At 37.8% G+C, this 118,450-nt stretch overlaps 3 protein-coding genes across 20 annotated transcripts; all 3 read left to right on the top strand.

The window, feature by feature from the left end:
• The first annotated feature begins 4,573 nt into the window (after positions 1 to 4,573).
• LOC127153182 (NACHT, LRR and PYD domains-containing protein 3) lies at positions 4,574 to 12,290 on the top strand. 4 transcript variants are annotated; one of them, XM_051094138.1, is made up of 9 exons: positions 4,574 to 4,771; positions 6,569 to 6,642; positions 7,031 to 7,212; positions 7,299 to 7,335; positions 7,437 to 9,216; positions 9,302 to 9,643; positions 10,948 to 11,097; positions 11,251 to 11,297; positions 11,655 to 12,290. In XM_051094138.1, exons 2-9 carry the CDS (start codon positions 6,615 to 6,617, stop codon positions 12,200 to 12,202), a joined length of 3,114 nt encoding a protein of 1,037 aa, XP_050950095.1. In that variant the 5' UTR covers positions 4,574 to 4,771; positions 6,569 to 6,614; the 3' UTR covers positions 12,203 to 12,290. The 4 variants fall into 4 exon arrangements, with proteins under 4 accessions (XP_050950095.1, XP_050950097.1, XP_050950096.1 ...); XM_051094140.1 differs by having other exon boundaries at positions 6,569 to 6,791; XM_051094139.1 differs by lacking the exon at positions 4,574 to 4,771 and adding an exon at positions 5,985 to 6,167.
• A 5,922-nt stretch (positions 12,291 to 18,212) lies between these two features.
• On the top strand, positions 18,213 to 114,000 carry LOC127153924 (CD48 antigen). 12 transcript variants are annotated; one of them, XM_051095229.1, is made up of 8 exons: positions 18,213 to 18,401; positions 19,087 to 19,365; positions 19,492 to 19,809; positions 20,056 to 20,162; positions 110,325 to 110,427; positions 111,464 to 111,583; positions 111,697 to 111,764; positions 113,107 to 114,000. In XM_051095229.1, the coding sequence occupies exons 1-8, from the start codon at positions 18,290 to 18,292 to the stop codon at positions 113,152 to 113,154; spliced, it is 1,155 nt and encodes a 384-aa protein (XP_050951186.1). In that variant the 5' UTR covers positions 18,213 to 18,289; the 3' UTR covers positions 113,155 to 114,000. The 12 variants fall into 12 exon arrangements, 11 of the variants coding, with proteins under 11 accessions (XP_050951186.1, XP_050951185.1, XP_050951187.1 ...); XM_051095228.1 differs by having other exon boundaries at positions 111,694 to 111,764; XR_007825377.1 differs by lacking the exon at positions 113,107 to 114,000 and adding an exon at positions 110,863 to 111,215 and having other exon boundaries at positions 111,464 to 111,833.
• Positions 37,970 to 45,612, top strand: LOC127153928 (SLAM family member 5). 4 transcript variants are annotated; one of them, XM_051095246.1, is made up of 7 exons: positions 38,434 to 39,249; positions 39,626 to 39,838; positions 42,946 to 43,002; positions 43,109 to 43,420; positions 43,506 to 43,793; positions 44,089 to 44,205; positions 44,423 to 45,610. In XM_051095246.1, exons 4-7 carry the CDS (start codon positions 43,138 to 43,140, stop codon positions 44,428 to 44,430), a joined length of 696 nt encoding a protein of 231 aa, XP_050951203.1. In that variant the 5' UTR covers positions 38,434 to 39,249; positions 39,626 to 39,838; positions 42,946 to 43,002; positions 43,109 to 43,137; the 3' UTR covers positions 44,431 to 45,610. The 4 variants fall into 4 exon arrangements, with proteins under 4 accessions (XP_050951200.1, XP_050951201.1, XP_050951203.1 ...); XM_051095243.1 differs by lacking the exons at positions 38,434 to 39,249; positions 39,626 to 39,838 and adding an exon at positions 37,970 to 38,122 and having other exon boundaries at positions 44,423 to 45,608; XM_051095245.1 differs by lacking the exon at positions 38,434 to 39,249 and having other exon boundaries at positions 39,416 to 39,838.
• Positions 114,001 to 118,450: the final 4,450 nt, after the last annotated feature.

Genomic DNA, 118,450 nt, shown 5'->3' with positions numbered 1-118,450 from the left:
GGACCGACCCCAATATAGACCTGCCACCCCAGAATTATTACAGAATAAAATATAAATGTAAGCAGTGTTTCATGTGCTACTTTTCAGCCACAGCGATGACAGCGTAACGGAAAATAATGGCAAAAAACACGTCTTTCAATAAAATGTGCAGGATGGTTGCACGCGCACGCAGCGCGCCCAGTGTATTTGACTTCATTAACAAATGACTCTTATGAACCGGTTCGTTTTGAGTCAAAATCACAAAGCGCGGCCCAGTTCACTAACGAATTGTTTTACATTTGTTCGTGAATAAGATAATTTCTGCTTCTCGGCTAACTCAGAAGTCCTCTGAGACATCTAAACCCGTCCGGATATGTCTGAGATTCATCGCGTAATTGTTTGATGATCCGATTCTCTGACCGCACGCAGCACGTTCATCATGGATATAGGCCTTTTTGCCGTATCCGACGAAACAATAATAGCAAAATCAAGATGCCGATCACAGAAACTAATAGCAGAGTTAGATAAGCATCTGGTCGTATTGCAGTTTCCTCGATTGTTAACACAATGTAACTGATGTAAATTGGCTTATATACCCAAACCATTCATTCAGTGCTAAAAACAAAGACACATTTCTCAAAAAGTTTAACAATAAGTAAGTTAAACATTAGGTAGCAAAACTGATGACACACCAATCAAAATCTCTGCATCCAACAACGGAGAGAGGAGAGAAATGAACGAATCATTTACGTACATGGGTATAATACTTACACATACAGTATAATTATAGTACAGTACCAGTATATTAGATGATGGAAATTTCACTATTCTATATGTACAGTAAACTGTAGTACATATTGTACACCTTCAGAAGTGCGACTGTTTTATTTGTAACAATTTTTTATGTGTAGCGTCCTGCATTTTTGCAGAACTGAGAAATGACTACCTAGAGATATAGTCTTGTGTCAGGAAACCAAATAGTATACTCTAATGAAATGTAGCCAAACGTGCAGAGGATGCTGAATTTATTTATTTATTTTTTTTTTAAACTGTACTGTATTGTGGTGCATACCGAGTTCATATACAGTTTTTTGTTATATGAACTTTTCTAGTGCTTTTCATCTGATGCAAGATTACTTTACAGTTGTAAAATGAAAATATTTTTTTCCCCAAAAGTTAATTGCTGAATTAGCAATCTGTAATTTAATTTATTTAATTTATGTATGTATACTGTAATAGATATTGAGTTGCAAATTAATTCCCATAAAAACATATAGTTTGGTCAGTTCCATGTTCTAGATGTTTGGTGAAGTGTTGCTAGTTGGTTGCTAGGATATTCTGGGTGGTTGCTAGGCTCTTGCTATGCAGTTGCTGGGGTGTTGCTAGATTTTATGGTTGATAGTGTGTTCTGGGTGATTACAGACATTCCCACCTCTGTTAATAACAGAAAATTAAACATTGTTTCCAAAACTGATCCAGTTTCAGTGCTTTGATATTATAATATTTCTTTTTAATGTTAGGAAATTAACATTAAATCATCAACATTAACATCTTAAACTTGCACTAAAACGTGATTTATACCATCTAAGTAGTAATTTAATAGAATCACATGTCTTCTTTAGTGATACAAGCTCAGAAACATTTACTGTATAACCTGTTGAAGTTTTTTTATATTGTTTAATGACTTGGTGCCATGATGGACATTGAAATGTTGTTATTTATTTTTCATTTTAAACAGTATAGATGATTACTTAATGGTAATGCAATATTTGTGAACACAACTGTGTATGTCAGACTATAAATCCCCAAAAAACTATGTATGGGGGCTTTCTTTGGTGTTGCCACCCCTCATAGACCCCATGCCACCCCTTTGCCACCCTAAAAAATATTTTCTAGATCCCCCCCTGCTGCTAATGCATGCCATTTGGTTACTATGAGAGCGGTGTTAAGCTAATAACCTTCTAAGGAAGTACTCCCTAAAACGGGTGTTTCTTTTTTTATCAGACTCTTGACTGAAGTGCAGTAATCTAGTGGAATATTTTATTGTCTGCTTACTTCAGTTTTTTTTTTTTTTTTTTTTTTTTTTTTTACGGCACAGACCAGAGAGAGGCAGATTGATGAGACTGTATTGCAGGTTCAAAGATGAGAGCTGTGCAGCAGCTCTTGCTTGCACTGACATCCGTTCTTTGCATTCTTTGCCATTCTTTGTGCTTTTCATCACACAGTTTACAGAGTTATACAAAGATGTTTTATTTGGTTATCAAAACTTTGATTAAGATGTTAAGCACCAATATATACATAGGAGGATTAATAATGTGGGCAACTGGACCAGGGGCACCACGCAAATACTGTAAATTTTCTATGGTAATACCAGCAATACATTCTCAAACGTTTACCTTGACATGGCCTAGCTACCTTTTCGTCAAAACGTATCAGTTCGATGGATGCTTTGTTGAATCAAATGATGTGCGATTAATCCCCTTATTAATCATACATACTGCGTGAACCAGTTTGGTTTCGTTTTGACGCCGCCCATATATTACTCAAACAGATTCTAGTAGCATGCTGTGCGGTTTTGCGCCAACACTTTCTGTTTAGCTGAAATGAAACTGTTTTTCACCCATCGATATTTAAAGTTTTGTTTGGCCTCATTTGACCTTGATACCTTGATAACAGCTTGTATTCTTGCTGTCATAGTTTATTATTATTATTATTATTATTATTATTATTATTATTATTACTTTTCCACACTTGTTCCCAAAGACTTGCTTTTGGTTAAACTTTTGTGCAATCTATATTTGAATCAATTCAGTTCCAACAATAATTATATTTTAGCATTAGAACACTATTGTGACTAAAGAACTTACACATACTGGTGGATTAACCATTACGGAAACATAAAAACATGATTTTGGTAATTACCAGAGCTTAGTTTAGGGTAGCTGTGGCACAAACCTTACACTGGGTAAATAAATTTGTTAAGCACTGTAGGCTTATATGTGACCCTGTATCACAAAACCTTTAGTAACCTTTAGTCTTTAGTAGCACGGGTGTATTTGTAGCAATAGCCAAAATACATTGTATGGGTAAATATTATAAATGTTTTATGCCAAAAAGCATTAGGATATTAAGTAAATATCATGTTTCACTAAGATATTTTGTGAATTTAAATATATCAAAACTTAATGTTTGATTAGTAATATGCATTGCTAAGAATTTTTGCAGAAACAATTTTGTTTCACCCTCAGATTCAGAATTTTTAAATAGTGTGTATATGTGTATCAAATCATACATCAATAGTAAGCTTATTTATTCAGCTTTTAGACTATGTATATCTCAATTTCGAAAAAATGTACCCTTAAGACTGGTTTTGTGGTCCAGGGTCACATATGTAATTGCAAACAAGATCATGCACTCGTTGTCGCATTTCTGAAAACATAATTTTCTTTGAAGGGAGTAAAATATTTGAAAATTATTTTATAAATTAAATTTGAGTGAATGAAAAATGAGCTGAGGACAACAGTGACTCTAAATAGACTATCCACGCTTTCTTTGTTGGCGATGGAGTCTGAATCAAATTGGATTAGCTATTATACCTAACAATTGGCTTCACGGTTATAAAATGTTTCAATTTGCTGTATACTTGTTCAAATTTGTAGCTCATATTTGTAAATAATGTATCAGAATACAGTTTAAAATAGGGTAACCTGTTGGCAGCGCGCAGACATACAACGCCGTTGCGCTCGGGGCGTCCCGATTCGAGTCCCGGCTCCCGGACCTTTCCGTTACCGTCCCTCTCTTTCTCCCAACTCGCTTCCTAAAATTACTCTACTGTCCTATCGAAATAAATGCAAACACGCCAAAAAATAAATCTTAAAAAGTGGTAGGCCTAACCTGATTTTGTAAGTATTTTTTTTTTTTTACTTCAGATAGGTTTCTTAATATAAATGTTTGTAATAAAATAAAATAAAATAAAATAAAATAAAATAAAATAAAATTGAACTACAATTGGCGCCGACAGCAAAAATATTTTTTATAAACTTATTTCAGGGTCCTAATCCTTCCTTTTAGTTTTATGTATGTATTTACTTGTATATTTACCTGTACAATCTTTTTACATCGAGCAACTCTAAAGCCAAGTCTCACGGTGTCATAACACTTTCCTAAATTTTACTTACCCCTGCCATTGGTTTTGTATGCTCTTAGCTATAACATACATACATACATACATACATACATACATAACCAACTTTATTATGTCACCATACATTTAGGCAAAGAGATCAAACAGCACTCTTTTAAAGACTCTTAAGGTAAAAATAAATAAATAATGTCAAAATGTCATTTACTTATCTGATACATTCGGTGAATCAATAGCAGTAGATTCAATAAATCAAACACAACACAATTTAATAGGTTACATTAATGTCCACAGGTTACAATATAGGTTTCGTTCGACGATAATTTAAACGTGTCCAAGTTTAAGTGACACGGGAGCATACACTATTTTTAATATCAGTCCATTAGATAGGCAGATCGGACATGATGCAACAGGCTGTTATACCACGGAAGAAGTCTTTGAAGGCGGGGACCATTTGAAAAGCCTTTCATCTTCCCTCTCAACGCATCATACAAAATATCCACGTAACGCACACTTTCGTTTTTATAGTTACAGAAATATAAACACAAATAAATGTTCAATGATGCAGCGCAACACAATCGACATGAAAAATTGCTGAGAAGAAGAGACTTTTATAATAGAAGAAACCGATCAAGCGCCAGAATCAAACAGGTAGGATATTTCCGTTTCAGACTGTTAAGAAATGCGTATTTAAAACGTATGAGATAAAATATTATGCAGTTATGGCATCCGGTTATAGTGATGGGAGAATCGTGTCCATTTGTAAAATCGTCGAAAAGCCCAGTATGTTGTGTTTGATCAACGAGCATGTTACCAAACATTTGATTATGCTGATTTCAAACGGCTGAAAACATTTTTGCTGCTTAATATTTTTGCGATGTACCATTCAAATATTTGGGGTAAGTGAGAATGAATACTTGTATTCAGCTAGAATGCATTTAATTAATAACATTTGAAAGTAAGTGCATTAAATAATCCAGAAAAAGTATGAGAGATTCCATAAAATATTTTAGTCAAACCAATAATTAAAAAAAAAAGAAAAGAAAAAAAAAGAAAAAGAAAAAGAAAAAAAAAAAAAAAAAAAAAAAAATGGGACCAAAGATTATTCAGCCATTTTGACCTGATCATGCTTTTCTTAAACGTTTATTTAATTGCTAATGCGACCCTTTTGCACCACAGACTGAACAAAATTAAACATTGCTTGGTAATTGGTAGACCTAAATGATCTTAAATTTAACAGCTGACAACTATTCAACCTAATTCGCTACATACCTTTCTATCAAAGCTATCTGACATTGTCAAAATTTGTTCTGACACAGTTTAACTCTTGAGTTCTTGACATATGTTATTACCAATTTCTAAACTATAGCAAATAAATTGTGAGAATGTGAGAAATGTTGAAGGTGTCAGAATAAATTTTGACAGTATATCTGTATTTTTGAGAGGGCCGGAGTGGGACTCATTTTCAGCCCTGGAGTTTCATGCCGTAGTAGACTGTCCCGCATTAGTTAACGACTACATTAAAATTATGTTATTAAAACCTCAGTATATAAGTCTGCAATAGTGCACTGTTATCTACAGCCTTGCAATTAATTTGATTTTTTCCAGAGCTTTTTTTAATTATTATTATTATGGCATTTTCAGCGCCGCCTTTGCACTTTCTGTTATTCATTTTTTTATTATCTTTTTTTGCTTGCGTATCTCCAACATAATTTATTTTATTTTATTTTATTTTATTTTATTTATTTTTGTTTATTTTGTATTATTTGTATTTATTATTTATTTATTTATTTTGAGCAAACGTGCCGCTGTCGGGGGAGTCAAAAAATAATTAGGTCATCTTTAACCTGCAGGCTCCGAGGGCTGCGAGAAAATAAGAAATAAAAAGAGTGAGGCTGCTCTCAGTGCAGGCAGCCTAGGGACAGCATCCATATTTCAACCCAGTGGCATGACAACACCGGCCCTCGCGGGCAGAAAAAAAAACAGACCGGCCTACCGATTTTCCAGTCCGGCCTGTTTTATATAAAATAGGCTAAATGCAGCGTTGGTGAGCATAAAAGACTTATTTTTCCTTGTGTAACCCTTCTGGTTGTATTTCCACAGTGATCTCACGGATTTATGAATGAACCGCTCGTTTTAAAATCTGGTCTACTAACATTTGTTAAGACATTTGCTTTAAACATTAGCTAACAATGCACACGATAACTTTCCTTAACTCTACAATACATAAATCCACTTAGACAGCAACGCCGTATAAACGCATAGAGCTACCACACAAAGTGAATTTCGAAGACAATATTCCAATATTCTATGAATATTCTATGAAAAAAATATTCTATGGTGGTGACAAGCTTGTTTTTCTGAAGAATAAGGTCATTATATTTGCTTTCAAATGTTAACATTAATTATAAAACATGAAAATGAATCATAAACTGTTTATCCTAACAGAGCTGAACAACTGGGAGGTTGGAAGACCCTCTGAAAGAGAACGAATATGGAATTAAGAAGCAGACGGATCAAAAGTATGAAAATATTTTTCATTTATTTTGGTATTAGAAAATGCTCAATCTTTAATCCACCATTTTCTTCAACACGGAGGTGGTGAGACTTCTGGTCTGGTCCCATTTCACAATGGGGAAATAACAAGAAGAATAACAACATGCAGTAAACGGTAAAACTGTTTGCACTACAGACCAGTGTGCTCATATTTAAGATAATACAGTAAAATAATATGGTAGCAGCAAAATTAGCTGTTTTGTACAGCTAAAAGTCACTGGACACAGATGAGACTGGACACCAGACCCATTAATTTTACAAATTGGCTGCACCCACTCTTATGAAAAGAAAAAGGTGGATAGGCTTCACTGCAATATTTGCACTGTTTTGGTTATGTATTTATTTTTGAAACAGATGGTAACAGCATTGAAACACAGTTTGAAAAAATGACACTTCAACAGCATAATGACATTCCACAACATATTAATAAATATCATGAGGACTTAAGAATCGACCAGAAGAATGGTGGCACAATAGTTGCTCCAAACATACTAGGAGCCAAAATAGCTGGTGATGTTACAGTGAACGTGCATGTGGTGAGTTTCTAATCATTAAAATACTGTAATATTGTTTAGAAAAGAATTATATATACTGTTTATATTAATACGTGTGTTTTTTTCAGCCACAGGTATCTCACTCTACCTCAATAAACAACAATGGTAAGACCCAGAAGAGACATGTCAAAACTCTTGCTTAATAAATCTGTTCATTCATTAGTGCAATACTTCTATTAATCACATGACTTTGTCCTGATTTTTAGAAATTCTTCAGAGCGTAAAGAATAAGATGAAAGCAAGGATGATGAAGGAGTCTGAGAGGATTTTGGAGGGAAGTGCACAACAGTCAGTCTCTCTAAATAAGATCTACACACAATTGTTCATCATTGATGATTCGAACCCCGGTGATAAAGAACATGAGATCTGGCAGATTGAGACAACAAATGATTTAAACACATCAGGGCAGACAGTCATAACCTACAATGAAATTCTTAATCCACCCCTGGATGAAATTAGAACCATGAAGGTTGTTTTAACAAAAGGAATTGCCGGAATCGGGAAAACGGTCACCGTGCAGAAGTTTGTCCACGACTGGGCAAGCGGAAAAGCCAATCAGGATCTAGAGCTTGTTTTTCTCCTCCCATTCCGAGAGCTGAACTTGCTTGAGGAAGACAACCAGAGTCTTTTTGACCTGCTTTGTGCCTTTTACCCAGAGTTCAATGAGGCGAGGCCGATCTCTGAAAGGATCTGTGATAGAAAAGTTCTGTTCATCTTAGATGGTCTGGATGAATACAAAAATAAATTAAGCTTTCAAACCAGCATTTTGTCAGATGTTACTAAAAAGGCCACACTGAATATCCTCCTAGCAAACCTTTTAAGAGGAAAACTGCTTCCATCCGCACACGTGTGGATCACCAGCCGGCCCGTGGCAGCTGAACAGCTTCCATCTGAGATCTTCAGACAGGGATATGTCACACAGATCAGAGGATTCATAGATGAACAAAAGGAGGAGTACTTCACAAGGCAGTTTGAGGATCCAGATCTAACCCAAAAAGTCACCTGTCACCTGAAGTCTCACAAGAGCCTGTGGATATTGTGCCACATACCTCTGTTTTGTTGGATTTCATCGGTTGTTCTGAAAACCATCATTAAAAGTCAAAATAGAGACAGTGACATGCCCTCAGATCAGACAGAAATGTATATCCACTATCTGCTAATTCAGACTGGGTTAAGCCACAACAAATATCAAAAGAGAAATGTGTCACCAGAAGATGCTCTCATACAGCACAAAGAACTGATTAAGAAACTGGCAGCGTTGGCATACTGGAAGCTGAAGGAGCAGAATGCCATCTTCAGTAACGAAGACTTGAGGAAATATTATATAACTCCTGATGAAGCTCTTCGATATCCTGGCATCATTATCTGTGTCTCTGAGTGCAAGTTTGGATATAACAGAACTAAACTTTTCAGCTTTGTCCATCTCAGTGTCCAGGAATTCTTTGCAGCCTTGTTTGCATTTCATGAATTTCTATCAGGAAATCAAGACTCCCTGGGACTGACTAAAGCAAAAAGGGAGCAAAATTCGAATTTGTCGGATTTTCTCAAAAACGTGATTGATGTGGCAGTGGAAAGCACAAATGAACACTTGGATCTTTTTATCAGTTTTCTCTTCGGAATTTCTTGTGATTCCAGCAGACGTATACTCGAAGGACTCCTGCCTAGATTGCAAGACAGTAGTTCAGAAGATCACAAAAAAGTGACTAAGCATATTAAGTTGCTGAGGAGGAAAGATCTGTCCCCTGAGAGATGCTTTAGTCTTGTTCGTTGCATCGTGGAGCTCAAGGACAGATCTCTTTTGCAGATGCCAGATCTTGAACACTCACAGACCAAAAAGCCCCTCACACTGTTCCAGTGCACGCTTCTGGCTTTCCGGTTTGTGATGTCGGATACAGACCATGATGAGTTTGTCCTCAGGAAATTCAACATCACTTTGGAAGGATTTCAGAGATTCTCTCCAGCCATCACATGCTTCAGAAAGGCCATGTAAGTATTACAAAAACATTTGTAAACATCTTCATAGTGTATCTTCTAACAGAGTTCACATGCAAAATTGTAACAATATTGACAGGCTCAAAGGAAGCGGCTTTACAAAGAAACACTGTGATATCCTGGTGCCTTTCTTGACCTCACCAAACTCTCGCCTGATTCATCTTGATCTGAGCCACAACAGTCTTGGACTGTCTGCACTAAAGAAACTTTCTAGAGCATTCTGTGATCGCAAATGCCAGATTCAGATGCTGAACCTCAGCCACAACGACCTCCACAGTCAGGACATGGATCTCATCAAAGATGTGCTTTCAAATGTGAATCTGAAAATCCTGGATCTCAGTGACAATAATCTAGAAGATGAAGGAGTGAAAATCCTCTCAGCTGGGCTGCGGAGTGCTAAGTGTCATCTTGAAGTTCTGAAGTAAGTAAAAGTAACTACAAACATCAAGCTGCATAAAAAGTTCACTTCCAGAACAAAAATTTACAGATAATTTACTTACCCCCCTGTCATTCAAGATGCTCATGTCTTTCTTTCTTCAGTCGTAAAGAAATTATGTTTCTTGAGGAAATAATTTCAGGTTTTCTCTCCATATAGTGGAAGTCAATGGTAAAACCATTGAGTAAATGATCTGTAAACTACTTTAAATAAACAGTTAAATAGATGTTGTAAGGGTAATTGACGCTTGGTCAGGAGACTCTGGTGTCACTTTTTATTTGGCAATAATATTGATAATATTGCATATATGTTGGAGTGTGTTTTTTCAGTGTAAACAGTCACAACGATTTCATTTACGATTACTGCTTACTATTATACATTACTCATTTAAAAGCAGCTCCTGCCACACACAAATGCATATTGCTTTAAAATTGTTTTAAATTTTAATAAAATACAAGATTACATTATTCAACTCAGAAGAGTATGTATTGAATATCTCTGTTGTTCTCTGGTTTGTTAAAGAGTCAGAATGACAGTTCTTGCATGAACGTTATAGGCCTATTATGTATCCTAGTCAGTGCATTATCCTTTCCTTTTTGTATCAGTGTTTAAAATAATAATTTTAAAATGAATTAATTAATTATTCAAACAAACTTACTGGGTGACCAGGGTAGGCTATGACAGCTGTCATATCATACCCTGTCACACCCAGCTGATTCAAAGCATAGAATGTCTACACAGAAGAAAGCCCTGTCTAGGCTCTGCCCCGGTCAACTGCGTCAAGCCATCCATTAGTCTGGTTGTTTGATGATAAAATTATTAAATGTACTTGCAATAAATGTGTTAAGAATCAATACAGCTGCAGCAGAGGACTATTATGAGGAAGAACTGATGACGGCACAGTTTGATCCTCGGCTGTGTATTCTTTTTTAACAAATGAACGAAAAACAAAATAATAATCAGAATTTTTTTTTTTCATAAAAGGAACTGTTTTCTAATTTTTCTCCTAATATGAAATCAAAAAACGACTGAAACGAATGATACACAGATTTAAAATCATTTGCTAAATATCACAGCCTCGTGTTCATTTCTTTTGGAAACTACAGTGATATGTATATATTGATAGGTATTCGTGTCTCGCAAAAACGTTCCTACAGGTACGTTTTGGTCATGAGGTCAGGTATAGCAAAAGACAGTAATCTGGGAGGAGTTCCTATCTAGTGGCCGTCTTGGGTACACCAACTGATGCTGTGACACTAAATACGTAATTATCTGATTTTGCTTTATAGACTTTCAGGCTGTCAAATTAAAGAAGGAGTTTTGAAGTTGCTGTCATCTTTGAAAGGCAGTCTGAGAGAGCTGGACCTGCAGTATAATGACCTTGGAAGCATCACGGAAAAGAAAGTTCATCAACTGACGGTTAAGCTGCCCTCACTGAGGTACTGTAGCTGTTATCTGATATTTGTTCATGTGGAAGGTGAATGAACATCCACTGGATCCCATGAAAATGTGCTTCAATAAATGTGCAGTGGTGTGATACTAGTCTTAACATAAGCCATACTAACCCTAACTCTAAATCTAACTCTATCTAGAATTTACACCGGAGGAGTCTGCAGTCACCAACCAGGACTGTACAAATGTGAGTTTAAATGGGTCAACATTAAGATTTTTGTAGGTTAAAATGTAGATGAATGTGTATTTGGCGATGCTATAACTGCTTCACCATTTTAACACCTTTTTCCATTTTATTTTCAAAGCTCTTGCGGTGTGACATAAATTTATTAAAGTGCAAAAACTGTGTTTTTTTTAAATTATAAGAGTTCATAAAAACCTCCCCTATTAAAATAATAAAAGAATGACCAAAATGCTGTTTATAATGGAATATGGCATGTGACTTCCCTATATTATTTTACGTCATATACACACAATATGCTGCTAATACAAATTGTAGATATCTAAGATGGCATTTTCTAAAAAAATCTTACTTTGTTTTCAGATGCTGTCACGCTCACATTTGACCCTCGGACGGCAAACGAATACCTCCATCTGAACGAGAACAACACAGTAGCTGTTTGTAAGATGGAAAAACAACATCGTCCTGCTAATGGCGAAAGATTTGACAAGTGCAACCAGGTCCTGTGCTGCGAGCCGCTGACAGGACGTTGCTTCTTTATGGCGGATGTGATCGGGACAGGTGTGCACATAGGTGTGGCCTGTAAGGGAATCAAGAGGAAGGGTGCGAATGACTCCGTACGTCTGGGACGCAATAAGATGTCATGGTGTTTATGCTGCTCTAAAAATTTAAGTGTGGCTCATGACACAAAAACTGAATCACTAACTAAACCACTTCAAACAGAGTCCACCAGAAAAATTGGTGTGTTCCTGGACCGTGAAGCTGGTTCTGTTTTCTTCTATAGGATGAGCCCAGAGCCTGAACTCTTGTACATGTTTGATGCAGAATTCCCTCAGGACCAGGAACTTTATGCTGCGTTCAGTATTCAGGAACCAGACAGCTCAGTCCGTTTAAGGAAAGCATCATTATAACTATACATAGTTACCGTTACAGTTACTGATTGTGCTCCAGACATGAATGATGCCTCAAATTAGGAGAGGTTTGCTATTACTATTGAAAGCAACCAGCTAGTAAAACCACCTTGAAGCACCAGCAAGTTGTGAAGCATGACCAACATTCATGACCAAAATTCAAGTTGTGAAGCATGACCTTCATCATCAACATTGTGTACTTGATAAACACTAAACCTCAGATTCGTCCGAACTCTAACTAGCAGAGCTATGTCATTCTTAAGTTTTGTATATCTCAGTGTAACTGGATTCATTTAACCAAAAATAAAGCTGTATTCATTTGATCTGATGCCATTTTAATGTACTGGACTGATTATTTAAATCTGCCATCCCAAACGTATAAGACTTAATTTCTTCTGTGTAACAATAAAATAAGATACTTTGAGAAATGTTTTTCCCCCATACAGTTAATAAGGAAGGTAATCAGGTTCAATGTTTTTAGCTCCCAACGTATCTTTTATGTTGCCTAGAATAAATAAAAAAAATATATATATACAGGTTTTCAATGACCTTGGGAGTACAATAGTCAACATTTGAAGTAAATTAAGACATTTTATCAAAGTTGTCCTAACCAAAACTATACCCATTCTTGCCTTAGGACAACTTTGATGACATTTTTTGATCCACTTCAAATGCTGACTACTGTAGATTATAAAAAATATTGAGTGAACTATCCCTTTAAGACTGCAATATGTTGCATATGTGTTGCATAGAAAGCCAGTATGAGTACCAAATTCAGTTCATTCATGTCTTCTTAGGCTTAAACAGTTTAAAATCACTTGAAAGTCTAAACTGGCTAAATTAAAATATAAATATTCAAATGTGCTATTATATAATTGAATGTAATTAAAATATTACAGAAATGTGATATTTAAAATGACAAAATATCCCTCACAAAATGTGATGGCATGACCTTAAATTCAACCCTCACAGAAAACTGCATTTTTATGTTTTTCAAAAAACATAATTCTCTTCTCTACTCTGCTGATATCTAAAATGTTGTAAATGAAGTTAAAATGCTGCTCCCTAAAGCACACAGAGTGTAACTGTACCTTAATAACAGCAATGTGTGTATGAAATTCAGATCATTTCTAAAAGGTGTCCATTGCAAAATCAGTCAAGTTTTAAAGGGGAAAAATACCATTTAAAAATAGATGTACAATTTACATTTGTTGCTGTGAAATGAAAGTTTGCAAATACTGAGGTGATTAATGAGCCTGCTAGCATCAAGTATAACTTCAAACCTTTAAAACCAGTACACTACATGCTCAGGTTCATTCATTCCCACATTCTTATTTTGAATCCTGACATTTGCTGGTCATATAGATGCTCTCATTTAGTGTTTCCACCTGACATTTCAACAGTCCTTCCCATCTAACAAAAATATGCTTTACATCAGAATTACCAGTACTTACATAGAAACCTATACAAAGTAGCAAGAAAGAAATGTTAATTTTAAAGAAAAACATGTTAATTTGAGTCTTTAAAATGTTCATTTTAAAGACCCACAATGATCTCATAATTAGAAGCATAAGCCGGCAGATAAATCTACATACGATTTCGTATTAAGGCTTTAAAATGATTACTCTTGCACTCACAAACATTTCACTTGCACTATGCCATCTAGCTCTCAGTAAAATTCTCAATGCATCATTATAAGCTACTTGGAGCTTCTGTAAACTACATATTATATAGTTACAATCTAGATACAATCTGTATGACTCTCTCTCTCTCTCTCTCTCTCTCTCTCTCTCTCTCTCTCTCTCTCTCTATAATAAATCTTGCGTGATTTTAGTTCTTTAAGTGTAGGTAAAGCGTACAATTATCATGTTTCAAGATCATACCTTTTTGCAAAATCCCTAACAAATCCTTTATCCAAAAACCTAAACATAAGCGATGCTGCCCTCTACGGTGCAGTTTCTGTGCAAGGTGAGTACAAAGTGGTTTTGTTTTTACAACTGACAATGATCGTCTAGGCTCTTTACCTTAAACTCGTAGTCTGATTTCGTTCAGCACGTCTTAATATGTTGCAGCTCTGTAAAAAAAATGCTCTCCATTGATGTCAGAACATTGTCTTTTGAACAATTGTAGGTTACAGTATTATTATTTTGCTCCTGGTGGAAGTGCCACAAATCTTAACCAGAACATGTAAGTAGAGTGACTCTCCAATAAAGTAAAAGACTTCCACAAAGATTATTTTCAAGCATCGTAACAGTTTAGACTGTAATTGTGTTCTGCAGGTCTGAGATTTACTGAGAAAGTTTCAGTAATGGAGGGAAATTCTGTGAATTTTTACCCTGATTCTTCTGAACTACAGGTGGATGATATGATACAGTGGAGATTTGGAAATGTGAATCTATGTATAGCTAAAATCAGCAATGAAAGAACAATTACATGTGATGATAAGAGATTCAGAGAAAGATTTAAGCTTGATCGTCGGACTGGAACTCTCACCATCAGGAACACCAGCACAAAAGACACTGGACATTACGAATTTACCAACAATTGTTGTGTTCAGTGGTGAGTCGTGTGACTCTCTCCTGGTACAAAGGAAACAGCATCAGTGTGTCTGATCTCAGCATCAGTCTCTCTCTACCTCTGGAGGTGGAATATCAGGATAAAAACACCTACAGCTGTGTGATCAAAACCCCTTCAGCAACCAGACCAAACATCTGGACATCAGTCAATTCTGTCAGCCATGTGTAGGTACATTTACTGATGATCTGTTTAAGTTTTTGTGAATCACTTACATTGTAATGATTAACATTAAGACTCATAAGACAGCATGAAAATCACAGATAAAATATTTTCAGATGCAACTTACATTTGCAGATATCAGATATCAGCAGATTTTCATAGCTTAAATGGTTCTGTTTACAGTAATTAGTTACACTTGGTGATTGAGGCTACTTTTTCCACATGAATTTGGATAAATTTGAAAGCACATCTTTTTTTCTCCAAAGTGGATACATTTAAAACCACCATCATGCTGTAGTGTGGACTGTGAAAATTGATGAATTATTTGAAAATTATGATGCATGTTAAGTCCTGTTTTGAATATTGTTCCCAGCTATCAAAGCTTGCACTGCTGTTATTGTGCCTGCTTTTCACTTTTACAGTGTTAGTAAAGATAAACATTACTTTTTAAAATCTTCATATTTTATTCCTGAAAATGTGGCAGAAATGCATGACAATTGCATATAAGACCATATGTGGAATGGCAATTTTGAGTGTGCACTAGTAAGTGGTGATAAAATTTGAATTTAAAAATAAATATCTAAGTAATATTAGAAGTTGAACATTTTACTCTTATTTTCTTTTTTTACATTATTATCCAATTATTTCTTCCACCTCCTTTAGTTTTCACTGTGTGTAGCTCTCATCAATACTGTTCCCTTGTGTTTTTCTTTTTCTTTTTTTTTAATTGTTACTCTATTTTCTTACAGCAATCTAATGGAGCAGAAAACACTAAAATGATGACCTGACAATGCTGAATAATTATAACTGAATAATTTAAACACATTTCTACTGAGTGCATAACAGACAGACATCAGGACACAGAGCCACATTTTGTCAGAGACTTTCATAACATATTCCTTTTCTTCTAGTTAATTCTCCTGCCCAGACTTGAGACAGAGCTGCCAGCAAAACAAAGCACCATCTTGTCTAGACTTGTGATTGTATTGGGAAAGAACTATTAATTTGGAAATGAGAGTTAAGTCACATAGTGTACAGTTGAAATCTATTTTGAACATTTGAAAATTATAATATACAGTATCAGTGTTTCTGTATCTTCAGTGTTTAATTATGTTGTCCTGTTTCTGGAGAACCTCCTGCTGAAATTTTGAACCAGTTCATCAATTATGGCTCTGGTGATTTGGCTCAAAAACCTGTATAAATAACTCTTTGGATAGAACATTTATTATTAATTAATTATAACCATGTATTATTAACTTAACAATGCTGTTTTTATTGCCTGTTTGTCTTGGGTCAATTGTCTTTTTAAGATTTTTGTTGTTGTTGTTGTTGTTGTTATTATTATTTTGTTTATTTCTAATTTCATATGTTGTGGTATCTTGTTTCAAATAAAGGAAGTATGATACATTTGTATTAGGCCTAAATGCTCAATACTTTTTTCAGAATGTCTTAAAATCCATTCACTTTTTACATGTAAAAATTGTAAATGTAAAATTGTTACAATTAATAATAAATAAACATTAAGAAACATGGATATTAAAAAAACACTTGGATATTAAAGTAATCTGATCATCTGGGGTGAGTAGGGTACTATAGTACATCCTCATAAAAGAATACAATGCAAATACATCAGATGCATTTCTCACGCAAGATCATCAAATATTGTTTAGGTATAAAACACATGAAACAAAAATAACTAAAAAAAAAAAAAAAAGCATACTGAGTCAAGCTGCTTATCTTTATTCAAGCTACTCTTTTTTTCTGGTTGTGTAAAGCTTGTAGGGTTTGTGAGATGAAGGTAGCATAGATTGTAAAAGCTATGTGGAGTTTTATAGTAACTGTTCTGACTTAAAGGGTTAGTTCACCCAAAATGAAAATTAGCCCATTATTTAGTCACCCTTTAGCCTTACAAACCTTTAAAGCTGCATTCAATGACATTTCCAGTCATGCTCCAGTTTAGCCCCACTGCAGTTTCTTTGAATTCTTGTCATTTGGTGGTCAATATAGATGTTCTCATTTAGTGTTTCCAGCTGACATTTCAAAAGTCCTTCCCTAACAAAAATATGCTCTAAGAATCTTGGTTATGCAATATTTCGATCACATTCCTCTCTATCATTTTGCAAAAATTAGGGGGGCATTATTCTCTGAATATTCTAAAATAAGTACTTACATTTAAAAAAAAAAAAAAAAAAAAAAAGTTACATGAACATTCAAGTAAAACATTTCACAAAATAAATTCCATAAACGTATAATCATTATTAAAGACCACATAACTTTGAACAAACATTCTGTTACAGTTTCTGTAAGAATGTTTGTTCTTAACATTGAGAGAAGCTTGATATTTTTTCTTTTAAATTCCCGCCAGATGTATTGCTGTCACGGATTAAAAAAATAACAAATGTGAAAACAAAATTTAAAAACGCAAGTAAAATATATTGCACAAAATTCTGAAATGAAAGCAATGTTGATGATGGTGATGATGCTTAAACCCGCCCTAATTTACATGAAACTCTAACCGCGACATTTGGGAAAAGAAGCGCAAAATGTGTAAACAAGAACGAAGAAAAAACTGCATAAGCATACAAAAAATATGAGCAGAAAATGTCTAAAAGAAGAAAAAACTGAGAAATATAACCAAGGAAAACATGATTTTGTGTGCAAGTCGGAAAATGTTGCATTCATATTTCAGTTTTGTGCAATATAATTTTAAATGTGTTTAAAGTTTTGATTCATGCGTATTATTTTTCAAAATGCGTTATTGAAATTTTGATTCTCGCTTATTACTTTTCAATCCATGACCATTGTTTGCTATTCTGAAAACTTTGCTTTCATTTTTAAATTTAGTGCAATATTTTTGTGTATATTTTTACTTGCGTTTTTAAAATTTGTTTTCACACTTGTTATTTTTTTTATCCATGACTGTAATACATTGGGCGGGAATTTGATCCCATAGCTTGAACATTTGCCAAAGTACTGAGAATGCTTCCTGTTAGCTGGATTGTAGTTTCTGTAAACAGGTGAAACTCAACTGAATGGCTTTGACTGCTGTCTTTTGCGTATCCAAATAGTCATGTGACAAACAAAGACGTGTTTGCATGAACATCGATAGTAGTAAGTTGAAAGTAAAAAAGGAGAACTTGATTTCACGAAGTACATAATTTTTTGTTGATCCCGGATCAACATTAATGCCCAAACAGACCTGACACATCTGTCCACGTCACAACTCACGTGTTACGCAGGTGCACTTTTCGTTTTCATTTGGGATTGTCTTGTAGTAGATGACATAAGTTAGGACACTTCCATGAAATAAATGAAGTTTTCTCCAGTTTGTTTGCTGGTATCATCTTTACAATGAGAAACAGTAGAACATCCGATCGAAGCGCGTTAACTCTTCATCTATTTAAACTATTGAAGGATTTGAATTTTTTTCTTGCTTTTTTCTGTTTTGATCTGTGTGTGGATGGTGAGTCATGTTTGTTTTTTTAACTCTATATCTTCTAGTAATCCAGAGATTCTGAAAGTAGGGTCCGGGGGTTCGCGAAATAAATTTAGGGCATCATGAAATTCAGCAATGCGCTAAACGCAGACGGAATCGAGGAATCTTTTCAAAATGGAATTCACTGTATAACGCGGAATGTAAAGAAATTAAAAAGGTTTTGGATATAAATCAAAAGTACGTCGGTACACTTAATCAAATTGCGATATGGACTCGTGTCTGTGAATATTAAACCGCAAAAGACTATTTAAATACGTTTCTGTGTGAATCAATGACACAGACGCTCGGTTTCATCTACTCAAACTCAAACACGCGTGTGTTTTCAGTGTCTTGTCATCTCACTATATGCGGACACTGAACACATTAACTAAATCTCAAGAGCTGCTTTTAGTCACTTCAGGAGCATTTTACCGTTTCATTTGACAAAAACTATCGTCATATCATATAGTACACAGAGCGTTTGAAAACGTTTGCAAAACTCTTGGTGACCAAAAGAGTTATTACTAAACTGAGAATTGTCTTTTTGATTAATAGATTATCACAAAAACAAAAACAAAACAAAAAACTTGCAACTTTGCAAGATTAATTTTCAGATGCATTAACATTTTTCATCACATATTATAGCTATTGCTTTAATTCAACTTTTTACCAGATGTGAATGATTTTTCGGGAGATGAAATGATGGCACGAGTGACTGAGAGAGATTTCATCATTCTTCACAATGATATTACTGAAACGCAGCGAGGCGATCATGTTGTATGGCTGTTTGGATCTTCAAATATTCACACCCCTGAGGTCTATGAAAGAATCATCTCTACCTCTGACAGTTATGAGGGGTTTAAGGACAAGGTGAGCAGATCACACTTTATCTGGAGCTTCAGCGACATGTACGCGGCCACTCAAACTCGACAACAATTCTTTTCCAGATCATGTGAGTAGAATTTATAATGCAATATATGCAAACCCTTTGAAATTCTCACTTAGTAATGATAACAGGATGAGAAGAATTCACATTGCAGTGATTATCAAGTTCAAACTGGATAATTGTGTTTTACAGGTGTAACAGTTGAAAAGAATGTTTTAGTGATGAAGGGAGAACCCGTGATATTTTACCCCAATGCTACTGAAATACAACGTGATGATCTGATACAGTGGAAGTCTGTTGATGGAGATCTTCTATGTAAGGCTTACAACAAAGAAGAGAAAATGACTGAATGTGATGATGAGAGATTCAGAGACAGATTTCAGATTGATTGTCAGACAGGATCTCTCACCATCAGGAACATAAGCAAAAAAGACACTGGACGTTATGAATTTACCATCATCAGAAAAGGAAACATAGAAACATGCAAGCGTTTTAGTGTTAAAGTTTATGGTATGTGGTTTTCTGCTTAAACACTTTCATGCTGGTTATACATTAATTTGTCTTAAATGGAGAGTTAATTAATAAATTAACATTTTGTCATAATTTAACCTCACATTGCTTTTGCACCTCTGATTTTTGATGTTGTGAGAGTTGACTGATGTTATGAGATTGTTTTAAAAAATTTTCACAGTTTAGAAATCAGACGACATTCATAAATCTGTACTGTTTGTCATAATTTATTAATTTGTTTTCCAGCTCCTCTACCCATTCCTGTCATCACCAGAGACTCTTCAAACCTTTCTTCTTCATCATCTGAATGTTCATCAGTGTCTAATTGTTCAGTGTTGTGTTCAGTGGTGAATGTGAGTGATGTGACTCTCTTGTGGTACAAAGGAAACAGTTTACTGTCCAGCATCAGCGCCTTTGATCTCAGCATCAGTCTCTCTCTACCTCTGGAGGTGGAATATCAGGATAACAACACCTACAGCTGTGTGATCAAGAATCCCATCAGCAACCAGATCAGACATCTCAACATCAGTGAACTCTGTCAGCCATGTCCAGGTATCATATCTTTTCCTCTAATTGTGTTAAATTAATCAAAATTGTGTTTTATAATATTTAGTCCATAGACTTTAAGGTCATCTATTTGTGTTCTTTCATTTGTAATGTTATCTTACATACTGACAGTTCATTGTTCACAGAAATGATCATATACAAATGTTTGTTTAACCAATCAAGATGTGACGTTTTTCTTAATTAAATTAAAGCCTATTTATGTTTTAAAAGATGACATGCCTTTAGTCCCACCCTACATCCAATACTTCAAGAAAGTTTGATGTTCATCAAATAATTTCTTTAATGATTGTAAATACTGCAGAATATTAGACATGAGCTGTAAAGTAAAGACCCAACTGAAACATCTAAATATTCAAGTACTTTACTTGGATACCTGTTTAGGTGAAATGTAATATGATCAATGACATATTCTATCACAATAATTATTTTCTTTAAAGTTTAAACTGTATTGTATTCAGATTACACTAATTACTGTTTTTCTGTGCATTACACCACTGGATGAGCATTCACATCTCATGAATTTTTATTCTAGCGCCACTGCTGGGGTTGTTCGTAGCTGTAGCTGTAGCTGTAGCTGTAGCTGTATTTTTGATGTACCTCCTCAGAAAGTGTAAACAACCAGTATATAAAGGCAAGTATTGGCATGCAAAAATTAAATGACAAACAAACAAGCAAACAAACAAATCATTCAAGTATATTAAATGCAGTTAGGTTTATTAAATGTCTAATTATTATTAAAACAGTTCAGACGCAGGATGAAGAGAAATGCTGATACAACATTCTGTGCACGTTGGTTTCAGAGTCTGGTGAGATATATTGTATTACTGTGAGGTGTGCCTTATTTCCATGTGTAAACAAACTCAGCTTCTATACATTCCTTTAGTCTGTAGTGTGTGTCTGAGCATGTGCTTGTGCTTCCAAAATAGAGCTGTTGTTTTATATTATTGTCCTTTTCTTTTATAATTCAGTTTACAACTTTGTGTGATTAAACCTTGATTTTATTTTTGATTGTGATTTTGTTTTCTTGCAGGATGATGGTGCCACAGATCAAACAGAGTTTTTAATTGTTAGGACATGAATGTAGGATCCAACAGATTTTTATTTTTTGTTACACTGTAGGTCAATGCCATGACTTTCTTGCAGTTCACCTGACCTGACGTCACTTTGACACCTTGGGTATTTTCACCTTATATGTGTTTCATTACATTTTATTGAGGAGCAACTAAAGTTAAAGATTATTGTCAGATTAGTAGTTTTTTGTAAATAAATACGTATCTTTTCATTACACTCCACCTTTCATAGTATTTTTTTTTTATGTTTTCATATAAATTGGTACTCTGTCAAGTCACGGTGTGAAACTCTGTTTTTCTTGGAAGTGCGATGGAGGAGACTGGTATATATTTTGATGTTCAGTGCTGTAGTCACAGCCAGGTTTGGCATCATTTGAATACTGAATTAACACTTCTGGCATTTTCATCACCATATTTGTTGTTATCTTTGGGGGTCATGATAATCTGAAATCTGATTTGAGCAACCAGAGCATTTAGACTGAGAAGCAATGTGAAAACGTCTGATTGGAATCTCATTTTCAACCTACATAGGAGATTTGGGGAAAAAAAAAATGATTTTATGTGTTTTTTATTTATTTTATTTATTATTTTTATTTATTTATTTATTTATTTTGCTGGTTTATGCTTTCAAAAGACCATCTGGATAATATCTGGATATGCTAATTATTAATCTCTTCACCATCCATCTTTTAACTTGGACTTTGGCCTTTAGGACTCTTGATGTGCACTCTTCCAGGTTTATGTGCACACCCTTTCTCTGTGAACAGTAAATGAGCAGCACCTAGTGGATCCATAAAATCTTACAGATTTTTACATCACCTTACAGAGCCTTCATCCTCTCTTTTGCTTAGAGTTAATACAAGCTTTGAGCCTCCACAATCTACTGAGACCATTATGACATTTAATAAACAGCTGAAGGTACAGTCTTCCCATGAACACTTAAACCACACTGTAAAAAATTCTGTAGTTTTCACAAAAAAAACAATTTGGCAGCTGTGGTTGCCAGAATAATTTTGTAAAAAAAAATAAAATAAAATAAAACTGTAAAAACATTTACGACCAAAAACTGTGCTTTTTACACTACAAAACTGTAATTTACAAACAAGAATATTTGAATGTAAACCAGTAAATTCAACAATGCACACTGCTATTAAAATCTGTTTTGTACCTTTAACATACTGACATCCACCATAATAATGCAGGTGGTTAAAGAGAAATCCAAATGAAGAATCAAAGCTCATCACAACTACCTTGGCCACAAGCAGAAGTATATATAGTATATAAAAGGTGCACAGAGTCATTCACATTCATTGATTTGTTCTGTTTTACTTCTAAACTGTACAATTAACAGCATTTTACTGTAAAATTACATGAAATGTCTGGTTAGATCTTTTACAGTACTCTGCTCAAGCTTACTTGTGAAACCTGTAATTTCAGTACTGTTGGATTTGTTGCTCTTGTATGATAAATTGCTTGTCATGTTTTTCATTTGTAAGGCACTTTTGCATAAAGTGTGAAGATTAATGCAGGAACTATATAACACTGAGAAGATCTATAATGGGTGGCAAATGTCAGGCCTGGAGAGCCGCAGCCCTGCATAGTTTTGCTTCAACCCTAATCAAACGCACCTGAACAAGCTAATCAAAGTCTGAAGGGTTAGTAGAAAGCAACAGGCAGGTGCATTTTAATTAGGGTTGGAACTGAACTCTGCAGGGCTGCGGCTCTCCAGGACCGGCGTTCACAACCCCTGATCTATAACAATGATGAAAGCACATAATGACAACAATTGTGACCTTAAATGCCATTTAGACATTCTGCTCGTGTTTCATGAATGAGGCCCAGTGTGTGTATGGATTTCAGATAATTTCTTAAAAGTGTCAACTGCAAAATCAGTCAAGTTTCAGAGGGAACAAACACAATTTAAAAAAAAAAGAAAAAGAAAAATACACTTTACATTTGTTGCCTTGAAATGAATGTTAGTAACTATTGAGGTGATTGACAAGCCTGATAGCATCAAGAATAACCTAAAACATTTAAAGCTGCATTCAGGGACATTTCCATTCCACAACATGCTCCAGTTCAGACCCACTATACAGTTTCTTAATTTGAATTCTGACATTTGGTGTTGAGGGTGAGTTATGCATTTTCTTAAACTCTACTCTAAATCTTCTACTATAATCCATGGGTTCTTAAAGTGGGGTCTGTGAATCCTGTCAAAATATATTTGGTGTATAATGCGGAATGTCACGAAATTAGGCAGGTTTTGGATAAATCAAACGTTGGTCAGTGCAGTTAATCAAATCGCGAAATGGAATTGTGTCTGTGAGATGATTCCGTGTCCAGATGTGAATGATTTTGTGAGAGATGAAATGATGATAGGATTTACTGAGGGACTTCATCATTTTTCATAATATGACTGAAATGCTGCGAGACGATCGCCTGAACTTTTTGAGTTTAGTCTTTAAGATAACTTTATTGTATTTTTTTTTTTTTATCAGAGATCTTGTAATCTTGTTCTATCTCTACAAACTTGTTTAGAGTTTTGTGAGTTCACACATTTGTCTAACAATATGAACAAGCAAATTGTTAAGAGAAGTGTTTTGTTTGAGTTCTGTGCAATAAACTTAACTACAATCTCTAAATTGGCTGAATTTGTCAGATTTTCTTTTCTGGTAACCTTAATGCACAAGTTACCAAAACACTGTAGTAAGCCTAAGTTCTATCAACTTAAACATGATTAACTCATTTGTTTAAGAAATTTGAGGCAATCAGTGTCCACAGTTTTTTTTTAGTAAACTCAATTTATTACCTTTTACAGAGTACTCGACCACTCAAACTCAACTCCAAAGAGGATACATTTGAAAGCACCATTTTCATGTTATAGTGTGAATTCTGAAAAATAATGAAAATGTTGAAAATGATGTATTTTTAGTTCTATTATATATGTTAATTGTATGGCCATTGTTGTGCCTGCTTTTCACTTTCACAGTGTTATAAATGTTACTTTGTACAATATTCATATTAGATTAAAATATTTTTTACAAGCAATTTAATCAATTAAAAATGACAAGTGATACAGGCATGAAGAAAACAATTTCATGAGAAAACCAGTCATAAGTGTAGATGAAGATTTAGATGAATAAATAAGCTTTCTATTGATGTATGGTCTTAAGATTTGGCCGAGATACAACTATTTGAAAATCTGGACTCTAAGGGTGTAAAAAATCTAAATATTGAGAAAATCGCCTTGAAGTTAATTAAGTTCTTAGCAATGCATATTACTAATCAAAAATTAAGTTTTTATATATTTACGGTATGACATTTACAAATACATTCATGGAACATGATTTTTACCTAATATCTTCATGATTTTTGGCATAAAAGAAAAATCGATAATTTTGACCCTACAATGTATTTTTGGCTATTGCTACAATGCTACAAATATTCCCGTGCTACTTGTGACTGGTTTTGTGATCCATGGTCACACACACACACACACACATATATATATATATATATATATATATATATATATATATATATACACACACACATACATACATATACATATAGCCTGGAGACAGAGCTCCGCTTGTTCACAATGCAAGGGTAAATAAATAATTGATGTTTGAATAGGTACCGCGTTTTCTTTACTCAAACACTATGTCCGTAAAGGCTGGTTATTTTTTTGTGCGTGTGTGTTTGAAGAGCGGAGAGGAATCTTAGCATTTGACATCTAGTTGTAGCCAATATACTTTTGTATGTTTAATCGTTTATATCAGGAGATTTTGACCAACTGTATTAAACAACAAGAAAAAGTAAGCGCCCATTGTGGTGTATTGAGATACATGCATGAACAGTGGGTGTCGCTAAAATGCCAGTTTTAGACACAACGCGTAAATTACACGAAGAAGTGAAGGAAAATTGAGTCTGCAGTAGCTGAAGCTAAAGCTACTGAACGCACTGAAACTTCAGTTAAAGAGGTGCATGGATCTGGATCATGTGAGGGTGCAAAACAGTTGTGGTGACAGAAATCTGCTCCACGTAAGTCCACAGTTTAGAATCAGGTGCCATCAAATGAATCACAATCACAGAAAAAACTTGATGCAAAAACATGCTTCTGCTGTGGCACTACATCACATTTAGCAATCTATTCTAAATGGCCAGCTAAACAATCACAATCCAGACAGTGTGGTAAAGTGGGACATTTTGCGAGAGTCGTACTTCTGCATCCACCTGCAATGTCCAAGAGGTGGCTGTGCTTAGTTAACGGTCTTAAGTGTTGAAATGCCTCTGCCTTTGAAACAGAAACAAAATCTGACGTGTACTGTTTCTTTGGAAAATCAGTCAACACTGAACTGCTTTTGGATACTAGCTCAGCGGTTTCCATCCTCCCATAGCATCTGTACCACCAGCACTTCTCAGATGATTCCCTTACTGTGCCTAATGTTCATTTGGTGACGTATATGAAAAAGACTATTCCAGTTTTGGGGTGTCTTGCCATTGCTGTCAGCTATCAGTGTCACTGTGCGCAGGCTTCATTCTACATTGTACCAGGCGGACCATTGTTTGGTATGGATCTCTTCACTGCTTTGCATCTTGATATATCTGTTGCATCTTCTGCAGAGAAAGGCCACGTTGCTGTAAACTTAACTGAGCCTTTGGGTTTGGCTGCTGGCTTTGCACATAAAGTAAATGTGCGTTCGGATGTGCCACCTGTCCAACAGAAATTGCGTAGAAATTGTCTCGCAAGAGCTAAAGAGGCTGCGATCTGAAGGCATCATAGCAAAAGGGGACTCATCTCCTTGGGTGTCACCACTGGTGGTCATTCAAAAAAAAATCTGTAGGAATTCGACTTTGTGTTGACTTAAGAGAGCCAAACAAAGCTGTAATCATTGACAGCCACCCTCTGCCACACATTGAGGAAGTTTTTACAGAATTATGTTGAGCCTCTATGTTTTCTACGATAGACCTCCAGAATGCATACCACCAAGTGAACTTGCATCAAGATAGTAGGGATCTGATGGCTTTTGTTACCCATTATGGGCTGGCCTCAGCACCTAGCACATTTCAAAGCATGATGTCTCAAAGTTTGGCCGGTCAGGATGGTGTGCAATGTTATCTAGATTACATCATTGTCTATGGTGACAACCCAGAGCTACATGAGAAACGACTTCAATCCGTACTACAGCGGTTGTGCAGCATCAGGAAAACTGAGCTACCATTCCTTGGCCATGTCATTTCCACTTCAGGCTTGCATCCAAATCCAGATCATGTTCTAGCTATACAGCAAGCACCTCCTCCTCATGATGCACAGTCCTTGCGTTCTTTTCTCGGACTTGCCGGCTGGTATTCCAAATTTATTCCCATTTATGCAACATTTTTGGAACCTCCGAAAGTCTATTGGCTTTTGTTGGACAGATGAAACCCAGAAATTATTCAACCACCTGAAACATACATCACTACTAGCCCAGACCTTGCGTTGTTTGATCCTTCTTTACGGACAACAGTCAGGACTGATGCTTCAAATTATGACATCAGTGCAGTGCTTACCCAGAGTCATGGCACTACTGAAAGAACAGTTGCTTTTGCATCTAGAACGTTGTCATATTGCGAAAGGAAGTACTCTACAACAGAAAAGGAGGCCTTGACGTGTGTTTGGCCGACAGAAAAGTGGCATACCTACCTCTGGGGCTGCCACTTTACTGTTTGCACTGACCACAGTCTCTTGTCCACGCTGCTTTCCACAAAGGGTCTTGGACACGCAGGCATGAGACTTGCCCAATGGTCTGCGCACCTTCTGTGTTTTAATTACAGCATGTAATACAAGCCTGGACAAGACAATGTGACAGCTGACTGTTTGTCCAGATTTCCCCTTTCTGTCACTGATTACAGCCGAGAGCAAGAGCCTGAGATGGTGGCAGTACTGTCTCCTGAGTTTGCAGTTGTTACTGTAGTGGACCTTAAGTCTACATGTGATGCCTGTCCTATTCTTCAACAGGTGAAGGCTTGCATTGAAAGGGGGTGACCTCATAGCACGAAAACCTCATCTATTGCTCCCTATCACCGTCTTCGGAATGAGCTGTCTGTACATGATGGGTCAGTTAATCAGGGGACACATCAATTGATCATTCCAGAAGCATTGCAGTCAAAGTTCATCCAGTTGGTGCACGCCACCCATCAAGGGATGGTGCACACAAAGCAGAGGCTGAGAGACTTGTATTAGTGGCCTGGCATGGACTGTCAGGTGGAAAATGCCATCAAAGCCTGTTCCACCTGCCTCCAGCATGATAAAATGGTAATACCCATGTAGATCCACTCTGTCCTGTGCCAATTCCAACAACTGCTTGTGAAAAGTTGGCTATTGATGTAGTTGGGCTCTTGAATAATGCTCCTCCAGGAAGTCGCTTTGCTATGACACATTGATTACTACAGCAAATGGCCAGAGATTGCGTTCGCACCTGATGTACTTCTGCAACTGTCGTGAAGGTCCTGTCTGCTGCATTCAGTCGAGAGGGAAATCCGCTTGCACTCGTAACCGACAATGGCTCACAATTCGTTTAAAGCATGCCTTGCAGACAGAGATTTTACCATAGCTCTGTCTATTACCCCCAAGCGAATGGTGAGATTAAACACTTCAATACAGTGTTCAATAGTCTGTTTACAGACCACTAGCATCGAAGGTAAAGAGTGGAAAACTTTTGTGACTGAGTTTTTACATACATACAGAGCAATTCCACATGCTGTGACAAAACTGTCACCTGCTGAGCTTTTGCATGGCCAGCAAATTAAGACAAAACTGCACGTGAGTGGTTTTCCATGCATGGCCCCACCAAAGAATCAACATAATCTGAAACAAATCATCCAACAGTCACAAAACAAAATGAAAGAGTACATGGAACAGCGACATAGTGCACAACCTCCAAAGATTAAAGTTGGGACATTTGTGTGTATTACTGTGTATAAGCCTGGAATCACCAAGAAAGGACATTCCAAGTTTACTCAGCCTTTTAAGGTTGTGGCTCAGAAAGGCTCGGCAACATATCTCCTTACAGATGGAAAAATTTGGAATGCGGTTTCACCTGGCTCCAGCTGCATCCTACGTCACCTGAATGCGAACTGTTGTAATAAACAGAGCTGTAAGCCTGCTACTTTAGTCCTGAAGTGTGTTACTGTGAGATATACAACACCCATATAGCTACAATAAAAGTTATAACCTGTAAGTTGATGAAAGCCAGGGCCATGCAATGGGGGGGTGGCTCAGTGGCTAGAGCCACTATCCCCAACTGAAGTGCCCCTCTCACCAATCCCCCCATTACCCCAGCTACAATCTTTCTGTTACCACTTCCACTAAATAATCCGTGTTTTCCCGCCCGCTCCGCAGCCTCACTCATTTGTGTGCCACTCTCTGAACACAGTTTCTGAAGCTCATTGCATTAACAGGTAGATGCATTACAATTCACATTACAGTCTGTGGATGATTCGCTTAACCCTTTGATGCATACAATCACACCAGTGTGATCATTCTTGGCTGGTCCCTGAAGCTTACGATCACACCTGTGTGATTAAAACGTTGAGCACATCACGTGATCAGCTGCTGAATTCAAATCTGCATTGGGCTTTGGCTGGCACTGAGCCAGATCAGATGCACTGATCTCTTGTCATATTATTATAACTACTCAGTGTTTTCAACCATATAATGCTTATTTTAGGTTCCAGACATTTAAATACACATAAGTACTAGCAAAATCATGCATTTATAGTTTATAAAAATACACGCTGATGTCTATGGAAGCGGCAATAATGATCCTACAAATATAATCTGACGGCATGTTTTATTAATATCATATACACAATGTGTAGGTAACTATAAAGTTTAATCTGCTCTTCTCCCAGGTCACCGGAGACTTACTTTAATGTCTTTCGGAAGGAGAGGATGAATTCGCGGGCTGAAAATCCCACAGCTCGGATTCAGCGTGAACTAACATGGCGGCGCCCATCACCCGGTATAGATCAACTAACGCAGTCACTATAAAAGTGTTTAAACTTCCAAATACATTTACTTGCGCATATTTCAGAATCGGTATATCAGATATTTCAAAATCTAGAGAGCACGTTCGTGGATATTAAAAATAAAAAAGAAAAAAAAAAGAAAAACGAAAGCTCTATTGTGGCTGCGTTGTGTCACGTGACAACGCGTCGCCATGGAAACAATATAAGGCAATAGGTTCTACAATAGGCCCTTTTCACAATGACGTCAGAAAACTTCCGCTTTTCCGCAAAGCAGGGTATACGTACTTCCGTTTTAACTTGCGCGCGCTGGTTAACGTTACTTCAGGAGAATACAAAAGGTAATAACTAACAACACGAAAGGTAAAGTTTAAAATAATAATGTTTACGTATTTAGCGTATTTTGATAACGTTAATGATAATTTCCAGTAACTTATAGCATTCTTTAACGTGTAACTGTCGTGGAGGGAAGATAAATCGCGGTCAGCCTGTGTTGCCACAAGTTTACTAACAAGTGTTCAATTTTTATCAAAGCTAAATGTCAAACCATTTCCATATGCTGATGTGATTTATCATTTATTTCTTCCTGTTTTCATTTTTCAACAGTTTCCCATACAATAAGCATGGCACAGTCATCTTGTAGATGCTATTGTAGTGTTCCTTGTTGTTCAAACAACAAACATAAATTTCCCTATTTAAGTTTCCACGATTTTCCAGTGGACGCTGAAATACGTGCCTGTTGGGTTAGGGCGATCAAAAGAGACGAGGGACCAAGTTTTAAAATACTCTGTGGGAGCACCTACGTGTGGAGTCAGCACTTTACCCCAGAGGATATAAGTACATCAGCCAGTGGACGAACCAGGATTAAGAAAGGAGCAACGCCGTCTAGATTCCCCTGGAATGACTGGGGTAAAGGTAGGACACTATTAAGCCTGGTAGTACTTTAAAATAACAATAAATCATAATTTATTACATTATTTACAGTTTACATACAAATATGCTTGTATGAAATAAACTAAGGAAAAAAAAGTGTGTACTTTTTTTTTTTTTTTTTTTTTTTTTTTTTTATACAGCTTATTAGTCCATATAAAAACTATAATAAATCATCCTGTTGGCATTAAAATTGCCATTTGTTATAATTGCATTTGTGGTGGTATTATACATACTTTTTGGGTTCTGAGAAATGATTACTAAATATCCATATTGACATTTATGTGTATCTATTTCACATCTCTAGGAAGAGCCTCACAAGCTCGACAGCCGGTTTACCAGAGAGCAAGGAAGCATTTTAGGGCTGCAGTCCTAGATGAGTCTCAGGAGATGCCTGTAGGAGACTTCACAGAGGAGGCACTGCCTGTGGGTGGAGTAGCAAAAGATCATGACTATGCCTACCATCCTTCTCCTGGTTAGTAATTCAAAAACAGATTAACAGGTTTTTCTATGTGGCAATAAATTACTTTGTAACTATAGGGTTCGTCGGCAGAGCAGCTGTGCTTACTGTAAAATGCCTTTACAGGAAACTCAGTTACTCTGAAGAATACCACACAATATGATAATGATTTGGATGATTGAGAACCATTACAGAAATTACATTGTAATCTTAGTTATTGTAGTCTCCTCATTTCATAAAAGCCAAGAATTACTGTCAAGCTCACTAACAAATAACATCCAATAATGAAGACGAAGTGAAAACTAGTATATGACTCAATGATAAACATTAAGGTGTATGTTTTTTCTTGCTTGAAAGGTAAACTGGATGCTGCCACAAGGAGAATTCAAGAGTTGGAGCTTCAGGTTTTGTCACTAGAACGTGAAATCCAGCAGCTGACAGTTAAGCAGCAGCAGCCTCTGATTTTCAAGTTCTGTGTCACAGATGAGGACTTTCGTTATTACACTAGGTTCAGCTCAAAGGAGGTCTTCACTGTGTTTTGGGAGTCAGTTTACCCTTCTGCTTCAAGGCTTTTGTACTGGTCCAAGGCACAGCGAACAGCACAAGAGACACCGAGCCCTCAGCGAAAACTTCCGCTCATTGATGAACTGTTCATGTTTCTCTGTCGTGTTGCAGCTGGGCTTCTGGAGAAAACCCTGTCATCCATCTTCGAGGTCAGCTTGTCTACGGTTAGTCGCATCATCTTAACATGGACAAGCTACCTTTACCAGGTTCTTGGCTCGCTACCATTGTGGATGACGAGAGAGCAAGTGCAGGCCACAATGCCTGACAAGTTCAAGCTCTACTGCCCTCAGGTGAGAGCGATAATAGACTGCACCGAGATCCGTTGTGAAACAGCATCTTCTCTCTTACTACAGTCGGAAACATTTTCCAACTATAAAAACCACACCACCTTTAAAGGTCTAATTGGCATTGCCCCATGTGGGGTTATCACATTTGTATCTAAATTGTACACAGGCTCCATCTCCGATATAGAAATAACTCGCCAATCACAGATCTTGCAGTTACTTCAACCAGAAGACGGAGTAATGGCTGACAAGGGGTTCCAAATTGAGAAGATGCTGTCACAGGTGGGGGCAACCCTCATCATCCCTCCACTGAAAACATCAAATCAGCTCAGCACAGAGGACACCCAGAAAACACAGGCTATTGCCCGTCTGAGAATTTTAGTTGAGAGGGTGATACGCAGGGTGAAGGAGTACCACATTTGGGATGGGCTTGTTCCTCTTTCTATGGCAGGTTCAGTCAATCAGCTGTGGGCCATCTGTTGCGTACTCTCAAACTATCAGGGACCTCTTGATATCAAAGGGGACAAACCCGTCTGAAGTGTTTCCTTTCTTGGGTGAGACTAATTCTTCAGTACTTTTAGCTGTTTGACACTGTGTAGATATACTGCAAATATAAGTGCTATGTAATATATTTTTAAATTTGACACTGTGTAGATATACTGTAAATACAAGTGCTTTGTTAAATATTTGTAAATTTGTTACATTTACTATCTTTTCTATGAACATAGGGATTTGTATATGTTATTAATAAACAATGTTGTGAAGCATTCTGTAAAAAGTTTATCCAGAGTAAAATGCATTTACACCTTAACCATTAAAAGAACAACAATATTTTTAAAACTTGTCAATTTTTTATTTACATATTTGGTAATAGCATATAAGTGAGGTGAATTAAACTAATAAAAAGCTTCCATAGCAGCTCAAAGCTACAAACAAGATTGGAAGCAGTTCCTTGCAACCATGGAACATAAGCAAAAAGTGGCAAAGACAGACTATAAAGCCCATAAATATTTACATACAATGCAACATTGACTTAAGTTGTAAATTGAAAAAGTATTTACAACAGGAATTACATGCATCACAGATGTACATAGAACTATTTACATTTGAAAATTCTGCCTCAACGTAATAATGCATCCATGTAGATGTTGTGATAAAAATAATCCAGCTTCTGTCGCATTGAGTTGATGATCTCCTCATCCCTAAATACTCTTTCAACTGTGAAGTCAGTGTGGGTGTCTGTTATAAAATCACACCACTGAAGTCCGCTTAATGCCAGCTGGCCTTGAACCTGATGATAATATTTGTGGTTTTTCTTGAGGCAGGCCTGGCCTCGAACTGTGATCAGGTGTTTAACTTGAGCAACATCTTCAACATCACAACTCTTTACCTCTGCCAACCCAAATGGCGGTGTTTCTCTGGGGTTGAACACTTTGGCATCAGGGCTGGCTGCAAGGTGAGGTGCATCAGGGTGGATGATGACCCCACACTGCATCACAGAGACATCACAAAACTCTGAATATTGCCTCAGTATGTCAGGTTCCAGGTCCAGCCCTCTTTTCATAGCAGCTGTCTGAGGAGTTCCTCTCAGAATGCGAGCAGCCAAGGATTTTGCAGTAGACTCTCCACGGACATGGCATATTTCACCAAATCTGCTGGCTGTAAGTCGGGGTTTGCGTACCTGGGTCCACAGCTGGCATTCTGACTGCAGTCGTGTTTCTTCCTCAATTGCAGCAGACATCTCCCTTGACACCTTAAGGCTCTCTAAGTGGCATTGTTGCTTGTAGTTGGGCTCAAATTGGAAATTAAATTTAAAATTGTAACCTTCTAAAGGCAACTGAGGAAATCCAGGGGCACCAGGGTGTTTAATAATGTCTCTACTTATCTCAGGAGGGCACTGGTAAGAGAGCAAAGACCCAAATGGCACAGGGCCACATTTAGAGTCCACAAAATTAAGGGCCTCGAGCCCGTGCAGCAATTTGCAAATGCCTGGCTGTGGGCGTTTGTCTTGAAGTTTCTCAGCACTGGCAATGATGTGAGGATCTGGAAGAGGCCCTGACAAAAAAGTGAGATATGTCAAGTTAAATGTACATATCATTGTCACCTGACCTTTCATATTTTAGCAGACACCAACACATATCACCTCTCTATAAATACACATGAAAATGTTTTGAGCTGCCCCAAACCCTTACATATTAAGAAATGTTCATAATTTGCAGAAGATATCAACTGAAGGCTTAAAGGGAAAAGATACTAATCAATGTTCTATTATACATTAAAATATTTGGACATGTGTTCATTCAGACTTACCACCATATGCTCTGTACAGTGTACATTTCACTCCAGTTCGGGCATGATCCTTAGTCTTTGGTACTGGTTTACGCACTACCATGTCATTTGTTGCCTCAGGAGCAATTCCCTGTAATATATTGATGAGAAATTTTTAATTGACAAATGTCATTACAAAATTCTAGTCCAACATCATTAAATGTAATGAATGTTAAAATATTACATGTGTCCTAGGCCGGTGCCAGGTCTGCAGAGAGCTGGTGCATGACAGTGGCAATGGCACGGTCTTGAATCCCATGGTACAGTAGTGAGCACTTTGAAACAATAATGCCACAATGTGGTTGCACAGTGCTTTCCCAGCAGAGCAGGTACATGACATGCATTTCACTACCACAGGAACCTCTTTCGCATGAAATGTAACCTGAAAATAGAAACATGAAAATAAGTCTTTGCTCACAACAATTTTACATTTATTTGGAGTAATTGAACAAACTTAAGGATTGAAGCAAGTCTATGCACTTTGAACACCAACTTTTTATAACTTATAACACAGAATATTTATCAGCCTTTAATGTCCCCTAACAACCCTCTTCTGTTTTTAAATGTAAGATTGTCCTCTAGAGTTTGGCGCCACACACTCATTGACACCAGGCTGAGAAACACACTGAACCACAATGGAACTTTGTGGGATACTGCAAAGTCTGCAACCGCAGCAGAACATGAAAATCAGAAAAACCTGAAGATGACGAGCCTCCTCATTTTTCCTCATGGACCTGTGACAGCGCCCTCTCACTGTCACCTCATCGACAACTACATTCGAAACTATTCCAATGCAATGTTTTGGTGAAAGGGCACAACATTAACCATGAATGCGTTACTGACTTTTATCTAACAATACACAATCTATAGCAAAGTAATAATATCAGTAATAAACATGATTGCAACAAGAGTTTGCAGGTCTGTATTACAGTAAATTAATCAAGAATATGGACTTTCACTGCAGAAGAGAAAGCTAACAACTAGCAGCTAACGTTACCGTTATCCTAACTCCTCCGCTAACGTAAGTTGGGTGGGACAATACAAAATGCTTACCTTCATATGCAAACAGGTACTGCTCAATGAAGAATTTGTATCCTTTATCAAGTTTGGAACGTGTGGTGAGTGAAAATTTGTCTGCAAGACGATGTACATCATCCAGATGTATTTCTGGCAGGTGTTGAAGGGACTGAGTAAACTCCATAGCGTAGCGTTATGCTGGCGGCGGAAGTAAACATACACTGCTTTGAGTCAGAACGGAAGTTGCGTGACGTCGTGTGAAAAGGGCCTATAATGGTCGCCTACAACAACTCACCCTGGGGGCTCAGCTAGAATATTTTAAACTCACGTGTGAAAGGGTAATTAGAAACTTGGTGGCTTGTAGTTTGTTTTTGTACTTCTGTCGGTAATGATTTGCTCTCTGCAAAGTGCTAACAACAAAATATCCATATTCTTAGAATTAGAATGTCCAAGGGCATAAATTTCATCTAACAATATGGGGATAAACATAAAATGTCTCAAGAGCAATTTTTGAAGGAGACAAATAATAAAACCAAAATTTTACTTGTAAGTGTGACAGAGTGCAAAATAATGATGGTGTTGGGCGGGGCATATGCCTTTATTTCCCCCTATAAATAACGCAAACGGTAGATTGTGTAAATTTCTGATGTTGTGATTCCCATTGTCTATTTCCGGTGTCGTGACGGTGGAACGCTGTGATAAGGTATGAGTGTGGTCTTTGTTCTGATGCTGTAATAAAGCTTAGGTAAAGATGTCTTGTCTTATATTGTTTATTTTGTTAATCGCAGGAAGGTTATCCTCTGTATGAGAGTGTGAGTACGTGAGCCATTAATGCAGTTATTTTCGGAGTTGTGGACTCTGTGTATAGCCTAGAGCAACGAGCTGTTACGCAGCGGTTCGATTCCCCTCTATCAAAGTTACGTTCCACTTTTGGATTACGGCAGAGATCTTTTCTTGTAGAGCTCTATCATATGGACTTCAGATATTTAGGCCCTGCTGTTTTGTCTATGATTTGCTTCGATTTAAACGTATTGTGATGTGTTGAGTTTGTATTTCTGTACTTTTGGTTTGGTTTTGTTACTAATTTAGTGTATTTGATGCCAACCGCTGGGATTTGCTGATATAAGTTTTAACCCATTTTGTTGTGTTATAGGAACCAGCCTGCATAGGAGTGCTTTCCTCTGGGCTCATCTGGGTCTACTCCCTTTCACTGCATGATGGTGTGAAATTTCCTGCACTGCATGAGTAGAGTGTAGCATTGAGCGTAGAGTTATTTGCATTATTTACTACACCTTTTTCATTGTCGATGATCTGTATATTTGGGCACGTGTGGTGTGTGTTTCTAGGTTTGGGGTCTGTGGCCCTGAGGCTCTTCTCTATTTTTCCCTTCCTGCAGGCCTGGTAACCCTGATCGCTATGAAATGATGGGCCATGATTTTAATAGCTGGATTTTATTTAATTTTATTAAGTTGTGACTTTCTTTTAAAGAAAACTATAAATGTATAATAAAGTTGGTCTTATTCAAGTGGAGATATTTTATTGTCAATAAAATTGTTGAACTTGAAGGTCACGTCTCTGTTCCCTTTTTATCAACAAGGAACTTGTGTTGCTGTGTTTAAGCTAGTTCCATGGGTGGTAAACCTCAGTGGTGTAGTCTGGGTATTGCTTGGTTACAAAATGATAGATATGTGTACATAACATGGAGACCGTGTTTAAATGGTTCGGGTCATAGGTTCACCACACGGTCATATTATAATTATTGACCTCGTCTGTTTTATAAGCCCAGGTTAACATGTAGGCCTAATTTTTACAACACAAAAAATTGTCAGTCATCGTATTTATTTACAAAATATAAAAAGTAATGTAATATGGGTAGTTCACAAAAAATAAAAAATAACCCAATAAACAAGACACATGCATAAAAATATACCAATAAAACAAAATGCTTTTCAAATAAAGTACAACATTTTGTAGAAAATTGTGCAATGACTGGCACATTTGAATAGGAGTACAAAGTCAAAGAAATTTCAATGCTTATTTTAACAGGAGAAAAAAAAAAAGAAAAAAAAAATTCATTTGTAAAATATATTCAATTTCAGCTAGTTACAAATTATTTTCTTGCAGTTATAATAATAATCACACTGCAGTCTTATTGCTCGTTTGCACTACAACTAATGAGATTTATTAGCACAAATTATGGGTATATGGCATCCAATTTAGAACTTGTTCAAATAATATATAATACATACAGTTTATAATGGCTATTGTTGTTTAATCAATAATATTTTATAGTACTGGAATACCTGAGATTTTGAAAAATGTATGTATGTAGAGATTATTCAGTGCTTTCACATTGTTGGTTTCATTTTTGTAGTAGACGAACGTGATATTATTAAATGAGCAAATACAACTGAAAGTAAGAATTCACATATTACTTTTGTCCTTTTAAGTCCTAGTACTTTTAAGAATGTAGTTTTTGCAAAGTTGTATTTGGCTACTTTCATGACGTTTTTAAAACGTTTTATTCCAACGTCTATATTACGTTATTTTAACATCTGAATAAAACGTTCCCCGAAAGTTGTAGTTTGGTCTGGTTTCATTTTCGTTGTAGACGAACGTGATATTTACGTTTTTTGACTACTTAAAGAAAACGTTCCAAGTTGGTATCTTTACAACGTTTCTAAAACGTTTTATTTTGGTTACATTTTTTTAATTAAAAAGAAAAAACGTTTTTACAACGTTTTTAAAACGTTGTACTACAACATTACCTAATTGCAACCAAAATACAACGTTGTGAAAAGTTGTAAAAACGTTTTGTGTTTTGCTGGGGTATTAAATAAATCGAAAAAAAAAACGTTATTACAACCTTTTCACAACGTGAAAAAAACGTGTTGTGTTTTTTGGACGGAAGCAATGAGGCATGTCACGTGTTTTCGATGGGCGTGCAGATCACTTCACATTTTTCACTGGGGACTATTTTGTGATTAAACGACTTTTGAATGATGCAGAATATGAATTTATATGAATAATGAATAATATGAATTTGAATTTTTTGTTCAGTTTGAATCTACTGCGTGTGCAAGGTGAGTACTACGTGGTTTTGTTTTTACAACTGACAATAATCCTAGTCCCGGACATTCTAAAACGCTTAAGGTGAAAAACGCTTAAAGTGGCTTAATGTACCTAAACAACGACCAGGAAAAGCCCAAATTTCTCTCTAACCTTACTTGTAGTAAACACTAACTATTGTCAAAAGAACGAGCCCTTATTCCACAGATAAAGTGAATAATATCACGTTACGCGTTTTCTCCCCCATAGAAGTCCGTTATAAGGAAACAGCTTAACGTGGTTTAACGTACCTCAACAACGACCGGAAAAAAAAAAACAAACTTGTGTCAAATTTTACTTATAATAAACACTTGCTGCTGTCAAAAAGAACGAGCGCTTATTCAGCATATAAAGTGAATAATATAACGTTAAGCGTTCTCCCCCCGGAGAAGTCCGTTATAGCTTAAGGTACCTTAACACCGACCGGGGAAAACCACATTTCTGTCATTTTAGTTGTAATATATCTGCGGTAAATTCACTCCAAAGCCATCGTGCTTAAAAAGTGTTAAAAGTGTTAAAAAGTGTCAGACTTTATATGTGACTACACGCAGCCCTGCCTGAAAATAAAAGTATGTTAAGAAATGAAACTGAAAGAAGTTGCTAACTCCTGGCTTCAGTGTTGCTACACTGAACTGAATAGCCTATGAAGCAAGCTACTAATCAAAACAGCACAACTTCTAACAGCTCTGAATCTTAACGTTAATGCTAAGTAGGGACCATAGGCGGATTAACCATATGGGCAATTGGGCAGGTGCCCAGGGTGGCACCACGCAAATTATTTTTCTCGTGTAAGACAAGCAATGTATTCTCAAATACAAGCGATGTATTCTCAAATGTCTATCTAGCCATGGCCTATACCCTTTTTTTTGTTTTGTTTTGTTTCCTCCTGTAAATGCGTGGTCTATCGCCGGATGCACACAACCCGCGCGCTTTCATTTCGACGCCCATAGATTATGCAAACAGATTCTAGGAGTATGGTGTGCAACTGTAATGAAACTACCTCACTCATAGATGTGTGAATCTGAATCTGCTAGCATCAGCCTTGCGCTTTCACGTTGTAGTTTGTAGCCGTTGGCAATCAAGAAAGGGTGTTAACCAGTTTGTAAGTTTCATTTTCAGTTCAAATCCTCACAAAACTATGTACCTATACACAGTTCTTAACAAGTTTATTATACCACCAGTTACCACCTGTTATTATACCAACTTTTTTTTTTTTTTTTTTGATAATGATATTGTCATTTATTAGGCAAACGACGTAGCTGGGAACGTGCCTGCCTCTCCCACTTTGCAGTAGGGTTGTGACAGTGAGGCAGTTTTCTCTCTTTTCTCTTAGTGAGGCAGTTTTCTCACTCTCGCAACGCGCCCAGTGTATTCGACTTCATTAACAAATTACTCTTATAAACCGTCTCTTTTTGAGTCAAAAATACAGGCGTGGCCCAGTTCACTAACGAATTGTTTTACATTTGTTCGTGAATCAGATAATTACTACTTCTCAGCTAACTCAAAAGTCCTCTGAAAAATATGATCCCTTCTGGATGTGTGTGAGATTCATCGAGTAATTTGATCCGATTCTCTGACCGCTCGTTCCACTTTCATCATGGATTTAGGCCTTCATGCCGTATACGACGATGCAATAATAGCATGAATTCAAATAAGAAGATGCCGTTCACGGAAACTAATAGCAGAGTTAGGTAAGCATCTGGTCGTATTCCAGTTTTTTTTTAGTTGGCTCATATTTCTAAACCATTCATTCAGTGCTAAAAACAAGGACACATTTCTCAAAAAGTTTAATACTGAGTAAGTTAAACATTAAGTAGCAAACCTGATGACACACCAATCAGAATCTCTACATTCAGCAATGGAGAGAGGAGAGAAATGAACAAATCATTTACATGGGTATTGTACTTACACTTACAGTGTAAGTACTTACTAATTATAGTACAGTACCAGTACATTAGATGGTGGAAATTTCACTATTCTATATGTACAGTAAATTGTAGTACATGTTGTACACCTTCAAAAGTGTGACTATCAAACTTTATTTGTAAGCATTTGTGTGTGTGTGTGTGTGTAGACTACAGCATTTTTGCAGAACTGAAAAATGACTAGATATAACTAGTCTTGTGTCAGGAGACCAAGAAACTGAAACTGCTATAGTATTGGAATTTTGAATAGCTTTTCCTCTGCTGCAAGATTACTTTACAGTAGTAAAATGATTGCTGAAAAAGTTAATTGCTGAATTAGCAATATGTAATTTAATTTATGTTGTATACTGTAATAGACAAATAGAGCTGCAAAATAATTTCTAATGAGAGTTTTTTGCTAGTGTTATTGATTTCACAAGTGTTCACTGGGCAGGAGAGTCATTGTTGTATTTGAACTGTGTGTAATAATTTAAGAATACCTGTAATAACTAGATTGAAACATTTGAAAAATAAATTTATGCTGGTTTGTCTTAAAGTCATGTTTAACATAAACATATTTAACATAAATAGTTTGGTGAATTTGATGTCCTAGATGTTTGCTTAAGTGTTGCTAGTTGGTTGCTAGAATATTCTGGGTGGTTGCTAGGCTGTTGCTATGCAGTTGCTGGGGTGTTGCTAGAGTATATGGATGATAGTGTGTTATGAGTGATTACAGACATTCCCACCTCTGTTAGTAATTTAATAGAATTTAATTTAATAGAATTGCATGTCTTCTTTAGTGATAGAAGCTCAGAAACCTTTATAACCTGTTGAAGTTTATTATTTACAGCCTGTTTATATTGTTTATTGACTTGGTGCCATGATGGACATTGAAATGTTATTTATTTTTCATGAAAAACAGTATAGATGATTACTTAATGATAATGCAGTATTTGTGAACACAACTGAGTATGTCATAAATCCCCAAAAACTATGCATGGGGGCTTGCTTTGGTGTTGCCACCCATCATAGACCACAGGCCACCCTTTTGCCACCCCTAAAATTATTTTCTAGATCTGCCCCTGGGATGAACCAAGACTAAACTCAAATTTCAGTAAGTAAGCAAGTGACAGATAAAACGTGTGAGAAATATACATATTGTTTTTTTAAGGTTTAACAGATCTGCAAGTTTACATAAACTTTTGTCACAAAAATAAATAAATAAATAAATTACCTTTTGTTTATACTTAAATTCCATATTAACTGAATTGGCGAGAACACATAATGCATTTATGAAAATCAGTCCAAGCAATAACTAACTGAACAGCTGATTTTGTGTACTTAAGGTGGAACCAACACCTGCAAATAACACAGAAGTTATATGACAAAACAATATAGTGATTTAACTTTTGTTAGAGACTTTTTGTTGTGGAAAGGCCATATGTGAGGGAGTGTCAATGGCCGTAAATATTGATGTGCTTCACACCTGGGCATATAAAGATCCAACCCCCTAATGGGCCTATCAAGGTGGAGATGAGAAAGAATATTAGGAGATTAAAAAAACCAAAAAAAAAACAGATGTTTTATTTGCAATTTATTTACAAAGTAAATAGTACACACTATAATCCTGTCCATGTGTCCTGTCTTTCACCATGCACTGCTTTAAAGCACACTGAACCGGTAATGCAGCCACATTCCTAAAAAAAAAAAAAAAGTAAATGATTGTTAGCATATATTGTGCAGAGTACAATACCAGTAGCACACGTGCATAACTCATAGGCATAAAATACTAACATATACTTAAACACTCACCACAACCACCATACAGTGGTATTTGTAGTAAAATTGTGCTCAATCTGACCCAAACCCATGGTCACTGCACGTTTAGTATAGCAAAACCAAATTGTTCTAAGGGAAAGAAAGAAACAATATACTCGCTTGTCAGAAGCGATGTGCTCCGCTGGACGCTCATTTTCAGGATCGCAATCTTTATTTCAAAGTGAAAGTTTGTATAGGAAAATGTGGTGTTTGTTCACCAAGAGCAAGAGTTTTGGTTGGTTTAGATTACAAGAATACTTTGTTAGTTTTAGGGAATTTTCAAGTTCAGCTGCTAGTAAACTCTAATTGGCTGTTAATGTTGAAAGTCTGTTATTGGTTACAAAAGAAATGGGGTGTGGCCTGTAATTGCTTGCAGGGGTTAGAGAGCTGATGCAACAGCAGTCTTTTACCTGCCAGCTTTGATGTCGATATGGGGGTCGTAGTTCTGAAATAAAAACCTTTTATTTGGTTGCTCTCGTTGTTCCAGTGCCGTGTTTCGGTAAAACCTCTAAATAAACCCTGACTGTCTCTAGACAGCACAGAAAATATTTTTGTCTGTATTGGACTGTCGACCGCACGTGTGCAGCGTGTTATGATCCAAACACTCAGAATCAATAAACTTGACGATGAACGCTCTGTTGTCCCATTGTTTGGGGGCCTTGACCCTGTTTGCTTGGATCACGTAGATCATTACAAAATTAAACTGAACAAAATTACAATGTTCTCAGTTCGTCGATGCATCCACGTTAAGCTGTTTCCTTATAACGGACTTCTACGGGGAAGAACGCTTAACGTGATATTATTCACTTTATACGCTGCATAAGAGCTCGTTCTTTTGACAGTGAGTGTTTATTATGAGTAACGTTTGACAAAAATTTGAGTTTCCCTGGTCGTTGTTTATGTACGTTAAGTGTTTTTCAAGTTAAGTGTTTTAGAATGTCCCCTAGTCTCTTTATCTTCAACTCGTAGTCTGATTTCCTTCAGCACGTCTTCATTCATGGGTTGCAAAACTGTAAAAAAAAAAAAAAATGCTTTCCAATGATGTCAGATTAAACACTGTCTTTTGAACATTGTAGGTTACAGTATTATTATTTTGCTTCTGGTGGAAGTGCCACAAATCTTAACCAGAACATGTAAGTAGAGTGACTTACAGAGTGACTCTCCAATAAAGTAAAGGACTTCCACAAAGACTATTTACAAGCATTGTAACAGTTTCGACTGTAATTGTGTGTTCTGCAGGTCCGAGATTTACCAAGAAATCTTCAGTAATGGAGGGAGATTCTGTGACTTTTTACACTAATTCTTCTGAACTACAGGTGGATGATATGATACAGTGGAGATTTGGAAATGTAAAATGTGTAGCTACAGTCCGCAATGAGAATACAATTACATGTGATAATGAGAGATTCGGAGAAAGATTTAAGCTTGATCGTCGGACTGGAACTCTCACCATCAGGAACACCAGCACAAAAGACACTGGACATTACGAATTTACCAACACCAGAAGCGGAAAAATAGAAGCATTCAAATGTTTTGGTGCTATTGTCTACGGTAAGCAAGTTGTAAATCGGACTAATTAATTATTGTTGTAGTTTATATAAATGTGTGTGTGTGTGTGTGTGTGTGTGTTTTCCAGGTTCTTTGCCTGTTCCTGTCATCACCAGTAATTCTTTACAAGGTTTTTCATCAAATCAGAATTGTTCATTGCTGTGTTCAGTGGTGAATGTGAGTGATGTGACTCTCTCCTGGTACAAAGGAAACAGTTTATTGTCCAGCATCAGTGTGTCTGATCTCAGTATCAGTCTCTCTCTACCTCTGGAGGTGGAATATCAGGATAAAAACACCTACAGCTGTGTGATCAACAATCCCCTTAGCAACCAGACTCAACATCTGGACATCAGTCAACACTGTCAACCATGTGCAGGTTTTTGTGCAGCCATGTGATTTTTTTAAATTAATTTATTTGTTTTTTTGTTTTGTTTTGTTTTGTTTTGTTTTAATTGATGATGTTTAAGTTTGTGTGAATCACTTACATTGTATAATGATTATAAATAAGACTCATAAGACAGCATGAACATCACAGATAAAATATTTTAAGATGCAGCTTACATTTGCAGATATCAACATATTTAAATACATTTCCACATGACTTGTGTTTGGTTCTGAAATGACCCAGATAGGCCTAATACTAATTTCAAATTTGTCTTTGTCATTTACAGAACTCTACCAACATTCACACACTGTACTGCTGATACCACTTATTTTAGTGTTTTTGGTCGTGATTGTAGGTGTGATGATCTATTGCAAAACAAACTGCAGACAAGCAAGACAAGGAGGTTAGTGTTGATCTTGGTGTAAAATAATGTCATAAGAAGTTCAAAATGATTTTTTCTTCTTGCCACCATTTGAGATTCAATTTGAAATTAATAGAAAAATACAAAAATACTCTTATTATCCAATTATTCTTATTCCTTTAGTTTTCACTGTGTGTAGCTCTCATCAACGCTGTTCCCTTGAGGGTTTTTTTTTTATTGTTTCTCTATTTTCTTACAGCAATCTGATGGAGCAGAAAATGTTATACACAAAAATGATGATCTGAAAATGCAACAGATTGCAGTTGCTGTACGACATATCTCTGATACAGCCATTTCATGTGATGCTGTGTTTCACCACTCTAAGATGACGAACAAAATAATTATATAACTTGGTACAGAATGATCACAAGGAAGAATGCCATTTGGATAAAAGTGGAAAAGCTTGTGACTTCATTGAATTAAGTTTTAGTGAAAATAAATGTAACTTTGTACAATCTTCATATTACATTCCTGCAAATGTGACACAAAATGTACTTGCAATTGCTCTCCTTTTCAATAAATGAAATGAAATAATGAAATATGAATGAAATTAAGACCAAAATAATAGATTCACTGTATATGAGTTGGAGTGAAGAAAGGAGACCTAGTGAGAAGTGAAAAGTAATGTTTGCAGCTGAACATTCTACTCTAGTTTTAAATTATTCTCTAAGTATTCCTTCTACCTCCATTAGATTTCACTGTATTTACTGTAGCCCTTATCAACACTTTTATTTTCTCACAGAAAAAAAAAAAACACTTATTTCCCTCTATTTTCTCACAGTAATCTGTAAGAGCTCAAATGATGATCTGACAACCCAGCAGACTGCAAGACAGATCTCCAATACAGCCATTCTATAAGATGCTGTGTCTCACCACTTTGATTATAAATATTCATTATATTAAAACTTGGAATGTATAGTATGTATAGCATGAGCACAAGGAAGAACAGAGAAACAGTGAAAATGCAGTGACTGCATAAAGTAAAAAGTACAACAGTTATTGTTTTATAAGTGAGAGAAGCAAGATTTTTATATTGTATAAGGGGCATTAAGGCCAAACTCTATTTTACTTGACAAGCGTCCTTAGTATTACTTTTCGTTCAACAAGCACACATTGACTGTTTATGCAGAATGACTTTAAAACAAGGTATACATTTTATCAAAACATGGACCTCAATATTTTACAACAAAGTTCAACAGCAACGTTCATTCATTTATTTCCTTTTCTTTACCAAAACTTTCCTTGCATTTAGGTGGTTTTCATTTTTTGAACTTGAAATGTACGAAACTCACACACTGTAAAAAACAATTTGTTGATTCCACTTAAAATAATTTGTTAGGCATCTAGGTAACAAGCCCAGATTTTATGTTTAAGAATGTATAAACGTATTGAGTGTCTAAACTGTCTATAAAGTAAATGCTCTAAAATCTCTCACCGTTTATGTTCTTCAGTTGTAAATAACAAACGGTCATGTAAATATCCGATGTTCAGTCTCCTCCTCTGCTTGCTTGAGGCAATTCTGGTAAAACCCACCACATCTATTTTCACATCCAAAATGTGAAAGATCAGCAATTTCATGTTAATTTTTTATAAAACATCCATACACATAGACAAATATTGCCATAAAACCCTAAATAATCCTAAAATCATACACCTTACACAGATTGTAACTGCAGAATACTGATAATCTTTTCTTAATAACCAACTTATCAGTTCGCTACAAACACTCATTATACACCCATTTTTTACAAGCATGATTTACTTCACTGCTGTGGGAATATGAGAGCATAAACTAAACTAAAATCACAACAAACTTTGATTGCTGCATTACAGGAAAACAGTTTGGAATATGCGACTTAGATCTGAGTGTGCATATGTCAAATTTCACAATTTTCAACAGGCCATTGTCCACTCCATTCCAAAAAAATAAAAAATCATTACTGTTACATTGTTATGTTAAAAATCTTTTACAGTTTTTTTGTGCAAATACATCATGATTTCCACACAAATAAGCTGCACAGCTATTTTTAACTAGAAATCTTTGTTCTTTGTGTCTTCTTAGCAAACACTTTCCATAGGCAGAAATCACCAGCATGAATGTAATGTGCTTGTGAACCTGTACAGTGGAGTAGCATGATTTCAGTAGGTGTATTGTTGTAAAATGGATTTCAAATTACATATGATATGCTATGAGAAATTAGAAATAAGCAGAAATGATTACACACAAGATTATATTGCACCAATAGAAATAACACGGTGGGAATAAATGTTACATTGTATTCTAAAATCATCAAATCCTTCAACATTGGGATCCAGGTTTCCCTTTTTTGAAATGTGTATGTAATCCACAGACATATTGACTGCACTAATTTAACCCCCGTGCATAATTTTAAAGTCACAAGTTATTAAGGGACAAAAATATCTGTGTCAAAAACTGTCATAAAAATTTGAAGCTTTAGAGCACAGACTTGAGTTTTGTCTCATTTCTTTTTTTGACTTCAAAAAAAGAAAGAAAGAAATGAGACAAAACTCAAGTCTGTGCTCTAAAGCTTCAAATTTTTATGACAGTTTTTGACACAGACATTTTTGTCCTCTAACAACATTCTGGGAAATAAGGCAGATGTCTTTAATGTTGTGGCTGATTTTAGCTTAAGGTTCAGTTTACACTACAAAGCCTCTTTTTCATGCCTCCACATCACACATCAGCTGATATTAGATACGTGATGTAGGACAGGTTATAAATCACTGTTTATAGTATACACTGTTTACTTTAACTGCCTCTGATACTAGCGCTGACAATTCCCTATCATGGATGAATAATGAGCAAAATTAAAGTCCATCTGCAAACTGTTTGAAATTTTATTTCCATTTTTAAATAGTATTTACACATATCGTAATGTACAATCACAATTTTTATTTTATTTTTTAGCTAGACTTAGCTTTGTCGGCTGTTTGTAAAATACTCTATGATCTTTACTTTCGCTTTGCTGACATGTCAACAGACAGTGTAGTTTCTCTGGTTTCTTAAACTCTGGTCATTGACCATAAATTGCTCGTTGAACAGGGCAGGTGTATGGGGAGTGTCTTTTGAAAGTGACGTCTTCCCACACCAAACTGACTGGAGTTTTATTGCGGGCAGTTGGATCGTTTCAGGCATTTAAACGGCAAATCGCATTGTGGAGTACGGGAGTTGCGACTACCATTTGAAGAATATGTTTCAGAACACTCTTTTCTGTGATGTTGATGGGAAATTCAGAGGCAAACTCCTTGTGGACAGCCAAACTGGATCTCTTACCATCACAAACATCAGTATTGTACAGTCTGGACTTTATCTGCTTAAGATCATCATCAGTCACCAAATAACAACAAAGAGATTGAACGTTACTGTCTATGGTGAGTATGCTAATAAATTTTATTTACCGGGAACTGAACACATTTAATGTCTTTTTTTTCACTGGGGGATGTGAGAGATGCCATAATGGAGAAATCTACAAATTTACATGATATTCTAGATTAATAAGATTTGTGAGACATTTTCAGGCACTTGGAAGTACAGTTAGAAACTCAGTCTTATGTTTCACCCCAAAATTAAAATTGTAAAAGCATTTACCCTCAAATTGTTCAAAACCTGTATTTCTTATTCTCAATACAAAAGTACATGTTTTGAAGAACCAAGCAGTTGCTGGTAGCCATCGACTTCCATAGTATTTTTACTTTCATACTGTGGAAGTAATGGGGATCAACAACAGTTTGGTTGCCAACAAACAAATCTTTTTCTGTGTTAAACAGAAAAAAAAAAAAAAAAACTCGTCAGTGCCAATAGCCTCGAGGTTAGTGCATCTACGTACAGTGCAGCTGCGCCCACGGTGACCCGAGTTCGATTCCTGTCTCGAAGTCCTTTGCCGATCCTGCTCCCCTCTCTCCTTCCACTGCTTTCCTTTTCTGCAATAACCCATAAAAATCACTAAAAATATATAATACTACAAACAGAATAAACTCATACAGGTTTTGTAACAACTTGAAGGTGAGTGGATTTTTTTTTTCTTGTGTTATGTACTGCACCCATAGCTAGGGTTGCCATGTTCTGTATTAGCTGGGTCATCCCATATTGGCGTGGCTTATTTCAGTGAAAAAGCAATCATATCCTCAGCATCCATCCCATTTTTTATTTTTCTTGCCTTTTCTTTTTTTTCTTTTTTTTTTTTTTTACAGAACTGCTACCCATTCCCAGTATTACTAGTGATTCCTGTTCTTCATCAACTCCACTGTCATCAAACCGAAGTTGTCCTTTCGCATGCTCAGTGTTGAATGGGAGTCAAGTGAGTCTTTCCTGGTACAAAGGAAACAGTTTATTGTCCACCATCAGTGTGTCTAATCTCAGCATCAGTCTCTCTCTACCTCTGGAAGTGGGATATCAAGATGAAAACACCTACAGCTGTGTGATCAATAATCCCATCAGCAACCAGACCACACATCTGGACATCAGTGGACATCAGTGGACATGTTATACATGTGCAGGTACATCAGTGGTGGTAGAGTCTGTTTAAGTTGAGTATAATCTTTTGAGTATCTATTGAGTATAATATAAGTCAGTATAATCAGTCAGTTATGTCCCTTTGTTTACTGTATTATTATTATTAGTTATATCCTACAATAGCTGAATCTTTTTGCCACTGTATATGGCAGTAAAATACCAATGTTTCTATTTAGTGCAATACTTAGTAAGATAAAATTACACTATGAAAAATAGTCAATAGTAACTACTTCGAAAGCGAAGAATGTCAGTAACCAAACACTGACCCCATTGACTTTCATAATATGGAAAAAAAAAATACTGTGGAAGTCAATGGGGATCAAACTTACCATATTCTTCAAAATAACTTCTTTCATATTCAGCAGAAGAAAAAAATTTATACAGTCCCTTTTTGAGGGGAACTCATATCATAATACCATTTTTACATCTTTACATTATAATAGTTATGTAAATTTATACATATGCTGGCAAATATTTATTTATTGTATTAATAAAATATTAATAAAAATATTAATAAATTGTTTATGAGCAGTATATTCATTTTGGCTGCGTTTGGAATAACACCAGCGGTCTAATTATAATATTTTTTCATCATTTCAATTTTAAAGATGCTGTTAAATGTTAGATGTTTAGCATAGCTTATATCTTACTATGCACTTTTTCACACTTAATGCATCTGAATTCATGTGAACAGTAAAACCTGCCTACTTTTTGATTGGTCATCTCAATAATTTTGACCAGTGCTGTTAGACTGCTGTGTAACTATGTACAGTTTGCAAGACGAAATATGTACAGTAGGTGGCGATAATGCTCCTGTTCACAACGATAAAAACAAAAAGCCTACAGAACACATATGAAACAAAAAAAAAATGCAGGTAAGTCAAGCTGCTTACCTTTATTCAAGTTACAGTTTTTCTGGTTGTGTAAAACTTGTGAAGGCAGTATAGTTTGTAACAGCTGTGCGGAGTAAACTGTTCTGATTTAATGGATCCAGCCTTTACAAAGATGACTGAACATTTGAGAAGAGATGATGTAAACACCGTATTTTGTTATACACTTGATTACAACATATAATCATTGCTGTAAATAGTGTTCACCATCTGTTTGATTACATGTCATTAACTGATTTTACTGTACATTTCTGCCATTTGGACATCAAATAGTCACCACTGATAAGCTACTAATAAATGTATTGTAGAACCTTTAATTTTCTGTAAAGCTGCTTTGCAACGATTTGCATCGCAAAAAGCGCTATACAAATAAACTCTGATTCAACTGATTTCATTCGAATTGAAATTCATTTGATTTTCGAATTGAGTGACGCCACAGACACCGGAATTAAGAGCGCGCATCAACTTTTGGATCATGAAGTGTTAATGGACTGTGATAAAGGTAATGAGTGTTGATGTAGATGTGTTGATGTGTGGGCGAAATAGAATTTAGGCTATTAGGCATCTCTGTCAAGAAAAAGCCCCAAAATCAATCAGATTTCGTTATGTCTTCCAATAAATCTATGAGTCCAATCTAAAAGTATAAACATCTGCACAGAACAAAACTGGACAATAAAAGTTGCTGATAAAATGAGTAACAAATTTAGTTCATATATAAAATATAAAAATAGTATATTATTAAAATATTTTATGATTATAAATGTATATATACACATATATAAAATAAAAATCAATACATCTATAAAAAATTTTATTGAATTCGAAGATAGGCATTTAAGTAGTGGAGTAACATAACTAATATTATACAAAAATCATCAAATAGCAAAATGACTGTGTCACGTTTGGTCAGAATACAGCATTGTACTTGAAAGAGCTGGATCTTTAGATGAATTCGGACATGATTTCAGACATTTTTTACAGATTAAATAAAAACTTACATAAAAGATTTTGATCATTATAGGGTGGTTGTGTACACACACTGCCAACACACATTTATGTTCAAACAACATGTAAAAGTAAACTTTGCATCCGATGACCCCTTTAAGATTTTATAAGATCTTGATTTTATTGCATTTTACAAAATGTTGTTGCGTCTTAAACTTCTTTCTGATTTGGGGTTGTAATTAATTCTGTCAAGATGTTTTGTCTTACTGAGGTCTATAAAAGTTACAAATGTAATGATAAACGTACATTTCAAAGATTTCAGCGTACACTACTTATATAAAACTGTACTGTCAACGCACCATAGTTATGCAAATGAAGTAGATTAACGCGTTTGTTTTAATTCATAGGGATTAAAACCTTAAAAGGGCTTAAAAGATTACTTATCCTGTGGACAATATTTGTCAAGTGGATTACAAAGTTTGTGAAGAATTCATCTCTCCACTCATTGACCATTTTGTCTTCTTTAATTTCAAAATACTCTGATACAATGATCAATCAGATATTAGGTCAAGCAGGTGAAAACCTTTAAATACAAATACAAACACCACTGTAAGAACACAAATAAATACAATCAAAATACAAAGCAGAGCTTATATACAATGTGTTCTTTTTAAATTAGCATGAAGGATATCATATAAATGAACAGCAGATAATTAAACATTTAAATCCATTTATTTATAAAATGCACTGCTGTTAATGAGTAATTTTAATGATCAATGATTTTAAACATTTATATTTATAATTTTTACTCTGAAAATAGTTTCTATATAGAAACCAAACCTAGTTTACAAACCAAACTACAAACCAATACAAAACCCTATAATATTCAAATATAACACAATTCAACAAAACAACCCAAGTACAAAAATATATAAAAACATACATATTAAAGCTCACCGGCTGCTGCTTCATTTTGTTGTAGTGAATTGCTTAACTCTGCACAAAAGGAATCAGTTTGTTCAAGAAGCCATTGCTGCTCTGCATTGAGTCTGCGCTACCCTGCTAATTAATATATTGACTTCACCTGGTGCTCTCTCACTGGTGAATTCTAGTGCACTCTGGCTAGTGCACTCTAGTTAGAAGGGGCGGAGCAAGAGCAACCAACAGTTTGCCACAACAATATTAATATCACAGCCTTCAACTTTCAGTTAAAATGGCTGATTAGCGTCCCAAACATTATAAATTCATGAAACTCCCAACTTTGTTCTCCACGTCATTTAATGTTGAAGATCGAATGTCTAATTAATATCTAATATAAATACATAATATAAATATTTAGGGCTTCCATACCTTTTGTAGCATCCAAGCAAAAGAAGGGCCTTGTCTAATAAACTGCACTTTAATGTGCTGTACTTCACTTTCACACCAATGTAACAGCTAAACATAAGTTATCAAACATGAAATAGACTATTGTGCAGCAATTATTATGCACTGTTGCCACTTTTTGGGGAAAAACACTAAATAAAAGTAATAGCCTATAACAAAGGCCTCCATCAGGCAGACGTCATCGCAACTGGCACAATGGCAGGTGTTGACAAACTCCTCCACGTAGTCCTCCAGGTCCCTGCCATTCTGGAAGATGAAGATGGTAATTCCTCCCAGAATGGTGTTACCCCTCCTTGGAACAACATTGATTGAGGCAATATTCATATGGCAAAAGGGAAAAGAAAAAACTGGTGAAAACGAAAATAAAACGAGGGGAAATCTTGTCTAATTATTGTTTCGGTTGGACCTTTTGTCACGGTTGTGTCGGATTTGTAAGGATCCATCCACTGGCCCAAACGCGGAGTCCAGTTGTCTGGTTGATGGTTTAATGCATGTTCGGTCTTTTCACAGCGCTTCTGCAAAGTTCGCTTAATTTATCAGGATTTGGTTTCACTTTTAATCTAGCTCCATGTTTAATCTGACTCCAATTTCATGTGATCGTTAGAATTTAGGTGTTTAATTCAGGCTGATCGCAAATATCAATTAAGTATTAATTTAAATATCTGATTATTTCGGACTCACTATACTTTCAGTTATTCGTTCATTGGGGACCCGATGCCTCTTCCGAGTCTTGCGCCCGTGGAGTACGCAGATCTCGCGATCACGAAAAAGCCAGTCTGACGCTGAGTCAGAGGTATGTAGGTGACTAATACTCTTTTTGACAGCCGCCTAGTGCTTGCCTTCACAAAAAGTGTAGTTTACTTTAGTCTTTGCCGGTACAACTTGCTAACATCAGTGATAGACAGAAATCAGAAGGTCTCAGATGATGTGCCTACTGCTCCATTCAATCCTGAGCCTGCAGTTTGCTCTATCCTGGTCGTAATTCACGGTAGCACCAGCGTCCTCACAATCTACTAGAAATAAGGATATCAGACGAGTCTAAAATGAATCAGATAATAACATTTTATTTGTCAGGTAAAAATGTATCACGCCAATTCCACAATTAAACAATGAAAATCCAATTCAGAATTAAATTCAGTTCCAATTAAAATAAATACATAACATCAATTACTCAAAGATAAATCTAAGAGTGAGAGATGCATACCTGACCGCATAGAGATACACAGCAGCATGTGAGAGATTTGGAGGCAAAGCTCCAGAGACTCTCACACACAGTGTGGGGTTCTTCTGAATACAGAATTTCCCCGTAGTGTTTTGTCACTTCGCTTATATACCCAGACCAAAACAAACAAATCTTCCAATCAGTTGTAAAAACATAAAGACCTTTTGGTTTGCCAGGAGATCTTATGACCCAGGGTCACACCTGGCTGGAGATTCTCACCCGACCATAAGGGGAAAACACACCCCTCAGCAGCAAAACACAATTCTACAACAGTGTTCAGTCTTCCTCATAATATAAGTGATTGCTGTGAAATTGAGACCATTTTACCAATCGCATATGGGGTTCCATTTGTGCCAAAAAAGAGGCGACTGCTTTGTGCTTTGTACTACACATTTGTCTTTGTCTACAGTTATTGCCTAATTATTCAGGTAAATCAGTATATGTTGACGTGCATGTTGTCTGTTGACGTCGTCTTAATCTGTCGTCCTGTCGTCTTTTTCTCTGTTTTTTTACTGTTGTCCTAACTGTCATTTTGTCCTGTCATCCTGTTCTGTCATCCTAACTGTCGTCTTGTTCTGTCGTCTTAATCTGTCATTCTTACTGTCGTCCTGTTCTGTCATCCTAACTGTCGTCCTGTTCTGTCGTCTTAATCTGTCATGCTTACTGTCATCCTGTTCTGTCATGCTTACTGTCGTCCTGTTCTGTCGTCTTATTCTGTCATGCTTACTGTCGTCCTGTTCTGTCATCCTAACTGTCGTCTTGTTCTGTCGTCCTGTTCTGTCGTCTTAATCTGTCATCCTTACTGTCGTTCTGTTCTGTCGTCTTAATCTGTCATCCTTACTGTCGTTCTGTTCTGTCATCCTAACTGTCGTCTTGTTCTGTCGTCCTGTTCTGTCGTCTTATTCTGTCATGCTTACTGTCGTCCTGTTCTGTCATCCTAACTGTCGTCTTGTTCTGTCGTCTTAATCTGTCATTCTTACTGTCGTCCTGTTCTGTCATCCTAACTGTCGTCCTGTTCTGTCGTCTTAATCTGTCATGCTTACTGTCGTCCTGTTCTGTCGTCTTATTCTGTCATGCTTACTGTCGTCCTGTTCTGTCATCCTAACTGTCGTCTTGTTCTGTCGTCCTGTTCTGTCGTCTTAATCTGTCATCCTTACTGTCGTTCTGTTCTGTCGTCTTAATCTGTCATCCTTACTGTCGTTCTGTTCTGTCGTCTTATTCTGTCATGCTTACTGTCGTCCTGTTCTGTCGTCTTAATCTGTCATCCTTACTGTCGTTCTGTTCTGTCATCCTAACTGTCGTCTTGTTCTGTCGTCCTGTTCTGTCGTCTTATTCTGTCATGCTTACTGTCGTCCTGTTCTGTCGTCTTAATCTGTCATCCTTACTGTCGTTCTGTTCTGTCGTCTTATTCTGTCATGCTTACTGTCGTCCTGTTCTGTCGTCTTAATCTGTCATCCTTACTGTCGTTCTGTTCTGTCGTCTTAATCTGTCATCCTTACTGTCGTTCTGTTCTGTCGTCTTAATCTGTCATCCTTACTGTCGTTCTGTTCTGTCATCATCTAACTGTCGTCTTGTTCTGTCGTCCTGTTCTGTCGTCTTATTCTGTCATGCTTACTGTCGTCCTGTTCTGTCATCCTAACTGTCGTCTTGTTCTGTCGTCTTAATCTGTCATTCTTACTGTCGTCCTGTTCTGTCATCCTAACTGTCGTCCTGTTCTGTCGTCTTAATCTGTCATGCTTACTGTCATCCTGTTCTGTCATGCTTACTGTCGTCCTGTTCTGTCATCCTAACTGTCGTCTTGTTCTGTCGTCCTGTTCTGTCGTCTTAATCTGTCATCCTTACTGTCGTTCTGTTCTGTCGTCTTAATCTGTCATCCTTACTGTCGTTCTGTTCTGTCATCCTAACTGTCGTCTTGTTCTGTCGTCCTGTTCTGTCGTCTTATTCTGTCATGCTTACTGTCGTCCTGTTCTGTCGTCTTAATCTGTCATCCTTACTGTCGTTCTGTTCTGTCGTCTTAATCTGTCATCCTTACTGTCGTTCTGTTCTGTCATCCTAACTGTCGTCTTGTTCTGTCGTCCTGTTCTGTCGTCTTATTCTGTCATGCTTACTGTCGTCCTGTTCTGTCGTCTTAATCTGTCATCCTTACTGTCGTTCTGTTCTGTCGTCTTATTCTGTCATGCTTACTGTCGTCCTGTTCTGTCGTCTTAATCTGTCATCCTTACTGTCGTCTTATTCTGTCATCCTAACTGTCGTCTTGTTCTGTCGTCCTGTTCTGTCGTCTTAATCTGTCATCCTTACTGTCGTCCTGTTCTGTCGTCTTATTCTGTCATGCTTACTGTCGTCCTGTTCTGTCATCCTAACTGTCGTCTTGTTCTGTCGTCCTGTTCTGTCGTCTTATTCTGTCATCCTTACTGTCGTTCTGTTCTGTCGTCTTATTCTGTCATGCTTACTGTCGTCCTGTTCTGTCGTCTTAATCTGTCATCCTTACTGTCGTCTTATTCTGTCATCCTAACTGTCGTCCTGTTCACCGCGGAACACCAGCCGCCATCTGGATTTGCTGCACGTCTATTATAATTACGGTACGGAGAAAAGAAGCGGCTAAAAAGCTGACAAACATCTATATTTCAGCGGTTAAAATTTAAATGTGCTAGAAAACAGGGGAAAAGTATTTACAAAACGTATATATATATATTGTTCATTATAGAAGATACAATTATATTACTTTAGAATACATTACATCATAAACACAGATAGAGACATGGTTGTTGAGAAAAAGAATTTATTGAAATGTTCATGGTAACTTTTAATAAGAAATTTTAATAATGCATGTAGAAAAAAGGAGCAAACATTCAGTGTTAGAATGTATTTTAACAAACTTTATTTTTCAGAAAACTTTACAGTATAATATATTCGAAAGTAATATAACTGTATCTTCTATAATGAACAATACATATATACGTTTTGTAAATACTGTTCCCCTGTTTTCTAGCACATTTAAATTTTAACCACTGAAATATAGATGTTCATCAGCTTTTTGGCCGCTTCTTGTCTCCGTACCGTAATTCCACTAATAGACGTACAGAAAATCCAGATGGCGGCTGGTGTTCTGCGGTGAACAGGACGACAGTTAGGATGACAGAACAGGACGACAGTTAGAATGACAGAACAGGACGACAGTAAGGATGACAGAATAAAACGACAGAACAAGACGACAGTTAGGATGACAGAACAGGACGACAGTAAGCATTACAGATTAAGACGGCAATAACTGTAGACAAAGACAAATGTGTAGTACAAAGCACAAAGCAGTCGCCTCTTTTTTGGCACAAATGGAACCCCATATGAGGGAACATGAGAAACAGCAATTCTTGGATGCAAGAGTACCCCTTTACTCATGTGAACGTAAAGAGGCAAAAGAGCGTGCTCTCCGAGAGAGGGAAGAGTACGTCAAAGACATAAGAATACAAGAAAGGAATAATGACCTTAGTTTGACGGACTGTGAGTCCAGAAGATGGAACCTCACTTTATGGTATGAGGCCATCCTAAAATGTTTTCCTGAGGTAGATCTGAAACAAGGGTCTAGAGGAAAAATTGCATGGGTTTAGGTGCAACGAAACGAGCAATGGCAAATGAGAAGCTGGTGTTCCCTAGCTATAGAAATAGCTCAGGAAAGCGGTTGGATAGAGACACCCACATATGAGAAAGACTATAGGGGAAACCAGCCAAGGTCTAGTGTGACTAAGGAAAAGAGGAAGTCAGTCAGAAAAGAGAGGTTTGTAGAACTCATAGTAGCACCCGCATCAGCCATAAAAGAGCACAAAGAGTGGTGTCCAAGGGGGAAAAAGTATGTATTTGGAATTCCTTATGGTAATGAGCAGACAATTGAGGAACCAAAACAGAAGTATAAGATTTTGATGCATTTTAAGATAAATGTGTTGAAGTGTGCACATCCAGATTATGACTGGATTGCAGGCATAGATGTGCTATTGCATGAATACCAGCCCGAGGTCAAAGTTACAAAGCGGGGCATCCTGAGGAGAAGTAAAAGGCTCGTAGTTGAGCCTAAGAACTAACCTCTGATTACAGGAAAATGAAGAGAACGCCATCCATGGAGAGCCTTACCGGAGAATTGGAAGAGGCCAAAAAGACTATCGGATGGCTGAGGAAGCAGAAACAATGCTGCAAATGGATGAGTATAATTTTATGGTGTTTAATAGGATTGGGAATAATCTTATTAGTTCTAATTTGTTTGTTACCAATTAGAATAGGAAATATTAGCTGGACAAATAATTCTAGCTGAATTAAAGATAGAAAAAGAAAACGTATCAGGAAATGATTTAACCATCTGGGGAACCAAAAAGGAAAGAAAAGCTGAGACTGAAAATAACACAGTAGGGTTTTGGAAGTGGTTAAATACTAGCGGGACAGACAATGTAATATACTATATGGTTAGACAACCCAGAGTTAAAGTAAAGAATACAGTGAAGATAAAACATTGGTATAATAAGGAAGTAAATGTACAGTGGGTACGGAAAGTATTTAGACCCCCTTAAATTTTTCACTCTTTGTTATATTGCAGCCATTTGCTAAAATCATTTAAGTTCATTTTTTCCCCTCATTAATGTACCCACAGCACCCCATATTGACAGAAAAACACAGAATTGTTGACATTTTTGCAGATTTATTAAAAAAGAAAAACTGAAATATCACATGATCCTAAGTATTCAGACCCTTTGCTGTGACACTCATATATTTAACTCAGGTGCTGTCCATTTCTTCTGATCATCCTTGAGATGGTTCTGCACCTTCATTTGAGTCCAGCTGTGTTTGATTATACTGATTGGACTTGATTAGGAAAGCCACACACCTGTCTATATAAGACCTTACAGCTCACAGTGCATGTCAGAGCAAATGAGAATCATGAGGTCAAAGGAACTCCCTGAAGAGCTCAGAGACAGAATTGTGGCAAGGCACAGATCTGGCCAAGGTTACAAAAAAAACAATTCTGCTGCACTTAAGATTCCTAGGAGCACAGTGGCCTCCATAATCCTTAAATGAAAGACGTTTGGGACAACCAGAACCCTTCCTAGAGCTGGCCGTCCGGCCAAACTGAGCTATCGGGGGAGAAGACTGCTGAAAACCCATCTCTTTCGACACTACTTGACTTAAAAAAAAAAAAAAAAAAAAAAAAAATTTTTCTACTCTTTTCCCTTTCTAGCTTGTACTTATTTGAACAATGCCTGTTATATGGTAATTTGAGCACTTTGTAGGTTGTTTTGCCTCTTTAGGACAAATTGCTTGATGTATTCCCCACCTGTAAGTCGCTTTGGATAAAAGCGTCTGCTAAATGAATAAATGTAAATGTAAGAGCCTTGGTGAGAGAGGTAAAGAAGAACCCAAAGATCACTGTGGCTGAGCTCCAGAGATGCAGTCGCGAGATGGGAGAAAGTTGTAGAAAGTCAACCATCACTGCAGCCCTCCACCAGTCAGGGCTTTATGGCAGAGTGGCCCGACGGAAGCCTCTCCTCAGTGCAAGACACATGAAAGCCTGCATGGAGTTTGCTAAAAAACACCTGAAGGACTCCAAGATGGTGAGAAATAAGATTCTCTGGTCTGATGAGACCAAGATAGAACTTTTGGCCTGAATTCTAAGCGGTATGTGTGGAGAAAACCAGGCACTGCTCATCACCTGTCCAATACAGTCCCAACAGTGAAGCATGGTGGTGGCAGCATCATGCTGTGGGGGTGTTTTTCAGCTGCAGGACAGGACGACTGGTTGCAATCGAGGGAAAGATGAATGCGGCCAAGTACAGGGATATCCTGGACGAAAAACCTTCTCCAGAGTGCTCAGGACCTCAGACTGGGCCGAAGGTTTACCTTCCAACAAGACAATGACCCTAAGCACACAGCTAAAATAACGAAGGAGTGGCTTCACAACAACTCCGTGACTGTTCTTGAATGGCCCAGCCAGAGCCATGACTTAAACCCAGTTGAGCATCTCTGGAGAGACCTAAAAATGGCTGTCCACCAACGTTTACCATCCAACCTGACCGAACTGGAGAGCATCTGCAAGGAGGAATGGCAGAGGATCCCCAAATCCAGGTGTGAAAAACTTGTTGCATCTTTCCCAAAAAGACTCATGGCTGTATTAGATCAAAAGGGTGCTTCTACTAAATACTGAGCAAAGGGTCTGAATACATCAAGCGATTTGTCCTAAAGAGGCAAAACAACCTACAAAGTGCTCAAATTACCATATAACAGGCATTGTTCAAATAAGTACAAGCTAGAAAGGGAAAAGAGTAGAAAAAGATTATTATTTTTTTTTTAAGTCAAGTAGTGTCGAAAGAGATGGGTTTTCAGCAGTCTTCTCCCCCGATAGCTCAGTTTTGCCGGACGGCCAGCTCTAGGAAGGGTTCTGGTTGTCCCAAACGTCTTCCATTTAAGGATTATGGAGGCCACTGTGCTCCTAGGAATCTTAAGTGCAGCAGAATTGTTTTTTTTGTAACCTTGGCCAGATCTGTGCCTTGCCATAATTCTGTCTCTGAGCTCTTCAGGCCGTTCCTTTGACCTCATGATTCTCATTTGCTCTGACATGCACTGTGAGCTGTAAGGTCTTATATAGACAGGTGTGTGGCTTTCCTAATCAAGTCCAATCAGTATAATCAAACACAGCTGGACTCAAATGAAGGTGCAGAACCATCTCAAGGATGATCAGAAGAAATGGACAGCACCTGAGTTAAATATATGAGTGTCACAGCAAAGGGTCTGAATACTTAGGACCATGTGATATTTCAGTTTTTCTTTTTTAATAAATCTGCAAAAATGTCAACAATTCTGTGTTTTTCTGTCAATATGGGGTGCTGTGTGTACATTAATGAGGAAAAAAAAATGAACTTAAATGATTTTAGCAAATGGCTGTGTAAGATGTGAAATTATTTCCTCATGAATTTAAAGTCCAGGAACTCTGTCAAAAACAGATCCCATGCAACAAAACAATAAAACTAATCTGGAGAAGAGATCTTCAAACAGGGCAAACAACACCACCCCTACTGCTCATTTACAACCCCCTTCCTCCCTCTCCTCTCCCCTCCCTGCATCTCACTCCTTTCCCCCAAAAGATTAAACTAAATGTCACTAAGAATGTCCAAATACTACATGTGTTACATCTTGTGAATATGTTGAATTTTCCCATTCATGTTTGGTATCGTTCTAAAGGTCTCTGTGCGATTGGTAAAATGGTTTCAATTTCACAGCAGTCACTTATATTATGAGGAAGACTGAACACTGTTGTAGAATTGTGTTTCGCTGCTGAGGGGTGTATTTTCCCCTTAGGGTCGGGTGAGAATCTCCAGCCAGGTGTGACCCTGGGTCATAAGATCTCCTGGCAAACCAAAAGGTCTTTATGTTTTTACAACTGATTGGAAGATTTGTTTGTTTTGGTCTGGGTATATAAGCAAAGTAACAAAACACTACGGGCGGATTCTGTATTCAGAAGAACCCCACACTGTGTGTGAGAGTCTCTGGAGCTTTGCCTCCAAATCTCTCACATGCTGCTGTGTATCTCTATGCGGTCAGGTATGCATCTCCCACTCTTAGATTTATCTTTGAGTAATTGATGTTATGTATTTATTTGAATTGGAACTGAATTTAATTCTGAATTGGATTTTCATTGTTTAATTGTGGAATTGGCGTGATACGTTTTTACCTGACAAATAAAACATTATATTTGATTCATTTTAGACTCTTCTGAAATTATTATTTCTAGTAGATTGTGAGGACGCTGGTGCTACCGCAAATTACAACCAGGATAGAGCAAACTGCAGGCTCAGGATTGAATGGAGCAGTAGGCACATCATCTGAGACCTCCTGATTTCTGTCTATCACTGATGTTAGCAAGTTGTACGGGAAGAGACTAAAGTAAACTACACTTTTTGTGAAGGCAAGCAGTAGGCGGCTGTCAAAAAGGGTATTAGTCACCTACATACCTCTGACTCAGCATCAGACTGGCGTTTTTGTGATCGTGAGATCGGCGTAATCGGTCGCCGCCAGACTCTAAGCGGCATCGGGTCCCCAATGAACGAATAATTGATAGTATAGCGAGTCCGAAATGATCAGATATCTAAATTAATACATAACTGATATTTGTGATCAGCCTAAATAAACACCTAAATTCTAACGATCGTATGAATTTGGAGTCAGATTAAACATGGAGCTAAACTAAAATTGAAACTAAATCCTGATAAATTAAGCGAACTTTGCAGAAGCGCTGTGAAAAGACTGAACATGCATTAAACCATCAACCAGACAACTGGACTCCACGTTTGGGCCAGTGGATGGATCCTTACAGCTGCAATTTAACAAAGAGTGAAAAATTAAAGGGGGTCTGAATACTTTCCGTACCCACTGTATATGAGGAAAATAGTTATATCCAGGAGAACGAAGAAAATAAAACTATGAAAAACTTTATAGAATCTACTTATAGAACAAGTTTTAGCAAAACGTTAGATGGTTGTTGGATATTTAGATCCAGTAAACATTTTAACCCGTGGAAAGTAGGTCAATGTAAATATCAAGTCAAGTCAAGTCAAGCTTTATTGTTATTCCGCTTCCACTAAATGTCGTGTCTCGCAGGACCACGGCGCTACATAAATAAACATAAATATGAACATAAATACACTAGACGTAGAAACAATTTTTTAAACCTATACATGTAACTATACATATACTATAAATAACTGACTATACATACACATAACCTAAGACAGACTATACAAGTAGTTTACATAATAACTGTGCATAATAATGTGCAGAAGAGGTATTTAAAGGTTAAGATGCAAAAAGTGCAAAAAGATTTGTGGTGCATTGACAAATAGACATTTGTGAGTCCTTATTAGGTCCTTGTAATGTTAATAAGTGTTAACAAGAAAGTGTCCGGTGCATAGAGAGAAGAGAGTGTTTCTACAGGTGGTTTGTCTAGCCCACTCACCTGTAGGTAGCACACTCAGAGGTGCACAGTGTTTTCTGTGTACATGTAGTGTTTATAGGAAAGTGTCTGGTGCATATAGAGATGAAAGAATGCGTTACTACAGGTGGTTTGTCCAGCCCACTCACCTGTGTGTAGCGCACTCAGAATTGCAAAAATTGTGTTTTGAGTTTTTCAACAGTTTACATTGTGGATAAGGTTTCAGAGGGGGGTGAGGTGGTTGGAATTAAGGGCTCTCACAGCCTGGGGGAAAAAGCTGTTGAGCAGTCTTGCAGAGCGGGCTCTGATGCTCCTGTAGCGTCTTCCTGATGGCAGGAGCTGGAAGAGATGATGGGAGGGGTGGGTGGGGTCCTTCACGATACTGGTGGCTTTACCTGAGCATCGTGCAAGGAAAATGTCCAGAAGGGAGGGGAGAGGGGCACCGATGATTTTTGCAGCTGTGTTCACTGTCCGCTGCTGACTCTCTCCACAGCAGAGCTGTCGATGGTCAGTGGGGGGTGGTCAACGGAGTTCCTCCGGAAGTCCATCACAACCTCCTTTGTCTTACTCACATTGAGGGACAGGTTGTTTGCACCACACCATTCAACCAGTTGTGCCACTTCCTCTCTGTAGTGTGTTTCATCGTTATTGCTGATGAGACCTACCACCGTTGTGTCATCAGCAAACTTGATGATGTGGTTGGAGCTGAACTTGGCAGTGCAGTCGTGGGTCAGCAGCGTGAAAAGCAGTGGGCTGAGAACACAGCCCTGTGGGGCACCTGTGCTCAGTGTGGTAGTGCTCGAGGTGTTGTGGCCGACACGGACTGACTGAGGTCTTAGGAAGTCCAGGATCCAATTACAGAGGGAGGTGTTAAGGCCCAGAAGGTTTAGTTTGTTGATAAACTGTTGTGGGATTATTGTATTGAATGCTGAGCTGAAGTCAATGAACAGCATTCTAACATAAGAGTCTTTGTTTTCTAAGTGAGTAAGAGCCAGGTGGCGGGTGGAGGAAATGGCATCGTCCGTGGAGCGGTTTGGACGGTATGCAAACTGGAGTGGATCGAGTGTGTTGGGGAGGCTGGTTTTGATATTGCGCATAACTAACCTCTCAAAGCACTTCATCATGATTGGAGTCAATGCTATGGGACGGTAGTCATTCAGACAGGACACAGGGGACTTCTTTGGAACTGGGATTATGGAGGTGAATTTGAGACATGTGGGGATGACTGCCTGGCTCAGCGAGGTGTTGAAGATATCTGTTAGGACATCCGTCAGCTGTGCAGCACAGTCTCTCAGTACACGGCCAGGTATGTTGTCAGGACCCGCAGCCTTGCGTGGGTTAACCCTGGATAGAGTCTTCCTTACATCGGCTGGAGACAGACAGAGTGCCTGGTTGTTGGGAGGTGTGGGTAGTTTTTGTGCAGGTGTGTCATTCTGCATTTCAAACCGTGCATAGAACTTGTTGAGTGCGTCTGGGAGGGTTGTGTCGTCATCACAGGCCTGTGGCAGGGGCTTGTAATCAGTGATGGTCTGAATGGCTTGCCACAGGCTCCGTGTGTCTTTGCTGTCACTAAAGTGATTATTTATTTTTTGTGCATACAAGCGTTTTGCTTGCTTGATGCCACGGGACAGATTGGCTCTTGCTGTTTTTAAGGCTGCTTTGTCTCCTGATCTGAATGCATCATCTCTGGTCTTTAGCAGCCCTCGAACCTCTGCTGTCATCCACGGCTTCTGGTTTGCACGTGTGGTGATGGTTTTGGTGACTGTCACATCATCAATGCACTTTTTGATGTAAGCAGTCACAGTTTCAGTGTACTCGTGCAGGTCTGTGTGGTTGCTGTAGGTGGCCGCCTCTCTGAACATGTTCCAGTCTGTGCACTGAAAGCAGTCCTGTAGTGCTGAGGTGGCATCATCTGGCCATACTGTTATCTGTTTTTGAACCGGTTTGGTAAGTTTGAGAAGTGGTCTGTATGCTGGGATTAGCATAACAGAGATGTGGTCAGAGTATCCGAGGTGGGGGCGGGGTTCAGCTTTGTATGCATTTTTTACTGTTGTGTAAACCAAGTCCAGAGTGTTGTTTCCCCTTGTTGCAAAGTTCACATGTTGGTAGAACTTTGGCAAAACTGACTTTAAGTTTGCGTGATTAAAGTCACCGGCGATGATGAAAAAGCCGTCGGGGTTATTTGTTTGTTGTTCGCTGATGGCGCTGTACAGCTCGCGAAGCGCGTCCTTAGCGTTTGCACACGGCGGGATGTAAACCGCGACAATAACAATGGCCGTGAACTCCCGCGGCAGATAGAACGGCCGACACTTCACAAACATAAGCTCCACCAGCGATGAACAGTGTGTTGTCTCTACCACAGCATTGTTACACCATCCCTTGTTGATATAAACACACAGTCCTCCCCCGCGAGTCTTACCAGACAGTGCTGTATCTCTGTCCGCTCGGTAGCAGGTTAGCCCGTGCATCTGAATGGCGGAGTCGGGAATGTTGTCGTTTAGCCATGTTTCAGTGAAAACAAACACACAACAATCCCTTGTCTCATGCAGCATAGAGCGACTGAGTTGAAATGAGTCCAGTTTATTTTCCAGCGAGCGAACATTAGAGAGCATGAGTGTTGGAAGAGCTGGTCTGGTGGCGTTAGCCCTTAGCCTAGCTCGTATGCCTCCGCGCTTACCGTGCTTCTGTCCCGTCACACACCGCCGGCGCTTTGTGTGGGTAGCGTCAGTAGACGTGGCCGTGGTCTCGGGGTTCGGCTTTAGCAGTAAGCAAAGGCCTTGGAGCTTCTCAGTTGTCGCCGGTGCGAGTTGGTGGTTGTATGTGTTGCCGATTTCCAAAAGGCTTTGGCGATCATAGATGTATTTTGGAGTGATTTCCTTATGGATTAGCGGTAAACTGAGACTATTTTGAGACGAACAGACGACATTAAAAGACATTAAAGCACTGTTTTTCGGACCCGGAGTAGCCGCTGCGTCTGACCGCGCCGCCATCTTGGATCTAAATATGAAGGAAAGGTTAAGAGGGTTAAAAGGCCTTGATAAAGGCCCTAATTAATTTTCTTGCACAATGCTCCGCCACCAGTACACATCAGCTCCTGTATCAGTGGGCTGGACAAAGCCACCTGGGTGTGAGTAACCAACCACCTCACCCCCTCTGAAACCTTATTGTAAACTTTGAAAAACTCAAAACACAATTTTTGCTTCTATATGCTGGACAAACAGACACTTTCCTATAAACACTATAAACATGTACAGAAAACATTGTGCACCTCTGAGTGTGCTACCTAGGTGAGTGGGCTAGACAAACCACCTGTAGAAACACTCTTTTCTCTCTATGCACCAGACACTTTCTTATTAACACTTATTTATGTTACAGGGACCTAATAAGGACTTACAAATGTCTACTTGTCAACGCACCACAAATCTTTTTGCACTATTTGCATCTTAACCTTTAAATACCTCTTCTGCACATTATCATGCACAGTTATTATGTAAACTACTTGTATAGTCTGTCTTGGGTTATGTGTATGTATAGTCAATTATTTATAGTACATGTATAGTTACATGTATAGGTTTTAAAAAATTGTTTCTACGTCTAGTGTATTTATGTTCATATTTATGTTTATTTATGTAGCACCGTGGTCCTGCGAGACACGACATTTCATTCCACTGTATGTCCACACATGTAGTGGAATAACAATAAAGCTTGACTTGACTTGACTTGACTAAAATAAAATATGCTGTAGACATAGTGAAAAATGTAGAAGGGTGGATAAATGAAAGTAGAATTCTAAACCCAGCGGGAGAATTCGTTTTATTAACTACAACCAAAGATAGACATCCAGGATCGCGTAGAATAGGACGTCCTGAACTGGAAAGTATGTACGAGACCAAAATTATCTTAAATAAATAGAGTTAAAACCGTGCCATGGAATATGGAAACAAAGAATGAAGATTCCGAGGGTTAAATATAATTTTAAGGTCAATTATTGGGAAATAGGTAGGCATTATAGAGAAACAGATGTGTATTTAATCAAGATGAAGATTAAAGGAACCCCTAAAGACAGAGACCGAGATTAAAAAATACTATGAAAATAAAGCAAAATGGATAAATGCATCAGAGAAGAAATTAGCAGGAGAAAACATGGTCGGAGGTATGCTTATACTAAAACCGATTCTAATGACTTCGCTTATGCTATTTTTTGTGACAAAAACGGTGATAAAATGGATTGTGATGATTTTCTGAACGGTACTAACCCGTTTACCAGGAATTCAACCGATAAAACTTTAAGTGTAAAAAGGAAACTATATGAAAAGATTAAACATATATAGAAGAAAAGATAAAGAAGGTGTTCCTAAAAATAATGTAGTGTTCTTTGATGACGCTGTCTATGGACTGAATGGAGGACAATGTGGTGAGTATATTAAGATATGTGCCAAAGGTCACGATCCAATTACAATTAATCAAATGAGTGCAGTTTTGTGTTATTGGAACACAGGAATAGTTCCGTTGCCCTGGACCTTTAAGAAAAGAAGCATACCAGGGAGGTATGAGATGAGTTATGGAATGAATAGAGTGGTTAGGATGATAGATAGAAATGGAAACTGGAGAATGTTTCATGGGCCAGCTTTTATAGCGACGAACGGTATGTTAAGATATGAGGTTTATAATGGAAGAAAGAAGGTGCCATTGACCAATTTAGATGCTATAGCAATAGATGATTTAAGTGGCACCATTGGCAGAAAAAGGTGGAAACTAAATTGGTATAAAGGATTAGATCATAATTAGTATTTAGGCTTAGACTGGATGAAAGTTACTATATGTAAAACCAGTATAGAAATAAAAGGAGATAGAATAAAAGGTGGGCCAAGATGGTGGGAAGCACCAGGAGAATTTATTGAACTAGGAGTTTAAGGAGTAAAAACAGCAGCAACGAAGATATATAACTTTGTGTCTAAAGGCATGTGGCAGGGAGTTGTTAATACATTACTTAAGATAGGATGGTATGTATTGTATGCAGGATTAAGTCTATTAGGTTTAAGCTTACTATTTATCTTAATCAAGTGCTGTAAGGCTGCAGGAACGCATATATGCTCTAGGAGGGAGAGAAGCGAAGATGAATTATCTATTCTAGAGAAATTAGTAGATGTACAGAAGAAACATAGGCGAGATAAGAAGAGGCAGTGCAGTATGTCCAAGAGACCGTTACTATAGAATATTGCCCAAATAAGGAGGCAAGCAGATAGAACAAAGAGAAAAAGGAACTAGGAGGAGTTTAGGTAGGTATAGATGTAAAGGATGTTCAATGTAAAGGAACAAGCCAAATGACTATCGTCGCTGGGGAGACAAATTGGGACCGCTTAACAAACAGACTAAATTCAATTGTCCCTAATAAGTCCACCAGAGATCAAAATTGACCGAAAATCAGGATGGCATCTAATATGACGGGCAATGAGACCGTTCCTGGAGGAAATAAAGGAGTTCCAGTTGTAACTCCTGAAAACGTTGTTCAGGTTAGTCAAGTGAAATTTTACCTGATATGGGCAAGTGTCCAAAGAGATGATCGAAATCTCTGTTGGCATTTCTGGCTAGTCGTAGCACAAATTATTAGAATCACATTAACAAAGAAAATGAGCAAATTCATTTTTGTTTCTAACTTAGTTGCTCTCTCCCGAAGATGGAACAAATTGATTGGTATTAGGGGACTAATAGTCCATAATAATCTTTAGTTATTGCAAAGTGGTTATAGATGTCACTATAAAATTATTGCAAGAAATTCAAAATGTGGTGTGACATGACATTAATCACATGGGAGGGGTTATACATGACGAGGTTACTAATGTACAGATACGGAAAAGAATCGTGTCTGTGGATATTCATGGGAAAAATAACTTTGAGTGCTTTTACATTGGGAAACTGTGATAGCGAAATTATCATCTTAGGAATTGTGATGGTGATGAACAGATGGGATAAAATAAGAGAAAAAATCAAAAGATGTAAAATATGTTGTAGAAAGATAGTCACGGTGTAACGCCACGCCAGCAGAGGGAGCCCTCAACCATAGACTGTCTGTTACCGCTCCCTCTGCTGCTTCTACAGTTACTTCCTGTTTGGCAGCCATATAAGGCAGGCCATGCCAAACAAACCCTGCGAAGTATTGTTTTGCCTGTGCGGACTCTTCTAAGCGTTTTCTCTCATTTCCTTGCCTTGTTTTTGTTATTTTCCACGGTTTTGTTTCTTGTCATAGTTTTGCCTTGTTTTGCCATTGTTTTGTTCTGTTTCATTTCCATAGTTTTGCCTAGTTTCATAGCCTTGTTTATTTTGCTTCCTTGGACTGCTCACTTGGACTTTGACCCTCTGCCTGTTTATTTTGGATTTTGCTTTTGTCATTGCCCACGTGTTACTGTTCGTTTGGAGATCGACCCTGCCTGTCTTGACCACGTTGTATTCATTAAAGCTCGCATCTGGATCTATCACGCCTCTCACTAGTCCTCGTTACAGAATACCTCACCTCCCACAGATCCAGCGGCTTTTTGAAACACAGATCACCATGGATCCAGCATCACGCCTCTTTCATCTTAACCAAGGTAACCGTCCTATTGAAGATTATGTTGTGGACTTTTGCGGACTGTGTAATCTGGTGGATTTCAATTATGTGGCACTTAAGGACATTTTTCGCCACAGATTAAATGAACCCATTTGTTCCTGCCTACCTGGAGGAAAAATTCACTGGTCTTTGGAGCAATATATTGACTATGCTTTGTTGCTGGTGGGATCATCATTTACTGTGAGGATCGCGGATGAAGAACCCCGTGATCCTCCAGTAGTCACTAAGCCAAAGCCTGTTCACACCATGCCTGACAAGCCAGAGCCTGTTTACGTTATGCCAGCCACTCAAAAACCTCATTGCACAACATCTGCCGCTCCAGAGCCTGCTCATGCCACGCCTGCCGCTCCAGGGCCTGCTCACACCACTCCTGCCGCTCCAGGGCCTGCTCACGCAAAGTCTGCACCTGTCAGGGCCGCCTTTCTAGAGTCTGCACCGCCTTTCCAGAGTCTGCACCTGTCAGGGCCGCCCTCTCAGAGCCAGTCCACAAGATGGCAGCCATGCCCAAGCCTGTTCACAAGATGGCCGCCATGCCCAAGTCTGTTCACAAGATGGCCACCCCATCTGAGTCCCGGCCAAAATGACTGCCACGCCTGAGCCTCATCAGTCCAAAATCGTCTCTCATTCAAATCTCATCTCGCCATGTCTGCTGCACCGAAAGCAAATCAAGTGATGTTGACAAAAACGTCAATGTCACATGTAAATTGTGTAGTAGTACTAAGACTTTGTCTACTGTGAATGCCAACATGTTTGGTTGGTTCTACCTGCTTGAGCCCTGTTGCAGAATTTACTATGTAGCTGCTTTATTAAATAACAAAAGTTGTTTAAATAAGTGTAGCTTGTCATCAGTTTGAGCTAGTACTCTTCGTAACATATCTGTAACTTTCATGGATTTTTGGGGGGTGTAATTGAAAAATAATGTAACTAGTAGTGTAGCTAATTACTGTTGGCCTGGAGTAATAAGGAGTAACTAGTAATGAGTAATATATAGCATTTTTGAGTAACTACCCCAACACTGCTGAGGATAAAAAAAGAGTTTAATTTTATCTTATCAAACTACATCTTTCCTTTACAGGAAAAACCTTACAGTTGTTACATAATATGTTATAAATCTGGCTAATGATTAATAATGTCTATTATTAACTAGTATTAAGGTTAAATTAGCTTTTCTTATGTGAGTCTATAAACATCTATGCAGTGTGGCACCTCTTGATGGTTATAAAAATAAAATACAAACTGTAAATCATACCAAAAATAAAAATTGCACTTTATTCTTTTAGTTATTTATCTGTAGCAGCTAATGAATCAGATATATGCACACATAAAATAGCTTACTTCTGAACTGTAAAATAAGTTAAATATGCTTTGGTAAAAGAAATGTATTTTAATAGCCCAAAAAAACTACATTACCCAACATCCTCAAAAGAGGATGTGATCGCCATTGTTTGGGCATGACTATGCATTTTTCATACACATTTTCTTAAAACAAAAAAATTAAAAGCTCTGATGCTCTGATATCAATTCTATTTTAATCAAAATGTATTTGAAAATCGAAAAAAAAACTCTAAAATCTATAATCTAACAGACAGGTAGCCCAAAAGACAATCTTACAGACAGATAGCCAGGCCAATCATATGGTGACACGATTAGCGACGGGATCGCCATGTTGGTTTAAAGAAACACATGTTCTTTTGTTTTAGTTCTTGTTTTCTTATAAGCAGTTTCACTAACTAAAGTATAACCATATTTACATTGTTGTAACAGTTTACAAAGCTTATTGGCATGCAGAGTACTAAACAAGTTCGAACACCAACTACTTGTTGACTTTATATACTTCAAAACAAACAAAATCCTAACAGTGTTTACTTGTTCTTATAGTCTTTGAGAAAAGTTAGGCAGATGTGAAGAACTGTCAAAGGAGTGTGAATATAAGCAGTTTAATAGCTAATATCTGTATCTACAACGGCATTGTGATTACATGCCATAAAACATTATACAGAGCTTCACAATTCTCCCTCACTCTATAATATGGTCACAGGCACCTCTCATATCAAATTCAATATATGTTAAGTGTCTGGATCCAAAAACAATTGAATAAGTAACAATGTACTGATTGTTGAAAACATTGCATGTTTTTTAGAATCAAAGCTTTAATGTAGAATCATAAAAACAAAGCAAGGTCAACTTACCATGCACATTGTTAGATCAGGTCCACACGCCAGACAATCAGGATCCAGCCCCGGACACCAGATCCCGTCAGAAATATATCAGTCTTTTGGTAACGGAACAACTAGTCAGCAAGCTGTAGTTACCCCAACCCCACTAACGAGCAGGTTTCTGTCAGTTATGAAGTTGATTGATGAAAGCCAGAAAAGAGCAGAAGCAGGAGACGAAGTGATGATGGTAAAAATGATATAACAGAATTTATTGAACAGTTTTAGTTGCGTATGTCTCAATGTTCAAACTTCGTCTGGGGAGTACAGCTCAAAGAACAATGATATATCAAACGGATTCAACATCTCATAAACCTTGAATTTCCATAAACATCCCCGTTATCTATTTCTTAGACCAAACAATTCATGAAACCCCACAATCATGGAACTGAACAATAATGAAAATACATAAGCAAGGAAAATAATAAGAAATATAAAATATAAAAACATATAAATTAATAATATAAATGAACAATATATATATATATATGAGTAAATGAATAAATGATAAATACTTAAATAATCAAATAAATAATTAAATATGAATTATGTGAATGATTAATGATTATTAAATGATTATGTAAATAAATGATTATAAATGAAATTAAAAACAAACATAAAATTTAAACACAACACAATAATTTGCATGTAAGGATCTAAGGATCCTTCACTCCCCCCTCTTAATCATATATGATTGAATTAAATGATTATTGCAAGCAAACTTTCATTACCTTTATCAAACACATCTTTAAAAGTTTGGATGGCCAGTCCATACTTTTCCCTTCTACATGTTTTTAAAAGAACAGGTAATTTCCGTTATCCGTTATTTCCGTCATTATCAGAAGAGTTTTGTCACATTTGGAAAACTGGAGAGGCACATTTAGCATGGAACTGGTTGAACCGTTCCCTTCTCTGCACCAGGAAGAATTCCCTTCAAATATTATACTAAGAGCAAATTGTTGACTAGACTCGGTACTAGTACCGCTCTATGTTGGCAAATACCATGAATTAAAAATGGGATGAGAACAATTTCTGTAGTGACACACACTGTTTGTAAACAGCCATCCACTTTCCCATGGATATTCTACAACTTTAAAAACACATCTGTAAGGGTTTGACATTATCAGTGGTTTCATGATCGTGCACTTGGCACCAGCTTCACCTTGTGATTTGGTACAATTAGAATCTCCAAAGATCATAGTGAAAACATACTCTTTACCCTTTATTGCATGTGCCTCGGCTTTTTCTAACCTTAATATTTTTGGCCATTTTTCACTTTTAGTGTCTCCTTGCTGTCTCATCAAAAGGGCATAGTAAACTCTAAATAAATTATCTGGTAGGGTTGTAATTTTGATACCAGAATCATCAATTGGAGTGCATCATTCAGAGTGTTCAATGACAGAAGTGTCAACTATCAAATTAGTTAGTATGTTGCTAATTTTACCCATATCACTTTGTTCACTTATGGAGATCAGATCAGACAATGGTAATGGATGTGCATTCAGAGGCCATGACGTAGATGTTTCGGGATAAGATATCCAACATTTGGAAATATTGAGCACCTTAGCATATGTTTGAGCTAAGGTTAAAGCCGAATTAAGTTTACTGTGAGACTCAAACCATGGATGGAATAATGGATCTGAATTATGGATCAGAATGGATTACCAACGTAGCAAAGAGCAATATCATGTTCACATTAGTTTGGTTCATACCCTTCAGTGTAATAATTAAAAATGAACCACTGGTCTGGTTTTAACTTAGATTCTGGAGAAAACTTTGTATGACAGTTATGTGGTTTAAATTTCAATACCCCTGTATATATTTTGAAGGCCAAAATAGATATTGAGTGCATACAGTTAGAGTCCAGCTTGGTCGATTTTCAGGGTGGTGTATCCATGAATCATCCCTACATCTAGTATAGCTCTGTCATGTGACAACACTTGCAACTGTTTCAGTTGTGACTCTTGAAGCTCAGAATGTCTCTGCTCGCAGAATGAAGACACCCAACCGGAATTCACAAACTCTTGCCAGACTGTCCTTCCGGCAGAATCCCAAGACTGGAAATGTAGTGAGGTTCCAGCTACTCTGTCTGCTGGTGGTTGTCATCAAGGAGAGTTCTCAGTATGATAAGGCCTGAATCTTTCAGCAAAGTTCTTGAAGGCCGCTGACATAAATCTGTGAAAATATAAACACAAAAACGGAAAACAAGAGAGCTTCATGGCCATAAAAACAACTTTATTTTAAACAATTTAATTTTGTTTTGACTCCCATAAGATTATCTGGCGACTAGACTGCAGTTGGTGTAAGCTACCCATGAGCCCCCACCCACCATATCTTCATCACGAGGGTGGCCCCCAAGTCACTAAATGACAAGGTTCTTCCTCATGACTCCATCCTACAGCATTTCGCCAGGTTGTTTAACATTTGGGAGTATGAGCTAATTTACTGTCTATTATCTATCCATTTAATTTTGGCTAATAATTCTACATAATTTAGATCTGAAGGGGTTGCTAATGATAAACTAATTTTTACGGAATTCTATGTCCGCCCCCCTCTGGAGGAGGTTTCCACACATCATAAACCTGAATTCAAACCTTTGCCTGATTGCCTCAGTTAAAACCAACTGATCTATCAGAAGAAAATCTGAATTAAGTGCACACCTGCCATAGCAAGATGTCTCATAGCAACATTTGACCTTCAGCCAAACTGAGCCGATAAATTTATATTATGCACAGAAATAATACAAGCATGTCTAACCATGTTAGCTCTGTCGTACCACATTTGCCAGTATGATCTCAGAGTGTGATTAACTCTTTCAAATGACGGATGTCATTGTTGGTAGTATGAAAATCCAATGAAGTCCACAGACTTCGTGACATACCTGACCATTTAAGTGTGTTTCCCCTGGCCAGAATCAATAGTGTCTGACACTCCTATCAGGGAATGATGTCTCAAACCAATATTTAGCCATAAAGACAGCAGTACCTATTGATAGTAAAAATTTTGCCAACTATAACCAAAACATCCCAGTAACCCTGGCATTTTATAAAGAGTCATGAAATCACAAATTCACAAAACAGCCCTGAGGGTGCAGGTTTTCCCAGCTAAATAGAATAGAGTTGTCAAATTGTGTTTTTGACATCACGCATCCGTTAACATCTTCCGCATGTTTCCTAATAATCCCCTCGCCCATATTGTTTAAACATGAACAAATTAAAAACGCCTAAGTGACGGACACACACTGTGTATCTGGTGTGACCAGAAAAGGAAGCAAGGTTCGGAGCCTATTATCCATCTGATAATTTAGAAACTGTGAGCTGTGAGTGAGGTGTTTCAGTGCATAGATGACATGCCTGAGCAGTGAAGATTTCTGCCGTTCATGCGGCGGCAACCGCAGCTGCCTGGTCAGCGAGGGTCATCCGTCTCACCTCTTAGTGAGAAACCACTCTGCTGCCAACCTGCTCAAAAGTCATGCACAACACCCAAAGGCATAACGGAAGTCCATGCAGATTTTAGCCTTTCAGCTGTTTGCCATTTGCCAACTCACATTTTGAACAACCAAATTAACACTGAGACTTTTAGTCTGTAGTTACTGCTCAACCTGCCTTGCATTCCCCATTGTTCACAGAAGATGAACAGTGCAGAAAATCAAATTTGAATTTGGAGTTCCAAATTGTCTAAATGTTTTCTAACCTTAAAAAAATTCTTAAAGAGCTCTGCACCGTCTTGACCATCTGGAATTAGTTCAGGTGAAACGAACTAGATTTCCCAAAAATGATGTTTGGCAATTTTAGCATTGTGGACCATTTGTCACATGTCCTGCTGCTCATTAGTCAATAATGCAACGCAGTGCATTTATAAAGTGTAGATAGCAAATAGTTAACATCAAACATTACAAAGACTCGCTTTGCAAAGCAAAAAGACTGTCTGAACTGTATAAACAAGGCAAATGCCTTGAGTCATGTTATGAGTTGTGGAGACTAATACCCCTCTCATAGTTATTCTGTTTTTCCCATTCTTAGGTTAGCACAGATGTCATGTAACCAATGCAAAATCTCTACCACTGTATCTGATATATCTAGTGTGAATGCTGCTTGTGTCAATTTCAGGAAAAACTATTTCAGCTTTAGGAGTTCAGTCATTGAGCCCTGAACTTAACAAATTGAAGAAAACTGTTTAACACTGCAGTTTGCAGATGAGCTGCAATCCAACTACATCTGTAGTTACATCCTCAAAAGAATCTGAGCATTTGAATAGTTCCAGAAATCAGATGTGTCCTAACATCTCACAGCACCTAGACGTGACTGATACACCAGTAAGGTTTTGAATCAAATCTGCCAAAAGACTGGTGAAATAGTGGTTACACTGTTAAACCCAAAAAAATAGCTAGTAGCATTGATCAAAGCCCATTAGCAACATCAGCTACTAAAAACAATTGTTGTCCATAGAAATATCAAAAATAACCAGTTTCACATGTCATTGAAATTTGTAAAAATAACCTGATGAAATCACTCTTTCTCAGAGTCTGAGACAAAATAATTTCTCATTCAGCTGTTTTTTTTTTTTTTTTTTTCAAGCTGATAAACTAGGGGAGCAAGATTAAAATTATTAGAATTCCCCCAAATTATTAACAGATATAAATATAGCATATATGTATGTATATAATCACTCCAGGTTTCCTTGGAGGGTTTTAGACTGCAAATCAAGATTCACACCGGCTTTGAGGCTAGCCCTCTCTGCTCATGCTACATCTTTGCAGCTATCATAATAATAATTCAACAGTGAGATTAGTGTCTGCATCACATCTAAACCCAGTCAATTTCCGAATTTCAGAGTTATTTACCCTACTGGTAGTGATGTGCTTTCCACACGCAAAAATAAACATCAAGCTTTTGTTCAAATTGTCCCTTTCTGCCCAAATTCTCTTTACATTCACAGCAATTAGTTAGCATCTGTTTAATCTGACAAATATCTTTAAGAACTTTTAAAACATTTTCAACATTTTTTGAAAACCCTGTTTAACCCCTTCAGTTTTTCTGTTGTCCTTAGGTTAAAATGAGAACACCTTTCGGCACTGTGATTGTATGTTTAGCAACTATTAATCATGTGTTACTGCTTCTGTTTACTGATCTTAAAATGCTCTTCTAGTTGTTGTCAAAGTTAATTATCTCATCTAGCTTAACATCTGCCTCCTCCATAACTGAAGAAATAATATAATCTGACCCAGTAGCAAGAAGCTACCAACACAGTACGTACTGAATTTTTCATGAAATGTCAACAGAACACACTCACTCTGCATTGCAGTAGTTAAGTCAGGAGAAGACGCCCGTGAGAGTTGTCCCCGTCCTCACTCGTGGCCCCGGAGTCAGAAGCCCAGTGGTCTGGTACATTCCACCATCTGGTCGTGCGAGAAATAATCTAGACTCCGCTCTCGGAGATAACAGCATCGTGTTATTCCATCCTGCCGACAACGCCAATTGTTAGATCAGGTCCACACGCCAGACAATCAGGATCCAGCCCCGGACACCAGATCCCGTCAGAAATATATCAGTCTTTTGGTAACGGAACAACTAGTCAGCAAGCTGTAGTTACCCCAACCCCACTAACGAGCAGGTTTCTGTCAGTTATGAAGTTGATTGATGAAAGCCAGAAAAGAGCAGAAGCAGGAGACGAAGTGATGATGGTAAAAATGATATAACAGAATTTATTGAACAGTTTTAGTTGCGTATGTCTCAATGTTCAAACTTTGTCTGGGGAGTACAGCTCAAAGAACAATGATATATCAAACGGATTCAACATCTCATAAACCTTGAATTTCCATAAACATCCCCGTTATCTATTTCTTAGACCAAACAATTCATGAAACCCCACAATCATGGAACTGAACAATAATGAAAATACATAAGCAAGGAAAATAATAAGAAATATAAAATATAAAAACATATAAATTAATAATATAAATGAACAATATATATATATGAGTAAATGAATAAATGATAAATACTTAAATAATCAAATAAATAATTAAATATGAATAATGTGAATGATTAATGATTATAAAATGATTATTAAATGATTATGTAAATAAATGATTATAAATGAAATTAAAAACAAACATAAAATTTAAACACAACACAATAATTTGCATGTAAGGATCTAAGGATCCTTCAACATCTAAAAAGCACAGACTAAACAGAAGCAGTATCTTCATTTTCAAAGAAAGAGTTATATCCAACAGGGAAACAAATCCGTTCTTCATGAAGTCACACATCGATCTGCACAGTCTGTTAAAGTTCACAACGTTATGTTAAACAGGGTTACACAACTTGTAAAACAGGTTTTGAAGTGCCCTACTGAAACAAATAAAGCAAGTACTGTTTATGTAGAAGACAAAGATATAATGTTCTAGCAAGTCTGTTTAATCATTTATTATCAAAGAAGCATGTCAAATTTAATCAGGAAAATAAGATTTTCTTTTCAAAGTGATAAAATGGTGTTGCAAAAATGAGGACAATTTTTTTACTTTTAATTTAACTTTGTTTGTTTGTTTGTTTGTTTTTATTTAAGTGAATACTTCAGTGTACTGTTATTGCAAAACCACAGCGTCTGTATCATGGGCCACAAAAATAAATAAATAAATAAAAACAGACATATACAAAGTATTACTATTATTATTATTATTACTATTTATTGATAGTTTCAAGTAAAATACATTGCATGGTCCAATTTGTTCTTAGCACTTTATAATTTGTAAGCAATTCTATGCACAATTAATGTTGTTTGTTTGTATTAACTGATAGATCCTGATTTAGAAAGTAAGACTCAACTTATATTATTCACTGTATTTCATTAATAATAAAAAAAAGCCCTGTACTATCTCATGAGGAGGAGTCTAGCCTACTATGAGGGACTGGTATAAGAACACAGCCTCGCTAGAATGCAGCCGTCCAGGTGAGCAACACCCAATTGCTCACTCTAGCTAATATGCATGCGCGGTCAAACCTGGGTAAAACATATAAACACATTGTATTACTTTTAGTGAAAGACGACCGAGTCTTGTTCTCTTTGACCGTATTACTAGGGGTGGGTGGTTGGTATCGATACCAACGTACTTTGTTAATTTTCTCTCCTGTACATTTAACACATTGCTTAATACATTTAACAAAGAGTAGACATGTCTGTGTGTATATGCCGCTCTTTCCACATCACGTATGCAAACATTGCTGCCCCCTGCTGCTTGCTGCTCATATCCTGGGCTGCTTGCCTGCATAATATTTGCATCATCCTCAGATCATCCTCAGTCTACTGAGTTTGGCCTTTTAATATTACTTTCTTAATTCATGAAACTATACACATTGCTTCCATATTCTGGGCTCCTCTGCTTGCAAATTCCTTTTAGAAAGGCAAATAATATCCACATAGCTTTAAGGTAAATGTAACATTTTAGTCATATCAGCATTAGTTATTGTTAATTTTCAAAGTGTAATTGGTCATTTAAATGTTTTGAAAAGGAAAAAGTATCGGTATCGGTATCAGTATCGGCGATATTGGCCCTGTATTTAATTGGTATCGGATCCATACCAAAATTTGCAGTATCGCCCACCCCTACCATATACAACACTTCTTTATTACCAATTTGGTTTCACATATCAACGTCACTTACCTTTTCACCCACTGCCACCTAGAGTCTATATGGAGGAACTGCATAACATATATAACACTCATTATGAATCTATATTCAAACTGCTTGAATATATTACGCATATTTAACAAACCAACTGCAGATATTTATTACTAAAAATGTAATCCATTAAATGCATTTAACAAATTCAACAATAAATATTAACTTCCTGTGTCATTTTTTTATTATTATTTAATGGAGAGCTTGGATAACAGGCTAGAGACTATTACTCTAATTAACCTATACAAATTTGTAATTAAAATTATTACAAATTAAAAATAAATAAATACAAATTTATCCAAGATTAGGTAAAAACCATATAGGCCTGTGTTCAAAATCAGTCCCATACCCTAATTCATTATTCCTATTATTAGTCCTTTTGAAGGAGTGAATGAAAACTAGTGACTGCGTCAGAATGGCTGCCGCCTAATTAATGCTTTTTGTTATTTTAATAATCATTTGAAACGTAGGCTAACAGCTCCAGTAGTAATGAAACTCTATAAAGTCGTGGAAACTAGCATATATAAACATTAATTAAACTATTTAATAATAAATTAAACACGAATTAGCATGATGTTGCTCTGATCTGTTGGTGTGACGCTTCTATCTTCACTCCTCCGGTAAGCAAAGTGGTTTTGAAACCTTTAAAGCTGAGATGGGATGGATTTATTTATGCAGAATTTGTGTGTTCATAGCATTTATTGTATTTTTGGTTTAATAATGATTTGTTGTTTGTATAACTTTAGAGTAGTTGGGTGCATCCAAACCTTGTTAGCGGGCATGTAAGTGTAGCTTGCCTGAAAGGTAATCCTTCTCTTTATTATACTTAAGCGACGAAACATTGGGGGAGAGGAGAGAGAGAAAGAGAGGGAAAAACAGGAAAACATCATTGTTTGTCGTTTTGCAGAGCCTGCCAGCTGTTGCTTTGCTGTGGTGTAAATTCCAGCTGTTCCAGTTGGGACGCAGTTTCACCGCGTGGCCTTACTGTACTTTTGACTTTCTTTGTACTCTTCGTTCGCTGCCGATTTATCGTTGTGCTGTTTTGTACTGTACTTTGTGTTGTGTTTAAAGTGTGTGTGTGTGTGTGTGTTGTTTGTTTATCAAAGTTGTATTTTGTTATTTTTTTGTATATATTTATACATAAATATATATGTTTCTTTGTTTTGTTTTGTTTTATTGTTAAATTTGTGATAATCTTGGGTTACGTGACATCTTGCTTATATTGGCATTGCTCATTTGGGGAAATCAGAAATTGTATTTATTTATTTTTATTTCATTAAGATGGTTTTGTTTGGGTTATTTTGATGTATGTTGGGTGGGGATAAGGTGAATGTTTTTGTTTGGTTTGGGTGTTTTGTTTGATAGTGATTTAAGGGTTTCTTGTATTCCTTGATTTTGTGCCACATCCAGTGTTGGTACTAGACTATCGTTGCCCAAGAGAAAAAAAAACCTAACAATGAATAATTATTTTTTGTATTTTGTTTAATGTTTTTTTTTTGTTGTTGATTTGTATGTGTATATTGTAATTTCTTTTCTTCTTTTTGTTGTATTGTATTGTTTTTGTTATTAGTATTATTATTGTTCTACATTAGTAATTGTGTATATTTGATGTAAGGGTGGCCGGTCAATGGTCCATTATAGACCCCCTTGATTTATTATTTTGTGTGAAGGTACGGTGTACACCATTTATTTGGTATTTTGAGTCCTCTATAGATCTACCTTGGCCATCTGTGACCTTATTGTTGAGTGTCTAGTTTGGCTAAGTAAACTGGGAATTTTATGGGGAAGGGTTTTATATTGATGTTGAGCTCAATGTTTTAAAATTGGATGTATACTAATAAAATTGTGACTGTGGTGGTAAACTGTCTTTGCTTGTTACTTTCCATTTAGTTGGAAACTTGCCAGTGAAGGGGGAAAGTTGAAACTTGGGGTCCAAATAGTGGTAATTGACAATAACTATATTGGTTCTCCAACATTTGGCGTAGTCGGCAGGGTGAAGTGACAAGCAGAGACAGCCACCTTGTGGTTGGGAAATGTTTTTTAGTTTATCTTGTTGTTGTTTTTTTTTGTGTGTTGTTGTGGTTGCTTGGATTGTTTTTCTTTCTTTCTCTTCCTTTCTCTTTTTTTACAGCGAGGCAGCAGCTGGTGGGAGGTGGACAGTACAAATCTAATAGTGAAGGAGACTTGGGTTTAGTGGTAAGGGTTGTTTTTTTTTGTTTTTTCTTCTCATTTTTTTCTCCCCTTCTTTTCTTTGTACATTTATAGCAATGGAGGGTGAATTGGAGGAGTTGCGACGACAGGTAGAGTCATTGAGAGGAGAGAATGAGCGGTTGCATCAACAACAGGCAAGTCAGGCTATGGGAGCTGTAGCCCCTGCAATTTTGAGTGCCACACCTGCCCCTAGCCCTATAGTTGAACGGGTAGTTTATGTCCCTAGGGAGCGAAGGTGTCATATCTTTAGTGGTAGGGGGGAAGATAGTGTATTTGAGTGGGTCGAAGAGATTCAGGCCTGTTTGAGGGTTCGACATTTGCCTGTAGCTGAACAGACTTTGTTTATTTTTGATCATTTGGAGGGTCCTGCTAAGAACAAAATTAAGTATAGGGCAAAAGAGGATAGGGAAACCCCAGAACAGATCTTTTCTATTTTGAAAGAACTTTATGGGCACCCACAGTCCTATATTGCCCTGCAGCAAAAAAGAAAATGTTTTTTTTCTCGGAAACAACTTGAGGGAGAGTCTTTGCAGGACTATTCCCATGCCCTTTTTGCGCTAATGGAGAAGGTAGTACAACAGGCTCCAGGAGGTATGCCAAATTCAGGGGTTTTGCTTCGAGACCAGTTTATAGAGCATGTGTTTGATAGTGGCTTGCAACGGGAGCTTAAACGCTTTGTTAGAGTAAATCCTGAGTCCACCCTTCTGGATGTTCGTAAGGAAGCCATTAGATGGGTGGATGAGGGGTTTCATTATGAGATGAGGGAAAGGAGTAATTCAGTCCCTGCGCCCTCTGCTCTTCAGTATAGGGTGCAGGGACAGATAGGTTCATCTGAAGATAATGCTTCGGAATTGGGGGAACTGAAAAAAATGATGAGAGCCCAACAAGAACAGCTTAATCAACTTACTCAAAGTTTACAGCAACTTCAATCCCAGCATGTAGGGAATTATGCTAGGCGGTCGGGACCGATCATTTGTAGGCGTTGTAATCAGCCTGGGCATATTGCACGGAATTGTACGTTAGCACAGACCCAGTCTAGAGATCAGCAGGCTCATTCTTCACTACACTGTAATGCATGGCCTCGTAATGAGCAGGCGGAAAACTACAACCCTCTGAACTGAGGAGCCAAAGTTCAGAAGGGTTAGGAACTGGCTCAGCGGTTTCTGCCCCTCTCAGAGAGGGACTTTCTACCCTGTTGGGTAAGTGCCCCTCTGTTGTAGTTAATATGGGTGGGGTGAATGTCCCATGTTTATTGGATACAGGCTCTATGGTAACTACCATCACAGAGAGTTTTTTTCTGGCACATTTTGAATCCTGGGGTAAAGGGAAGGTTGAATGACTGTGGGTGGTTGCAGCTTTGGGCTGCTAATGGTTCAGCTATCCCTTTTGTAGGATATCTTGAGCTGGAGTTTGGGGGTCATTCGTAATAAGGGGGTTTTGATTGTAAAGGATCCCTTCCGGCCTCCTCAAACTTAGGATTGCCAGGTTTACTGGGAATGAATGTGATTGGTGAGTGTTTTCAGGAGCTGTTTAATCAACATGGTTCAGAGTTGTTTGATCTCCCACTAGTCAAGGAAGCTCCAGCGTGGCAGCTGGCACTGCAGTACTGCCAGGCTGAAGGTTCTCGACCGTTAGACCTTACTGGTGGGCCGGTTCGAGTCAGGGGCAGGCGAGTAGTCCGTATTCCTGCTAACTCTTTGCAGTTTGTTTCAGTTACTTGTGCTGCACAGTGCGGGTCTATGTCTATGGCTCTTTTTGAGCCTTTGGATAATGGGAATCCACTTCCATCGGGTGTACTGGTATCGATATCCCTGGTTTCTGTGCAAGGTAGACTCACTAAAATACCAATGGTGAATATAAGTGAGCATGATGTCTTTTTGCAACCACGGTTAGAGGTAGGAACATTGTGCCAGGTCCAGCCAATTAGTTGGCCAGGGGAGATTATTGTCTCCCGCCCAGGCTCTGCTCATAATCAGCAGGCCACAGTTTTTTCCCAAGCGGGAGGGGTTGATGGGGTTGATGAGGTCCATGAGGCAATCCACAATTTGAATCTGGGGCACCTCTCTATAGATGAGCAGAGTCAAGTGAGATGTCTGTTGAGTAGATACAGATCTGTATTTTCAGCTAATGATTGTGATTTGGGGTGTACTAACCTGATTGCACATGAGATCCCACTAATAGATTCTGCTCCTGTACGGCAGAGGTATCGTCGTATCCCTCCCTCTGATTATGCTGCCGTTAAGGAACACGTGCAACAACTGCTTGCAAGTCAGGTGATTTGGGAAAGTAGTAGTCCTTTTGCTTCCCCTATAGTTGTTGTTAAGAAAAAAGATGGTAAGATACGATTGTGTGTTGATTATAGGCAGTTAAATCAGAAGACTAGAAAGGATGCCTTCCCCTTGCCTCGTATAGAGGAGACACTGGATGCCCTTTCTGGGGATCAGTGGTTCTCCACAATAGACTTGGTAAGTGCATACAATCAAGTTCCTGTGGCAGAACAAGACAAGAACAAGACTGCTTTTTGCACACCCTTTGGGCTATTTGAATTTAATCGGATGCCCTTTGGGTTGTGCAATGCCCCAAGCACGTTCCAGCGGTTGATGGAGCGGATGTTTGGGGATCAGCGGTTTCAAACATTGTTGTTGTACTTGGATGATATTATTGTTTTCTCGTCCACAGTAACTCAACACCTTGAAAGATTGGAGTTGGTGTTTAGCCGTTTACAACAGGAGGGGTTAAAGGCAAAATTAGAGAAATGCTGTTTTTTCCATCAGGAGGTACATTATTTGGGGCATGTTGTTTCAAGGGAGGGTGTTTCTACTGATCCGGGTAAAATGTGGCAGAGTGGAGGCGGCCTAGCAATGTTGCAGAGTTGAGATCCTTTTTGGGTTTCGCAAGTTACTATCGGTGGTTTGTAGAGGGGTTTGCAAAGATAACTGCCCCTCTGCACCGCCTGGTTGCAGAGTTGGTTGGTACCAAGAATAGAAGGGGTTCGGGTAGATCTATAGAGAGCTGCTGGACCCCAGAGTGTGAACAAGGGTTCCAGTGCCTTAAGAAGAAGTTGATTTCCGCTCCTGTTTTGGCATATGCCGATTTTGCTAAGCCCTTTGTACTTGATGTTGATGCTAGCCATTCGGGCCTAGGGGCGGTGCTTAGCCAGGAACACAGTGGGAAGCTACGGCCAGTGGCCTATGCTAGTCTAGGCCTTAGGCCTACAGAGAAGAATATGGAGAATTATAGCTCCATGAAGTTGGAGCTGCTCACCCTTAACCCTCTGGGGTCAAAAAACGCGCCGGCGCGGTTTGTGGCCATTTTTCTGATAACGCCAAAAAGAACTTCAATTTCTCCGTCATTTTTGATCGTACAGATAAGAACAATACATCAATGGAATCTGTAAGGAATTCACTTTTATTTATGTACACTCATAATAACAACAACACTCTGTGGTTTTGTGAAATAAAGCAAACCAGCAGGGTATGCAGTCTGCTGCGTTGTTTTCTGTGATCGTCATTAAGAAATGCGTCACTAAAATGAACTAAATCTCAGGGAATACTCCACACAGAGACATGAGTGATATATCTGTAGAAAGCCTGATATGTCTACTTTTAAACGAAGTAAGTCTTATCGAAAAACAAATATCATGTGTTAAAGTAATCTGTATGAAACCAACCCCATGTCCAGTCTTTCTCGTCAGACCTAATTATTTTTAATTTGATCACGCCCACGAGCTGCTTTCGGTTTGTTATTATAATCAGCCACGTGGAGGCGCGTGCGGCGTACCGCCCACATCAACGTAAACAAAGCGGGAGATTCTCTTCATTGTTCATCTCGGCTACTTGCATCTTGTAACTGGAAGAAGACACGCTGTGAGGAAAAAGATTTATATTTCCCTCAGAGGAAGAGCGCGATGCGACACACGGCGAGATCCACCTACTTACTAAGTTAGCCTACTTACCTTAGTTGTTGTGTTATTGTGATATTCCTGACTACACGTGCAGTCGAGTGAAACGTTATGAAGTATGTTTCATTTCATTGCGTCGAAATGTTTGACGACGCCAGGCTGTTTTTAAAAATGGACGCGATATAAATGTAATAGTGTTTACACTGTAACACTGAATGAAAGAGTCTAAGATTGTTTAGACAAAACTACTGTCATATACTCTGTTCACGAATAGATGTTTATGACGTGCTTAACAATAATACATTAGTTTCTCAGACATAAAATGGCTTTGTATTGTATAAGACATACAAAGCATGCTTGTGTTTATGACTATAAAATCATATTTATTTATTTATTTATTTATCGTATAACAATAGGATACTATTAGTTTATTATTAATACTGTGTTAATGAATAGATGTTTAACGTGCTAAACAATAATTAGTTTCTTAGATATAAAATGCTATTTTTTAAAGCATGTGTGAGTCTATGACTACAAAAACATACTATATGTATATATTACAGATGCTCCTGATATTAACATGCTTACAGGTGTTTTTTTTTTTTTTTTTTTTGTTTTCTCTAGTGATCTGATTCCTGCACCACAGATGAATGCTACATGAAGAGTGCTGTACCAACATCAGATGTTCAACTACACTGATTTTTTTTTTTATTGTAAAACAATTTCCTGGACTACTGATGATGAGTTTTGTTTCTTAAATCCATGGAAAGAAGCAGCAATCACTTAAATATCAGGTATAATTTACTTGTTTCACTTGTTGAACAGAATCCAGAAAACAGTTTTCAGGAATGACACAAAGTCTGTTCACGTCTCTATGGTTAGATCAGTGTAGTCAATAATGTGCTTTTGACCTTCATTATGTATGTTTTGATGACACTGTGTTGTAAATAAAATACAAATAGTCTAAAACTCCATTCTCTGAATCTCTCATTGTTTCTACCTGACAGTCACAGTCTCATTGATGGGCCATTACAGGAGGGTCTTTTGTCTCTCAGGTGTGAATCACTAAATATTCATGGTCATTGTCACTCCCTCGCATATTCCCTTTCAGTCACAAAACATGTCTTAGAAAATTTAAATCAATATATTGTTTTCTGTAAATGCGTAAATGAGATGATTTTCACATCTTTTTGTAGAAAAAACTCTAGACTACCACATCCAGTTCTCAAAAGTCTTGGGCACGAATGTTCTGAATGTGTTTCATGGTCTTATTTCAGTGACTTAAAGATTTCAGTTTTTCACTAACCACGCATAAACGTTGTTTTCTCAAAAACACAAACATGTACATTAATGTTTCTTACATATTATTGTAGCCCAGTTTGTGCTGATTACAATGTAATCAAACTTTAGCCATTAATATGTCTTTAAGATACTGAAAAAAGCACAAATGTGAGGGCATGTCAAAACTTCTCCAGGGCCCCAAAACACCCTCAGACCCCAGAGGGTTAAATGGGCGATGGCAGAGAAGTTCAAGGATTACCTCCTGGCCATCATTGCACAGTCTATACAGATAATAACCCATTGAGTTATTTAAGCTCTGCTAAGTTGGGTGCGACTGAGCAACGTTGGGTATCCCAGTTGGAAATTTTTGATTTTGAGATCAAGTATCGTCCTGGCCGTGTGAATGGCAATGCAGACTCCTTGTCGAGGCAATATTCCTCCAGTATCTCGACACAGTCCTCTGGTACCCCATTGCTGAAGATGTTCCGCATAGCTGACATTTGTCAAAAGGTAGAAAGTGAGTTGGTAGGTGTAGAACAGCATGCCATTACTGCCTTCCCAATTCGTTCTAAGGAGGAGCTCCAGCAGATGCAGTTGAATGATCCAACATTGGGGCCATTTCTTGTTTTCTTCTCTATGAAAAAGTATCCATCGAAGGTGGAGCGACAGTCAATGTCTAAATCTGGGCTGGAGCTCTTGCAACAGTGGGGAAGGTTGTTTTTTAAAGAAGGGTTGTTGTATCATCATCTCCAGCTCCTGGATGGTGGAGAAGGTGTAGATCAATTGGTACTACCAGAGGTTCTGTGGGAAGAGGTGTTTAGGCAGTTACATGATGGGCACGGTCATCAAGGCAGGGAACGAACCTATGAATTAATTTGTAGGAGGTGTTATTGGCCTATGTCCAAGAACACTGCCAGAATTGTTGGCAGTGTTCTATTTCAAAGTCTAGTCATCCAGTGGCATGTGCTCCTATGGGCCATTTGTTGGCATCTAAGCCCAACCAGATATTGGCCATTGATTTTACTACTTTGGAACCCTCTAGTGATGGGCGAGAGAATGTTTTAATTATGACTGATGTATTTTCTAAATACACATTGGCGGTGCCCACAAGGGACCAGAGGGCAACCACTGTGGCCAGTGTTTTAGTCCAGGAATGGTTCTATAAGTTGGGTGTGCCAGCTAGAATTCACTCCGACCAGGGTCGGAATTTTGAGAGTGCAGTGATTGCTCAATTGTGCCATCTTTATGGAATTCAGAAGACCCATACAACTCCATACCATCCACAGGGGAATGGGCAGTGTGAACGTTTCAATCGAACACTGCACGATTTACTCCGTTCCCTTCCGCCTGAACAGAAACGTTACTGGACTTTGCATTTGGCATATGTGGTTTTTACCTATAATACCACATGCCATCATACTACTGGTGAGTCTCCCCATTTCCTAATGTTTGGACAGACCCCACGGTTGCCGGTGGATTTTCTGCTTGGTGGGGTGGAAAACCCAGTAATGGGTAATGTGGAAGATTGGGTGGCTAGGCATCAGGAGGGGTTAAGAGTCACCTATGGAAGGGTAAAAGCCCGGCTGGAGGAAGCGGCAGCACATAGAAAAACGTTGTATGATCAGGCTGTAAAAGATCAACCTTTAATCGAGGGCCAGTTAGTACATCTGCGTGAGAGTGGAGTTCGAGGTCGGAATAAGATTCAGAATCAATGGTCCACCAAACTGTACAAGATAGTGAGGGCCCCTCGGCCTGGTGGTCAGGTGTATAGTATTTCTCCATTGGAGGAGCCTTTACAGATTGAACATGTACATAGGTCTCTGTTAAAAGTGGCTCCTGCACTGGTACAACGGGCTAATAATATTGATTTGGGGTTACAGAGAAAGGATTCAGGGGAATATGAGTGTGCTGAGGACTCTGTGGTGGTGGTTATGGAGCCCTTGGGGCACACCCCTATAGATGATGCTTCTTTGGTAACTGTCAGAGATGTAACACCTGATTGTGCTCTTCCATTGGCCCCGGCAGCAATTTTGATTGCTAGAGAGCCCTCTGTTGTGGAGTTGGAGGGTTTACGAAGATCAAATAGGGCGACTGCAGGGAAACATTCCAATCGTTATCACTTGCCCAGGACCGTGATTGGTAATGTGTCGGCGGGTGCGTTAACACCGCCTGAGAATGTATTCTCAGAGCAAGGGGTGGTTGATCATTTTCGTCCTTGGCTGTAGGGAATCATTGGGACAATGACTGAAAATCTGGGGGTAGATTGTAGTAGGGTGGCTCCTTTAAGTACATTGCGTGTAGTGCGTGGTAATCAGGTTACGTACCTATATAGGAGCACGTGCGGTCTCAGTTCTAATTACCATGATGTTGCTCTGATCTGTTGGTGTGACGCTTCTATCTTCACTCCTCCGGTAAGCAAAGTGGTTTTGAAACCTTTAAAGCTGAGATGGGATGGATTTATTTATGTAGAATTTGTGTGTTCATAGCATTTATTGTATTTTTGGTTTAAAAATGATTTGTTGTTTGTATAATTTTAGAGTAGTTGGGTGCATCCAAACGGGCATGTAAGTGTAGCGTGCCTGAAAGGTAATCCTTCTCTTTATTATACTTAAGCGACGAAACATTGGGGGAGAGGAGAGAGAGAAAGAGAGGGAAAAACAGGAAAACATCATTGTTTGTCGTTTTGCAGAGCCTGCCAGCTGCTGCTTTGCTGTGGTGTAAATTCCAGCTGTTCCAATTGGGACGCAGTTTCACCGCGTGCGTGTTACTGTACTTTTGACTTCCAATCTTTGTACTCTTCGTTCGCTGCCGATTTATCGTTCGTTGCTTTGGACGCACTTCAAGCTGGGTCTTTGTATCGCCTACCTGAATTATCTACGCACTTGTTGTGCTGTTGCGGTTTGTGTGTGTGTGTGTGTGTGTGTGTGTTGTTTGTTTATCTTTAAAGTTGTACGCGAGCTATTTTGTTTTTTTGTATATATTTATACATAAATATATATGTTTCTTTGTTTTTTTTTTAATTGTTAAATTTGTGATAATCTTGGGTTACGTGACATCTTGTCTTGGCTTATATTGGCATTGCTCATTTGGGGAAATCAGAAATTGTATTTATTTTTTTTGATTTCATTAAGATGGTTTTGTTTGGGTTATTTTGATGTATGTTGGGTGGGGATAAGGTGAATGTTTTTGTTTGGTTTGGGTGTTTTGTTTGATAGTGATTTAAGGGTTTCTTGTATTCCTTGATTTTGTGCCACATCCAGTGTTGGTACTAGACTATCGTTGCCCAAGAGAAAAAACCTAACAATGAATAATTATTTTTTGTATTTTGTTTAATGTTTAAGTAAACTGGGAATTTTATGGGGAAGGGTTTTATATTGATGTTGAGCTTAATGTTTTAAAATTGGATGTATACTAATAAAATTGTGACTGTGGTGGTAAACTGTCTTTGCTTGTTACTTTCCATTTAGTTGGAAACTTGCCAGTGAAGGGGAAAAGTTGAAACTTGGGGTCCAAATAGTGGTAATTGATAATAACTATATTGGTTCTCCAACACCTGCATGATATTACGCTTTAGATGGATGAATGATACATCATCGGCTGCAATCTTCTAGGGAGACACGCAAATTCATTCGCCTTTAATGCTTATAAATTTGCCTTTTAATACTGCGCTCACTACGGTTACAGTCTTTATATATTAAACACATTGATAAGAACTATTTTCTGTGTAGTGTGTTAAAGTATCAGTCCCACTCGAACTCATCTTTTCTCATGTTTTGTGTGTGTTTGGCTTAGAGAAATACACAATAACATGTTTGGAACGAAAATTTGGAACGAACATTTACCGAATTGTGTAGTCTTCTATTGTTGCATCTTTATGGCCCGTTTACATTACGTTAAAATAAACAACTTACTTAGATAGGCATACCTAGAAAAAAAGGTGTTTCAAAATAGGGCAGATGACAGATCTAGTGATGCTCAGCACACACTCATGAACACACACACACAGCTTTTGGCTGCTTTCTTTTTTTTAATAACCACCAGATGGCACTCTAGAATGAGACTTTGAGGCTTTACTTCCCCATCCTTACCCTGGTGAAAAAAACAGCATATGCTGGTAGGCATGTTTTGATGCTGGGATGCTGGTTAGGTATGTTTTGGTGCTGGTTTAAGCTGGTCTTTTGCTGGTTTAAGCTGGTCCTTGACCAGCAACATGACCAGCATAAACCAGCAAAGGACCAGCTTAAACCAACATCAAAACATACCTAACCAGCATATGCTGTTTTTTTCACCAGGGTACTAACCACTGTTTCGCGTGCACAACAGCAGCCTAACGCAAACCACAATGAACAGGTTTAAAAAAACAAAAAACAAAAACAAAACAAAAAAAAAAGACATTTACATGCTGCTTCACAATGTATTTAAAACATAACCAGACAACTTAAAGAACATTAAATTGTCTTTGTATGTAGAAAGCTTGCTTACAATGAAAAAAAAAAAAAAAAAAAAAAACACTTTGTTTTCTGTTAGTAGGCCTATGTGACAGGCTCACACTCAGTAATAATCAAGCTACAACCTTCTTTATCTGATATACATGGTAGAATGTAGTCAACACATTAGTCCACTTGTACTCTGATTAAGGTGTATTCATGCTGAACAAAGCCTAGCTAAAAATTGCACCAGGCTGAGTTTTATTAGATTGAATCCACCCTATAGCAGTAGCTAATGACGTCACCTGTCACTGACTGGATTTCATTCCACTTTACTGAAACCACTGCAGAGACTCACTGCAATACAAGTCAATCAACCAACATGTGGCTTTACGTTATATTTTTCATTTGTTTGAGGGGTAAGATATTTCTTATTATTTATATTGCTTTTTCTAAAGTGTGTTTAATAATGTGTTTTTGTCTTTAGTTAGTTCACAGAAAAGTAACTTTTAATAATTTGTAAAACAGTCCAAATAAGCATTAAACCACATGTTGTTGCTTACATATTACATCTTACCTAAACTTGATAATTGTTACTACACTTGTTACCAAGACACTAAATAATAAACTCTTAATATTTATTTGCTCCGGTTGTTAAGATGCTGTTTTATTTTAGGTGTGTATAATGCGGATACAAATGCAGTTAAGTCAGTTTTAGTGATGGAGGGAGATTCTGTAACACTGATTCTAAACGCTGATGTTACTGAAATACAGAAAGATGATCAGATACTGTGGATGTTTGGACCTCGAGACACTCGTATAGCTGAAATCTATAAGCAGATAATTTCTGTATATGATAACAAAGATAAATTCAGAGACAGACTCAGCGTGGACAGTCAAACTGGATCGCTGACCATCAGGAACATCAGAACTGAACACACTGGACTTTATAAACTACAGATCTTCAGCACCAGAGAAACCTCATACATGAGATTCAATGTTACTGTCTGTGGTGAGAATTGTTTTGTTAAAATTTTTACTCTTTTATACATATTCATATTGCTTTTCTAGATTTCTAAACTGAAATATTAAAGTGTTATATAACAATAATATTTATCATAACAAATCATAAGAATAATTTTTCCCTTTTTTAGCCCATCTGCCTATTCCAATAATCACCAGAAGCACTTCAAATTGTTCTTCATCATCTTTAAACCAGTATTGTTCACTGCTGTGTTCAGTGTTGAACGTGAGTGATGTGAGTCTCTCCTGGTACAAAGGAAACAGTTTATTGTCCAGCATCAGTGTGTCTGATCTCAGCATCAGTCTCTCTCTACCTCTGGAGGTGGAATATCAGGATAAACAATCCCATCACCAACCAGACTCAACATCTCAACATAAATCAACTCTGTCATATGTGTGAAGGTACATTAGCAGTGACATAAATAGGCTATGCTGATTATATTAGAGATGATCTGTGGCCCCTTATAGGTTTATATATGAAAAATATGTAGTTAAATTTACTTTATTAATGAAAATGATCAGATTAATTACAGATTTCTGTATTATGTACTTTCTAGATATCTATTAATTTAAAAATATATATGTTATTATTATTATTTATATCCTGAGTTGTTTTTATGCAGGTAACCAGCATAAAACATTCCTTTTTACCCCTTCATATTTTTTGGTTGTCTAGTGGCTTATTTGAACTCACACCCGAAAAAGATTCAGCCAGTATCTTCCTCCAGAGCGCCCTCCAGAGCCTGAGCTTCCTCCAGAGTGCCCTCCAGAGCCTGAGCTTCCTCCAGAGCCTGAGCTTCCTCCAGAGTGCCCTCCAGAGTCTGAGCTTCCTCCAGAGCCTGAGCGCCCTCCAGAGCCTGAGCTTCCTCCAGAGCGCCCTCCAGAGCCTGAGCTTCCTCCAGAGCGCCCTCCAGAGCCGGCGCCGCCCAAGCACCCTCCTGTGCCGGCGCCTCCCAAGCGCCCTCCTGTGTCAACGCCTCCTAAGCCCGGCCTTCCTGTACTCTCCTGGGCTGGCAATGCCCTAAGTTCCCCCAAGAAAATTTTGGGAAAGGCTACCCCCCGGATCCACCATGGCCACCTGAACTGTGGACTCGGCCATGGCTTCCCGAGCTCCCTGACCCGCCATGGCCACATGGACTGTGTGCTCGGCCGTGGCCTCCCGAGCTCCCTGACCCGCCATGGCGCTATGGACTGTATGCTATGCCGTGGCTCCCCGAGCTCCCTGACCCGCCATGGCGCTATGGACTGTATGCTATGCCGTGGCTCCCCGAGCTTCCTGATCCACCATGGCATCCCGTACGGTATGCTCCGCCGTGGCTCCCCGAGCTACCTGACCCGCCATGGCATACCGAACTGTATGCTCCGCCATGGCTCCCTGAGCTCCCTGATCCGCCCTGGAGGCGTACCTCTTCTCCCTCCTGTGTCTGCCTCGCACGAGCCTCCAGGGCGCCCACCCTCCCTCCCCAATGTATTTGTTATGGCGCGAGTCGCGCCTTATTGGGGGGGTGCTGGGGGTTAGTGTCACACCCCTGTGGACTGTTTTGTGTGTTTTTTCCCTATGTATGCCCTTATTTGGTCTTCCTGTTCTGTCTCTAATTATTACGTCACTGTTTATTGATTACACCTGTCCTGTTCTGATTGGTTAGTCTGTGTATTTAAGGTTGGTTGTGTTGGTGGTTTGGTTGTCGGTTCATGTAAGTCACCCTGCCAGTGTATTGTCATTCACTGTTTATGTCACTCTGTATAATATTCTAGTCTTTTATGTTCGTTTTGCTTTGGATTCCCTGCTGTTCCTGTCCGTTCCTGTTCCTTGTTTCGATTATTTAATAAATGTGCATATTCTGGAGCTCCTCGTCATACTCTTCATTCCCCGCACAACCACGACGTGACAATCACAGACTCTCTTTTACCATGATGTATTACAATAATCATAGCATCTGTTTACAGACGTTATGATAGTAAGATTTGAAAAGAAAATAATAATAAAAATAATAATAATAATAATTGCAAGGAATGGTGCAAAAGAAGTAGTTTATACTCATACTGCTTTCATATTTTACAAGAAAAATTAAATTTATTAAGCTTAGCGGTGCTATCAGTCTAAAAAAGGGGCCTTCCTTTTTATGCAGTCTCTCTGATGTTTTGTTCAGTCACACCCAGATCAGGATGAAAGATCCAGTAAATGTTTCCTTTTAGGTAAATGAAGACAATGCCTCTGAAGGACAGATGGATTTGGTGATGGATTGTCATCAGTGTATATGGACAGAGACATTGGGAGTCTGGAGCATGGATGATGATTGAAGACAAGGTGGATTTTTCACATCCTATTTCCTTTTAACTGACTATTTATTTAGGTATTTGTTGTTCTATAATACAGTTATTACTATTTAAAATAACTTTTAAATAAATACTATTTTAAAATAGAATTTGGTATGTGATGGAAAAACTCTCCTTAATCGTCAGTGTCACATGACTCTTCAAAAATCATTCTAATGCACGGATTTGCTGCTCAAGAAACATTTCTACTATCACAGCTTAATGACATGTGGCATCTCCAGAGTCACAGTTGAATGGAAAGTTTTAAGAACTTTTAGAAGTTTAAGAAGTTTAGAAGCTTTAAGAAGTTATTTGAAATGGAAATTTTATAAATTATTAAACTTATTAAAACTTTATAAATGTCTTTACTGTCATTTTACATCATTATACATGTTGAAAAGGCTTAGTAAGTTTACCGGAGTTTATTATTTCTGTTCTTATTGGTGGATTGGGAGTCATATTGACAGCGTAGTTTAGACCCGCCCCCAAAGTTTGACGCATCTGCTCATGTTCCGCTAAAATGTGATGAAGGGCTCGTGTGTTTTCAAGCCATAGATGAGTGTGCGTAACTTCAAAGTAAGTTTATTTCCGATATATATATATTTGCACATGTTCTTTAAGCTTGTTTATATCGCTGTATTCAAACGTTCTGATGTTTAATGCATCTATATCTCCGTGAAGCTAATGCTAGCTCTCTAAATGTACGCTGTCTCTGCACGTGCGATCTAACGTGCGCAGCATAAGTGTGGTAACGAATAATGCTTTGTATTTACTTTATGTATATAATGTACAAATGTCAGCAAGCCGTATTTGTGTGGATTGATAAGATTATGTATGATTGAGAGGCAGAAAAGACGATGATCGCATGCCGTACTGGTCAATTATATATATATAGTCACATGTCCACACGTGTTTGTACATTTGATCTGGGTGTTTCTTTGTCGTTTATTGCCTTGAATTGATTATTGTATTTCTGTTTTATTATAGAAAACCACACACACCTTGGTAAACCCATACACAATCACACTGCAATGTGTATGCAGCTGGCTTGAAACTTTATTAAAAAACAGTGATTGGATTCATGGACTTTTGTGCATTCTTACCGATGCCCCGTGACGATCCCTACTAAATTAAACCAGTCCAAGAAAGCTACTTAACATTAATGGTCCTTCGAGCCGGATGGTGATTGTCACGGAAGAAGATGTCCAGAGCCTATTCAGAGCCAGAGCATGAGCTTGATGTCCGACCAAAGCGGTTGTCACGTCCTCCACGCCACTTGGAAGATTATGAAGTGGAGTACAGAGGCTTTCAGGATACATATCCACCCTTGTCTAGGGCACCACCAGAGCCTCGCCACAGTGAGTCAGAAATTCAGAGTACTTCTTACCAGATAGAGGGAGCTGCCAAGATGACACCCCTTACCAGTTGGCGTGAAACAGGTAGTGAAGATGGGGCTGAAGATATCAGAGAACCCTATGTAGACAGAAATGCGCAAATGATGATTCAGAAGCTTCGAGAAGAGAACAGACATCCGCATGAAACAATAGAGGACTTAAAACGCAGCTCCAGAAGGGATGAAACTGACTTCTCTCCGTGTCCTTCACCTTTGCCTCGCAATTATTTACTACGCAGAGTAGAGATGAGAGATGAAACAGTCCCTCAGATGAGAGTCCCTCCGGTCCCAGCTCCACGTTCTAATAAGTCACTAATAGTTCAAGTAAGTGAGCAGACTTCAGAAAATTTAGTGGCAGATGATGGAACTGCAAGGGCAGCAGTTGAGGAGTTTGACCATGAAGCTACGTTGACAGGTGATCTTTCAAAATTGAGATTGCAGTCCACACCAAGGAGCAGACATATGCACAATCATCCACCGCCTCCAGGTACATCGCAACCTCAGCAGGCGACAAGTGCACACCCTGCACGTGGCCCAAGCTATTCGCATGATCAGAGAAACATCCCACCAAAGCCTCAGGTACGCAGCCTTCCCCCTTTACCTGACTCCCATACCAGAGAACGAACTGACGACCCAAGGCCTCATTATCAGCCAAGAGATTTTGTTTCTCACTCTCCGCCACCTCTGACCAGAGAGAGCATCTATCGAGGTCCTACACCTTCAATACCGGACTTTACATCAGAGGACCCACGACAGTTTGCTAGACTCAAAATATCTCTTGACAATTTGCTGCCACTTGATGCAACTGAACAGTTTAAATATCAAATTCTGCTCGAGCATCTGAAATTCGAAGAGGCCTTATTAGTAGCCGATTCTTACAGCAACTCCCGTAATCCGTACACCCAGACAATGCAATCACTAACTGAGCATTATGGACAGCCTCATCAGTTGGCATTACAGAAAATTGCTGACTTAATGGACGGGCCAAATATTCAAAGTGGAGACACTCAGGCCTTTCGGAGGTTTGCTCTCAGAGTCCGAGCGTTGGTGGGTATGCTTGATCAGTTGGATGATAAGGGAGCTATTGAATTGCAATGTGGCTCGCATGTGGCAAGTTTCCTGTCCAAACTCCCTCACGATCTCAAGGCTAACTTTAAAAGATATGTTCACCCCCTCAGAAATCCCATTCCGAATCTCCTTGATTTTTCACACTGGCTTGAATTCGAGCTGCAGGTGCAACCCACTGACAATAATCTTAACACAAGTGATGCAAGGGGACGTACTGCTCAGCTGAAAGAGGCTCCACGACAGCGTAAGCACATCTTTCAGACAACGACCATTCTGCATGGTGTAGATCAGCCTACCAACACTCCAGCTGCTAAACCCGCAGAACTTCAGAGCCCTGGCAAGAATGTATATTGTCATTACTGTGACAATAACCACCACTATCTTAATCAATGCACCAACTTCACTCAGTTAACCAGTGAGCTCAAAACTAACTGGATTAAGTCAAACAAGAGGTGTTGGAGGTGTGGAGGGAAGCATCAAGCTGCCCACTGCAGATTAAAAGCCACATGTAAAACTTGCAAGGGCAAACACCTGACTGTCTTGCATGACATCAACAGCAGATCAACAGAGATTAAAGACTCTGAAGGACCTCGTGAAAGTCAGACACTGTACCTAGATCGGCCAGTAGGTGGTAGCCAAGCCCTTCTGAAAATCAGTAAAGTCCTGTTGCATAATGGTAAGCATTCACTGATGGCTTATGCAATTTTGGATGATGGTTCTGAACGTACCATCCTGCTTCATGATGCAGCACAGCAGCTCAAGCTTAAGGGGCAAACTGAGAACCTTTCTTTGACAACAGTCAGACATGATGCTCAAGTCATTCATGGGGAAAGAGTATCCTTCACTTTATCCCCTGCATTTCAGCCAAACAAAAGGTTCAAAATAAAGGGTGCTTTCACTGCAGAAAATTTGGGCTTGGCCAAGCACTCACATCCAGTTACCCTTCTGCAAAAGAAATACCAACATCTCAGAGGACTACCCCTGCGAGCCTTTTCTCAAGTTCAGCCATTGCTGCTTATAGGCTCTGATCATCACCACTTGATCACTCCTATGGAGCCAGTGCGTTTTGGCCCACCAGGCGGGCCAGCGGCTATCAGGACCAGATTAGGCTGGACACTCCAAGGGCCTGCTAACGTAGTCCAGCACCAGATCCCAGAGCAACAGTGCCTTTTCACATCAGTGATTTCAGCACCATCTGAACTATTGAAACATGTGGAAAGGCTCTGGCAGCTTGACTTATTACCATACCGTAATGAGAAAGTGGTCACACGCTCACGTTGCGATCAAGAGGCCATAACTCTTCTGGAGACCAAGACAACAAGGGTTAATGTAGAGGGAGTGCTCCGCTATGCTACACCCCTTTTGAGAAAACCAGACATGCCTCAACTGAAAGCGCCGAAAGAGTCGGTTCTTCCCCACCTCAGAGCACAGGAAAAACGTCTCAACAAGAGTCCAGAACTCACAAAGGTGTATAACCAAGAAATTGAAAGGCTGGATCAATGTGGTTATGTCGTCAAGCTGGCAGCTGAAGCAGTTGACCAGACTCCTGAATCATGGTACATACCACACCACATGGTACACCATAACGGTAAGCATAGAGTAGTGTACAACTGTTCCTTTCAATACCAAGGCCATAACCTCAATGAGTATCTGTTGCCTGGGCCGACTCTGACTTCCACCTTGCTAGGAGTGTTTCTTCGCTTTAGGGAGCATGCTGTTGCAATCACAAGTGATATCAAAGGCATGTTTCATCAGATTCGTCTGCTTCCAGAGGACAAGCCGCTTCTCAGATTTCTATGGCGAAATATGCAGCGTGATATTCCAGCCAGTGTCTACGAGTGGCAAGTTGTGCCATTTGGGACTACATGCAGTCCATGCTGCGCAACCTTTGCCGTACTCAAACATGTCCAAGAGAACACTGATCCAGGTGAAAACTCACGTGTGGCTGTAGAGAAACATTTCTATGTGGATAATTATCTGCAGAGTGTGAGTTCTGCGGACAAGGCGACTGAACTGGTGAACAAGCTGCAAGCTCTTCTAGCTTCTGGTGGGTTCGAGTTAAGACAATGGGCTAGCAACATTCCTTCTGCCGTTGCTCACCTTCCTGTGGAAGTCAGATCAGAGAAAATTGAGCTTTGGCTTTCAGGGAAGCAATGGGATGTCACTGAGTCTACCTTGGGTCTCCGTTGGGTTTGCCAAGCGGACACACTTGGCTACAAAACTCGACCGAGGGAACCGCAAGTGCCCACAATGAGGTATGTCTATCAAGTCTTAGCTAGTCAGTATGACCCACTAGGCTATATTATCCCCTACACAACAAGAGCTAAGGTACTGATTCAAAGACTGTGGGATAAAAAACGTGAGTGGGATGACCCATTGCTACCAAGTGAACTCTCGCAAGCCTAGCGCGAATGGGAAGAGGAACTGCAGTACATAAACAGTATTGCAATTCCACGCTGCTACACTAGCAAAGAATTAGACTCTGAGACCTGCATAAGAGACATCCACATATTTTGCGATGCTTCAAATCATGCTTATGGGTCGGTGGCATACCTGAGAACACAGAGTCTTCAAGGCCAAGTCGAGGTTGCATTTGTCACAGCGAGATCAAGGGTGGCACCAAAACGACAGCTATCTGTACCCAGGCTAGAACTTTGTGCAGCACTTAGTGGAGCTCAACTGGCAAGAGTTCTTGAAAGAGAACTTACTTTGAACATTCAAAGTGTGACTTTGTGGAGTGACTCAAAGACCGTCTTAGCTTGGATCCAGTCGGATTCATGCAGATATAAGGTGTTTGTGGGTACAAGGATCGCAGAAATTCAGGAATTGACCTCTCCTCAAGCATGGCGTTATGTGAAGTCTGAGAGCAATCCTGCTGATGACATTACCCATGGAAGAACACTTCAGCAACTATCAATGTCAAGTCAGTGGAATCAAGGACTGCACTTTTTGCAGCAAGACCCAAGTACCTGGCCTGGAGACCCAGAGGAATCAGTCCCAGAGAGTACAGATGAAGAGAAAAAGGTAACCTTCTGCAGTCTGACCACCGTAGACTTCTCTGATCTAGCGCAAGAATTCTCACTGTACCGTAGCTTTAATCAGTTGGTAGAACTTGAAGCCCAAGAGCTGTCAAACCAAGCAAATCAGACCAAAGATTTATCTGCACAAGACTACGCAGCTGCTGAGATCTCACTCCTAAAGCAAGCCCAAGCTAAGTGTTTCCCAGTTGAGCTCAAATTATTAACAAGTGGCCAATCCTTGCCTTCCAACAGCCGATTAATATCGCTTGCACCAGAACTTGACCAGTCTACTGGGCTTATAAGAGTTGGTGGCCGTCTGAGACTTAGTGACCTTAACCCAAATATGGCCCATCCAATTGTCCTTGATCCCAAACACCCACTCAGTCAACTCCTGATCCAGCATTATGATGAGAAACTTCATCATCCTGGCCCAGAAAGAGTATTCGCTGAGTTACGTCGCAAATACTGGGTCATTAGGGGCCGTGAGGCGGTTAGAAGACACCAACATCAATGCCAGGAATGCAGAAAATGGCGAGGAAAGCCTGATGTGCCAACGATGGCGGATTTGCCACCAGCCCGACTTCGGCTCTACCGCCCAGCATTGTATTCGACTGGAGTTGATTGTTTTGGGCCATTTACAATCAAGGTAGGCCGACGCACTGAAAAACGGTGGGGAATCATATTTAAATGTATGACGACCAGAGGAGTCTACATTGATTTACTCCCCAAAATTGATACAGATTCATTCCTCATGGCCCTGCGTAGATTTGTAGCACGTAGAGGAACTCCCCATGAACTATATTCTGACCAGGGAACAAACTTCAAGGGAGGACAAAGGGAACTATCAGAAGCGTTTGCCGCCATGCAACCTACCTTGCAAAATCAGCTGGCAAAGCAGAAAATTCTGTTCAAATTTAATCCTCCTGGAGCTCCCCACTTTGGTGGACTCTGGGAGAGGGAAATTAGATCTCTAAAGTCCGCCCTGAATGTTACACTTGGAGCCCAACATGTAACGGAAGAAGTGCTAAGCACAGTACTTACAGAGATTGAAGGAATTTTAAACTCGAAACCCCTGGGCTACGTGTCATTGGATGTAGCAGATGTGGATCCCATCACCCCAAACAGCCTTTTATTGGGGCGGCCAGACCCTGATTTACCCCAAATTGTATACCCTGAGTCAGAATTACTTAGCAGAAAACACTGGAGACACAGCCAAGTCCTGGCCGACCATTTTTGGGCACACTACATCAAGAGATACTTACCTGAGCTGCAAACTCGAAATAAGTGGACAACTGAAACTGGCAAAGATCTGAAGACTGGGACAGTTGTGATGATAGTAGATCACCAGTTGCCTCGAGCCCTCTGGCCAGTGGGTAAGGTCTCAACCACAGTACCAGGGGCTGACGGGAGAATCCGAACTGCTGAAGTGCAAGTGCAGGGTCGGAAATACATCCGACCAGTGAGTAAACTTGTCTGTTTGCCACCACTACCTGATGATGACAAGGACTCGTAAGCCTTTTCTGAAGTAGAATTTACTACGTAAATTGGGGCGGCTGTTGAAAAGGCTTAGTAAGTTTACCGGAGTTTATTATTTCTGTTCTTATTGGTGGATTGGGAGTCATATTGACAGCGTAGTTTAGACCCGCCCCCAAAGTTTGATGCATCTGCTCATGTTCCGCTAAAATGTGATGAAGGGCTCGTGTGTTTTCAAGCCATAGATGAGTGTGCGTAACTTCAAAGTAAGTTTATTTCCGATATATATATATTTGCACATGTTCTTTAAGCTTGTTTATATCGCTGTATTCAAACGTTCTGATGTTTAATGCATCTATATCTCCGTGAAGCTAATGCTAGCTCTCTAAATGTACGCTGTCTCTGCACGTGCGATCTAACGTGCGCAGCATAAGTGTGGTAACGAATAATGCTTTGTATTTACTTTATGTATATAATGTACAAATGTCAGCAAGCCGTATTTGTGTGGATTGATAAGATTATGTATGATTGAGAGGCAGAAAAGACGATGATCGCATGCCGTACTGGTCAATTATATATATATAGTCACATGTCCACACGTGTTTGTACATTTGATCTGGGTGTTTCTTTGTCGTTTATTGCCGTGAATTGATTATTGTATTTGTTTTATTATAGAAAACCACACACACCTTGGTAAACCCATACACAATCACACTGCAATGTGTATGCAGCTGGCTTGAAACTTTATTAAAAAACAGTGATTGGATTCATGGACTTTTGTGCATTCTTACCAATGCCCCGTGACGATCCCTACTAAATTAAACCAGTCCAAGAAAGCTACTTACCAATACATAATATATGAATTAAGAACCAGACATTATTTTTGTCCATCTGTTCGGATTCTTTTGTTTCTCTCTCACACTGACATTTAGAAATTCACAGGATGTGGTTTCTGAAGTGAGAGCTGTGACACAAAGACTAAAAACCTAAAAAAAAAAAAAACCTTTTAAATAACAGCCCATGTACATGTGTGTATATAAAAAGTGCATATAATTCAGTGTATATAAATAAATTGTGCATATTTTAGAAGCTATGACTGGTCACTATTACTTTTAGGGTTTTCAGCTCATTTGAATTGCCTTTTTGGCCTAATATATATAATGTAGTGTATAGCTATCCCTTGAAGTGCTTCTGTGCCAGTCTGTGAAAGGGTCAGTTGACATTACAAGAGTCTGCTTTGCATTGCTGTTTATATATATATATATATATATATATATATTTGCATTGCAAAGTTAACTAAGGAGGGAACTCTTTTAAAGAAGATTTAAGCTTTATTGATGAGAGGGGAAAGTTTCTACTGAAAAAAAGTGTTAGAGAAGCCTACAAGTGGAGCTCACCATGTGCTATTATGTCGAAGCTGATGTTTAAGGTCTAAAAAGAAGTGAACAATGTCAACAAAAGTGTAGATTGCGGTTTATCCACTCATTATTTGATTTCTGTTTAGTTACAGCTTGGATTAATGCTTTCTTTTAGGTGAAGCCTTTGTGTGCCATTCTTTGTTTGTGGTTTGCTTGCTGGGAAATTATGCTCTCCCCCCTCACTTTTTCTCTCTCAAGTTGTATTACTGAAATAGATGCACCATTAGAAAAAGTGGTGATCAAATACAATATATATATATATATATATATATATATATATATATATATATATATATATATATATATATATATAACATGAGAAGCATGAGAACACCACTTATTAAAAGCTAATAATGAATTAAATGATGAATGTAAAATGAGAACAAATAATCAATAAAAAAAAAAAAAAAAAAAAAAAGTTACATTTGTTTTACTGCAAGTCATGTGACCAGTCATTAGCGAACAATGCTGCGTTCAGGCCATATCGTGATTACCATAATTTCGAGATGACAACATGTGACGTTCTACTCGGAGCTGTTCACATCCTCAGACGCGGAATTATACTTTTCTATGGTAACACTATTAACGCCTAAACGGAGCCTACGTTGGTCAGGTGGTACAGCGGTCATGTGGTACAAGTCGTATAGCTCTCAGAAGACTCCCAGTTCACAAGTTGTAATTACCAGTTCTACGAGGACATGAAAGCTTTTTACAAATTGGAATCTCGTAATTACGGGAATTCCGATATGGCGTGAACGCACCTATAGTCACAAGCCTTTTGTGTAAGTGAAATGTGATATCTGATGTCAGCTGATTGCATGTGACCTTGACAACATTTTTTTTTTTAGACACATCAGTGGAAAAATATAAAATGTCACGTGTCTCTGTAATAAAGGCCCAGATGCAGTTAGATGCTCCAACAAAATTTATTATAGTAATAAATAAACTGGAAACGAGCCGCCAAGCCACCAATCAGCTGGACGATGAGAAGATGATCAATAATCAATCGAGGATCAGAAAGTGAGAGGACGATCCGAGCAGCACAGTCCAGGAAAACTGCAACATATTCCGTCGAGCGGAGATCAAACACCAGGCGATCGGCAGCAGTACGGAAAGTAGCCCATCAGGATTCAGCACAGACGAGTGTCACTAATCATGTTCTATCCAGGCAGAACAGAGCGAAGAACCAGAGATCAGGGTCGCAGTCCACAACGAAAGAAAGGCAAGCGGCTGGCCAATAAGTGCGCACAATCCGGAGAGTAACAGAATCAACTAAATAAATAAATTAAAAATTAAAAAAAAAAAAACACACACAACGTAACTCATAATTAAGAAATCAAAACAAACTTGCAAGAGAAGCATGAGAAACAAAACACCCTGGGAGAGGAAAAGGTGAGAGCAACAAACTTAAGAAGAGAATTGATAAGAAAATAACAAACAGCTGTGAATACGTGCACGGCCGCGCTGATTGCGAAACAGCAAAATTCAGCTGAATGCGGTCAGCACGTTTAGACAAAAAAAAAAAAAAAGCCTTGTGCAGGAGAGAAAAAGAGGTCGATCAAACCTGAGCCCTGACAAAATATATAACAACAGTGACAGAAAAAAAAGGGAAAATTAAATTAGACATCATCAGAAGCTCTGTAATTTGAAGGATTATAGGATTATATGAGGGATTTGAAATGCCACAAAGGCTGTTTATGTGTTCATACCATGAGGCCAGTACTGGCTTTAAGATGTTTTTTCAGATGTTAATCCAGCAAGAGTGTGATAAAAACACTCAAAGATGCCAGAGATATATTTGTGTTTATATTGACTTAATAAACAGAATTTGTGTTCTCCACAGAATAAGAGTAGCCTATACAAAGTACCCATATAATTTGAGGAAAAAAAGAACAGATGTGAGGGCATTTTGTTGCATCAGTTTAGGCCTTCACATGGCCTACATTCTTTTTTTAACAGAGGAATATGATAAACTGTGTCACAGTAACAGACACAGGTTTCAAAATGATACTTGCCGCAGTCTGGTTTATTTTTTCTTTACAGATCATGAAGTCTGTACTAAAATATGGTCTTTGGTTTTTCTAGCTTAATGTTTGCAGAAAATATTGTGACAATAATGTTCATGGACCACCCAAATGATGATATTTATTTTTGATGGACTTGCTACTTCTGTAGCAATATCCGTGTTCTCAAGTGAGGTATGCTTCATCCGATTTCCCGTGTGCAGGAAGTACAACGTTTACACGTTTACATGCACACTTTTTGGTTCAATCGGATGAAATTAATTCTGATTGATGAATCAGAATGCAGTGTTTACATGAACGCTAAATAAAGTGATCGGGTTTATGTGTGTGTTTGTCACAAGCTTTAAATCGAAAAAAATTTTTTGACATGCGCACACTGCACAAATATAGTTTCTCACTGTTTACACATAATAACCACTCTCCTACACCTTTTCTTTATTCTTTTTTTACAGCAGAATTAATATTTATCCATTTCTGGATAAATATACATATAAACCGTTGTGCTGTGTTACTCATATTTATCACGCAGTAAAAATGCCACTCCCCGCGCCCAAAACGGGTTGCCTGTGGATAAGAATCCAAAATAAGGACTTGTGGGAGGTTGTCATGCTCCACTTCACAGACGCCGAGTGAAATGAGAGTTTTATAATGATAGGATGCGCATTTATACAACACTTTGTTCAAAAGAAAGAGCCGCTTGTTCCGTGCGTCATACGTCATTACGCTATTTTGCGTTACTGCACATGTGCAGTCTTTTCAGTTTCGGTTTTCAATCCGATCGAGTGTTTACGTGCACTCTCAATCGTATTAGAAAAGGGAAAAAACACCCCCTTCAATCCGATCGAAATTTCATTCATCCGATCCAGCTAAATCGGATCGACTAAGGTGTTTACAATAACGTTTTTCAATCCGATTTAACCGTCAATGAGATTACAAGTGGATTATTTGGGTGCATGTAAACGGAACTATGCGTCAGTCGGAACACAGTTCATGCATTAAACTCTTCTAACGAGCTGGTGATCTGATTCAGCTGTGTTAAAAGATACATGCAAAATATGCAGAGTGGGTGCTCGCGAGGACAAAGATTAATGTTGAGTTCTAGACCATTCAAAAGTAGAATTTTCCCCACCTCCTACTTGGAAATAACGTCTGGATGTTTCCTCTTCCGATTTCGTCTGGAACGCGGTATAATAACCGCTGGTCTATGTGATACGCAAGGTACAGCTATAACGTAGGCTACACCGTATACTCTTAATAAAAAAATAAAGGTGCTTTAAAAGGTTCTTCAAGCGATGCCATTGAAGAACCATTTTTTGTTCCATAAAAAACGATTCGATCAAAGGTTTTTTAAAGAACCATTTCTTTATTACCTTTTTATAACCTGGAAAACCTTCTTTTGCCACAAAGAACCTTTTGTGAAACAGAATGGTTCTTCTGATGTTAAAGGTTCTTTATGGAACCATTTAGACAAAAAAGGTTCTTCTATGGCATCGTGAAGCACCTTTATTTTTAAGAGTGTATACCCATGTAAGGTATAAGGTTGCCGTATACCTAAAAGCGCGTTTTAGGGCCTTTTTTTTTGTTGTTGTTTTGTTTTGTTTTGTTTTGTTTTGTTTACTCTGTTGGACCCTTAGGGACTTTCATGTGACCTGGATCTGACGTTACCTACAACAACAACAACATTGCATTGGCGGTCATTCTCGCCGTAAGTTTGAAATCGAATGTAAGTCACTAAAGAAAATATGAAATGAAAGATAAATCAGATGGCACTCTTTCAGTGTTTTTTTACTGCCCCACTTTGGGAAAAGGTAGACAACATTATAAAATATTACAAATATTTGTTTAGTGTTTGGTATACAGTTGTAGTGTACAGTTTTTGGTGTTGATAATTAGTAGTATTTTATCAAATGTTATTGTTTGAATTGATATCCATGTTTATATAGTTCCCAGGGTACTGTTTGGAGGGTATGTGCATAGGGATAAAATTGTGAATTGAAATGTTTAAAAACATTAAGAAATAATGTTTTCATTAACTTTTCAAGATGATAGAATGGAATGTTCCTGTAAATTTCACAATGAAAAAAAAAAAAAAACAGGGTTTTTGAATGTTTAAAAAAAAAAAAACATTGAGGAATAACGTTTTCATAACGTAATGGCACTATAGGATTTTTTTTTTTTTTCATCTCCGCCCACCCGCACGAGCAGACAGAAAAGGCATAAAAAAATGTAACCGGGCATTCTGGACTTCTGGCGCGTTATAAAATTAAACAGGGTTTCTCGTATATAAGCTAAAACAAATTTACTCGAATCTCTGTAAATCCCAAAGCGATAATTATTTGCGCTGCGCAATGTGGAATTTAATCACTAGACCCAATTTACAGAAATTTTAAAAATATGATTCACAACATTTTCTTTATTCTTTGTTTACTGTTGATCACAAATGGTAAGTAGCTAATACTTCATTTTATGAATTAAGGGCTACAAACAGTTTGACGTTTTAATAGCCTAATTAAAACCTGTGTAGAGCGATAAAAGCAATGCAAGTTCTTGTTGTTGTTGTTTCCCCCTTCTGCGATATTTAGATAAATTATTTTTGTTAGGCTATATTTAAAAGAAAAGAAGAGACTTTAAGACCCTTATGATATAAGGCTAGCCTATTATAGTGTATTGCCATTTGACAGGTTTACGCCGAATATACTTTACTTTTTTTCTTTGTTGTTTCATTTTAAATTAGGCCTACTAGACTACACGTCATATAAAATAACATTTTAATATTAGCGTTGTTTGGCTATCTTTACCGTTATAGGCCTACAGTAAAATTAACCAAATTCATTATATACATAGCCTATGTGTTCGTGTATATAATGTCGTTAGATAATGCCATCTGTTCATTCACTTCATTAGCGGCTCACTGTCTGTAACAGTAACATTTACAGATTATGACAAAACGTGTTTTCAAATGTTCTTTCTTTCTTTCTTTCTTTCTTTCTTTCTTTCTTTCTTTCTTTCTCTTTCTTTCTTTCTCTCTCTCTCTCTCTCTCTCTCTCTCTCCCAATATTTTGGGGGATTTTTACAATAAGCTTAATTAGGTGATATTTCGCCGAGTGTGTGTTTGTGGAATAACCTGCTCCTATATATATATATATTTTCTATACTAAATATATATATATAGTTGGATGATATGTAAATTATAAAACACTAATATAAGTAGAATATAAGGTAATATTATATTATTCGAATATGTTTATTATATTTATTCTGTTGGCACATATGTTATCTGAATAAGTTATAAAAAAAAAAAAACAATTAAACAAGGTAATGTTTATTTTATGTTATGTTTATTATATTTTGTTATCATGTCACACATCATGGATCCGCATTTTGTATAATGTATTTTTAATATAAAAAAAATATCTGATATGATTTTATTATATAATTTGCATCCAACAAACAATATAATTCTTATTCTCAACGATCAAAGATTAAAGAGAAAAAAAAGATTGCACAACCACCAATTAGGTGGCGATATGCATTAAGTATGTAAATAAAACTATTTTGAACAATAGAAGAAAGCAGCAGTATGGCGCGCTTTATCTTAGTGTCTGTTTCCATAGTGACCCGTTGATTCATTGCTCTGTTGAGAATGTCTTGCATGTTAACCAGGAACATTCTCTGAGTTGCATGAACTTACTCCCGGATGCGTTTTTGGAACCAGCATACCTTGAGTAAGCAAGGTTTGGGTTAATCAAACTAGAGTTCAGGGTTTAGCAGATGTAAGTTAACCTTGCTTTCTGGAATACACCCCAGTTCTGCTCTGGCTTTGTTTGGAACTATATTTGTGTTGGCAAAACAGAGTAAAAACAGATAATATTGTGTCTAAAATGTATTTCACCTAATATTAACTTTTTGTTTGTTGAACTGTATAAAATCAATATCACATTCAAGATCATGCTTGTGCGCTGATATTTTGGAAAATGGCACTCTTCCTTGTATGATATTATTGTTCACAAATCTGTCTAAATCTGTGTTAGTGAGCACTTCTTCTTTGCCGAGATAATCCATCAACCTCACAGGTGTGGCATATCAAGATGCTGATTAGACAGCATGATTATTGCACAGGTGTGCCTTAGACTGGCCACAATAAAAGGCCACTCTAAAATGAGCAGTTTTACTGTATTGGGGGGGTCCAAAAACCAGTCAGTATCTGGTGTGACCACTATTTGTCTCACGCAGTGCAACACAGAGTTGATCAGGTTGTTGATTGTGGCCTGTGGAATGTTGGTCCACTCGTCTTCAATCGCTGTGCGAAGTTGCTGGATATTGGCAGGAATTGTAACACACTGTCGTATACGCCGATCCAGAGCATCCCAAACATGCTCAATGGGTTACGTGTCCGGTGAGTATGCTGGCCATGCAAGAATTGGGATGTTTTCCATTCTGTACAGATCCTTGCAACATGGGGCCATGCATTATCATGCTGCAACATGAGGTGGTGGTCGTGGATGAATGGCACAACAATGGGCCTCAGGATCTCGTCACGTTATCTCTGTGCATTGAAAATGCCGTCAATAAAATGTACCTGTGTTCGTTGTCCATAACATACGCCTGCCCATACCATAACCCCACTGCCACCATTGCCACTAAATCCACAACGTCGACATCAGCAAACTGCTCACCCACACGACGCCATACATGCTGTTCGCCATCTGCCCTGTACAGTGAAAACCGGGATTCATTCATGAAGAGAACACCTCTCCACAGTGCCAGATGCCATCAAATGTGAGCATTTGTCCACTCAAGTCGGTTACGGCGACGAACTGCAGTCACGTCGAGACCCCGATGAGGGTGACGAGCATGCAGATGAGCTTCCCTGAGATGGTTTATGACAGTTTTTGCCGAAATTCTTTGGTTATGCAAACCGATTGTTGCAGCAGCTGTCCGGGTGGTTGGTCTCAGACGTTCTTGGAGGTGAAGATGCTGGATGTGGAGGTCCTTGGCTGGTGTGGTTACAAGTGGTCTGTGGTTGTGAGGCCGGTTGGATGTACTGCCAAATTTTCTGAAACGCCTTTGGAGATGGCTTATGGTGGAGAAATGAACATTCAATTCACGGGCAACAGCTCTGGTGGACATTCCTGCAGTCAGCATGCCAATTGCACGCTCCCTCAAAACTTGCAACATCTGTGGCATTGTAAAAATTCCAGTTATAGAGAGCTCTCTAATTCAGTTTTTCCTAGTAAGAACTGAAGAGCTCTCTAATTTCATTACAGAGCTCGGCGATTTTATGTGTTTGTTTGTTTGTTTGTTTGTTTGTTGTTGTTGTTGTTGTTGTTGTTTTTACTGGTAAAAGTTTAAATAGAACTCTGTAAATGCATTTACAATGAGCAACACTGGGAACATTTAAGCTAAAATGGCCTACCACTAAACCTAAACCACTAAACCTAACCTTTTTTCTTCTGTTGGTCAGGTGTGTTTGGTGCTGATGCAGGTGCAGGGAAGTCAATACCAGTGATGGAGGGAGATTCTGTCACTCTAAAGACAAAGTTAAAAGTACAGGGAGATGATCAGATACTGTGGATGTTTGAAGTTAATAATTCAGACACTCGTATAGCTGAAATATATAAGCTCGTCATCTCTATATATGATAGTAATGAGATATTCAAAAACAGACTCCAGATAGACAATCAAACTGGATCTCTGACCATTAGAAACATCAGAACTGAACACACTGGACTTTATAAACTACAGATCCTCACCAAAGAAAAGGTCACATACAGGATCTTTAGTGTTATTATGCATGGTGAGTAAACTGAATAAATCAGTGAACTGAATGATTTAAAAAAAAAAAAACGTTGTCAGTGATTTATTTCTATTTGTGTTTTGACTTTGTTGATCTCTTTTCTTAGCTCGTCTACCTGTTCATGTTATCAGCAGTAACTCTTCAAGCTGTTCATCATCATCATCATCAGGATCATCAAACGAGAATTGTTCACTGGTGTGTTCAGTGGTGAATGTGAGTGATGTGAGTCTCTCCTGGTACAAAGGAAACAGTTTATTGTCCAACATCAGTGTGTCTGATTTCAGCATCAGTCTCTCTCTACCTCTGGAGGTGGAATATCAGGATAAAAACACCTACAGTTGTGTGATCAACAATCCCATCAGCAACCAGACCAAACATCTGAACATCAGTCAACTCTGTCACAAATGTGCAGGTATGTAATCTTATGCACTGATCTGATCAGGTGTCTTTAAAAAAATCCCAATGTTTAAAAAATGATCTTCCAAAATCACTAAATTGGTGTCTTTTAAAGCTATTTATTTATTTACAGTAAAATGTCACAATGGTAAAGCCTAGTACCACAGTTCAGTTCTGTTAAGTTTGATATATTAACTGGCAAATGTAAAATGAAGCAAGTAAAACGCAGGTGTTCAAATTTTAATGCATGCTTTGCTCTGCTTTTGTTGTAAACAACAACAAAACTGTCATATGTGCATATTTTATACATACTGACAGGTGCTATAGTTTATATGCAAAACAAAATATGTAATGTATTATGTGTGTATACTATAAACAAACAGATACATATGCAGCTTCATTTTTATATATTTATTTTTATTTTTTGATTACTGCACATCACTTTCTTGAGAATGTATTGTGACGGGGTGAAGAATCACACGACAAGGCTGGCTCAGTGAAATGTCCCCGGAGGGTGGATTTATTTACAATCAAAGGGAAAAAACAACAGGTGATGCCGGTGAGAGGTGCTTGGCGGTGCTCTTCAGTGCTCTACTCCAGTCAGTGGGTGTCCAAATGTGCTCCAAACGAAACGTGGGCTGTCGGTCACTCGCTGCTGTCTGGGGGAACAAAGAGAAAGAGTAAACAAGCGATGCATGCGTCTCAAGATCGGAGTCTGTCTCACGCTCAGCGTGGTGCTCTCTTTATAGCAGCCTGACAATTGGTTTCAGCTGTGACCGAACAGCCCGCGGTGAGGGCGTGCAGGTGAATTGCGTTTGTTACCAGGGCGACGCTGATGAGTCCGGAGGCGTCTGTCACAATATATATATATATATATATATATATATATATATATACACACACACACACACACACACACATGCATATATGCATATATATATATATATATAGTTTATTTGATAAAATAAATTCAAAGCGACAATGTATGGCTGAGGTCATCCTGACAGGATACAGTAATACAGTAATTATTATTTTTCTCTTTATTGTTACAGAACGACACCATTTATATACCATAATGCCAGTAGTTGTTGCTGTAGTGACACTGCTGGTGGTGTTTGTAGTTTTGGGTCTGCAGTGTCTTCGCGCCAGGACCATACAAGAACAACAGAAGGGCAAGTATTTCTAAAACTAATATGAAAATAATAGTAGCAATCAAGAGTGCCAAAATATGTATTTAATAACAGTTATTTTATAGTTTTGAAAATGTCATTTTTAAAAAAAGCAGTTCAGACTAGTGAGGAAGAGATTCATTATGAAGAAACAACATTTTCTGAACACAGTGTTCGCAGTATGGTAAGAAATATTTTTGCTGTGTGCAGTGCATCTGTCTGTCTGCTGAAACCTCAGCTTTTACTAGTGGAATTATACAAATAAATATACGAATAGACTTACCCTTAGGTCATCCAAGATAAGTTTGTTTCTTCTTGAGAACTGATTCAGAGAAATGTAGCATTACATCATTACATGGATCCTCTGCAATGAATGTTTCCCGTCAGAGTGGGAGTCCAAACAGCTGATAAAAACATCACAATAATCCACAAGTAACACATAATACTTTTGTGTTTTTGTAAGAAACAAATCCATAATGAAGGTGTTTTAACTTCAAACCATTGCTTCCCTTTTAATATGGTTCCTTTATCCTTAATTGCTTTCACCAGTAAAACCATATTATCTGAATCATAATTATCAAGTTGTGAATTTATGGGTATTTTGGACAGTTTCAACTGAAAACATCTTAATGATAAGTTTGTTTCTTACAAACATGCAGTTTTTTACTTCACGCAGTGTTACGTTTTTGGACTGGAGTGGTGTGGATTACTGTGATGTTTTATCAGCTGTTTGGACTCTCATTCTGACAACCTGACCTATTCATTGAGAAATGAGACTAACACATAGAGAGACAGTGAGTCATTGTCAGCCCACATTTCCTGTGTGTCTGATATCAGGTCTAAATACAAGTTAAAAAAAAACATGTGAGAAAATAATGACTGAATTGTCAAAGATTCCTTTAACAAATCATGTGGAAAGTAAGAAGCAAGAAGCACCCCGTGATCATATCATGTGGTTCATGTGATGTGCTGAATAACTAGATCAGGGGTGGCGAACATCAGTCCTGGAGAGCCGCAGCCCTGCAGAGTTTTGCTTCAGCCCTAATCAAATGCACATGAACAAGCTAATTAAGGTCTGAAGGGTTAATAGAAAGCTACAGGGAGGTGAGTTTTAATTAGGGTTGGAGCTGAACTCTGCAGGGCTGCGGCTCTCCAGGACTGGTGTTCACCACCCCTGAACTAGATGTTTGTTGTCTTTGGTATGATGATAATTAAGCAATATCAAACATGCAAGAGTGCTGTTGTATTGGCTATCAACAGCCACAGGTAAAATGACAATTCAGACGAACGGCATAGTTGAGTGTGTGATATAATAAATCAGAGATGTGTGTGTGTGTGTGTATTCGTAATTTAATATTTTAAAACAAATCCAATTAAATTAAGGGGAATGTAACTACTGTTGCAGTGTTTTAGCCTGTCTAGGCTGCTTTTGCTTTAGCATTTTGCTGTTGTGTTGATGCTACATTATTCATCGAGATCAGATTTCATTTACTATTTTATTTATTTATTTTTTTTTTTTTTTACAGATATTTGTTGGAGGAGGTCACACCATGTACTCCAGTGTCATCACATGATTTGATACTTGAACAGTATTGTAACTATAAATATGTATGTATAATGCTATTGTAACATGTAGTCTGTTTTGGCGTAGTTTTCCCTCTGTTTGTTCTGTTCCCATTTTTCTGATATCCTAGTTTTCCATAGTTTCTGGTTACTTTCTCATTCATTTCTGTAGTTAATTGTGGTGATTCATTTCAGAAAGAACATTATGTTTTTCCCCCTGGGTTTTTTTCCTGTTTTTTGTTGTTGTTGAACGTGTTTTTTAGATGTGGTAATCATGAGGCCATTGTGCGCAACTGCCCACATGTGCTTTTCCAGTTAGTTCATTTATTTTCCATTTGAAGGAGGTGTTTGTGTGCTACAGTGTTGTATATTGCAGCTCTGTTTACCGTCAACGATTTAACCTTAAACTGTAAAAAAAAAAAAAAAAATCTGTAAAAAAAAATGGAAAAAGTACTGGCAGCTTATTACCTGTACCATAAATTTACAGTCTGTTAATTTACAGTCTGCCACCAGTAAAAAACAGGACTTTTTCTGTTTTAATGGTGTATTTATATCTAGATCTATATATGAAGAGTTCAGATGCAAAACCAGATAAATCCATCTGACGTCTTTCTTTAAAAAATGCATTGTTATCAGGCTCAGATGTATAGGTTTCTATGTAAGTACCGGTACTTCTGATTGGGCTGAGGCTGGTATTTTAGCGAGTTTGAAGAAAAAGTATTTAATGGACGTATAATATGTGTCAAGAGCATTCACTCAGTATCATTATCTCATCTTTTGACTGAGATGGCTTTTAGCTGGTTTTGCATCTGAACTCTTCATATATAAAGCAAATAAAGCACAATATACAAATTGAACATGTTTTATTTTTACTTCATGTAAACATTCTTAAAAGTGCATTCAATGGCTTTCAATGGCTTTTATTTGCTTTTTATTTTTTTTATTTTAGGACTAAACAATATCAAATACTCAATCAATTAATTTAACAATATGTCAAACACTGAAAAATGCCTGTATTGTAAAAGACAGTTTAGCTTTAAACAGTAACAGACAGAATTAAAAAAAAAAAAAAAAAAAAAAAAAAAAAAAGAAAACATGATCATCTGTACAATACTGGTGTTGCACTAAAAAGTGGTCACAAAATTTAAACTTCAAACTGTAAAACAATCAAGATTCAGGACTCTTTTTCTTATAAGACAAAAAAAAAAAAAAAAAAAAAAAAAAACAGAGTTTAGAGCAGGGGTGCCCAACCCTGTTCCTGGAGATCTACCTTCCTGCAGAGTTTAGTTCCAACCCTGGCCAAACACACCTGTCTGTAATTATTAAGTGCTCCTTCAGATCCTAATTAGTTGGTTCAGGTGTGTTCGATCAGGGTTGGAGCTGAACTCTGCAGGAAGGTAGATCTCCAGGAACAGGGCTGAGCACCCCTGGTTTAGAGAGATAGTTCACACAAAAATGTGAATTCTGTCAATTACTCACCCTCATACAATTCCAAACCCATAAGACTTTCATTCATTTTTAGAACACAAATTAAGAGTATTTTAATTAAATCTGGGTACTTTCTGTCCCTCTATTGATAGTCTACGCAACTACCATTTTCAAAGTCCAGAAAGGTATAAAGACATCAATAACAGCATATAAATAACAATAACAGACAACAGATTTTTGAAGTTCATTATAACTGAAATATCATTGAAGTGATGCAGTTCATTATAAGGGATGTATTATTTCCCATTTATCTGCATGTTTAATACAAGTGCCATTTTTTTAATTTTAAAAAAGCTCAAATATTACATTGATTTTCGAAATTGTTCATGCAAGAGTCTTGGAGGAATGCATAGCCACTTAGTTGCCTTCATCTCAAACCACATTCAGGATTTCTTCACAGGAAAATTCTAAAAGAAATGGATATGACAAAAAATGAAATGAATGAAAGTGAACTACAGAGTAATGTGCAGGTTGGAAATGGAAAATCAATCATACAGTATTTTAAGTTCATTAAATGAACTGCTAACCCGTAACACTTGCCAATTAAAACATTTGTTTATAAATTGCTTAACTTACATTTCCAATAGTCTCCATTTGCATCTGTCATATGAGCTTGTCAGATCATCTGTGTCTTCATTATTTTCAATTAAATGAACAGATACACATTTCATAACTTGCGTGTTGCTTACTTCTGTATGAATTCCAATGTAAGTTCCGCCTCTCCTGTGTATTTGTAGCTCACAACCGCAACAGTTGTCATTAACTTTTTGAACAACAGCACTCTTGAACTGCCTGTCACCTTAAACACAAAAGGCATTACAAAATGACCATATACATAATGACAAGCAGTTTGAACACACCTTATACACACAAGGATGATAACATGCGCAAGTAATCAATATATATATATATATATATATATATATATATATATATAAAAAGTTTTCATGTTATTAGATTTTTAACAAAAATTAAATTTTTACCAAGGGGGCATTTTACCCCACCTAAAAACACCCCCCAGTCTGACAAAGCTATTTGCTTTAAACATTTACAGAAAAATCAGAGTACAGGCAGTTTTAGCTTAAAATTTAAAAGAATATAATCAGTAATTATGAATTACAAAATTATTATGGTCTATTTGAAACATTTTGTTAGCTGATGCTAACTTGCTAGCTAACGAACTACATTTAAATATAAAATCCAAATATTTTTATTCAACCAACTAATTAGAATTCATTTGATGGAAAAACAAAGCATTTGATGTTCAGAACAGAATAACTATTACTTTGTACAATATTCATATTAGATTCCTGCAAATATAACACAAAATTTACTTCGCAATTGCTGCCCCTAAGCAAAACATGACTACTGGGTATTAGATCATATGTGGAATGGCAATTTTTAATTGTGCACCAGTAAATGGTGGGATATTTTGCTGATAAAATGACCTTACTCACCAAAAGAAAACTTTTTTTATTATCTACTTATCTACTTCCTTAATATCATCTTAGTCATCTTAATTTCAATTTTTAAATTGTTTCTCTATTTTCTTACAGTAATCTGATGGAGCAGAAAACATGCACTCAAATGACGATCAAACAATCCAACAGTCTGCAGTAGCTGACAACAGATCTCTAATAGAGCCATTCCATATGATGCTGTGTTTTTTAGCACTCTAAGATCCTGAACAAAATAATTATATAACCAAAACTTGGTATGTATGCACAGCATGATCATGAGGACAAATGCTAACTTTAAAGCTATTCAGAAAAGTAATAGTGAAAAAGCTTATGACTGCTTTGCATGAGTAGCATTGATAATAAAGTACAATATAATTTGTTTTAAATAACAACAGTGTTTTGTTGCTGGACCCTGATATATATTTTTATTTACAATTGAAAATTGCTGCCCCCTACATCACCTTTCATGAGTTGTCTAAATATTTTTTAACAATAAATTAATCAGTTAAAAATGACAAATGATCCAGGCATGAAGCAAACACTACTCCTAAACCCAATCATTAACCCAAACAATAACTATTTTCCAAGGATGTGATTTTGTGTGATGTGATGTGATCTTCTTCTTCTTCTTCTTAACCCTCTGATATTATTCGGCCATTTTAGACTGGAGGTTTTTTGTTTGTTTGCTTGTCAGTTTTTTTTATTTTTTTTTTAACAATCACTAGTTCATGGTATGAATGGTATGAAACTTTTATGGCAGTCACTATGTGAGCACAAAACAAAAAAAAAAAAAAAATGTGGACTTGCTTTGAAAAAGCTAAATGTCCATTTAAAACAAATTGTCACACTTGTGTTGTTTACGGTAAAAAATGACTGCCATTGGAAATGAATGGGAAATATGCAAAAAATATGAAAATACAGAGACTTTTTGTGTGTACATACAATCAAACTTTTATTACAGACTCAAGGTCCAAATAAAAAAAAATAAATAAATAAATAAAATTGACTGATACCGTATAGTACAGGGGTGGCGACCTCCGGTTCTGGAGAGCCGCAGCCCTGCAGAGTTCAGCTCCAACCTTAATAAAAATTCACTGGCCTGTAGCTTCCTAGTAACCCTTCAGGCCTTGATTAGTTTGTTCAGGTGCGTTTGGCTCTCCAGGACCGACGTTCGCCACCCCTGGTATAGTACTAACCCTTATATTTGATAGACCCACAATAATCTCATTATTAGAAGCATTAAGCCGGCAGATAAATCTATACATAAGATTTCGTAATAACGCTTTAAAAGTGATTACTCTTGCACTATGCCATCGAGCTCTCCTTAGTAAAATTCTCAATGCATCATAAGCTACTTGGAGCTTCTGTAAACTAGATGTTCTATAGTTACAATCTAGATACAATCTGTGTGACACACTTTCTCTATATATAGTAAGTCTTACGTGATTTTAGTTCTTTAAGTGTAGGTAAAGTGTACAATTGTAATGTTTCAAGATAATACCTTTAAAATGCCTGTGAAATCATTCATCCAAAACCCTAAACATAAGCAATGCTGCCCTCTACCGTTTGGTAGGATGAACTGTAATGCTACAAATTACCAAAAAAAACCTCTTTATGTCTCATTAATTTATTGTTCGCATATGGTGCAGTTTCTTGTCTGTTGTGTCACCTGTTCTGACACTTATGAGAAGTTTAGGTGGGTTCACGCCATGTCCTAATTACCGTGATTACGAGATACAAACTTAATTAAAAGTGGACATGTCCTGGTAAAACTCGTAATTACAATTTGTAAACTGGTAATTTTCTGAGAGCTCGACGCAATGACGCGTGTCACGTGTTTTGGATGGGCGCGCAGATGGGGCACTTCACTTTTTCCTCTGGGGACTGTTTTGTGATTAAATATAATTTTTGAACGATGCAGAATATGGATTTCTCTCGTGCTTTGTTCCGTTTTAATCTACAAGGATAATAAACCAGACTAAATCCCACGTTTGTCCTGATTTATAAATATCAGAACAGTCGAACTGCATGAATTTACAGTCACTGCTTAGTACAACTCGGAGAAGAGCTGCCAAAAACACCATTAACTACAGAAACACAAAGAGATGGAAATCACACCGAATTAAAGGTTGAACTCTATAAATGTGACTGTAGCTGTCACAGAAAACGTTGTATTTTCTTTTAATTATTTCAGTCATTTATTTTGTAAAAAGGTATTTAGTACACAAATGGTGTACAATATATTGTCAGTGTATATTTGGAAATTGTATTTGAGTATTATAAAACTGGGTTAATAGTGACACCTACAGGTGAAACGTGCAGCGTTAGTTGAATTTGTCACATGATCTAGCTGGACACC

Source organism: Labeo rohita, chromosome 22 (genome assembly GCF_022985175.1).
Source record: "Labeo rohita strain BAU-BD-2019 chromosome 22, IGBB_LRoh.1.0, whole genome shotgun sequence".
Classification (NCBI taxonomy): Eukaryota; Metazoa; Chordata; class Actinopteri; order Cypriniformes; family Cyprinidae; genus Labeo; species Labeo rohita.
The sequence above is the reverse complement of the archived record's forward strand: the minus strand, read 5'-3'. Positions and strand labels throughout refer to the sequence as shown.

What these genes read in the sequence shown, in the direction of transcription:
- LOC127153924 (XM_051095226.1), top strand. Translation starts at nt 18,290, where the DNA reads ATGAGAAACAGTAGAACATCCGATCGAAGCGCGTTAACTCTTCATCTA. An exon ending in TGTTGTGTTCAGTGGTGAAT is followed by an intron (nt 20,163 to 110,324) that starts GTGAGTGATGTG and finishes CTACCTCTGGAG; the next exon opens with GTGGAATATCAGGATAAAAA. An exon ending in ACTCTGTCACAAATGTGCAG is followed by an intron (nt 110,428 to 111,463) that starts GTATGTAATCTT and finishes TTATTGTTACAG; the next exon opens with AACGACACCATTTATATACC.
- LOC127153182 (XM_051094138.1), top strand. Translation starts at nt 6,615, where the DNA reads ATGGAATTAAGAAGCAGACGGATCAAAA. An exon ending in TTACAGTGAACGTGCATGTG is followed by an intron (nt 7,213 to 7,298) that starts GTGAGTTTCTAA and finishes TGTTTTTTTCAG; the next exon opens with CCACAGGTATCTCACTCTAC. An exon ending in CCAACCAGGACTGTACAAAT is followed by an intron (nt 11,298 to 11,654) that starts GTGAGTTTAAAT and finishes CTTTGTTTTCAG; the next exon opens with ATGCTGTCACGCTCACATTT.
- LOC127153928 (XM_051095243.1), top strand. Translation starts at nt 38,068, where the DNA reads ATGAATAATATGAATTTGAATTTTTTGTTCAGTTTGAATCTACTGCGT. An exon ending in ACAAATCTTAACCAGAACAT is followed by an intron (nt 43,003 to 43,108) that starts GTAAGTAGAGTG and finishes TGTGTTCTGCAG; the next exon opens with GTCCGAGATTTACCAAGAAA. An exon ending in ACACTGTCAACCATGTGCAG is followed by an intron (nt 43,794 to 44,088) that starts GTTTTTGTGCAG and finishes TGTCATTTACAG; the next exon opens with AACTCTACCAACATTCACAC.